The sequence below is a fragment of the Mytilus galloprovincialis genome, chromosome 14, assembly GCF_965363235.1.
Source record: "Mytilus galloprovincialis chromosome 14, xbMytGall1.hap1.1, whole genome shotgun sequence".
Classification (NCBI taxonomy): domain Eukaryota; kingdom Metazoa; phylum Mollusca; class Bivalvia; order Mytilida; family Mytilidae; genus Mytilus; species Mytilus galloprovincialis.
This window is the reverse complement of record NC_134851.1, coordinates 21,062,499-21,197,317: the sequence shown is the minus strand read 5'-3', so window position 1 is coordinate 21,197,317 and position 134,819 is coordinate 21,062,499. Positions and strand designations below refer to the sequence as shown.

Sequence of the window (134,819 nt, the reverse complement as noted above, 5' to 3'; positions counted from 1 at the left end):
TCGACTGTTCGAATTATGACTCGTTTAAGTCCATGGTTCACTGCATCTGAGACATGCACCATGATTCTAGTGTCAGCCTCTTCATGTGAACATGGTGCTAAATTTAAAACATCATCACGTGGTGGATAACATAACACATCCTGATCATTTGTTGCTACAACTATCTTTTCTGCAAAATGTTGTTGAGCAAGATGCTGAAAAAGAAAACTAAAAATTCCTTTTTATTGTCATCATCTCTCAAAAAACTTTGCCAATTTTGAGGAATTTATTTTGACCCTGGACTCGTCTGCGTATTCCCTTCCCTCGTTTGCTTCTGGTTGCAGCCTTCAAGCTATTGTCGATGTACACATCCCAGACTATATCCCTTCTTGCTACAGTTTCCAGTTGTTTTCTAATATAAGGACAGAATATCAAATCAGCATAATCGTCAAAGGTACGAGATGTTGATGGTTAAAGCATATTCACAATTGCGGCACCGTCAATAACTAAAGCATCCACATCAGGAGCATCATATGTCGTTGTTGTCAATGGTTGCAAACACTTACTGAGAATATTTGATTTGGTTCCAAGACGCATTTTCCCATGCTGGCTCAATGCTGGCGGATTCATATTGTTTTCATGGGCAAAGAAGTCTTCCAAGTCGCCACCTCTTGTCTGACAAGATATATAGAGTCTTGAAAATAACGACACATCACTTTTCAGTATGCTAATTTTGTCCTCCATTGCCGAAACAGTCTTCTCGTGTGGAGATCTAAATAATGCCAATGCATTTTTCTTGATCGGTTCAAAAATTGGAACAGTTCTGTGTTCACTTGTGAATGGTCATTTTTTTTTTATTCAAATTAAAGGAACTACCATGAGCAAAGCGCTTTAACATATTTTTTTTCAATTGAGAGACACAAGCCATAATGACGATCTTATCAAAATTGGAATATAAGTACTAGCATGATTCAATTATTTTACCCATAGAAAGACCAGGTCATGCGCCAAAAAAGCCAGTCGTAGAAGATTTAAAAAAGCAGAAATAAAATAGGTTATTTCATATTTTTTAGAATTTATGCAAATATTGTTATTGCTGCACATATATTATATTGATAGTTAAAAACATTCATTAATACAAGTTTTAATATTTTGTAATATCTCTAAACTACAATTGACTATGTATTCGCATTTCAGCATTAATCTGCATTCTTGTGACCAACTCCTTCTCATTACACAAAATAATTTCAAACTCATTAAAATACTTTACTGACATCAATAAAATTGAAAATGAAAATGGGCAATGTGTCAAAGAGACAACAACCCGACCAAATAAAAAACAACAGCAGAAGGTCACCAACAGGTCTTCAATGTAACGAGAAATTCCCGCGCCTGGAGGCGTCCTTCAGCTGTCCCATAAACCAATATATACTAGTCCAGTGATAATGAACGCCATACTAATTTCCAAATTGTACACAAGAAACTAAAATTAAAATAATATAAGACTAACAAAGGCCAGAGGCTCCTGACTTGGGACAGGCGGGGTTAAACATGTTTGGGATATCTCAACCCTCCCCCTATACCTCTAACCAATGTAGAAAAGTAAAGTATATTTCTTGCGTCAAAGTTAATTAGAGATTTGTATATTTGGAATATAGCTTATACCCCCGACGTGTCAACCTACTCTTCCAACACCTGGTATCTACCCCTACTTATTATGCGAAGTCAAAAAGGGGCTGCAATAAAAATGACATTTCTGTCATGACAACGTTTATTTGAATATAAAACCAAGAATTTCTGGTGATGTTTTCATTATTCAGTATGGATTCAGACACAGCAATAGTTTACACTTATAGAGACCGTGCATTTTGTTCAGCTGACGATATTGACGTTTTGCTGGATAAGTACTATTTTCATTCTTTTTTTTTAATTAAGTTGTACATTAAAGAATGCAAATATATATCATAAAATAATGGTATTGAATGTTGTTTTTCATTCGTTTTGTTTCAGCAACAAGCTTTACTACAATAAACAGTTTGTATCAAGTTAAAAAGCAAAAAATCGTAATGCAATACACGCAGGTATTCCTAGTGTAGTAACTTCAAGCTAGTCCTGTCCAATATTGTTTGTTACATGATGGTCATCGTTAATCGCTTTAACAAACAAAAAAATAATAATCAAATCTTTCAACCAAGCAATTAAATGTGTTATTTCTGTATTGCTGTTTATAAAAGTCCGGGGTTATTTCAAGTCAAAGGCCAAACTCACCTAATTTTTCATTTTGCTCTTATAAACGGCTTTTATCATTTAGGCTACCCCCCCCCCCCATCCTCCTTTAAATCAGCAAAATGGTAAATGAATCAACATGAAAACTATCTCTTCGTAAAATAATCTTTGCAGTTGTGTATCTTTGTTCTAGATGCCATATTTTGCTAATACACCTAGTCCGGTGTCATGTAAGGTCACCAACCGGACCCGTCTTATTTGACCAACATTAAATTATTTCGTATATACTCGGATAAATATGTTTTATAAAGTGAGATTTTAGTCCAAATTTTTCATTTCATCAAGTTTTCCGTCAAGAATCTTTACAACAATAAACCGTTTGTATACAGTTTAATAGCTAAATCTCGTACTGCAATACACACAGATATCCCTAGTATAGTAAATTCAAGCTAGTCCGGGGTCATTTCAGGTCAAGGGCCAGACTCACCTGTCCATTATTGTTCATTACATGTTATAATCGCTGATTAAGTGTCTTTTATTGATTTTTTCGAGGACAATCGCCTCAACATATATATGAAGAAGTAAATGAAGAAGAAAAAAAAACTCAAATATTTCAACCAAGCAATTAATTATTAAATGATTTTATTTCTATATTGCTGTTTATATAAGTCCGGGTTATTTCAGGTCAAGGGCCGGACTCACCTTGGTTTTTTTTTATCTTTCTCTTATAACCGGCTTTTATTATTTACCCCGTTATAATCAAATTAGCAAACGGGTAGATGAATAAACATGAAAAAGATCTCTTCGTCAAATAATGTCTGCAGTTTTGTATCATTGTTCTAGATGCCATATTTTGCAATACACTTAGTCCGGGGTCATGAAAGGTCACCACCCGGACCCGTCTAATTTGGCCAACTTTAAATTATTTCGTTAAATCTCGGCTTAATATATTTTATAAAGTGAGATTTTAGTCCAAACTTTTCCCTTGATCAAATTTTCCGTCAACAATCTTAAATACTAAGTTAAATAAAAGTACAAAGTGAATGATTTGGAAAGTGATTAACATCAATTAGTGACACATGTTGTTTTTCTGTCTTAATATTGACTGAATAAGCAAATATTGTTAAACATGTTACTTTCTTTAACTGTTGATAAATTCTTTTCAATTCTTGATGCATATTGTAATTTAATCAGCAAATGGTAAAATCACAGAAATTCTTAACTCAGGGGAAATTCATCAGAAAGGCTCTAATCAACTGACAATCTAAAAACTCACACACATCAAACAACTGGGGAACAACTGTAATGTACGTGAGTTGGTAGAGGCATTTTGTATCGAAAGAAATGCTGGACCATGCCTGGTTTTATAACAAGTTTAACCTTGTAATTGTATGGCAGTCGCATGCAATTTAATCACATTGAAAACGATATGTGAACAACACAGACAGACACAACAGGCAAAAATGAAGAAAAAAAGGATACAGAAGTTAACATTGTGTTATAAAAATATAATCACCACAAAACAAACAAATATGTAACAGAAAAGCACAATAAGATATAAAGACAATACACAAAAGCCAACTCGAGTTTCCTCTCAAAAGAACACTTTCAGGACGCTCAAATCCAAGCAGATGAATTGTGAAGTTGAATAAATCAAAGCTGCATACAATTGATAACTAAGGGAGGGTCGGGATCTCGCTGACATGTTTAACCCCACCACATTATCTTTGTATGTGTCCTTGGCTCAAGTCAGGAGCATGTAATTCAGTGGTTGTCGTTAATATAAATTACATAATTGATTTTTGCTCTTTTTTACATAAATTAGACTGTTAGTTTTCTCTTTGAATTAATTTACTTTGTCAGGACCTTTAATAGCTGAGTATGCGATATTGAATTTGCTTATTGTTGAAAGTCGAACGGTGTCATTTTAGTCTCGTGCAGGGAAATATATAATTGAAATTCATACCATATCTTCTTTTTTTTAATCAATTTAAAAAAAAACATCTTCGTCTAGATTAGACCCAATGCGGAAAGATTTTATATTTTTAATACGTTTTCACTTCCTTTTTATTTTCCAATGTTTTCTATATACAAACATGACAAATGTAACTTAATGGTTTATACAATTTATGATACTCCTTTGCATGCTAATGTAAAATGTTGTCCTTTAACTTAGTTAGTAAGTAAATTGTTTGATACAAAAACTCTAATATTTCATAATATGTTATTACGATATTGATAATACATTTTAATAGATATTCAGATGTAAAAGCAAATTAAAAGTACTTTGATGATGCAAGCTAATTATGCATAAATTAATAGTGATTTTTCAACTTATGTTCTTCTTGCTAATGTACGTGTTACATCTTTCATACTTCGTTATCAATATATATAAATTATGATATAGTCAGCGGAATTTCACATCGATCTTTTAAAGTACACTAGAAATATAGATAATATATATACAAGTCTAAATTGAAAACCACGTTCAAACCTATGATTAAACTATCGATATGTATAAACAGTGAAATGAAATAACTTATTCCAACATTAACGTGACAGTTGGTTTTAAGAAGTTGTTATCATTCGTTAAATACATTCAATCATTTAAGAAATTGTCTGATATATGTGTAGAGTATTGTTTACCGAAACTGTATTATTTCATTAATTCATTTTATATACTGTTACTATGATATTGATAAGGTATTCTAATATATATTCACTCATGATAAGAAGATAAAAGTACGTTGCTGATACTAGCTAATCAGCAACATGTTACATTGAATAGTGACACGTTTTGTCTTTCGTTGTTAATATAATTGATTTTCTAAGTTATGTACGTCTTGATTATGTACGTGTAACATCTTTCTTACTTCGTCTCCAATATATTAATTATGATAAGTAAGCAAAATTTTACATGTAACATCAGAAATAAAGATAAAATAAATTTATATATATTTTATTAGTAATTATTATATAAATTTTCCGTAATAACTTGGCCAGCTAAAATATATATGAATAAAGGACAAGCGTATGCCGCTAACATGTTTAGTCCAACCACATTCTATATGTATGTGCCTGTGCCTGTCAGGAGCATGTTATCAAGTAGTTATCGTCTATTATAATGTTACATATTGTTTTTTCGTTCATTTTTATGTACATAAATGAGGTCATTTGTTTTCTTGTTTGAGATGTTTTACGTTGTCATTTCGGGGCCTTTGATAACTGACTATGCGGTATGGGCTTTGCTCATTGATGTAGCCATACATTGACTTATAGTTGTTTTAAATTTCTGTGTTATTTGGTGTCTTGTTGAGAGTTGTCTCCTTAGCACTCATATCACATCTTTTTTGTAGGTGCAATCAGGATGTTTACACTGGAAATCGTAAATATTAAGATCCTGGAAATGTGTTTATAATTGAAAATTATACGTATTATTGATTTGGTATAGGTATAAGATTATGTAGATGTTATATGGTACGTTATAGTCTTTGTTACGTTATCAGACTAGATCGGTGATTAGTCATACCGGAAGTGAGAGATTGTCGTGAGTAGCAGCTGACTAAAGTTGTCGTCAATTTATTTCCCTAAGAAACAATTTCCCCGGGAAACAATGTAATTTAAAAAAAAATTAAAACCATACGCACAAAATAGTGCACCGTTATTCTATCTTCGCAGACACTGTATACTGATTACATTACGTAACACAAATCACAGATAATTTATTAATAATGTTTAAATTTTAAGAAAAGGGGTGATATTCATTTTTCATAGATTGATTAATTATTTTCTTAATGATTCTAGTATATAGAAGGGGAAACATTGTTTATGTCAAACAAGTATGCATTCACTAGTGATTACTAGTTTGTTATTCCATCCGTCAGGACAATTTTCCAAACATTTTATCCTCATGTTTGAATATATTTATTAGATATTTGATATAAACTATGAACACTCATAATATTACTAGGAGGGGGTCATATTTTGTGTTTCCAGTGGAAACATATTTTTTTTTGTGTTTCCAGAGGAAATATTTTGTTATGTTTCCAGGGTTTGTCTAGAATTTTTTTTAACTAATTGTCAATGTTTTCCCCCTCCTAATTTATCTCAGAAATTTTTAGTGTTTCCAAGGAACACATTTCATTCTTTTTTATGTGTTTGGCACGGGGAACACATTTTTTGTTGTTGTCTAGTAATTATTGTTTAACTACTTGTTAATCTATAATGATGTCGTCTAGTATTGGTTTCTCTGCTTCTGAAAGATTTCATTTTCATGTTTTAAGGACAGATTTAATTCTAATCAGTTTCCGTGTTTCCAGGAGGAACATTTTTTCTTTGTTTCCAGGGGAAACATTTTTTTTTGGGGTTTCCAGGGGAAACTTTTTTTAGTTGGTGTTTCCAGGGGAAACTTTATTTTGTGTTTCCACGGGAAACATGTTTTGTGTGTTTCCGGGGGAAACATTTGTTTTGTGTGTTTTCAGGGGAAACTTTTATTTGTGTGTTTCCACAGGAAACATTTGTTTTATGTTTACATTTTTGTCTAGTAATAATTTTTTAACTACTTACGAAAGATTTCATTTCATGTTTCCAAGGGACACATTCAATTCTATTTTATTTTTTTGGTATTTCCAGGAGAACCTTTTGTTTTTGTTTTTACAAGGGATACATTTTAATTTGTTGTTTCCAGGGGAAACTTTTTTTGTGTCTACAAGGGAAACATTTTATTTATTTCAAGCGATGAAACGCTGGAAACTTATAAAAAACAAATAAAATGTTTACCTTGGAAACACAAAAAAAAAGATTCCCCTGGAAGCACCAAAAATAATAAGAATTGAATTTGTCCCTTGGAAACATGGAATGAAATCTTTCCTAAGTAGTTAAAAAAAAATTACTAGACAAAAATGGAAACATTAAAAAAATGTTTCCCGTGGAAACACAAAAATAAAAATTTCCCCTGGAAACACAAAAAAGCATGTTTCCCCTGGAAACACAAAAAAACATGTTTCCCCTGGAAACACAAAATAAAGTTTCCCCTGAAAACACCAACAAAAAATAAGTTTCCCCTGGAAACACAAAAAAAAATGTTTCCCCTGGAAACACAAAAAAAATACTAGACAAAAATGGAAACATTAAAAAAATGTTTCACGTGGAAACACAAAAATAAAAGTTTCCCCTGGAAACACAAAAAAGCATGTTTCCCCTGGAAACACAAAAAACATGTTTCCCCTGGAAACACCAACAAAATAAAGTTTCCCCTGGAAACACCAACAAAATAAAGTTTCCCCTGGAAACACCAACAAAAAAAAGTTTCCCCTGGAAACACAAAAAAAAATGTTTCCCCTGGAAACACAAAAACAAAATGTTTCACCTGGAAACACCAACAAAAAAGTTTCCCCTGGAAACACAAAAAAAAATGTTTCCCCTGGTAACACAAAATAAAGTTTCCCCTAGAAACACCAACAAAAAAAGTTTCCCCTGGAAACACAAAAAAAAATGTTCCTCCTGGAAACACGAAAATTACATGTGTCCCTTGAGAACATAAAAATGAAATCTTTCCTAAGAAAACCCATGCTAGGCGACATAATCATAAATTAACAAGAAGGTAAAAAATAATTACTAGACAACTGTGGAAGTACTTAAGAAATGGGTTCCTTGGAAACATGAAAATTGTCTAAGATAACCCCAAACTAGGAGGAAGAAAATATTGACAATATAAAAAAGAAGATGTGGTTTGATTGCCAATGAGACAACTATCCACAAAAGACCAAAATGACACAAACATTAACAACTATAGGTCACCGTACGGCCTTCAACAATGAGCAAAGCCCATACCGCATAGTCAGCTATAAAAGGCCCCGATAAGAAAATGTAAAACAATTCAAACGAGAAAACTGACGGCCTTATGTTAGTAAACAAAAATGAAGTAGTTAATTTCTTTTAGACAAACCTGGAAACATAACAAAATGTTTCCCCTGGAAACACAAAAAAATGTTTCCACTGGAAACACACAAAAAAATGACCCCCAACCCCTTAAAAATATCATGAAATGTTCATAGTTCATATCTAATAAATATATTCAAACATGAGGATAAAATGTTTGGAAAATTGTCCTGACGGATGGAATAACAAACTAGTGATCACCAGTGAATGCAAACATGTTTGACATAAACAATGTTTCTCCTACTATATACTAGAATCATTAAGAAAATAATTAATCATTCTATAAAAAATGAATATGACCCCTTTTCTTAGAATTTAAACATTATTAATTAATTATCTGTGATTTGTGTTACGTAATGTAACCAGTATGTATATACAGAGAGTCAGTGTCTGCGAAAATACACCTTATCGCTATTCCCGGCTGACCCTGCCGCTTGAACTTTTGACGCATACAACAATCACTTTTTCATTGTGGCGTCAGCTATTTTGTATTATGACGTCATAATTTTACGGGAACCTGTGTGGTATCCAGTAATGGCGGACAAATAGCGATAAGGTGTATAGAAGTATGTTGAACTATTTTGTGCGTATGGATTTAAAAAAATTTAAAATTACATTGTTTCCCGGGGAAATTGTTTCTCAGGGAAATAAATTGACGAAAACTTCAGTCAGCTGCTCGTGAGTACGATAGAGTGTGGCAGATTTAAAAGGACGATTAGTTGTTACTGAACCAGATCAGTTAAGTTGAACATTTACTAACATTATCAACTGCTATTTGTTGTACATATGCAATTACCAATGTAAATAATAAACTGATTGATAAGTTTACTTCTTGTGTGTTACAGTGGTGACAGCGGTGTGGATGGAGCCCCAATAGACAACTTTCGAGTTCGATGCATTTCCGTCAAAAACTCTGGTTTTAGTAAACGTCATTTGTGCGTTTAGGGGCGTCGTCACTTCCATTCCAATGTTGAGCGAGTGGTTGGAAAACTGTAATTCTATATTGTACGAATTATACGACAAATTGAATTCTCAAAATTGACAATCAGCATTGGTGTCATTAGGGAATTGTCATTAAGTACCTACAGAACAACCATTATTTCTAGTTTATCCTGCACAATGACGATCACCAAGACGCTTGATGAAAGTAAATAGTGCAGGGATACAGGCGACCCCCTCTATCTGGTAAATGACGTCATAAAGGCGCGTATAATTGACGAGTTTTTTCCGGTGACGGATGAACTCGAAAGTGGTCTATCGGGCCACTAGCGTTTATTGTGACTGATTCATGTGGTAATAATTTTGACAGTAACAGAATATTTGAACAGCCACCTGACTTTAAAATAGAATATTGCATTGTCCATGGAGCCACAGTAAATCAGTTGCCGGTTCGCCGAATATCGGTTAGCCACGCCTACTGCTTAACAACGGTAGTCAAGAAGCGTATGCCCGTCAACTTTGTAAACAAGTATGGCCGACATCTTGCAACTACAGGATGTCCCAGACGACTTTTCAGCATCATATCTTGTTTATTTGCCAACCCTTCGACAAAAACAAAGGGCAACTGCTTTTGTAAAGGACAGTTATGTTAAAAGCGGTATCAATATTTAGAGCAGGAAATGAACGTATTGCGATAAAATCCAATGTTAACCGCAGCCAGAGGAAGAGTGAAGATCCACATACTATTAACCTGGACGTGAATGAAACAACACGTAAACTAGAAGATGCACACTGTAACTGCAAGGCAGGGTTAGGATTATTTCTCTTATGTTTATAATATTTTCTCTTTCTCAATTATTTGCACGTATTTTTCTTTTATAATTTTATTGCCCAAATGATGCAGAGGGGTTTGTTACTATTTGCCTTTTTTTTACTTTAAGTTTAAGGGTCCCTATACTTTAGAGTTATGGAGCATTCATGGTTATGGTTAGGTTAGGGTAAGGCTAGTGTTAGGTTTAGGTATGGGTTAGGGTAAGGTTTGAGGTTAAGAATAGTTTAGTAGAGCTCTTTATGGGTTGGGACCCCTAAAGTAAAAGAAATTTGCCGGGTTTACTATCCATGGGAACCCCTGTGAATGAACGTCACGGAACGACTTATTAAGTGAGTTATTTTAATACACGAACAACTTGAAATAACTAACATTACCTAGGGTAGTGAACATGTATAGAACAATTGAATGACCTTAACTTTCACCCTCAATATTTTATGAACCTTCTTTTATTCTGATTCTACCCCCTCCCTATAAAAAAGCAACTGGTTAACACACAAACATATATATATTCCCTTGTACATGTGAATATTCTGATAATAATACATTGTACACATGATCATCAATATAAGATTTTTATATATATAAATGGAATATTTTATATAAAGCCATTTTTAAAAAAGCAGAACTTTATATATATATATATATAGTACTGTATCAAATTGATATTGGTCAGGGTACGAAGGTTCGATTCCTTCCCTAGGCTTAAATAGATATCAGCTGGTTGCAAAGAGGGCAGATTGCCTAGTGGCCCCACCCTGACCAAGTCTGTTTTTAAAAAGATGCATGAAATGTTTATTAATTTTATTATGTTTTTTTTGTATTTTGTTGCAGAGTTTTGTAAATTTTGTTTCTTGGAATCCATTGTGGAATACCATTGTGGAATTTCCTTGGTATGTTGAAATATTTACATTTACAAAAGTGATGATTTTAAAATCAAACATGTATACATGTTGCTGTTCTTATGTCAATAATAAATTTAAAAGCTGTTAACTTAAACAGAGCTACATATCAAAGGCAACAACAAATAAAACCAAGGAGTAAACAAAGACTTTAAAAATCCAACTACATGTACATGTACTTAAAAAAAACCCAAACACAGTGACATGTAACAACCAAAGACATTTGACCATCCACTAATGTGATTTACTTTTGTCTGTCCATCCCAATACTTTTAAGTTCTACATTAAGGCCAATTTCTCAAAGACCTATATGGTAATATATCAATGATATTAATTTACTTCAAATTTCTTGCATTCAGTACAACATTGTTTAACAGCCCTTAGATCACTGTAACCTACATTTAAGGACTGTGCATCACCCATCTGATGCACTTATTAGTTATTTCAATCCATGTACATGTAGATCACATGCTAAACATAAAAGTATTATTGTGTTTACTTATTATAAGCCAAGTTTAGTATATTATACATGAGAAACTTGAAAATAATGTTACATAAATTATACTTTTAGAATATCAGGAAAATGTGCACATGTTCTGACAGTGGTCATGATGATAGAGCAATGGAAAATCCTTGGATATAAAGCTGTTCCATCTCAGCCATCATCTACAAGTCTACCACAGCAGTGGGACAAGCCAAGAGGACCAAAAATTAAGGCAGAGCCTGTGTCCCAAATGATTATTTCAAGGCCAATGAATTTAACAAGAAAAAGAAAACCTGTAATTGCCACATTTATTGACAATAGGTGATTAAAATGTTATATCAGCCTGTGAGATAAATTGATTACCCTCTAAGATATAGAATGAACAAGATTAAAAGAATGAATTATACAAACATAATAGAGAAAAATCAAAAGAGCTGACTATAAGATTTTTAAAATTGCAAAAAAAAAGAAATATTGAGTAAATTTGCATGAGACAATATCGCACACAATGCATAAAATATAAAATTATCAATGAACAGGGCCTTTATTCCTGTTCTTCATCTTGACAGTAGCTGGAGGGCCTTCAAACATGCTGAATCATTCATACATAACAACTCTATATTAAGAATATTAAAAGCTACTAGAAGTAATGAAGTATTTTCCTTAAAAACATACAAACCAGAAAAAGTCTGAAATGGCCTATATCTGTACTCGACTGTACTGATTTTTACTCGACCAGTCTGAATTGGTCTGAAACTTACTTGATAGTACTCGACTGTAGTCTGGACCATACTTAACAGTCTGAACTTGTACTCGACCTTTACTCGACCAGTACTTAACCATTTTATGTGTGTCTGAACTATACTCGACCAAGTCTGAACCATACTCGACCTAGTCTGAACCTTACTCGACCTAGTCTGAACCATACTCGACCAGTCTGAACCTTTCTCGACCTAGTCTGATTCATACTCGACCTAGTTTTTACCAACCTAGACCTATTTCTGTACCTCCCTTCTGTATTTCATCAATTTAGGAGCTATATCTAACAACAGTTATTTCCCTTTGCCAAAAATTTAAACAACAATTTGAAATCCATATTGTATTTATTACAGCACACATACTCAAAATTTCACAATAAACATAATATAATCATTATTCAACATTCATCAACACTATAGTCAGTTTTAAAAATTATTATACAATAAATTAAGTTTTTCTTTAAATTAATTTTTAAAACATAATCAAAGCGCTGTAAGCGCTGAAGGCAGTTAACCAAAAACCAAGGCAACCGTAATTATGAAAACTGTGGCAATGTTGCCTAAACATTAAACATTCATATATAGTACATTCCTGTTTATCTAATGATTCGTTATTTTGTCCAATACATATGAATATATATAATTCAGGGGTGGGGATCTCAACAGTTTTCAAGTTCTCAAACAGGTAGGGGTAGGCAGAGGATTTAGGGGGGCAGGGGAGCCCACCCCCCCCTTTTTGGGAAAAATATGGTTGCTTATATAAGGAATCACTGAAGCGTTACTAGGGCGGCCCCCCTCTTAGGTTAGTCAGTGGGCCCCCACTTATGAAAATTTCTGGATCCCTAGTGACTTCCCCTACATTTCATCTTATTTGTTATATTGTTTCATACATGAATATATATAGTTTAGGGATGGGGATCTCATTGGTTTCCAAGTTCTCAAACAGGAGGTGTAGGGTGACCCCAGGGACTCCCCCTATCTTTCATTTAATTAGCTATATTGGCCCATACATGAATATATATTGTTTTGGTGTGGGGATCTCGACCGTTTCCAAGTTCTCAAACACGAGGGTTGGGGTGATCACAGGGACTTCCCCTATATTTCATTTGATTTGTTATATTGCCCCATACATCTATAATACTAAAATTACGAGGTCCAATTTGTCAGCCGTCATCACGTAAAAACGACGAATCAAAGAATTCAACTTTATATACAACTAATATAGTACAATGGTGTAGATTAAAAATTACACCACTCCAGGCCCTTTTGTTTTCCACGTAATTAATATTGCCAATAATTAGGAAGTTCCGGGTCGAGTCCGATACCGATACCAATAGTATAATCATTACTTCTAGTAGCTTTTAATATTCTTAATATAGAGTTGTTATGTATGAATGATTCAGCATGTTTGAAGGCCCTCCAGCTACTGTCAAGATGAAGAACAGGAATAAAGGCCCTGTTCATTGATAATTTTATATTTTATGCATTGTGTGCGATATTGTCTCATGCAAATTTACTCAATATTTCTTTTTTTTTGCAATTTTAAAAATCTTATAGTCAGCTCTTTTGATTTTTCTCTATTATGTTTGTATAATTCATTCTTTTAATCTTGTTCATTCTATATCTTAGAGGGTAATCAATTTATCTCACAGGCTGATATAACATTTTAATCACCTATTGTCAATAAATGTGGCAATTACAGGTTTTCTTTTTCTTGTTAAATTCATTGGCCTTGAAATAATCATTTGGGACACAGGCTCTGCCTTAATTTTTGGTCCTCTTGGCTTGTCCCACTGCTGTGGTAGACTTGTAGATGATGGCTGAGATGGAACAGCTTTATATCCAAGGATTTTCCATTGCTCTATCATCATGACCACTGTCAGAACATGTGCACATTTTCCTGATATTCTAAAAGTATAATTTATGTAACATTATTTTCAAGTTTCTCATGTATAATATACTAAACTTGGCTTATAATAAGTAAACACAATAATACTTTTATGTTTAGCATGTGATCTACATGTACATGGATTGAAATAACTAATAAGTGCATCAGATGGGTGATGCACAGTCCTTAAATGTAGGTTACAATGATCTAAGGGCTGTTAAACAATGTTGTACTGAATGCAAGAAATTTGAAGTAAATTAATATCATTGATATATTACCATATAGGTCTTTGAGAAATTGGCCTTAATGTAGAACTTAAAAGTATTGGGATGGACAGACAAAAGTAAATCACATTAGTGGATGGTCAAATGTCTTTGGTTGTTACATGTCACTGTGTTTGGGTTTTTTTTAAGTACATGTACATGTAGTTGGATTTTTAAAGTCTTTGTTTACTCCTTGGTTTTATTTGTTGTTGCCTTTGATATGTAGCTCTGTTTAAGTTAACAGCTTTTAAATTTATTATTGACATAAGAACAGCAACATGTATACATGTTTGATTTTAAAATCATCACTTTTGTAAATGTAAATATTTCAGTCTGAATTGGTCTGAAACTTACTTGATAGTACTCGACTGTAGTCTGGACCATACTTAACAGTCTGAACTTGTACTCGACCTTTACTCGACCAGTACTTAACCATTTTATGTGTGTCTGAACTATACTCGACCAAGTCTGAACCATACTCGACCTAGTCTGAACCTTACTCGACCTAGTCTGAACCATACTCGACCAGTCTGAACCTTTCTCGACCTAGTCTGATTCATACTCGACCTAGTTTTTACCAACCTAGACCTATTTCTGTACCTCCCTTCTGTATTTCATCAATTTAGGAGCTATATCTAACAACAGTTATTTCCCTTTGCCAAAAATTTAAACAACAATTTGAAATCCATATTGTATTTATTACAGCACACATACTCAAAATTTCACAATAAACATAATATAATCATTATTCAACATTCATCAACACTATAGTCAGTTTTAAAAATTATTATACAATAAATTAAGTTTTCCTTTAAATTAATTTTTAAAACATAATCAAAGCGCTGTAAGCGCTGAAGGCAGTTAACCAAAAACCAAGGCAACCGTAATTATGAAAACTGTGGCAATGTTGCCTAAACATTAAACATTCATATATAGTACATTCCTGTTTATCTAATGATTCGTTATTTTGTCCAATACATATGAATATATATAATTCAGGGGTGGGGATCTCAACAGTTTTCAAGTTCTCAAACAGGTAGGGGTAGGCAGAGGATTTAGGGGGCAGGGGAGCCCACCCCCCCCCCTTTTTGGGAAAAATATAAGGAATCACTGAAGCGTTACTAGGGCGGCCCCCCTCTTAGGTTAGTCAGTGGGCCCCCACTTATGAAAATTTCTGGATCCCTAGTGACTTCCCCTACATTTCATCTTATTTGTTATATTGTTTCATACATGAATATATATAGTTTAGGGATGGGGATCTCATTGGTTTCCAAGTTCTCAAACAGGAGGTGTAGGGTGACCCCAGGGACTCCCCCTATCTTTCATTTAATTAGCTATATTGGCCCATACATGAATATATATTGTTTTGGTGTGGGGATCTCGACCGTTTCCAAGTTCTCAAACACGAGGGTTGGGGTGATCACAGGGACTTCCCCTATATTTCATTTGATTTGTTATATTGCCCCATACATCTATAATACTAAAATTATGAGGTCCAATTTGTCAGCCGTCATCACGTAAAAACGACGAATCAAAGAATTCAACTTTATATACAACTAATATAGTACAATGGTGTAGATTAAAAATTACACCACTCCAGGCCCTTTTGTTTTCCACGTAATTAATATTGCCAATAATTAGGAAGTTCCGGGTCGAGTCCGATACCGATACCAATAGTATAATCACCTGTTACCTATTACCTTATCTGTACGTTCCGCATCTGACAGGCGCACCACCAAACGGTGTATTCAGGATTAATATGCTATATACACGGGTCATAATTACAGGGTTGACACTACTAAATTGTCAAATTGTTACCTATTGTAGTATTTTAATCCGTAAGACTTTCTAAGATAACAATACAAATACTAAAACTCTGGACTAAAAATAAGTTTCAATTTGTTAGCGGGCATGACGTAAAACAGCGAATCAAAGAATTCAACTTTATTTATAACTAATATAGGACAATGCTGTTGATTAAAAAATACTCAATTCCAGGACCTTTTGTTTTCCAAATAATTAATATTACCAATAATTGATAAGTTCCAGTTCGACGGGTTCAAACAGAAAGATTTGAAAGCAGAGACAATTGTGTATCTTATAATCGGCATGACTTTATCAGGTGACAGTACTAACACTAAAATAAGGCTTGCGCATAGTTATATACTTTAATTCAGTCACGGACCCGGGATATCACGGGTGTGTTCTAGTGAGTATATATGATTTAGGGGTAAGGATCTTGATCATTTCCAAATTCTCAAACAGGAGGGTGTACAGTGACCCCAGGGACTCTCCCTATTTTTCATTTGAATTGTTATATTGTCCCGTACATGAATATATATGGTTTAGGGTTGGTGATTTCAACGGGTTTCAAATTCTCAAACAGTAGGGGGTAGGGTGACCCAATGGACTCCCCCTATATTTCATCTGATTTGTTATATTGAATATATATGTTTTAGGGGTGGGGATCTCGACCATTTTTTTAAATTCTAAACTAGAGGCTCTCAAGAGCCTGTATCGCTCACCTGATTCTACTTGGGTTTTTGAAATCATATGAAAAACCTCATTGATAAGGAAAGGAACATGTTTAATTTCATTCAAAAGTCCCCCACTGGCGGCCATCTTGGATGGCGGATCGGCTACAAAGTAACAACACTTGGTCAGCACCTCATAAGGAACATTCATGCCATGTTTAGTTTTATTCCATTCAGTGGTTCTCTAAAAGAAGTCATTTGTATGCATTTCCAATAGGGTCCTATGTTAAACTAAGTCCCTGCTGGCGGCCATCTTGGATGATGGATGGGCTACAAAGAAACAACACATGGTCAGCACGGCATAAGGAACATTCATGCAATGTTTGGTTTCATTCCTTTCAGTTGTTCTCTAAAAGAAGTCATTTGTATGCATTTCCCATAGGGTCCTATGTTAAATTAAGTCCCCCGCTGGCGTCCATCTTGGATAATGGATCGGCTACAAAGTAACAACACTTGGTCAGCACCACATTAGGAACATTCATGCCATGTTTGATTTCATTCCATTCAGTGGTTCTCTAAAAGAAGTCATTTGTATGCATTTCCCATAGGGTCCTATGTTAAACTAAGTCCCCCGCTGGCGGCCATCTTGGATGATGGATTGGCTACAAAGGAACAACACTTGGTCAGCACTCCATAAGGAACATTCATGCTATGTTTGGTTTCATTCCATTTAGTGGTTCTCTAGAAGAAGTCATTTGTATGCATTTCCCATAGGGTCCTATGTTAAACTAAGTCCCCCGCTGGCGGCCATCTTGGATGATGGATCGGCTACAAAGTAACAACACTTGGTCAGCACCCCATAAGGAACATTCATGCTATGTTTGGTTTTATTCCATTCAGTGGTTCTCTAAAAGAAGTCATTTGTATGCATTTCCCATAGGGTCCTATGTTAAACTAAGTTCCCGGCTGGCGGCCATCTTGGATGATGGATCGGCAACAAAGTAACAACACTTGGTCAGCACCTCATAAGGAACATTCATGCCATGTTTGGTTTCATTCCATTCAGTGGTTCTCTAGAGGAAGTCATTTGTATGCATTTCCCATAGGGTCCTATGTTAAACTAAGTCCCCCGCTGGCGGCCATCTTGGATGATGGATCGGCAACAAAGTAACAACACTTGGTCAGCACCTCATAAGGAACATTCATGCCATGTTTGGTGTCATTCAATTCAGTGGTTCTCTAAAAGAAGTCATTTGTATGCATTTCCCATAGGGTCCTATGTTAAACTAAGTCCCCTGCTGGCGGCCATCTTGGATGATGGATCGGCTACAAAGTAACAACACTTGGTCAGCACCCCATAAGGAACATTCATGCTATGTTTGGTTTTATTCCATTCAGTGGTTCTCTAAAAGAAGTCATTTGTATGCATTTCCCATAGGGTCCTATGTTAAACTAAGTCCCCCGCTGGCGGCCATCTTGGATGATGGATCCGCTACAAAGTAACAACACTTGGTCAGCACCTCATAAGGAACATTCATGCCATGTTTGGTTCCATTCCATTCAGTGGTTCTCTAGAAGAAGTTCAAAATGTAAATTGTTAACGACGACGACGACGGACGACGACGACGACGACGGACGACGGACGCCAAGTGGTGAGAAAAGCTCACTTGGCCCTTCGGGCCAGGTGAGCTAAAAAGGAGGGGTGGGGTGACCCCCAGCGACTCCTCCTATATTTCATTTGATTTATTATATTATCCTATACTTGAATATATGCAGAGGCGGATTCAGGCCGGGGGGGGGGGGGGGGGGGGTTGCGGGCTTGCACCCTCCTTAAATTTGCAAAGCATGGGTTGTTCTCAGCTTAATAAAGAATATTCCGATAATTTTCCTCAATTTTTTTTTATTTTTTAGCCTCGCTCTGCTCGGCGAAAATTTATGTTTGCACCCGTCCTAACCTCAAATCTTGGATCTGTCCCTCATATGGTTTAGGGGTGGGGATCTCAGCTCGACCGTTTCCAAGTTATCAAACAGGAGGGGGTAGAGTGGCCCAAAGAATGCTACCTATATATCATATGATTTACTTACATTAAGGTATATATAATATAGTTGCATTATTTGTGAAAATAAAGAAAGAAACTTTCAGCTACTTTAATTGACCCTTCAAATTTGAGAAAAACAAATAACCCCTCGAAATTGCAGTAATATGTTTACACTTTAAAAACATCTCACATGCATTATCATCATTTATCATTTATAAAGAAAATTTAGACTGTGACCATGAACATGTATATTGTTAGATATACTGTTCCCATCTGTCACGTTGTATTGGATTTTTAAATTAAAATTTGTCAAAAACTAATTTTGAGTTTCTGAATAAAATATTTTTCTGCTTTTTCTTTCTTTTACATGTATATCTTTTGGTTTACAATACTAGTGTTTATATTCATTTACCATGCATTGATGTATTTTTCACCTGCTTGGATTTATTTTGTAAATGATCGCCAAACCCGGAATTACCCTTATCCGCTTCCGGAATCGGTCCCGATTTTGTAAAATTTTGTCTCTACGGCCGCCATTGTTATGTGTTTACAATGTTGTTTTTGTCAATCAGATACGATTTTACTCAAATTTATACAATATTTGTCGGCGATTTTCTGTATAAAGCTAGCGGTTGAACAAAATGAACATCGCCGTCATTAATAATAATGATAAAAATAAGTTTTTAGCTCGTTTAATTGGTGAAAGGTTTGCAAAGTAATTTCTTATTTTCTTTCAAGTGGAAGGTGACTACGTCGGGCGTAGCTAGAAACCAACTATCCTAGTCAAAATTCCGCTTGCAAAAGTGGAAGGTCGTGGACCCCGGACCACCGCTAATTTGAACACCTGCCTCCAAATTGAAAGGCTACGAAAATTTCTTTTTCTAATTTGAAATTGCCGCCAACAGCATGAACAGTTGAACTTATTATATAATAGACTACTGACGTAGTTTTACTACGTATTGATGACAAACAATATTCCTACGACTTTTGTCATTTGGGAAAATTAAACTACTTGACTTAAGAGATTTTCGGCAATTAAATATTTCATACAATTGTTCTTTGACATCTTGGCTAAAAGCACAAGTCATAATGAACTACCCAAGGATTCTTAATAAGCACTACTTCCTATGTGTAACTTCAAAACTTTTGGATAAATCGACGATCATTTAAGGTTTTTCTGGTCATATTTTTTGTAATCCAGAATAAAAAGTATTAAAACAGTGTTCAATTAGTTATATATAACATAGTAGCAAGCTAGAAAATAACAATGGCAAGTATTTCAGGAAATATTGGGTAGAACACAAATCTAGGGTGCTCGCATAATGCAGCTTAACTGCATAAAAACAGTTATTTCCCTTTGCCAAAAATTTAAACAACAATTTGAAATCTATATTGTATTTATTACAGCATTGACCCAAAATTTCACAATAAACATAGTATAATATATAAAAATATATTGAGACTTTAGAGTGTATATATATCAAATCTCTAAAATAGAAAATAATAATGAGATTATCAAAGGATGTGATTTATAGACAGTTCTAAAAATTATTATACAATAAATTAAGTTTTCCTTTAAATGAATTTTTAAAACATAAAAACAGTTATTTCCCTTTGCCATAAATTTAAACAACAATTTGAAATCTGTATTGTATTTATTACAGCATTGACCCAAAATTTCACGAAAAACATAATATAATATATAAATAAATTTAGACTTTAGAGTACATAGATGCCAACCCCCTTTTGACACAATCAGTAACAAACTATCAAATTTTCCGTATTTTTGAAAAGTTTTCAGTAATCATTCATAAACGTGCATTTACCAATAAAAATTACTGACGAGTGCACAGTACACTAAAATTTGTCATTTAACATGTTGTCTGTAGTATGTATTCCATTCATTGATTGTTCAGATGTTCTCGACTCAAACATTTTTGTTTTGTCAAGGAGAAGTAGAGAAAGGGGGAAAGCTACTTAATAAAATGCAAGTTTGCCTCTTCGGAAGTCAGTTAGTTACCCAACAATAGGTTGATAACTCCCGAGAAACCGGAAGCATTACATTGGCGTTTCCTAAATACTGGACCAGGACGGAAAAGTAATGATAAAAATCCGCGTTTTACAAAATTGAACGTCGATGATTGGGAATCCGTAACTATACTACTTTGACCGTAATAGCGTAGTTTTTATCGCAAAATCGGAAAAACTACGGAAAAATCGTAATGGTTGGCATCTATGTAGAGTATATATATATATCCAATCCCTAAAATAGAAATAATTAAAAACCAATTGTTCAAAGAACAATTGAAGGTCTTTCCACCAATAAGGATCTATTTTGATATGAAAATATTAAAATTCAGTTGAAAATGTCAGTTCCTATGGCTAAATGATATATAAATATGAATTTCAAGCAAAGGTCAAAATCTAGAACGTCCAATTAACCTATGACTTTGACCTCAATTTCAAGGTCATAAACCAAGGATCCCAAATCAAAACACCCTAGGTCTGTATTATGTATGGTTCATGAGTAATATCACTTTACGCATAATTCTAAATATAACAGGGGCAAAAATCCCATTTATTCTCTTTGCACCCTTCCAATCAAAATTTATAAGTTACGACATGTCGCAACTAACAATTTAGTAAAAATAATTTGTTGAAATCTTATAAGGTTAATGAAAAAGAGTGAAAATAAGCCAAAATCAAAATTTAGAATTTGACCTTGACCTTTGACCTTGACCTAATTTTCATTTTTTTGGACCAAGGATCTTAAATCAAAAGACCCTAAGCCTTTACTTTATAATGATAATGAGTTATATTACCATACAACTAATATAAGATATAAAAGGGGGAAAAGTCGCATCAAATGTTTACGTACCCTTTTAACTAAAATTTACGTGTTACGCCATGTCGTAACACACATTTTGTGAAAATATTTTGTCGATATCTTATAGGATTTCTGAAAAGAAGAGATAACAAGCCAAAATCATATTTTTGAACATGACCTTGACCTTTGACCTTGACCTCATTTTAATTTTTTTGGACCAATGACCTCAAATCGAAAGACCCTAGGCCTCTATCACTAATGGTTTTCCAGTAACAAATTTATTTCATTTATTTCATTACAAAAGGGGAAATAACTCTCATATGGAGTCTTCGTAAAGCTTCGGTGAAAATAAAACGTAACATCCTGAGGATATAACGAGCAATTTGGAAAAACAAATTTGTCGCTTTCTTTTACGGTTGCGGAGGAGATCTGATAACAAGAAAAACAGTGTTTGGGGAGATAACTCTTACAAAGAAAAGTGTTCGGTTAAACAGGGTCAGTTTCAAAAGCGTATAGACTGAATAATATCATATACAAAAAAACTAAGCGACATCTTTTGAAACATTTTTACACCGCAAGAAAAAAATTAGGCGGAAGAAAAAAAAAATAATCAGAACGAATTCAATAGGTCTTTCCACAAGAAAGGTGGAAAGACCTAATAAAGAGATAATCAAAGGATGTGATTTATAGACAGTTTTAAAAAATATTATGCAATAAATTAAGTTTTCCTTGAAAGGATTTTGATATATTCTAGTCAATTCTTGATGATGTTTTCATGGTAGGAAATTTAAATTCACCAGAATTTCACCAATCTAAAAGAATTTAAATAGGAAATGATACTAATATTTAAAACAGAAAAAAGAAAAATGTCTTAAAAGGTATTTTAAATAAATTTATGAATTGTTTACAGAATATGTTTTTTGTATAACAGCTTTTTAAAATGAACTTGCATGTTTAATGATTCTAATTTAAGGATTGGCATTCGCATACCATAAACAGTCCAGTGGCTATTTTTTTTTAAATTTCAAATAGGAAAATTTCAAAGTACAAAGGTACCCTGGACAAAGCCTGGGCATGCCAAACACAGTCCAATTACTGACATATTTATTTACCTTAATTAGGAACATTTCAATTTACAAGGGCATCCTGCACATGGCACGGGCATACCTTATGAAGTTATTTTATATCTGTTAAATAACTAACAACAGATTTGAAACCTCAATAAATAAGACTTTATATATGATTGACACAAGTACAGGAATTATAAATTATATACAAGTTTAATTAGCACATTTTCGTCATTGTAAGACAGCAAAGTAATACACTTTCTTTAAAAAAAAATTATAACAAAGCATTAAGTAAAATATCAGTTGTTTTTATCATCACTTTTTGAAAACATTATAAAAATTTAAAGAATATCAGACGATTTTTTCAAAATATCAAGCTCTTTGTTTGCAAGCAATAAAATTTAAAATGGGGAATGTGTCAAAGAGCATAAAGCAGACAACAGCCAAAGGCCACCAATGGGTCTTCAATGTAGCAAGAGAAACTCCCACACCCTTAGGTGTCCTTCCGCTGGCCCTTAAACAAATATGTATACATGTACTAGTTAAGTGATAATGGACGTCATACTAAACTTTGAATTATGCACAAGAAACTAAAATTAAAAATTGCACAAGACTAACAAAGGCCAGAGGCTCCTGACTTGGGACAGTCAGTTTTTGTTATATAATGAAGTGCTGTTCTCTTTGACTAGATGTTCACAAAATACCATATAGTCTTTTTGTATAAAATTAAAAAATTTGAAATTCTATATACCCGGTACATGACTGTAGCATAAAGTTATTATTAAAATAATGATAGAGATAGGCATAACCAAAGACAGTATGCTTATAATTTGCTTATTATCTTATCCATTTATGTAAAGAGGTTCACAGAAAACTGACAACTTGTACAAAAGGTCTGTACAACAACAATTAACATATTTAACAGGTGGTTTAAGCATTTAAAAACCAAATAACACCTTCCTCAACTGCTGTGACAATAGGATTGCTGATATCCTTCAAAAGACATAATTTTGAAGTCAATGTTACATTCTCTGTAAACCAAAAAGATCCACTTGCCTCTGGTAAAGGAAATACATCTAGTCGTACCCAAGTAAAAACATTGTCCATGAAACAGTGTTGGTATATCTGCTTGATTTTTCCAAACAGCATTGTTGGATGTCTTACACATACAATATAGTCACATGATCTTGACACTGACTGATATAAATAAGTAGTGAAATACACCTCTCTCTTGCGGTCTTCGTCATATCTAAACACTGTATTTTTCTTCTCAACTATGGGATCTACATCAAATTGTTCAAATTGTAAGTTTGGAAAAATTTCTTTGTATCTACAATGTAGATCTTTAATGTCCTCCCGGTGTAATAAGCTGTTGGATAGTATACTATTGACACTGGTAACAGGATATTCCTCACTTGGCAAAACTTTCTCTGCAACTTTATGGAGTGCATTCTTCCTGCTACTGTCAGATTTGACTGTTCCATTGAGCAAATTGAAAACACTCCAGTCATATATCTGGAAAAAAAGACAAGACAATAAAACAAAATTGTAATATATTATCTAAATTGTACGACTGAGGACATAACTTATTATCAAAATCCTATTTATTTAGTTATAATGTATACATACACGACATAGTCCTTTTTTAATCAGTCATTTTTTTGGGGTTGGGGGGGAGCTCTTCAATACTTATTTGATAAGTGGAGATACTGGGTACTATAACCCAACCCATTTTTTTTTTTTATTAAAGTTAATCTTAAAAAAATATGTCTTTTTTTCATATATTGTGCAGACCTGCCAAATTTTTAAAATCTTTACAGGGGATTTAGTGCAATTTTTGTGGCGTTTCAGTATGCAATATCTTTAACTCTTGAAATGGTCTCATTTTCTTATTTTTCCTTTTGGTATTCTGATGATGAGTTAAGGAGCCAAACTTGTATTGAAGGCCGTACATTGACCTATAATGGTTTACTTTTATAAATTGTGATTTGGATGGAGAGTTGTCTCATTGGCACTCACACAGCATCTTCCTATATCTAAGGAGCCTTGATTTCTTGAATTGCATGATTCTTGTTCTAATTAATTGGCAATATAACTTAAAGAATAGGGAAAAGTAGCCTTAATAAATAAAAGACTTTCTTATCATTGCACCATGACCCAAATGACCTAAACCTAGATGCCCATGTCAAATTATAGATTAATAGAAATTTATCAGAAAAAATAAAACTGGTAACCAATAATTTTTTAGGTTTCCAACTTTTACACACCCGATATCAGTTTTTTGTTCAGGCATGAAAATAGGGATAGTTGGGAGGTCTGATTTGGTTTATATCTATTTGGTATATAGAAAGTATCCTTGATTTTCTGGCCGGTTTAGTCTTGTTACTCTGCACTCATATGATTGACCGAGCACAAGAATGTTTTACCACAGAGTAGAAAACTTGTCAATTATTGTCAGAGGCTGATTAAGGGGGAGGCCCGGGCCCCCCCTTTTGGAGAAAAAATTTGGTTGCTTATATAGGGAATCACTGAAGCGTGACTGGAGCGGGCCCCCTCTTAGGTCAGTCAGTGGACCCCCACTTATGAAAATTTCTGGATCCGCCACTGATTGTAGAACCTATATACAAAAGTTGGTTACATGAAAATGGTCATAAATAGTTGCTTACACGGTATGTTTGCATGACTGTAGATTCTTCATGCTCATGCTGTAAAATCTGTCTTGTTATCCAGCTGTTGGCTCTTTCTAGTGGATACAACCACCTATCATATAATGGTCCAAAATCCATAAACCCCTCAGGTATGTGGTGAAGTAAATGTGTCGTCAAATTCTGTAATGTTAATTATGAAATATATAGATAAAGAAGAAACTATTAAAATGAAAATGACCATTTCTCAATCTGTTATTAATTGTTGCTCCTTATCAAATAACCATAGAAAGGGAGATAACTTTTAAAATAAGTAATTTTATGCTTTTAAAGAAATTTCTTATTTTACTGGTAGCAAGAACATGAGTTTTATAACTTCTCTCTTTTAAAAAAAAAAACCCTTATCAAGCTTTCTTTCTAATTACAAAAAAAAACATGCTTTTTCATGTATAATCTACACAACAGCAATTTTAAGCACCATACGGTGACCTCTAGCTGTTTAATTCTGAGTCATTGGGTCTTTTTTGAGAGTTGTCTTGTTGGCAATCATACCACATCTTATTTGTTTATATAAAAGATAAAAATAAGTATTCCTCACTAGTTCCAAACTAGAGGCTCTCAAGAGCCTGTGTCGCTCACCTTGGTGCATATATTAAAAAATGGACAGATAAATTCATGACAAAATTGTGTTTTGGTAATCATGATGTGTTTGTAGACCTCACTTTACTATCAATCAATCAATCAAATATTTATTGTCATATAAACTCTGAACAATAAGTTTGTGACAAATAATATAAACATACACAAAATACTGAACATTCTTGTTGCTACATTTATCTCTATCTATAATGAACTTGGCCCAGTAATTACAGTGGAAAATATTTTCTAAAAATTTACAAAAATTTATGAAAATTGTTAAAAAATTACTATAAAGGGCAATAACTCCTTAAGGGGTCAACTGACAATTTTGGTCATATTGACTTATTTGTAGATCTTGCTTTGCTGAACATTATTGCTGTTTACAGTTTATCTATATCTATAATAATATTCAAGATAATAACCAAAAACTGCAAAATTTCTTTAAAATTACTAATTTAGGGGTAGCAACACAACAACTGGTTGTCTGAAAATTTCAGGGCAGATAGATCTTGACCTAATAGAGCATTTTATTCATGTCAGATTTGCTCTTAATGCTTTGGTTTCAGAGTTATAGGCCAAAATCTACATTTTACCCCTATGTTCTATTTTTAGTCATGGTGGCCATCTTGGTTGGTTGGCAGGGTCATGCACACATTTTTAAAACTAAATACCCCAATGATAATTGCGGCCAAGTTTGGTTAAAGGACGCCAGGTAATGAGAAAAGCTCACTTGACCATTCAGGTCAGGTCAGCTAAAAATAGTATAAAAAGAACAAATCAATTTCTGGAAAAGAACTGACCTTTGACAGGAAAACTGAGAAACCTATTCAATTTAATACGGTATACCAACTTATTTTTTCAGATACTTAAATTAGTGTTTTACCCTTTCTGGTCCACTTCACAGCCATTCAATTGAGCAATTTTCTTATTTATTTGATGTAATTTTGATAAGAAAGATTCAGGTTTTTGATGATTATTTATGATTATTTTCTACTCGAGAAAGTGGCCAAAGTAAGTTTGTTTACAGTTGGTCTTTTAATTTGATCATCTTTGCAGTGCATTAATTTGTCAGTACACGCATATTCAAATATATTATAACAAAATACCTGTAACGTCAGTGGAAAATCTCTCTCAAGTAGTGTCACAGCAATATGGGTGTCTTCTATCAAAGTAGGAATTTCATCTTTCAGGTATGAAGGTTTAACAAGTCTGCTCAACACATCAAATAGTTGAAAAAGTGTCTTCTCTTGTTGCTGTCCTAATAGACCTCTCAAACACCATGAAGCAGCATTTTGGGTTACAAACTGAAAAGTTAATTAAAAAATGTACATGAAAATACAGCTATTCTAATTTTAAGCACATTCCATTTTTCATATTTGCCAACTTTTCAAGTTTAAGCTTAATTAAAAGAAAAGAGCTTAGTTCATAAAATCATTTAAGATTTTCCTCTACCACCTCTAAATTATTTCTTATTTTTTATCATTCCTTTTAAAGTATGGTTTAAATTTTGTTTAAATGTATGCATTCAAACATCTGAACCAATCTTATTTTTGTTTTGTTGATTTTAACCTTGTCATTTTCTTATAGTGGACAGTCTTATGTAATCATCATGATCATATAACATTATAATTTTTTTTTTTTTTTGCTTCCCCCGTTTATAAGTTTGACTGACTGTTTTCATAGATATACATGATATAAGAAGATGTGGTATGAGTGCCAAGGAGACAACTCTCCATCCAAGTCACAATTATTAAACATTGTTGTTAAAAGGTAAAACATTATAGATCAAACTATTCTGTTACTTTTCAGTGTGTGTTTAGCTCAGTGTTTATGGATGTAATTTGGTAGCTAGGTATAAAACTGAAAGACTTATAAACTACAAGCAGAATTAAGTGAAATAATACCTTTCCATAATTTTTAATATTATGATTCATATTTTAATTGGAATTTTGATTAATAAAAACCTCACAATAATTTCCGAATTTACAGTATTATTGTCTTCTTTCAAGAAATGTTCTAAATACAGGGGCGAATCCAGCCATTTTAAAAGGGGGGGTTCCTAATCCAGGACAAAGGGGGGGCCCATTACATGTCCCCATTCAAATGCATTGATCATCCCAAAAAAAGGGGGGTTCCAACCCCCGGAACCCCTATCTGGATCCGCGCCTGAAATATTAAATTTGATTAAACAACTTACCTGTTGCTTTCCATGCATTGTACGAAGTGTCCACTGTCTGGAGAAATGGTCAGCAGGTGTATAGTCAAATCCTCTAGGGTACTGTATGGATTGTGCTCTTTTGTCTGCAAGTTTTACTTGACTCTTTGAGAGAGACCATGGAGCATCTGGAAAGCTGACTTCTTCTGTGACAACATTTGTGGACTGGGGCTCTGACTGTTTTTTCTGTTTTTTCTTAGGTTGTTTTCCCTGATCTGTACTCTTTCTTTTATTGGTCACCCAAGTTTGCTCAAATCTGTTGTATTGCTTCTCACAATTTCGCACTTTTGCACTGTCAGTTTTCCCACTAATGAAATCTAACACATTCGAAATAACATCTGAAATGGTATGCATACCATCTGTTTGCATTTGCTTTAGTCTGTCAAAATACGGAAGTGGATATAAGGGATGAATGCCTCTTAAACCAGTTTCTTTCTGGTGGATGGTCTTTTGGTTCTTGTTTGGTTTCAAATCAAAATCTTTACGTGCTGTCATTTCTTCATCTTTAGAGTAAAATGCAGGCTTTGGATCATTGACAACAGTTTTAAGTGCAAAGTTTGTGCAGTCAAGTCTATAAGCAGAATCATCACTTAGGAACTGTCTGTTTGATATGTGGATTGTTTTGTTCAGGGAATTGTTCCTTACACCAACTTCTTTGCAGAACGTGCATGATCTTAATGCTGCTTGACCTGATAAGTGCAGCAATTTTGCAAATGCTGGAATGTCACAAAGATATTGAAGGAGCGCTATCTTAACTGTCACTGGAGCATCTTTGTGGGAATCATATAGCTGACATTCCATATTGGACAGCAACTCATCAACCAATATTGTTATATATGGATCCAAAGACTTAGGCTCTTTTCTTCCATTCCCTGGGATAATGCCGACCATCATCATTGGTCCTAGAAGGTAGCGAATCTCCTGAGGCAATGATATCTAAGTCAAGATGATAGGCCACATAGATTTCTGAGCAGCATTGTTTTTGTTAGGATTTACACCATCAGTAAATAGTGCAAGTGGAACACAGTGTTCAACATCAGTGTCTTTAAATATACCGTTATTTAATTCTGCTTTAAATATTTGTCCATCAGTATAGTCACACAGTTTCCCATTTGTGTCAAGTTTCTTTGCATAAAGTATTTTTGCTAAATTTTTTGTTCCGAACCAACGAGCAAGTCTTGGAACAACTGGCATATAGCTGAATGTCTTCTTACAACGATTGCTGTCTTTATACAGAAGTGATTCATTACAAATGGTGCACTCACGGATACTGTCATTCATTGGATATATTTTACAGTCATTCACACAACATTTGTACTGTTTTATAGGAATTAAACTTGGTTTGATCATTTTAACTGCTTCTTTGTATGAAGCTGGTAAATAATTAGGTTGAGGCATGATGCGCTTCTCGTGCTGTAAGCACTCAGTTAAAGCTGCTTTGGACATTCCACTGTTTGATGAAAATATAAGAAAATGCTCTGATATAGCTTCAATCAATGTTCTAGAAGATCCTTCATACAATGGTTTCTGAAGATCATTCTTTTCTTGCTGTGCCTGTACTTTTTTATTGTAACTGTCCGATGAAACATTGTCCAATTGTGATATGGAGTTCAGATGACTAGCATGGGTCTTAGCGCAATGTATTTTAAAAGTTTTTCTTGGAACAGACTTTCCATTACAGAGTGTACACATGCACTTTTGTTTGCTGCTTGATGCCATGTTGTATAATAATACTGTTGACCTCTCTGTACCATATAGGTCTGTTTCCCTGAAATAAATAGATATATATATTAATTCATGTCTTAACCAAGAATGTGTCCATAATACATCAATTGATGCCCCTAATTTTCTATGTTCATTGGGTGGCTAAATGGGGTCAAAACTCTAATTTGGCGTACCACTTACATCATATCATTAGGAATATGTGTACCAAGTTTCAAGTTGATAGAACTTCAACTTCATCAAAAACTACCTTGACAAAAAACTTTAACATGAACACGGCTGAAGCGGGACAGACTGACAGAAGAGCAAACAAATGAACAAACAAGAATGTGTCCTCAGTACACGAATGCCCCACTCGCACTATCATTTTCCATGTTCAGTGGACCGTGAAATTGGGGTAAAAACTCTAATTTGGCATTAAAATTAGAAAGATCATATCATAGGGGACATGTGTACTAAGTTTGAAGTCGATTGGACTTAAACTTCATCAAAAACTACCTTGACCAAAAACTTTAACCTGAAGCGGGACAGACGGACGGACGAACGGACAGACAGACGGACGAACGAACGGACAGACGGACGGACGCACAGACCAGAAAACATAATGCCCCTCTACTATCGTAGGTGGGGCATAAAAACAGACCAAGGAACGAACAAACAGACGGACAGACACACAGACAAGAAACCCATACATGGGGCATACTAAATGGGGCATGAAATAGGTTGCAATTCACATCAAAATACCTTTTCAACTGTAAATGAAAATAAAATGTGTTAAGGTGGTACCTAACACTTTCACTAAAATTAATTTGGCTCGTTTAAATCTAATAAAATTTTGTCAAAGTATTTACTTTGACCCTTTAATAAAAATATAAAAATTTCAAAAATTTTGAACCAACCGTTTTGTCAGAAAAATTATACTGGTTATATAGCAGTTTGACAAACACCAATTTTAATCATTTAGAAGCTTAATATTCCCTTTACAACACAACATAATTAAAACGTTTAGCCGACTTTACAGAGTTATCTCCCTGTAGTGTTAGGTACGTCTATTTTTGCATATATATGTGAAAGGAAAAAGTCACAATTATGTATTATATGTTGGAATGCACGTGGAAAAAGTTAAATATAAGATATAGGAAGATGTGGTATGAGTGCCAAATTGACATTTCTACATCCAAATTACAATTCATAAAAGTAAACCATTATAGGTCAAGGTACGGCCTATGTGTATGAAATAAACAATTAAAATGGAGTTCTTAAATGCATAAAATAAAATCATTAAAACAGTCATGTAATATTGATCAATTATTTTCAGTGAAACATTTTTTAATGTATATCTAGACTACAATACACACGAAACAAAGCTCCATATTATCATGCCCATGCCAAGTAAACTATTTATTTTAGACTTTTCATAATTTAAATAAATGTTTTATAATTGGTATAAAAGAAGTTTATATGAGATTTTGAGTCAAATCGGTGAATCTGATTTTGACAGCTAGTGTCCCTTTTAATATTGAGTTGTCTAACTCGCATCTACTTTGTATAAGATATGAAAACAGAAAGATTACAAATGTACAATTGAACATGTATCAGTACACAAGCTTGTACAAATTTCTTTTGCTTTTAATTTTTTATCCAAATTTCCAAACCTTAAGAAAATAAAAAAAATTATAAGCCACTGCCCTCTGATGATACCCCTGCCCAAATATTTCTGTAACTGTGTAGTGGTTGAGTATTGAACCTAAAAATGCATCACACAGTATAGTTGATTAAACAGTTCAAACTATTTTCGTTAAAAATATTTATTGTGATTTGAATTAATTTGATAAAGGTACACAACTAGAGAAATGTAAAAGTGACACCCTCAAAGTTTGAACTTGATCTGTGTGTTATGGAAAAATTAAAAAGCATTGTGTATAATTTTCATAATTTATTAGCTAAAGTCAAAAATAAAAGAAAAAGAAGAACATTAAACAAATATTTGGACATACAGATGGACAAGTATAACACTTAATGTCCCTTCACCAATATAACCAACCAAATTTTCCCACGAAAGGGTGAACCCAGGGCCCCCAGGATCCGCCTATGGAAATAATGGCAAAGGTTTTATTAATGCAAATAATGCAACTGGGTCAACGGTGTGTAGAAATAACACAAAGGACTTCTTAGTGCACTTAGAAGAAAGATTTTGCACTATAAGGACACTAAAAGGATTTTTTAAGACCCCAAATAAAAAACAGCATTCTGATAACAATGTCTAGTACATCTATGTATCTATACTAAGATTTTCCAGAAATGGCATACCAGTAAATTTAACATGCCTTCTTGTTTATTTCTCAAAAATTGAAGGCCGTACGGTGACCTATAGTTGTCAATGTTTGTGTCATTTTGGTCTTTTTGTGGGTAGTTGTCTCATTGGCAATCATACCACATCTTCTTTTTTATAATAACAACTTCACACAATAATTTCTGAATGAACAAGGTCCTGAACACAGTTTTTTGTCCCTCGATGTTTGTTGTCCACGAATGTAGTTCCTAGTGTGACCAGTGTTAATTGCCAATTTTTTTCGTACCCCTTCAAAATATATTTCCTCATGTTTTAGGCCTCGATTAGCAAGTAGAGGGAAGATATTACACAGTAAAAAAAATTGGGTCATGAATTTCGTAGAAAAGAAGTAATATTTGTATAGCTGAAAAAGTTAAAATATTAGCACTTCAGACTCTGTAAAAAGATTTCAACACCCCCCTTAACCCTTTCCTCCATAATGTTGCCTTTTGATGCCTGTGTAGAACCTCAGTTGAAACGCTTTGACTACAAAGTGTCTGGAGTAGACTAAATAAAATTTGTATCCAATATGAAAAGGAATATCATAAGAATATCCGACTTAAATTTATTTGATGAAATATTTGTTTTTTGCAATGCATTAATACTTGAAAGCATATTATAAAAAATTTATTGAAAAATCCTTTGCGAATCAAGTATGCAAAAAAAAATTCAATGGAGGAAAGGGTTAAGATAGAGTTGTCTATACTTTGAGTTAGAGCCAATGAAGTTTTATATATATATAAATTGATATGTCCCCACACTGTAAAAATATTATTGACAAAGTGCAAAATGTGTTGTATAAATGTCCCAAGTCTATTACGCCCTGTTTGAAACAATTTAAACAAAAGGAGCTTGCATGGTGCATAAAAATTGACAATTTTTTTTATTTCCTATAGCTTCAGTATGCATTTCTAAATTTATTATTTAGTAAGAGCTACAGCCATAATTGCCCCTAAATTGTTTTCAGTCTTACTTGGTTTCAGGTGAACCTTTTATTCTTAAATGGTATGCTGTTAGTAATTTTTCTTTTCATTTTTTAAAGTACATTTTATACATATGTCAGAATTATTCACAAATTAAAAATTGCTGGAAAATATTACATCCCCCACCCCTTTTCATTGGAAAACCTCCATTTTATGGAACATGGTCATATAAATTTTACTTTTGAATAATGGTGATAAGTCTGATTAATCAAATGAGTATTCAATTTCTTTTAATACATGTATTTTATGGTCGGTTTGTTATCTCTTTGATACAAACATTCCCCATTTCCATTCTCAATTTTATTGTTATTTAATAAGGCATTTAAAAAGGTTTGTTTTATTTAACATGCCATCTTGATTTTTTTATCATATTGTCACTTTGTAAGCAGTCGCATAATTTATTTAGCTTAAGTTATAAAAAGTTTAATAAAGTATACTTTCCTATAAGGTCCCTCGGTTGTGTTTTCTTTTTTAATGAAAATAATCTTATAACTGAATTGTGACTTTTTGTCCTTTGACTTTCTGTCTCACAGTCTTTTTTATATACCCCTTCCAAATGTATTTCTTCATGTTTTTTGTCTCAAACAGCAAGAAGAGGGAAACAATTTTACACAGTAAAAAAAAAGGTCATGAATTTTAAAGTGAAGTAGTGATTTGGTCCAGCTGAATGTGTTTACTTGGCATTTTGAAAACCTTTTAATAGATTTAATTATGCTTTAATTGTAAAACTTAAATATGAGGTTAATTAACCATCAAAGGATTAATTATTTACATTTCTTTATAGTCAAAGAGAATTTCTATTTGGAAGAGACAAACTGAAACAGGACCCAAGCTAATATACACTCATTTTTTACGAAATGAGTGTTTATTTTTGAAGCAATTACATATTTGTGTTTTGAAAAGAATTTTCAACTAATGATCATCAAACAATTTAATTGATATGAAATTTAATTTTGAAAGATATGAAACAATCAACATGATCAATCTTTTCAATAATGAAAATAACCAAGAGTCATTTTGAATGGATGATATATTGAAAAAAAGATGTTAGTAGGAGCAAGGTTAATTCATGGAAACCAATAAGTTTGCACAAAATACACAGACATTTAAAATGTGTATGATATGGACATGAAAAAATAACTGTGAAAATTTTTAATATTTAACAAGTCTTATATCTGTATATACATATATTCCTTCACAAACAGATATGATTGTTGATATGACACTTTTAATAGGTAATTAAACAGACAGAAAGTCACAGGATAAAAAGTCACAGGACATAAAGTCACAAATTTGGCAGAACAAAAAGTCACAAATAATTTGTTGACAATTGTTTGAATATGTAAGAGAAATATCTTGAAATATTTACTTTTGAATACATATATTCATATTAAAGTTTAGGAAATGTGTCATTATACTTGAAAAATGAAGATTTATTAATTTTAATCATGCAAACGATATATTTCATGGTACCTGATGATGAAGCCATTTAAGTGCCAAGCCACTTTAACATTTTGTTTTGATAACAAATATTTAATCATCTTTGATATTTTTTTGATAAATTTTGTTTACAAAGTCAGTTGCTTTATTTTAAATACAATAGTTCAAGAAAAATTCAAAAATATTTTTGTAGCCTGAATAAGTGTTTTTAATTCAAATAAAATACTTTTTGTCCTGTGACTTTTTGTCCGTGACTTTTTGTCTGTGCCATAATTTGTTCCCTTGTATAGACCAATGAACATGATAAACCAAACTTGAAATAAATAGTGAGATATTAAGGAGAAAAGCTAGGTAAAACAATAAATATGTCTATTTTGAGTAGGAATGTAGGAAATACTTTTCTCAGTTGTATATGTCTCATATTTTTTTTTATGTAAAGGAGAAAAAATAGACACAGGTTAGATTGTATATCCCTTGATGTCAACTGGGGCACCTGGAAAACAAAGCAATTAACAAAAGAATACATACAATATCTTAATTAACATTTCATTTTCTCAAAATGTTTGTATGGCTTCTATTAAATTTGGCATTTAACAACCCTGCCATGAGCATTGACCAATCATTAAAAAGAAAAAAAAATGTTTTTATATTACACCAATCACTGATATTAAAAATATATTAATTATTGATTGGTTAAGACAAGTCATTTATAATCTGAGTACCTTCATTATTTTAAAATTAATTATTGTTCACACAAAATTAATGATGGATTCCCAACAGCATAGTCAACAATACCTAGCGCGTCATCAACACTTCAACCAAACTGCATCATTACAGAATTTATTCGTTCCTAGACCCTATGTTCAGACTCCTCAACACTATCAGACACCTACTCAGATGTGTTATTTGAACTGCAAATGTTGTGCCATGTTCTTGATGACCAAATGTGCATGTTCATGCAATCAGCAGAAAGTCTCCATTGCTACCCAGACAGACCAGGTCCAGAAGAACTTTGTGAAAGATGATTACTTTAAGCCCAAAACCTCAGCTTACCAATTATTACAGGTATGTACTTTTATTTTATTTATACAAAGAAAGAAGGTTAAATAAGAATGTTGAAAAATTATGTACAAAAGTAACATATGATTGTTTTAAATGTTCAAGCACTGTACTGATATGGACTTATTTCCATAAAAATCCTGATAGTTGTTCTTATTGTAGAAAAAATAATTATGATAAGTAATTATCCTTAAGGTGTCATACCACCAACTTAGAAAAATCCCTGTATCATGTGTATTCAGGGAGAAGGATTAGTATACTTAAGGTCAAGTAACAGTAAATGAACGCCGCCTAGCGGTTTCCGCAAAATATTGCGACGTTTTGTACGAATTACGTCCCTTTGACCAGATGTTGTAATGTTAAAATTGCACCCGGCGACTTTTCGATGGGACAACGTAACGGTAAATTCGACGGAAAATATGTTAATTCTAGGAATATGAAAACAGTCCTGAAGACGATCTTCAAAATGAAAATCAGGACATAGGGTGGTAGAGTTTGTATATCTGCCGACCAGTTAAAACAAGTGTGAAAACTGTTGCTCACTACTATTTCTACATAATTGTGATGAGAAAAAACAGTGTGGTCTCGGAAGTAGTAGTAGTATATGTAGTATGTCAAAACTGTCCTTTCAAAAACCCTATATTCACTGGGAAAAGACATCGTCTAGCAGAAAATAAGCAGAAGGGGTGTAAGTTTGGGACATTAATACTAAAGTTAAAACTTAGTATTGTACGGTGTCGGTAAGACTATAATGATAATATCTACCATATTTTGAAAATTATCACACCAGTCGGAACAAGTAAAAATATTTTCAAATTAGAGAAAACGGAAATGAACCACATAAACTAATACTGGTCATAAATTCGCCGCTGCTGTCAGTCAGTCATAGATGGCACTAAACTATAATACACTTAAATTAATTAACCTTGTTCACGGTTGGAACAATAGTTTAATATGCATACACAGTTTTAGACTATAACAAATTAAAAATAAGCAAAAATGATGTTTCACGATCATTAATCCATCGCTACATTTTGTAATCTAACGTTTTTTTGTTTTTTTTTGTAATGGTGCTTTCTTTCACGTCCGCAATTTCGATGTTAAAAATAGAACACAAATCTTTAAATAGATACATGTATAAATAGTATATGGTTTGAAGATTTATACAGGGCTATCCTAATAGTATTGATTCGTATGGTTGTCTTCTCAAAGGAAATTGTTATATATATATGGGTAAAAATTAACCGAATAAAAAAAAGATACCCTAGCTGAAAGTAGCATCTCAAATATGCAATAGAACTGTTCTGAATTCTATTTCACTCAGGTTGAGAACGAGATTATGTCGACCACCTCTATATCATAGTACTACTATATATACCAACTGAAAAATATGCAGTGTCACAGGTGGAGGGGGCACATCCCGAAATCCCGGACTTAAAAACATGAAATCCCGAGGTCCCGAATTTATAGAAATTTCAATCCCGCCATACCGAAATCGAAAAAAAAGAATAGCCGGATCCATAAAGGATCAATCCCGAAATCTGCTGAAAAACACCCGATCCCGTAGTCCCGTTTAAGGTCCCCCCTCATTTGTGTAGATTGACTAAATAACAAAACATAATATTACCAGTCATGTCTCAGCCTGTGTGCGATTGTTTTTTTCTTGTTTTTTTCGGTTGGGGGGAAAAGGGGGGGGGGGGGGGGTTGTAGATATATCAAACATAAATATGTACATCTGTTTTTATGTCATATGTCTCAACCTCCGTTAACTTTGTTTCCTCGGAAATGTTTTTAAACGATGGAAATACACTGTACTACAAAGACAGAGAGAGAAAGAGAAATTCAGAGAGAGAAGCACAATAATTTATTGTCACACAAGATTAGATCTCAAAGGGAGTTGCAGAATAAGGAATACTGGCGAATGTCAAAATTGAACAAAAAAATTTGCAAAATTATAAAGAATAACAACGGAAAATAAAATAATTACTTAATATAATAGTGTAGACCATGTACAGAATTTTACAAAATCGTTAATTGAAAATTTTACAGAATAAGCGTTATATCTAAAGATAAAGAACATTTAGGTCCACACTTTATATGGACCCTTGGACAAGTAAAAATCGTTGAATTATCTCGGTGTTGCTGGTCAGTAATGAATAAAAAATCACTGGTCAATTTAAAGGTTGTTGTAAGTGATGCAATATATTCTTATTTTCCTGTTCCCCTTATGTAACTTCCAGTTTTATTAAATTTTACATCCATCAAAGCCTTAGTTTAATTTAGTTTCCTGTCATTACTACCCCCCGCCCCTTTTTATTTGTCACATGTTGTGTATCATGTACTGATTCTATATATACTTCGAGCATACATATGTACACTTATGGAACAATAACCATTTAGTAAACTTTGTAAAACGTTTTTGTAGACTTGTATACAATAAATTTTATACAGAACAAAAAAGATATTAACAAAGATGTCACTGAGTTTGTCTGCGTGTTTTACTTGTTAACTTGAAGATGTATAAATAACCACACGACACTCTTTCAAGAATTTGTAGAATCATTGATATAATGTTTATTTATATATGCGATGTTAAGCAGCATTATATGGACAGAACACGTTCTGTCGTGATATAGTACCAAAGCACAAGCTTTTACATGTTCCGCTGCTAAAAAAATCGTTGTTTTTTTTTAAAGTGGCCAAATCATATATCGGAACGGAGAAAAAGTGTAAACAGATGACTTACAAGATAGTCTAAGAGATTTATGAATTTGTTACCCACAAATGACAAAGTTCAACTATCTCTCATTAGAGCAAATATTAATAAAGATCAAAACCCTGACCACATGCAAACAGACAGCAAAGTACGTTCTAGGATTCAAACTGTAGATGTTTTGCGGAATAACTATCAACTATAAAGGGAGGCGGTCGGACAGAAGGACGGGTGGCCAGACGGAATGACGGACGGACAGACGTACAGGGGTAGTTGAGGGGGCATAAAAAATATAGCTTCAATTACATCTTTTATTGCGTCAACTTGTAGACAGTAACCCTGATGATTTCTATTTTTAAGATTTTACCATTTTTGCGTTCATGTACTTACAACGTATTTTTGTCTGAATTAGTAATTGTTTTAGATATGTATATTGATAATGAACGTAAATGTATCACATTTTTTACAACGTATAATTTCTTTTTAAAATGTTCCATAAAAGAGGGTCTGATTGAGGTTTACGGAATACAGAATAATGGGCAAAAATTGCAGAATAAAATGCAAAAAAGAAAAAAAAAAGAAAAAGTGTATAATGAGGTGCTAAAATATAAAGAATAAAGAATATTTGTAATACTAAATAAAAATTTATGATAATTATCCAGACTCTTATGATAAAAAGAATCTATCAATACGAAACACATAATCATCGTGCATAATCAACACGAAGAACGTTGGAAATTATTAGCATGATAACTTGACGTTATATGATAAAAATTACGACGTCACAAATTTTGATGTTTTTTTGGCAAAATGTTGGGTTTGCGTCGCTTCTACAGGGAAAACGAAGTCGGTGACCATACTTTTTTTTAATATTATCTAATTCGTAAGACAAAGAGGAAAAACATATTAAGTTAAAAAAAAATTCTATGGAGCGGTTCTCGTGATTTATACCAGAAACCGAAAATTGTAGAAGAAAAATATAGATATACCCTATATATTCAATGTAATTTAGTACCCTCTCCTACCATTTTAAAAATGGATTTTCTTGAAAACGAAGTCGGTGACATATACTTTTTTTCACATTTTCTGATGTATATTTTTAATATCTGATCGAGTTCTAAGTTTTAAAAAAATCTATGGACTAGTTTATTTACTGATCCTTGACCTTAAGGGAAACCTTGTAATTGTCATACCACCAAATTAGAAAAATAACTATATTCAGAGAGACAGATTTTTTTGAAATAAATATGTTTAAATTAAAAATATCCCTATCCATTAAACCCAATTATGACAGTTTCCTAAATTTAAGCTCAAGTTAAACTTCATAGAAACCCAACATACTTTTGCAAGCTACACGCTTGCACCTCACATGGTCGCCCCCAAGTCTGTTCACACACTACACATTCACACCCAATTTGTATTCGAACTTCAGTTGATATTTTTTTGATTTTTTTATATGTCTAAATGTTGAATAAAATTTTAGAAAGTATCATCATGTATTTTTATTTTTTATTTGATCAGTAATTATCAAATTAAAATTTTTTGAAAGATTACTGGTAATTGATATTTATACACCATGTATACATCCTAATTCGTTGGTTTTTTTTTAAGTGTTTAAAAATCATGATTGTTGTTTTTTTATCTTGCTTTGATGTAAACAACTACATAAATTTAGCTTGGTACAATGTGGTATGACTAAAACTTTAAAGATTTAAAAAAAAAATCATGAAATATAATTGTTTTTAACAGCTTGGTTCCTTTGATCTCATTTGTGTTCAAAAATAATAAAATTTTGACTCGATCTTTGTTGTTTTCAAAATTCAATCATTATTATTTTTTTTACACAAAAAAAGATATGAAGATACATTATGTACAATTTGCATTTCATAGTATATATAAGTTAGTTTAAATTTGGGTGGCTATACATGTAGGGTGCGAACTGGAAAGTGGGCGAATGTGATTCAGCGAACAAACCCGAATTCTATCTAAACCACCTTTATAATGCAACTTATACAGATGTTTAAAGTCTTCTAAGAAAAAGCTGTCTTTCAGAAGTCAAGTATTACAAAAAAATAACTCCTGGTTATCTGGAAATCTTAAAAAAAGTATAAATATCAGGCCCGACAGGGAATGTATAAATCATAAATTTTTAAGGCAAACTCATAGACATGAGAGATAAGTAAAGGTGTCAAAGGAGAAGGTTAGTAAGACCCTTTTTTGGCCCCAAAATATAGCAGTTTTACAAAATTGTGAAAATGTAATCTTTTAGCTATTAATTAGAAAGTAAAACAATGTAGAATGCTTCTGCTACATAAATATGGGTTGTTTTTGACAATACAATGCACATTTATCGGGAACAGGCATCATTAAGTCATGCTAAATTACTGAAATATTCACCAATTTTAGCATATATCAGTTTGCTTTCATTTTTGACAAAAAACATCTGAAAAGAGACGTTTTTTGGCATATTTGATAGATTTTTTATATTTCAGCTTGAATCAGAGTTTTTAATGACTAAATCAATTAAACCTTCACATACATTAATTGAATTAATTGAAGTAGACACTTAAGTAATTAAATAGTGATCTAAATTTTTTTGTAAGATGAACCTGGAATTTGAGGCCAAAAATGGCCCTTACCTACTCCTTTTGGGTCCAAATGGTCTAAATATATTTCTTCAACAGTATCATTTCTGAAATTTTGATGGTTATTTAAAACAAAAAGCACTAATTTTGTGGTAGAGTCACTTTTATGGTTTTTTAGCTTACTAAAATGTTGACAGAATGGCAGTCAAATTGAAAATAAGGGCTTATGTTTTTTGGCACTAAATGAAATTAAGATGCTGAATTTACAACCTATTCAAGTATGTCTTATATGTCAAAAATTTGAATGTTATTTTTCCTATTTCATTACAAATATTGCACTCATTTACAAATTAAGGTGGTACCCAACACTTTCACAAAAATTAATTTATCTTGTATAATTTTCATATTTACTTTGACACTTAAACAAAAATATAATTTTTTTTTAAAATTTTATCCAACCTATATAGCAGTTTGACAAACATCAATTTTGATCACTAAGAAGCTTAATATTCCCTTTACAACACAACGTAATTTAAACATTTATCTGACTTTTTAGAGTTATCTCCCTGTAGTGTTAGGTACCACCTTAAGCTTTGCATCATATGCATATAAACTATTTTCCTAAAATTAAAAATATGTACTACTATAAATTTCATGCACCTTTCTGAACAGTGATCATGGTGATATTTAACCTTTAAAAGAATCAGTATATTGACGTCTTGAGACACTTTATGAAAGTCAAGCATGAAAAACAAAATGGCTTCTTTGTTATCCTGTTAATCAAGTGTACCTAGAACTAGCTATAACTGTGGAGACTCTTATAGTTCTGAACTAAGTGTCTTTTTATTATTGGGATGTACAAGTGCCCTGTCCCATCCACTCTGTTATTTTTATTATGTTTATAAATTCTATTTGTATCCATCTCATGAGTTAATCCTTTTTCATCTGACAGTCTGGTTTTATAGGTCCTTTTTATAACGAACTATATTACCATTGTCCCAGTTTAGTGATTTTGGGGCTTTTCACAGCTGACTACAGTATGTAATATGGGCTACGCTCATTGTTAAAGGATGAACACTGACCTGTAGCTGTAAATATCTCCATCATAAGGTCTCTTGTTGAGATGTTTCATTTGTAATCATACTACAGTCTGCACCAAAAACTTTTTCAACTACTAGTCCGAAGACCAATATTCTGACATTTTTCTTATTGGGCCAAACAAAGTTTTGCAAAAACTTACTAGTCCGAATGAAATATTACTAGTCTGGGGCATCGGACTAGTGGCTAACCGTGCAGACTGTGTCATACCACATCTTCTTAATATATATCAATGAGATACTTAAAACTAAATCAGCCACAATAATAAGGTTGAGGTAAACTCAAGTTGGAGAAGGGAAAAAAAGAAATATCAATTATTTAATTATATTATTCTCAGCTAGATATTATTGGTAAAGGAGGCATAATTGTTGAACAGTTAAATTCAAACCTGATCTGTATTATTGGTTATAAGCATCTACAATACTTAAATAAGAGGTCCAATTTGTCAGCCGTCATCACGTAAAAACGATGAATCAAAGAATTCAACTTTAACTAATATATATAGTATATTATATGAGGGGGGATAGGACCTTTATCAGGACTCCGGGATCAGATGTTTTTAAGCTCGAGATTTCGGGATTGACCCTTTTCTGGATCCGGGAATTCTTTTTTCGAATTTCGGGACCTCAGAATTTAGTGTTTTTAATCTTGGGATTTCGGGATTTCGTGTTTTTTAGCCCGGGATTTCGGGATTACCCCCCCTCTTATATATAGTAAAAATATAGGAAGTACCCAAGGTACGATTTCAGAGTTTGACTTTAGACAGTCATGGTTGTTATTAGATATTAGATATTCAATTAACACTGGTGGATCTAGAAATCTTCATAAGTGGGGGCCCACTGACTGCCTAAGAAAGGGCCTGCTCCAGTCATGCTTCAGTAATTCCCCATCATACTTTGTTGTTTGACAAATGTGCGTACTTACATTTAATTTTGACTCTGCAGAGCAAATATGATACTTGGCTGTACATCTTAAGTTTATGGTTAAAAATTTATAATGTAGCTGAAACAGGCATGCATAATTGAAATATGCATGTGTTAAGGGAGATAAGTCCGAAGAGAACAATTTCTTTTATGAAGGGGGACTAGATAAAAACAGTACTGCAAATGGGCTTCATGCATAAACATGTAAAGCTTTCTGGCAATTTTAAATTATTCACATGTGGATCTTTAACCGTGTAAATATAATTATAAGCACTTATTCATAGTTCAATTGGTTTAACAAAATATTCAGTAGTAAAGATATTTGTATTAAACTATAAAAAGGAGCGACATCCTCTTACATTGTATAAGGGGCCGCATTGAATCATATTAGTGTATCCAATAAAGGACAAATTTGACATGCAACAAATATTGTAAAATAGATTCCATGGACATAAAGTAAGAATAATTCATTTTAATCAACCTATTCCTTAGTATTGAGCAAACTTACGTTATTTCTAGTATATTTTATATGTTCATATTTCAAACAAAAATTCTAGTGGAAATAAAAAAATAATGTTCTTTGGAAAAAAGGGAAATCCTGTCCCCAAGTAAGAGGGTCTGGAAAGGGGGAGGGGGTCTGTTATTCTGTAAACATTTAATTTTCACCCCTTTTTCCTCTTATCTTCCCAAAATTTACTTGTTTTTCTCTAATCTTCAAAAATTAACCCCTTTTTTTCTCTAATCTTCATTTTTTTGCCTTCTTCATTTTTTAAGGGCATTACTCTTTAATCATTTGACCCCATCCAAACCATTAAGTATAACTATGCTTACTCTGTGCAAATATGTTTGTTTTGTACTATTGGTAATGTTAACAATGCTTATTTTAAACAGTCAGGGAACTAGTAGCTCTTAGGTCTATGTTATTTTTTGACTATTTGTCCGCAAATAGTCAAAAAATGCGGACAAATAGTCAAAAAATAACATAAGGACTTAAGTGTCGTGGGCCTCAATCCTTTTTGTTGTCTGGGGGGACTTTGGGATTGAAGTCACGCTTTTCGTTTTCCAAATTTTATTTTACTGCCATCTAACAAAACACATGGGTGACAGACGACACTAACTGTTCGCCGCCGACAAGCATAAAAAGGTATACAGTCCCGTAAAATACAATAAACAGGCTAAATTATGTCCTACATTTCCGGTAACCAGAAATACCAAATAGAGGTATATAACATCCCCCGCCCAAATATAAAATTTGAAAAATTTTGGTCTGGTCACTGGAAATGCAGACAGCAATATGACATAATACAATAATAATAATAATAAAAAAAACGTTTCAAATTTGTATACACCCTTTCTCACTCTGGCATTACTAACTCCGTACATGGACACAGTTTTGTTTGTACTTGCATATATACTATAGCATATATAAGATGAATATAACTTTCATACAGTTGACTCAACTCTTAAGTTTGCTATATATTGGTTACAATTTGTGCTCTAATCACAGTGCTGCTAGCAGAGACCAGAAACTCTTAATATAAATATTTTAAATAACACAATCTAGTATAACACTATCACACACACACTTATAAAGTAGCCAGAAGTTTCATGAAAATAATTTTGATAGACATATATACATACACTCTCAGCCTCAATAAACAATGTTATAGAAAATATACAGGTTTTCACTCCAGCAGACACTAACACTCTGTACACCGTTATATATTCAACTGAGAAAAACTTTCGCAAGTATTTGAAAAACTTTTCAATTCTGTTGCATGTAACACATCTAGTTCAATTAATGCCTTTTCTAGCTTCATGATATATATACCTTTTGAATGAAACATTTGATAGAAATGCATATCTTTAAGAAAAATCAAAACAATCAATCGTAATATCATACGAAAATAACAGTAAATAAAAGTACATTAGTGCAATTCAATTAAAGCGATGCTATCATCACCAAAAACGTCACAAATCAAGAAGATTATGTCCTTCTGTATAGTCCATAGCTGAAAATCAGGGTATGACTAACTGCTCACATCTCGCGATCTAAGGTATGTAAGTTTAGCGATGCAATCATCACCAAAACAGCAGAACAAAAGTCCAACCATGGGTATTGCTTAACGGAGTGTAAATAAATTGAGCGATGCAATCATCACCAAAAAAAAGGTCACAAATCAAGAAGATTATGTCCTTCTGCATAGTTCATATAAACTGTGTAAATCCCGCAATCGAATGTTATGTTAGTTTAGCGATGCAATCATCACCAAAACAACAATATACATATATATTTATCTTCCTCAAAAGTCCAACCATAGGTATTGCTTAACGAAGTGTAAATAAATTGAGCGATGCAATCATCACTTTAAAAAGGTCGCAACTAAATTTTGTAAGACATCCAATCAATGCTATTTTTAAACGAAGTGTATAATTTCAGTTAAGCGATGCAATCATCACTTTACAACGCACGCATTTTCTGTTTAGCGATGCAATCATCACCAAAACAAGGAATTAAACCGATTTCTGAAATTTCATCTACGGCACTCTGATTGTTTCATTGGAATAACTTTTCAATATATGACATATTTGACTTGAGCTAATCGTTTGGCGATGCAATCATCACCATGCGAAATTTTACTAAAAATATAACTACTGAATCAACGGCGGTGGTCTTGAAAGTAGCAAGGTTTGTGCTTTGGGTGGTAATTTTGATAAAGGGAGCCAAATTGCATTCTGTGCTGGTTCTCCTACTTTCTGAATCAAGTAAACGAAATTTGCACCGTTTTTTCGCTTGGCAAGAATACGTTTTACTTTCAATTGATTGTTTTCGCATGAATCCACTATTTTATCGGGGTCTATATAGTTATCATCACGGTACCGCACAGGCTTCTGAATATTCCTTCTTGGTCTATTTAAATTTGTAGTATCATGTTGAGAAACCACATCTGTATCCAGGGCGTCACTTTCTGTCGTAACATTTGTAGAAATAGACTTAGAATTCTCCGAGGTGTCTCTGTCAACGGAGCTAGAACTATTATCCGACTTACTGCTAGAATTTTCACTTTCATCGGTTTGTAGGTTAAAATAAGGTGCTGGTAAGGGCACCCGTATATGTGCAAGCTTTAATCTATTGATGTGCACGGGACGGCGAAAATTTCTCTTTCCTGTTGGATCTCTTAAAAAAACTAGATGTGCACTCGGAAGACATGTTACAGTAAACGGTCCATCATAAATATGCTGAAATTTCCTGCCTTGTCCAACGGGCTCTCTGGATAAATAAACATTGTCGCCTACAGTCAAATCTAGTTCATGTGCATTTTTATTTTCGGTCTCTACCATTTTCTGTTGAGCAACAAGGGTATTCAATTTTATATGCTCTCGAATAATGTTCAAACGGGCATCCAAATTCTCAATATATGTTTTTACATCTTTCGGAATGTCTTTAAAATCAACTATGTAAGAAGGCGATAACGGAAAATTTGGCCTTTTCCCGTAGACTATTTCAAAAGCAGAGTATTTTGATCCTGAATTTACACAACTATTGATTGAGAATACTATTCCAGGAAGCATTTCTTCCCATTGTTTATTGTCTAAAACATAAGGCGTTAAACGCTCCGCTAAGGTACGATGTGTACGTTCACAGCGACCCAAACAGTGATGCATCATACTAGGTGTAAATTCTTGCTCTACATTCAACATTTTGCAAACTTCCATTGTACATTTGGCAATAAATTCTGATCCTTGGTCTGAAATAACCGTGCTACACACACCAAAATTACAGAAAAAATTGAAAATTGCCTGAGAAACTGATATTGCATCGTTATTTCTTAATGGCACAGCAAACAAGAAATTACTGAAAGCATCAACTGCTGTAAAAACGTATGTATTGGCATTATTTGATGAAACAAGTGGTCCAAAAATGTCCATTTGCCATACTTGAAATGGTTCACTAGGAGTAGGATATGCTACTATTTTTGCTTTCGTTTTTAAATTGCTAACTTTACGTGACTGGCACTCATGACAAGATTGCACGTATTCACTGATTATTTTACCCATTCGCGCAAAATAATAACGCTCTCTAACAGAGTCTAAAGTATTCTGAATTCCACTATGTCCACCTAATGGGGAGTCGTGAGTAATTTTTAAAATTTGCGAAATCAATTGCTTAGGAATAACAAGTTGAAATTCACTCATGTTCTTTGTCCTTTCTGATTTTGCCTTTCTACGGTGATATAACACATCGTCAACTAAAATGAAATCACACGACTCCAATAAAATACGGCGAGATTCTTTTTGTGAATCTGGCAAAACATCATCTTCTAAATATGCAATGATTTTCTTTAAATCGCTATCTTTCCGTTGTAACTTTTTGATGTTAGAGGTATTTGCACCAACTTGAAAATCGCGCAAAGTATTAGCAAGTTGTTCAACGTTCTGATTATTTCTGCCAAATTTCTTTTTGCGATTATGTACATAAGAGTCTGACTCGTCCGTATCGGCATCATATGGATCATTTAGCGAGTCATGCTCGTCAGTTTCTACACTGTATAAATCGATGTGCTTGTCAGCTACTATGTCTATAGCCTGTACAACAACGTCGGTATTATCATTCGATTCAAATAAATCAACAAATTTCACTCCACCGGGTAAACGTATTTCTCCTGTATTTTCTGTTACCAAGGGAAAAAACGGATCATCTTCTGCAGGGCTTTCGATCGGAATGTTTTGGGGATTTTCACATCTTGAGTGCGCATCAGCGACTTTCATTTGTTCTGCAGGCTTATATTGAATTTCAAATGTAAATTGCTGGAGAATGGCAAGCCAACGCTCATAAATAGCTCCTTTGAATTGCTTCATAAACAATGGTTGGAGTGCTTGGTGGTCGCACTCCACGATAAATTGTGTACCCCTTAAATAGTCCGCACAGTCAAGAATACTAGTGACCATTCCCAACAACTCTAATTTCGTAGGACCATACGACTGCTGCCATCGTGATAAAGACTTTGATCCGAAACGAATGATATTTGGTTTTTCCTTTGTTGGGTCCTTCTGATAAAGCATGTACCCTATTCCTTTTGATGAAGTATCCACAGCCAATATAAACGGTAAATCGAAACGGGGGAAACTGAGATTATCGGTATTTACAAGATGAGTTTTAAGATTTTGAAATGCTGTAGATTGTTCAATTTTCCATTCAAATTTTTGATTTTTCTTCAGAAGTTTAGTGAGTGGACTAATTATAGCACTGAAATTTGGTATAAACTTTTTAAACCAGTTAAATAATCCAATTGTGCGACGAAGTTGTTTTATATTCTGTGGTGCTGGAAAGTCGACAATAGCCTTCACTCGATCTTTTGGGGGTCTTATCCCATGTTTAGAAATCTCGTGTCCAAGAAAAATACACGTCTCACTTGCAAAATGGCATTTTTTCTGTCCAAGTTTTAGTCCTGCATCTCGAAATCGTTTAAAGATTTCTTTTATATCGTCTAAATGCTTTTCAAAGGTTTCAGAGCAGATCAATACGTCATCTAAATAGCACAAACAAGTTCTGAATTTTAGACCACGCAGTACCTTGTCCATTAGAAGCTGAAATGTGTTAGGTGCCGTCTTTAACCCCATTGGCAGCCTTAAAAACTTGTACGTTCCAAAACATGTGTTGAAAGCGGTATATCTTGAAGATTCGGCGGATATGCCCATCTGAAAAAATCCGGAAGATAAATCTATCGAAGTTATATAATTTGGTACTATTTCAGCAAAGGATTCCGTCAGTTCCTGTAAGTTTGGTATAACATATTTAAAATCTTCTGTTTGCGCGTTTAAATGTCTAAAATCACAAACAAACCTATAACTTTGAGTTGAAGTCTTACTATTCGACGCTTCATTTCGCTTTGTGACTAATACTATCGGACTTGTAATGGGTAGCTCCTCTTGTTCACTAACTGGCACAACTATTCCTTGTTCAAGCAAGTTATCCAGTTGCTCACGCAAAACCTCACGTTTGTAAGGGGGTAACCTGTACGGCTTATGATGTTTACCAACAGCATTCGGCTTCAGATGTATTTTATGCTCCACTAAATGAGTATATCCAAGGTTTGGATTTTCTTTCGTCACAAATAAATCAAGATTATCCAACAAACATTCAGCTAATTCTGATTTTTGATCGTGTGTTAAATGATCGGATAAATCAAAATCTGTCTTAATCTTGGTCAAAATTTCTTGCCTGTCGGGACTGTCTGTAATGTCACATTGCTGTTCGGAATTATCGGTCCGCAGTCCATTTTCATTAGCAACCAACTGAATATTCTGCACTTCGGGTATCTCGGGTTTTTCAGACATTGCAACATAGGTGTACTCATTCGATAATGTTGAAAATTCAGCAATATTTTTGCCTTTTGGAATCGTTATTTTCACATTACTAGCATTCAATAATTTAATCGGAACTTTGCGATTGACAGGAACGACAACTAAAGATTTGGCAACTAAAAACTTGTGGTTAACTGAAAATTTGCTGTTTACGCATATCCCTTGCAATCCGACTGTAACGTAATTTGGTAACTTCCCAAAAGTCAAGTATTCTGTATTCGGTTCAAGTTCTATCCTCTTAACTGTTTTAACTGGCACAGTCTTCTGATTACAACTAAAATCACTAAAATCTAAAACAATTTTATTTTCTCGTAAATATTCAGTACCGAGAATCAAAGGATGAGATGTTTTGGGAATGATATATGTTTCAATAATTTCATTTTTCTGATGAATTGTGGCTTAAAGTTTGGATATTCCGTTAATTCTGATTTTATCGTTGTTGGCTAATCGAATTTCCGATTCACTTAGTTGTTCAAAATAAAGTTTATGACGATCGGATATCGAATCATACAAAGATTTAGAAATGACATTGATAGAGCTCCCTGTATCAACTAATGCAGCTATTCTTAGATCACCAAATAAAACAGTTATGTACAAAAATTTATCTTTAGTTGAATTTTTATCAAAATCGGCACCAATAGACGAAGTTAACCCGGACGATTGTGCCCCACACCCGGGTTGGTTCTGTTTCCCTGTGCATAAAACTCCAGTTTGGTACAAGATTGAGCAATGTGGCCATTCTGATTACAAAGTTGGCATTGATCAGACGGTTGAAATTGACCATACCCGTTCCAGTTACAAACTCTTTGAAAATGACCGAGACCTTTGCATCTCCTACATTCAGCTGAGTCAAAACGAGACGTATTTGCATTATTCGTGCTTGTATTTTCAGGTCTTTGTGGTTCTTTGTGGGGTACTTCCCTGACTGCCATACTAGTTATCAGACCGCTTAACTGTCCGATTTGATCCCTAATGTCATGAACATCAGAACGTGATGGTTCACTCTGAACATGCTCCTTGCGTTTACCCTGAACTAAGTCGGTAAGAATAGCAACCTGATTTTGTAAATCACGGATAACCTCGCTCTGGTTGGAATCAGTACTGTTTGATTTTCCTAGCAACTGCCTAGGTGCATGTTTATTTTCATGTTTAAGAGCATTTATAGAGTCTCCGTGTTGTCTATACCCACAGGCTTCCGCCATTTTTGCAGAAGTTAAGGAATGGTGTGCATCGACTGGTTGACCAGCACGTACAAAAAACGACATTTTTTCGGGCAACCCACTTATAAATTTTGCTACTAACTCGTGGTCATGCTTTCTTAATATTTGAGCTTTTTCCGACAGCTGACTGAAATAATCTTCTAACGACTGACCCGGAGATAATACCATGTTTTGGAAAATTTCACTTTCCATTATAACTGTTGCGCTTTGCCAACTAAAATTTATATATTTTTCCTTGAACAAAACACAAATTGTTATCCACGAACTTTTAGACTCGTCACTCAAAGAATTGTACCAAGTTAACGCAGGCCCCTTTAGATGTAAATGAAATGCTGCAATGCGTCTTTTGTCTGTTTCTGGCAATTCATGGAGAAGTGCGTTAAGGGCTATTTCAAAAAAAATGATGCCTTTCCTTTAAACCTTTGTCAGTCTCTTGTATGATACTATATCTGTAATGTTTTTAGGTCAGATAATGTATTATGATTAGTTGGTCCTAACTACCAAAGATAATAGCAGTATGTGCTCTGTTTAAAAAATATTGTCCAAAATTGTACCTCAAAATGTCAGGAGTGTAACGCTTTTAGTGTGACATTTAGAAGAAAGCATGTGCATTCATTCATGATATAGAATAAATAAGGGCAGATACAATACCAAACAATATCTTTCATCCAATTATTATATCTTGACTATGATTTCTTGTTCAATTCTTCCATATATTTACATTTTTATGAGCCTCATAAGGTAAGTCAAATAAGTTTTTGTAAAAAAATAAATGTTGGTAAAAGTCAATATGCTGCCAGAAAATGTCTTTGTAGGTGAAATAACATGTTTCTGTACATCTTGCACGGTTTATTTTTTTTGTTTAGTATTATAGCTTGGCACAGGTGTATCCAGTTGACCCTGAAGTTCTACTACTGGAATATTATGGTTACAATAAGAGGACTACCCAGGTCTGTCAGGAGTGTAACAACTGGGTTAAGATGTATTTTTTTGAGAAACAATTTTGTTTTAGTTGTTGTTTTTTCTTGAATTTCAGTGAACATTACCTGTTACAGTTTATCAGTAACAAACATGCCATTATTATGGCCTTCATTGCTTTTGTATGCTCAATACTTCAATGTCAGGAGTGTAACACAAAAAAATGCCTTATTTCAATCTTATTAGCAAAGGTAAGTTATTGGAAGAAAAACAAGCTGACAATCATTATAAAATGACATTATTACACCTCAGCTTAACACAGAATACAAGTCTACATCATTACTTTTGAAATTTTTGAACTAAAATTGCAATTGAACTAGCTTGTTTAAATGTGTTACAGTCCTGACATACAAGTATTGAGCATAAACAAGCAATAAAGGTCATTATAATGGCATGTTTGTTACTGAAAATATGCAACAGATGGTGTTCACACTCAAATTCCAGAAAAGAAAACCAATAATAACAACATTGTTTCTATAAAAAATAACATGAATGTTACACTTAAACATTTTAAAGCGTTACACTCCTGACATTTTTGGGTACATTTTTTGACAATTTTTAATATACAGAGCACATACTGCTACCATCTTTGGTAGTACGAACAAACTTATCATAATACATTATCTGACATAAAAACAGCATATATATAGTATCAAACAAGAGACTGAACAAGGTTTAAAGGAAAGCCATCTTTTTTTTTTTAAATAGACAATTAGCAAAATTTGTAAATATGTAAGAAGTATATAATTTTTTTAACCTGTTCTTAATTTGCACTAAAATAATATGTGAAATATAAAGACTCTACATGATTTCAGGTCAGTTTCAGGTTAAAATATGGTAGCAATAAATTATGGTCAGGAGTGTAACATTTGTTACACTCCTGACAAGTTTCTGATGTAGCTTATCTATAACAAAATTCAACACGATTCTTTATTAAAATAATTGTAACATCTTTACAATGTAATGAGAAAGCCGATCTGTCTTGTAAAAGTGATTTTTGTGCACACTATTCACCAAAGATTCTTAAAAATTAAAGTGTAATTCTCATTAAACATGTTAAAAGTTTGCTCTTTGCTCAGAATTTAAAAAAATATGTAATCAAATATCTAATAAATTTATTTATTTGTGAGATTGTAAATTTAAAATAGATATCATTACTGATTTTTAAACATTCCATTAAAAAACAGTCTTACAGTTACTGAAAAAATATGTCAGGAGTGTAACAAAAGGATAAAAAACACATGTTTGTATTTTTTAAATGAAGAAAACTTAGAATTGACTGAAGCAATTGTTGTGAAATTTTCAGAGGATGTAATTAGATCATATATGTTTGATTCCTTATACTTTTTATATCAAATTAAAGCTTTTGCAAAGAGATATAAAAACTTTTGAAATAAGATATTAAAGAATACACTAAAAATTGGTGAAATTTACATATTTAAAAAAAAAAACTGTTTATAAGTTAAAAAAAATTGCAGGAAAATCATTTAGTACCTTTATTGCAACAAACAAAAAAATTACATTGATATTTATATTCTTATTTATGTTTGTCAGTTGAAATTATTATTTTGTTGTTTCCTTTGAAAAGTGGATGAATTCTTATGGGTAAAATGTTGTTAAAATTTTTGTTTTTATTATTTTGCATTAACCCTTGGTAGTTTTGTAAACTTGAATGTCTCTGGATTAAAGAAAAATGATGGAAAAAAGATTAGCAATGACTTAATTTTTTACCATGTTTGTCACACTTTGGCATCATTTTTTTTGAAATAGCCCGTAAGATTCAAATTCACTGAAAAATCCTTTCGCATTATCTTGGGGGTATCCTGAAAATTCACGACACCTGACTAATTTGCTCATTATTGAAGTAGTCTGAATCTTAATAGGTAGATCAACCGATTCTGTGGGGATTTCTGTTACATTTAACGGTTGTGGGGTAGATGTAATTGGACTTGCCTCGGCTAATAACACATTTATTTCTGGTTCAAAATTTGCAGTGTTGTCTGGAGAATTAACATCACCTACATTTTGTAAATCAAACTCTGTTAGTCCTACAATTTCGTTATCCTCAAGGAATCCGTCACTTAATAATGATCCAGAAGATAAACTTTGTATGTTACTGTCCGTTTCTGAATCGCTTCAAAATGATATTCGTTGTGTTCTATAGAAGGCTCGGAATTTTCATCTGACATAATCACCATTTACCGGTACAAAACTTTGTGTTCATGTTAATAGAATGGATACAATAGGCACTACTTGAAACTCATTGGCGATACAAATATCACCAAACAAGTATTAATAATGGAACATCGAAAATATTATATGTCTACACACGTATTCAAAACTGTTTACTGCACATTTATTTAATTTGGAATGCAATATTATAATACTGGCGATACTATTATCACCCTGTCTATGCATGCATCATTTTTCCTTCCTAAATAAACGAAAACGGATAATATCGGATTGCTGAGTTGTTGAGACATGCACTGGCGATACTTTATCACCAAATAATTATGAGATACTAATCAAAATATGTAGCTGACTTGTCGCTGACAAAATTGTCCACTTCCACGTGTTCGCAAAAAAAAAAAAAATGTTCACCAAAAATTATATCACAAATAAAAGCAATATTTACGCTATTAAAAGCCTTTTAAGTCCTCCACCATGTCGTGGGCCTCAATCCTTTTTGTTGTCTGGGGGGACTTTGGGATTGAAGTCACGCTTTTCGTTTTCCAAATTTTATTTTACTGCCATCTAACAAAACACATGGGTGACAGACGACACTAACTGTTCGCCGCCGACAAGCATAAAAAGGTATACAGTCCCGTAAAATACAATAAACAGGCTAAATTATGTCCTACATTTCCGGTAACCAGAAATACCAAATAGAGGTATATAACATAAGAGTAAGTCCCTTGACTGTTAAACTGTTTGATAATCATGATAATCTCGTAAAGTGTTATCTCACATGGTGCAAATTAAATCACTTCATTTAGTTAGCATGTTTAGTCATGTTTGTATCACATTGTTTTTATCACATTATTTCAAATCTTACATAAATATGCCTTCTGTGATAGCGCAAACCTTCCATATACATTTTGTAGCATCAATTGTCAATTGATCCCATGTGAAAAAGTGACATTATCCAATCAGAGACATATAATATATATGTCTCTGATCCAATCAAAATAATCTTTACAAACTTTGTTGCATTAGAATACTGCATCTAGCAGTCAATAATCATATCTGGATATACTTGTCAAACATAAAAAATAAGGAGATGTGGTATGATTGTTAATCATGAGACAACTATCCAACAAAACTAAAATGAAGTGAATGTAAGTATTTATTTACAACCATTCAGTCTTCCGCAAAGAGAAAATACCCTATCAAATAGTCAATGATAGTAGGCTATATACATGCATATATATAAAAGGCATGCAAGAAAAATATGAAATAATTCCACTTAGAAAACTTAATGACCTTAAGCTACTGTTCAGTCATGTAGGTATTAAAAAGATGTGGTATGATTGCAAATGAGACAACTCTCCACATAAGTGACCAAAGTACACAGAAATTAACAGCTATAGGTCACTGCACGACCTTCAACAATGAGGAAAGCCCATATAATTTCGCAGAGATAGGTATAAATGGCCCTTGAAATAACATTGTAAAATAAACGAGTAAACTTGAAGCCTAATCTATGTACAGAAAACAAATATGTAACACATTATTGACAAACAACAACCACTGTATAACAGTCTCCTGAAAAACACATATATTCAGAATGTGGAAGGGTAAGCATGGTTAGTCTTGTATTACAATTTATTGATACTATACAGAAATTCTCAATTGAGCTTTATGTATCAGTTTGACGATTAAAAGCTTAGTGAATAAATTTAATTGAATTTTTTGCTTGTTACAAATCATTTAGGGGTTTTAAAGCATACCACTCATTTAAAGTAACCATAGCATTAAAGATTGTTCTGACTTTCCATTTTGCAGATGAACCATGATTTGTGAATATGGTAGACAGTGAATTTTTTTTTAAGGAGTTTTGAATAACACTTCTATTTATAGATTATTTATGTTTTAACATGCTATGCCAACATCTTATTAAGGGTCTGTTGTTTTCAGTATTTTAAGTATATACATGTATGATCATACGTATACTGAATACGCTTTAAATACATTTATTTTAGTTATCATTCCAGAACGACAGTAAAACAATTTTGAAATTTTAATCAATTTTAATATAGATTTAGACTGTTGGTTTTCCATTTAAATGCTTTTACACTATAATCATTTTTGATGCCCTTCATGGCTTGCTGTTTGGTGTGAGTCAAGGCACCAAGTTGAAGAGCTTAGTTTTGACCTATAATGGTTTATTTAAATGCTTTGAACCAAAATTTGCAGACATATTCAAATGTTGGCAGTATGTCAATTACCATTATAGAGTAACACCCCTTTATAAACTGACCAGAGCCGGATTTATAGGGTTTTTCAGGGGGACCCCTCCCCCTCTTTTTGGACAAAATTGGTTGATTATATAGAGAGTCATTCATGCATGATTGGAGTGGGCCCCTCTTTGGCAGTCAGTGGGCCCCCTGTATGAAAATTTCTGGATCTGCCACTGCTTGGGGGAAAAACTTTGATACTGCACTGAGTAGCTGAAGTTTGTCTCAACCAAATTATAATGAAAGCATACAATTACAAATGTACCTTAAAACACAACATGGAGACTTACAGTTCAAGTCACGGTTGTGAGTCATTTATCGCAGCTGTAAGTTTTGCCCCCTTTTAAATTTGAAAATAGCAAAAGGTGAGCAAGGGCATTTGAGTTCTCAGACTCATTCGTTTTGTGACAATTAAGCATAGTTTGAGGTTAGACTTCAGTTCTAAATCATTGTAAATAATCATTAATGGCTTTAAATTATTTTAGCTTTGAGTGTTCATTTATTGAAGATTTTGGACTTTAAAGTATTATTTTCAATCTTCTTGTTGATAATCAATATGCCTGCTGATATTCAGGGCAGGAAATAGGAATAAGAATTGTTGCCTTAGTTTTTATGAAATGTCATAAAAATTCATCATAAAACTGAAATTTTGTATTTTGATTTATACTGAAAAAATAAAATAAAATAAAACTCAAAATTTTTGGCTTGTGAAAATTGCAACATATGAAACAATTTTAAAAATAGAATTTAGAATGGATATGGGGAATATGTTACAGAGACCAGTGTTGGATCCAGACATTTTTGAAAAATGGGAGTTCTTACACAGGAAAAGGGGATCCGGCTATCAGACTATGTTCACATTCATGACATTCAAATGCATTGATTGTCCCAAAAAAGGGGGGTTACAACCCTGGAGACTACAACCAGACCAAAGAGCAGATAACAACTGAAATGCTTTCATTGGAGGAAATTAATTAACAAAAGTATAATAAAAATAGTAAATTGATATATATATATATAGATATACATTATAGGAAGATGTGGTGTGAGTGCCAATGAGACAACTCTCCATCCAAATAACAATTTAAAAATAAGTAAACCATTATAGGTCAATGTACGTTTATATTGAAATTTTTAAATACAATTTCTCTTAAAGCTTTATTAAGATCATAAAGACTGTATAGTATTATATTAAGTTTACTGGGTCAAGGACGTATAACTAACATAACTAATATACGTCCTTGACGGGGTGCATTTCTGCCAGAGTTTTTCAACATCTTTTTATCTTAGAATGCAGTGGATTTCTTAAATATAAGCTTATTGCATTTAAATAAATTTCCAGTACTATTTACATTCGTGTAAAAAATAAACTGTCTGGGCATCCTAATAACCCTAAAAAATTTTTTTTTGAAATTTATTCAAACATAATTTGGAATTATTTCCAATGAATATTAAGGTATTACAAAAAGAAAAAAAGAACTGATCGAACTGTTTTGTTGCAATTGTTCATAAATGATTCAAACAATATTTCCTATCAAATGTTTTATTTATTCTTCCACATTTATTAAATTGCTTTTCTAATATTTTTTCCTTCAAAATTTTAATTTTATCCTTGTGACTTTTACTCTGTTAACCTAAGATATATGTCCAAGGGGAAAAGAATGCATAACAAAAACCATAACATATAAAGTTTCTTATAAAATACCATTTTGTACATGTAGGACCATACTTAATATAATACAATATGTTTGTATTATATGTTCTGTACGTGGATAGGGTTTAGTTCAAGTCAAATTTTTAGACCTTTTAGTCTATTGAAATAAAATGAGCTTTATAATTGACTTACCCACACAATTCTTTCACATCTTTTTCAAATTGAACATGCACAAATAAAATCAACAAAATAAAATAAGTCATTGGAAAAACTACTTCAAGATTATGAAAAATTACACAGGTGATTTTATTATATAACCCTTAAAGGTGAAATATACGGACTCCACCCACTTAAATGGCCCACAGGTTTTCATTAGCAGTTGGAATATTTTTATTGCTCAGGTTCAAATTGATTGGCTGAAACAAAACTGATGATGCAGAGAGACAGTTAAGATTTAATTAAAGCAGATTAAATAGTAAATAATATATATTTATTTTATTAACTATTAACAGAATAAATATAAAGAGAAATATAAATTTACTCAAGATTTATTAAAATGTAATTTGTTTTTATTATGACTTTTATTATAAATTTTGTTTTAATTTCAATTTCTTCAAAAATTTATATACAGATAGAGCATACATGCAATTATAAATGTGGTGCAGTTATTAAAGATGTGTAGTTTTGAAATAAGACTTAATGTGTTGATAAATATAAGAAACCTGAGCAGTTCTCAAAATTAGTGATCTTTTTCCCAAATATTTAAACCAATTTTGAAAGCTATTCATATACATGATCATGTTTTAATTGCATAATGTGCATCAAAAATATTTGGAAATTTTACCCATCATTTAAATATTATAGATGGGATTGAAAATATTTAGAATGGATATTTAGAAACTTTTCAACACCGATTGAAATTCAGGTATAAATCTACGTAAACAATCGATTTTAGTTGATAATGCATCAAATATTGTTTTATTGTAAATTTTGCAATTAAATATGAATAATAGCAACTATAAAATAAATTTTGAAAACGACACCTTTGATTTATAAAATCAAGGATTTTTGTTTTAAAATAATTCTCATAGCAATCCTACTTCTAAATAAAGCTAAAAAGTAAAATGAATAAAGTTGCTGAATTATGTTGTCAAGTTAAAGACATGAGATAAAAGAAATACTTAACAAGATTTAATTACCTCAGTATTATTTACAGGTAAAAAGAAAATCCTCTTTTTCCTTAAACTCGTGTATTACTTTTCTAGCTTATTCAAAAGGCCTTGCAATTTAAGTTTTACAACATGTTATCACATTTTCACAGGATGTTAATTACAATTTATTACTCTCTGACCAGGTGTGCTCTTTTTAATTAGTGTGTCTTGAACAGGAGGTATTACTTTGTAATTTACCCCTGATCAAAAGAACGACTTAAATAATTTCTTTGATTTTTTTACCTCATTATTTAAAAGAAGATAGGATGACTTTTTTACTTCTGCAAGTAACAAAAATCTAAATGTCTAAGGGACTTAACTCGGCAAATATATTTTTTTACCTGTACATATTAGTAAATAAAATTCACTTGTATAAGTATCCTACAAATTTACTTATATAAGTATATAAATATTAATTCTTCAAGTAATTAAAAAAGACTTGTACAAGTAGTACCCCTGACTATATAACATATATAATCACTGAATTTTTTATGAATATGCATTATCACTAGAAAAATTAACAACTTTAGAAACAAGTCTGAAGCACAATATTATAAAACAAATCATCATAATTTTTATACGACCGCAAAAATTGAAATTGCACAATAACTTAAGTATAAGTAAACAGAAATCTATGAAATTTTAACATAAGGTCTATGACCACAAAAGGAAGGTCGGCCTCAGTGAATATCAGTTTTTCAAAAGTCAATAAAACCACATATTTACCTCATCAAAAGACAGTAATTGTATAATATTCAATTGCACAATATTGTCCCGTTTTCAAATTGGTCTACATTAAGGTCCAAAGGGTAAAAAATTAAACTTTGTTTGATTTCAACAAAAATTAAATAGTATGGGGTTCTTCAATATGCTGAATCTAACCATGTATTTAGATTTTAAATATTTGGGCTCGGTTATCAAATTGGTCCACATTGAGGTCTAAAGGGTCTAAAATTGAACATTATTTGATTTCATCAAAAATTTAATTCTTGGGGTTCTATATATATATATATATATATGCTGAATCGGACCATGTATTTAGATTTTGGATATTGAACCATAATAGGTAAATGTCCAATTTTAAATTTTTAAGTTTTTAAGTTTAAGTTCTTAGACCACATTCATTCTGTGTCAGAAACCTAAGTTGTGTCAACTATTTAATCACAATCCAAATTCAGAGCTGTATCAACCTTAAATGTTGTGTCCATACTTGCCCCAACTGTTCAGGGTTCGACCTCTGCAGTTGTTTAAACACATGATAATTAAAGCTGCATAGAAAACAAACTTCATAGAAAATTTTGAAACCATCTGATCTGAAGGTCTGCATGGGAGACCCCTCATTTTAAATTCTTTATTTTTCAAAATAATGTTTCTTCAAATTTGATTTATTTTGCTAACTTTTCTCTATTTTCTCTATTTTAGTACAATTAATCTCTACTTATAATTTGCCATCTTTGTCTATTCTTTATTCTTTCTTGTTCAGTCCTTTAATTTGCTCTCTTCTCCTGTAATTCTCTATTCTGTAAACCCTATCTAGACCCTTTTAAGGGCATACAGTCCCACGTCCAGTTTTGATCCCATATTTAACTTAACTAAACGGGTTTTGAACTCTTACAATTTTTTTATAATGTAATAATTCGGTTTTATGAGTATATTTTAACATTGTACATACAGAATACTAAGTAAGACCTATTTAGAGAATACAGTACAACTTGCATACATTTTAGTTTTAAATTTATAGATTTTTCAGCGTATAAATATAGTATTTGACACTGGGTCTGCATGATAAATTTAAAACATATTCATCAAAAACAGTAGCTATCAAATATAGATATGCTATCATTATCTGAGGGGTATTTAAGGTGGTGTAGGGGATGGGTTGAGTATTGAAGAGGAAAACCACTAAATAATCACAGGTCCCTTGCTTTTTATGTTATTTAAGGGTTCTACACTCACAACAGGTCTCCAAATTCATATGTAGCTGTATTACATATCATGTAAAGGAAATTCTGTAACTATAAAATGACCTTATACAGATGAACATTTTAATCATACTATTAGTTCACAGAGTTGCCATTTTACAATTTTGCACTGGAGGAGTAGTGGTTGAAATTGTCACCAATTCTAAAAAAATGTTTCATTTAAATAAAACTAGAGTTGTTTTCATTGCAACAAATTTAGAGAGCTAGAATATTGAAACTAAATTCATCAATTTATTTGCAGGCAGAAATTACTAGAACAGCTCATAGTAATAGGTTTCACAGCACATCTGATCAGGGTTTTGAGATGGCCATATCATCAATTATACAGTACCTAGGTGATCTGCAAGACACCCCCACTACAAGAGAAAAAGTTAGATACCGCCTTAAAAAGAGAATGTACAACCAACAGGGTTATGAAAAAATAAAGTAAGTTTTGCTATAACATTCACAGACTAAGGGCTGACCTTTGTAAAAATAAAAAAGTTCTGGTACTTGTATTATATCAGAAAATTTTGAACCTACAAAAGATTCTAATTTTATTATTCTTCACCTTTAACCTGGAATTAAAACAAAGCAAAAAAGGAAAAATTCTTTTACAGTTCTCATTTAAAACAATTAACCATGTGTTCCCTCGTCAAAGGAGTCGGTCCAGTAAGACATATAGCATTTTTACAAAATTGTTAAAATTTAAATTTTATTTATTTATTGGAAAGTAGAATGCTTCTGCTACATACATATGGGCTGTTTTTTTGGGCTGAAATTCGCTGCCAAAATCGGTCCTTACTCCTTTACAAATGGATGATATTTGAATTCCTCTTTCATAATTTAAGCAGCACCATATAACATGATATAAACTTGATAAGCAGTCTCTTGTCTGAGAGGAAAATTATATCTCTTCACCCTAACCTAATACAAGGTACTGGATCTCACATATATGAATTATAACACTCAGTCACAAACTTTTGCCTTTTTTTAACTGAAACTAGAAAAAAAATTGTTGCAAATTTTACTAGGTATGAAGATATGAATGTAGGACAGAAAGTCACAGGACAAAAAGTCACAGACAAAAAGTCATGGACAAAAAGTCACAGGACAAAAAGTCACAATTCATTTTTTCTGATTATTTTCTTTGAATAAAAAATGCTTATTTTTACAAAAATATTTTTGTATTTTTCTTGATGCATTGTATATTAACCAACTTTGTAAGCAAAATTTATCAAAAAAATATCAAAGATGATCAAATAATTGTTAAGAAAACAAAATGTCAAAGAAGATTGACACTCAAACGGCTTCATGGTGCCAAGAAATATGTCCTTTGCATGATTAAAATAAAATAAATCTTCATTTTTCAAGTAAAATGATAAATTCCATTAACTTTAATATGAGTATATGTATTAAAAAGTAAATATTTCAAGATATTTCTCTTATATATTCCAACAATTGTTGAAAAAATATTTGTGACTTTTTGTCCTATCAAATTTGTGACTTTATGTCCTGTGACTTTTTGTCCTGTGACTTTCTGTCCGTTTACCTGAAGATATAAATCATGAATAATTTACTAGGAAAGGGGGAAAACCTCCAAGAATGACTCCATTAAAAACTACAGGCATGATGCATCTAAATTAAGGATGCAAGATGAAATTAAAAAAAAACAAGAATTTTACATTGATACTTTGAGTCTGGAGCATAATTAAGTTATAGAAAAAATAAAATAAAAATATTAAAGGTTGTGAAGCTCCTTTTTTGAGATATTTGCAATTTAAAAAATGACAGGAAAAATCCTAAACCTCATCTTAGTATAATCTTAATAAAGAAAGAGATCTGTAATTTTTTCTGATGGGAAAATACATTAATATTATCAAGATGTAACAGATTAAAAAGATTGGACTTTCGCAATACACAGCTGATGTTTGAGAAATGTGAAATTCAAAATAGATATGAATAGTTCAAATTCTCTAGTATTATGAAAGCTGTTATGTTAATATTACAAATAGAGTCTCACGCTTTTTAATTGAACAATTTGGATTTGATAAATAAAGTCACAGAAATCCATTATATATCAGAGGGTAATTATATGTTTGCCTCTTAACTACAAAATGAGGTATGGTATGATTGCCATTAATGAGATGTGTATGTACTTACTTGTACAACTACATGTATAAGATTCTAACTCGAACGATTGCATGCATGATCCACTAAGGTAAAAATAAGTTCATTTATTTATTTATTTTTGTAGAAATCTTGCACAAATGAATGGGGTGAGTGTGAAGAGTTGCCAATCTGCAGCTGTGAAGCGTGGTCTACCGTTTACAAATGAGCCAGCAACAAAACAAACCAAAAACACAGAAAACTCACCTGTGTCAACTTCAGTTTCTCCTATCAACACGCCTATTGTGTCTCCTGCCGTCACACCAAGTATTTCTCCTGCCGTCACACCAAGTATTTCTCCTGCCGTCTCACCTAGTGTTTCTCCTGCCGTCACACCTAGTGTTTCTCCTGCCGTCACACCTATTGTCTCTCCTGCCATCACACCTATTGTCTCTCCTGCCATCACACCAGTTGCTTCTCCGACTCCTTCTAGATCTTCATCAGTCACCATGTCCTCAGGGTCACCAAAGATAACCGAGAAGGTATTCAAAACAGCGAATGGTGTCACATTTAAGATCAAAGATGTTGTGTGTATTGCAAATTCAAAAACACACTGTGACTATGCCGAAGTCAAACAAGTCTGGAAGACCAAAGTGGACATTCATTATTTGAAAAAAACTTCAAAGGGACTTACAAGTTGGATGCTTTCAGCAAATGAACATTACAAAGACAGTGTCCACATCAATTCAATTTTTGGAAAATGACGCAGTCATTGTTCCATAACTGCCGACCTGAACTTCATAACATTTCTCTGCCTACCGCGCTTGGTTTCGTATTTACTATTTTCCATACAAACTGGAATCTGCTTGTGTTATCATTATGCATGATCATTGTGTAGTTATCAGCCAGGAACCAGTTTACACTCGGTTTCATAATTTACTATACAAACAAACTGGTTCCTGCTTGTATTCCACTACACTCGAACAAAGTGTTGTGGTTTGACGGGAACCAGTTTAGAATTTGTAAACTACAAAACGTAATCGGTTATTGTTCATTCCGTTTTGGTGTTTCATACCGACTTATATGGTTTGAATAAGCTTAAGACCCTTCAAACATTAATGTGATAGGTATATTAAAGACTGTTTTACAAAAGGATGGAACTGTTTTACTTTCAAAGTCGTACTACAGTGATATCTGTCATGTACGGATTTCCACTCTCACCGGTTAATTTCTTCTTTTACACGTGCTTTTGAAACTTCCTGTTTAAACATCGCAAGTTTCAAAATTGTTATTTGAGTGAATTAAACTTATTTTAACAATCATGAAGCGTTCCAGAATCATTTTCAAGCAGTTTCTTCTTCTCTTTGGTGATGGAAAATAGGTTTTCTCAAGAAAATACCGCAAACGATCGCAGAGGAATTGAAACGTACAAGTTAAGTCGGCACCTGGTTAAATTGGCATCTAGTCAAATCGGCACCTATTCAAGGGTACTTATAAAGTGAGAAACGGAATCGAAACGAAACGAAACGAAATATAACGAAACGAAACGAAATACAACGAAACGCAACGAAATATAACGAAACGAAACGAAATGAAAAAATGAAGAAACGAAACGAAACGAAATGGAAAATGAAGAAACGAAATACAACGAAATAGGTCTATATATAATATATCTTTTACATTGTTATAGGAGGTTAGGATTTTGATTTTAAAAGGTGGTGTAATAAATTGTTTTTTTTATTCCTAGTTCCGAGTAAAGGGGGCTACCATTTGATTTTTTTTTGGAGGAAGGGGGAGAGAGCTATGATGAAATTAAAAAAAGCCTGCAGGACAGGGATTCGAGTATAAAAAAGGCGAGACAGGATTTTTTAGTAAAAAAGAAGGCAGGATGAGCAACTGGGCAAAAAAACGGGATAAATTTATATAAAAAAGGCAGGACCAAATATAGTGAAAAATAAAAAGGCAGGACAGATATTACAACTAAATAAAATGCAGGACAAAAAATTTCATCCTAGCCCATAAAAATCAAATGGTATCTCCCTAAGTTTGAATTGGCCAAGTTGTATTTGACAAGAAATAAAAAATGTGAAATGCTAACAGCTGATGAGTAGCCATAACGAAAACTAAATTGAACTGAAAAAGAGATCTGAGGTGAACGTCCTGTGATTGAACCTCCCTTTTTACCAAACATGAATTTGAATGGAGATATAAATTTGGAATGTTTTTCTCCTGGGTTGGAGACCCCTTCAATCTCTTGAAAATGACTGGATCCGCTGCTGACGTCAATGAGAAAGAAAATCAACATACCTAGATGGTCAGAAAGAGTCCACCATGTTTTAAGTGATTAACACATATCTACATCGTGTAGCAAGCTGATTATCTCAATATAGATATATTGAAACATCTTACTGACAACAATTCGGACTTGTGTGTAGGTTAAACCAATATCTTTGGTTAAGTTGCTTTCAAACTGACCATGAAATCAGTTCAGTGTAGTTACTTTTGAAAGTAGTTTAGTCCGACATATAGACAACGTTCTGTTCATCAGACTAGACTACTCTAAAGGGCGGGTGGATTCGTTTGAATTGTTTGACATTTATCATTTCGGGCCTTTTATAGCTGACTATTCAGTATCGGCTTTTGCTTATTGTTGAAGGCCGTAAGGTGACCTTTAAATGTTAATTTGTGTCATTTTGGTCGCTTGTGGAGAGCTGTCTCATTGGCATTCATAATACCACATCTTCTTTTTTGTAAAAAATTTAGCGACTTGAGAATTTCAGAAAAGGTATCAAAAGTCATAGGTAATTTGGGACAGGATAATTGTTTTTCTAGCTTGGCTCCTCCTTTTTCCACATTTTTTTTTGTTCTCTATTAATCATGTTGATTTTAATGACACATGAATAATTTTAGCGCTTATCTGTATATTATTAACATTCATTAAAGGGGGGATCGGGGCAGAGGCGGATTTAGGGTGCCCGCCCCCCCCCCTTTTCTGAAAAATAATTGGTTGCTTATATAGGGATTCGCTGAAGCATGACCGGAGTGGACCCCTTCTTAGGCAGTCAACGGGCCCCTGCGTATGAACATTTCTGGATCCAACACTTCGGAGGGGCCCTGATCCCAATATCCCGGGCTTAAAAACATGAAATCCCGAGGTTCTGAATTTATTATAAAAATTAAATATCTCGACATCCCGAAATTCGAAAAAAGAAATCCCGGATCCGAAAATGGTCAATCCTGAAATTTCGATCTGAAATAGTTATCAAAGGTACCAGGATTATAAATTAGTACGCCAGACGCGCGTTTCGTCTACATAAGACTCATCAGTGACGCTCATATCAAAATATTTATTAAGCCAAACAAGTGCAAAGTTGAAGAGCATTTGGGATCCAAAATTCCAAAAAAGTTGTGCCAAATACGGCTAAGGTAATCTATGCCTGGTATAAGAAAGTCCTTAGTTTTTTCGAAAAATTCAAAGTTTTGTATACAGGAAATTTATTAAAAATGACCACATTATTGATATTCATGTCAACACCGAAGTGCTGACTACTGGGCTGGTGATACCCTCGGGACGAAACGTCCACCAGCAGTGGCATCGACCCAGTGGTGTAAATAGTTATCAAAGGTACCAGGATTATAAATTAGTACGCCAGACGCGCGTTTCGTCTACATAAGACTCATCAGTAACGCTCATATCAAAATATTTATTAAGCCAAACAAGTGCAAAGTTGAAGAGCATTTGGGATCCAAAATTCCAAGATGAAAAACACCCGCTCCAGACGTCCTGAAAGTGTATTTTCTTTTTACAGTCAATTCTCAGTTTAATAATTGATCCACAGCGGTCATTGATATATTATTCAGACCCTCCCTATTACATAAACCCTGTGACTGCCGTGGATAGTAAACTTGAAAATGATATCAGACAGAAAATACACTTTATTCGTAGTATATGCATTTGTTTCAAAGTAAAAAGAAAAACGCAAACCGGAGGTCTAATCTGACTTTAATTTCGTCCAATGACGGATATAAGACAGAAAATACACTGTATTCGTAGTATTAATGTATGTTCAAAGTATACAGAAAAACGCAAACCGGAAGTCTAATCTGACTTAAAATTTCGCCCAATGACGGAAACATATCCGGACGTCTTTTTTCTCGTTTTTCACCCAAAATAACTTAATCTGAATAATCATATGAATGGATGACAAATGCGATTATGCACTGAACCCATAGGACACAGAAGCATGATGATTAATTTATTGTGGAAAGAAGAGAAGCGACACCCAAAATGAGGTCTTCTCGTTTAATAGTATAGATACTGTTTTAACGTGGTTGTAACAATGATAACTACATCAACAGCACCACACAATTGCATATCATAAGGGTCAGATTCATTTCGTTGAATTTCGTTTCTTCATTTTCCATTTCGTTTCTTCATTTTTTCATATCGTTTCATTATATTTCGTTGCGTTTCGTTGTATTTCGTTTCGTTTCGTTATATTTCGTTTCGTTTCGTTATATTTCGTTTCGTTTCGTTTCGATTCCGTTTCTCACTTTATAAGTACCCCCTATTTGACGTCAATTCGGCATCCAATAATATTTGTTATAATATTTTCTATTCAATTAATTAATAACTGTTACCAAGTACATAGTGAATATGTTGTTGTGTATTTAGGTATAAAATAAGGAAACCAAAGTGAATATGTTGTTGTGTATAAAGGTAAACAACGAATCCCTTACCCAACTGTTGTTTTAACAATTAGACAATTATTAAAATAAAATGGAAAACTATGAGTCCCTTTCAATAAATCAAACTTTCATGCCAAATAATTAGCAAATTTAAGGTGTTTTTTCAGTAAAATTTAAACAGCATTAAACCAACAATCCTGTAAAATGCTCAACTGGTTAAAATAGTGCATAAAAATATCCAATATCTCATGTATTAGTCCAAATAATTATGACGTCTGGGTAGGATATTTTTTTTTTTCTGGGCATCCCAGATAAAAATTAACATAGCCTTGCGGTCATAGGAAGGTGTCCCAGAATGAAATAAAAAAAAGCCTTGCCAGACGTAATAATTATTTGGACTACTCATATATACATTATATATCATTAAAAATACACCAAAAAAGTCATTTAGTTGAGAAAAATAAATATATACAAAATGTACATGAACACCCAAAAATGTGAAAGTTAGAGAATTTAACTCTTTTTGCTTCAATACTGAAAAAAATTCTGGCAAACCCTTTCTTATTTTTACTCTTTTTGCTTAAAATACTGTTAAAAATATATATTTAACATGGGTGACGAATTGACTATATCAGGTGTCGATTTAACCAGGTGCTGATTTGTCCAGGTGCCAATTTAACCAGGTACCGGTTTGACTAGAATTCTTTGACAAATGTTTGAAATTACCTGAGTTTCATTAGACCTTTGATAACAGTAACAAAAAGATTATTTACTTAATATTTTGTGGGAGAAGGGGGTTCAGACTGTGGTATCAGGTCTGTTCGCGCCCAATACACTTTCGCACCCTACATGTTCGCAGCTCGCACGTTCGCACCCAAGGTCCGTTCGCACTCTACTCATTCGCGCCCAATTTTAATTCAAATTCAAGTTGAATAATTCGAAAATCATGATTGTTGTTTTAAATTGCTTTGGTGTAAATACTGAATGTATTTATAGCTTGGTATGAGTAAAACATTGAAGATTTTAAAGGAAAAACACAAAAGATAATTGTTTTTAACAGCTTGGTCCCTTTGATCTGAAACAACGAAGCAATAAAATATAGGAACTAAAATATAGCAATCCACTATTATAACCAAAACATGATAAAATTTATTCAACACACAGAAAAAAACATAGTCAGAATCTCACTTCATTTTGAAACAGTCAATGAAACAAAGTTATAGCAATACACTAACAAAAACATGATTAAGAGTTACTCAACACAAAATAAAACGTTGACAAAATACCACTTTATTTAGAAAGGATTATTATTATTTTTAACAATACCCTATCCAAAACATGATTAAGATTTATTCAACACTTTATTTTTGAGACAATGACAACAATTATACTTATAAGAAAACACTTGCTTACAGAGTTATTAAACACAAAACCAATTAAGATTGGGTGCGAACATGTAGGGTGTGAAAGTGAAAGGGGGCGAACATGAGTGGGCGCAAACGTGAATGGGCGCGAACGGACACGGATTCAGACTATGTACCAGTGAGAAATATACAAGCCTTTCTACGGTATTTATTTGTACAATTCAGGTAGTCTTGACCTATTCATTTGTCTTAAAAAAAAAACACAGCCAGTTGTCACCTTCACTTCACACACACACATATACAAATATCAATTATATGCTTACGAGACATGTTGCATTGTTAAACTAATTAAGGTATGTGAAAATCAAGACTTGCATAAAAACTATCGCAATATTAGAGACAGTGGCGTCATTTTTCCTCAGAGCTTTCAGCTCTTTTTTATTCATTAGGAAAGACAGAATATAGCCAAGAACACCACCAAGTCATCAAAGAAAAACTATCCAAACTTTTTTAAAATATAAATGTTCATATTGTATTGTTGAGAATGTATATATATATATGTAATTTGTTAGTCCTCTACTAGAAATGCCAAGGGAACAAATCTGTCTGTCCAATTTGTCTGCCTGGAAAGTCAATTTACCAAATTTTTTCAACATTCATGACTATTTTATTTTGATATTTGGTATATATATAGGTTTATTACTAAAATTTACATGTCGTGTCTATATTGTGTTCCAACCAAATGATATTGATTTGATATTTGGTTTATGATTTAATTATAATATAGATCAAAGATCAAGCTATAATTTTTATACAGGTCCCATAATTTAGGATTATCATGTCTGTAAATCTGTCTATTAATGTTGTTGATGCAACACCTTCACTAAAAACTTTTTTTTAGAAAATATTGCACATTAAGTTTGCATTTGCACATCTGCAAGGAATTATGCAGCTGTTAGGGACTATATTGATAAGGTGGTACCCAACACTTTCACTAAAATTAATTTGGCTCGTTTAATTTTCATAAAATTTTGTCAATGTATTTACTTTGACCCTTTTACAAAAATATAAAAATTTCAAAAATTCTGAACCAACGATTTTGTCAGAGCAATTACACTGGTCATATTATGATATAGAAGTTTGACAAACAACAATTTTGATCATTGAGAAGCTTAATATTCCTTTTACAACACAACGTAATTAAAACGTTTAGCTGACTTTACAGAGTTATCTCTCTATATTGTTAGGAACCACCTTAATAGCATTTTGTCTAGTAATTAGACATGTTATTCAATGTATAGGAATTAATTTCTCAAATACCGGTTTCATGTTCACGTATTTTGAGGGAAAAAAATACACAATTAGGAAGAGTTGCATGGGTATTGATTTTTATTTCAAATAAAGGAAGTGGAAACAGCTAATTTTAACTTGTGCAATTTGTGTAAAACATGTATATATACGCTTTTAAAATCTATAAATTTCAATTGTTTTTATGTTTAGCTTTTGATATAAAGTTAGTTTTAAAAAAAAACAATCTTTTATATATACTTTCTATTGACCAAACTCAAATCGCCGAAATTTTTAAAAGTGTCTAACATGTCTAATAACTGAATGGATTAGTACTGTTGCACCATTTTTTGTAGTGAATAAAACTGATAAATTTAAATGAATGCAGAAATAAATCTATAAATTAAATTTCATGTTTAGATTATAAACTGTTTATTTTAAAGAAAGTTCTTTTTTAAATATGAAATTGAAAAATATATTGTGAGGTAAACATTTTTGTCAGTATTTTATAGGTGTGTGTGTTAAATACACAATATATTATAGGTGTGTGTGTACAACACACAATGTCAAATCATTTCTCTATTCATGAATATATATATGTGTATATAAGTGCACACAATCTTGCTATTGAAAAGGGGCGATATTTAGGTTTAGCCACTGACGAACGAGTTTGTAATGTATGTAAATCAGGTGAGGTAGAAGATGAAAATCACTTTTTACTGAAATGTGAAATTTTTTCAAACTATAGATTTAACTTTAAAAATCAGATATTAAATATACTTCCTACATGTTGTAGTGAAAATCAGCTAAATATTAATAGATGTATTAATAGTAATTCTTTAAAAGTCCTGAAAGTGACTAGTTCTTATAGATATAAATGTCTGATGTATAGAAACGAGATTTTAGCTTCTTAATTATAACATATTTAAATACTAGTAACTGTATGCTGTATTCATTGTTGTAATGCACTGTAATATGGGCCTTTGCCAATTATTGTAATTGTGTTTGTGCCAATAAAAAAATATTTGTAAATATTTATTTGTATAAACTGTGAAAATCATTTCCATTCTCTTCTTATTCCCTTGTTGTGTTTATTCTGCGTAAAGCAACCAACAACAATTAATTCATTCTCTGTAATAAATATCATGTATATATTTATTGAATATAAAAACACAATATTACATACGTTTCAGCCAATATGTGTGTGTGTATATAAACAATGTATATAAACTGAATGTCATTTCCATTCTCTTCAATAAATATCATGTATATGTATGTATATTAATATAAAAACACAATATATTCCGTACGTTTCAGCCAATAAGTGTGTATGTATGTGTGTGTGTATTTAAACAATGTCTTTTCCATTCTCTATTTAGTATATATTATACTAGTATACACTATTTATCAAAATATTTTAATATTCAGAAAAGATATATGTCTACAATGTATATTGATAAATTAATCTGTCATTAACATACTTTTAATTCTTGTATTACTTTAATAGTATAGCTTTCACATATTACATGTATTATGTATATATTTGCATTTCATCAAATCCTAAATATTAGTGACATTTTAATTTCTGTATTACATTCATGTATTTTTGTTGAAATATCTTGAATAATAAAATCATTATTTATTTGAAAATGTTTTGTTTTTAATTATTATTAAGGTATGACATTTTTGATGCAAAGGGATGTAACTCAATCTAAAATAATTGAAGTAATTTTTAATTTATATTAGTAAACAGTTAAAATTAATATAAGTAGGGTTTTTTGGTCGAGTTTGGTTCAGACTGGTCGAGTATTGTTCAGACTTTGGTCGAGTATGGTTCAGACCTTTGGTCGAGTATGGTTCAGACTGAAAAAAATAGGTCGAGTACAGGTCGAGAATGGGTACAGACTGTTTCAGACTGGTCGAGTACAAGTTCAGACTAATTTCAATGGCAAAAATAAGGGTTTAGTACAAATCAGTACAGTCGAGTATGGTTGAGACTGTGGTCGAGTACTTTCAAGTAAGATTCAGACCAATTCAGACTAGTCGAGTAAAAATCAGTACAGTCGAGTACAGAAATAGGCCATTTCAGACTTTACTGGTTTGTATATGTATTTTATTATTTCAGTCCTATTATGTTACAGGTTCTTATGTAGTTAATTTTCGTCTTATTTTTTTTCTGAAGAACTACATATCTGGAGTCGGTTTCACAAAAAACTTGGTCGTAAATATACTAAATTGTTCAGGACTTATGATCAACTTTAGTCGTCCTTTAAAGATTTTTTTTTTTTTAAATGGACTTCAGCGCTTTCTGAAATTTGAAATCATTGTTCATATGACCAAGCTCTACCATGCTTTATCATTGTTTATGTGTTCAGATACATCATTCAACAAATTTTTGTTTACTGAACACTTGCATATTTTTTTACTGTAGCCAGTATATTAATCTTGTTTTATAGAAACATTGAAGTCTGTGATGAGGATATCATTCACCTAAAGCAGCTTAAACTGAGCCCAATATCGTACCTGGTTGAAGAATTGGGATCCAGCACTACCTTAGACACACTAGTAGGACCCCAATTACTTGGATCACCTCTCAGTTATCATGTAAGAGTTGTTGTGATTCTGATAGGTTTATGACATTTTAACCGGATTTTTGTGTCAAAAATGTCCGTTATTGATTTGGGGGTGTACGGCGGGCGGCAACCAAATGTTGTCCGTGCATTTACTCATGAAGCATTCAACCAAACCTTTTAAAATTTTAATATGTAGTTACTGACAACAAAATGGAGGTCAAGTTCAATAATGACGATTTTGACTTTTACCGTTCAGGAGTTACGGTTCTTGAAAGTTTAAATTTTTTTAGATATAGGATTGTACATCAGATGCATAATGTTGTTAAACTTTCCACCTGTCAAATGTCCTCTACCTTCTTTTCATGTTTTACATAACAGCAAGCAATAAAGGGCTCCAAAATGACCAGTGAAACACAAGTCCATTTTCAAAATAATGGGGCAACTATATGCATATATTTGGAGAATGGAATGGTTGTGCATGTCCAAATGTGAGGTGTCATCACTTGTTCAAAGTTCATTGTGCCAAATTATTTGTTTGTGTATTTGGTGTATTTTTCAAACATTATGACCATGGTTTCAGTTATAATTTGTGTATATATATATGGAAATGGTTGAAATGTGTGAATGACCGTCAGGCATTAATCATCCTACACTGACCTCATTTTCATGGTTCATTGGTAAATGAAAAAAAAAATCTTGTTTGGTCTGTTTTTCAGATATCTTTTAAGGAATAGGTGACTTTCTGCAGTCTATATATGAATTGATTGTTAGTGTAAATATCTGTCTTGTCAGTGTCATTTTCATGGTTCATTAATGTTCAAATTTTAAATTTATCTGGTATGTCTGTTTTCATGCTCTATAGTATTTACATTGAATAAAGAATTAAATAAAATGAATAAAATGTTCAGGAATTTCTTTTTAATTACTTTTATCATTGTTTATCTTGGATCAAGAATGGCATGAAATTTGTTAATAAGCAACATGTAAGCCAAATTTGATTAACTGAAGCAAATAAAGATAGATTTATCCTTCCAGATAAAATTTTAAATTGTTTCACACGTGCAATGGCCCTCTCAACATGAACACGGTGTTTAGCTATTTTGATTGTCTCGTTTACATCTGCAGATTTCATCTGCGATCCACTTGAAGCAAAAGGTGGTATATTAAGTTGCAGACCAATTTCTTTCAATTCTTTTTCAATCGTAAAACCTTTGTCTGCCATTACTCCATCCCCTACATTCACTTTTCCACTACTGATTAAATCCTTCAATAAGCGATAAAATCCACTCTCCTTGGTGATTTCCTTGTCAGATATCGAACCAGCAAATAACATTGATGAAAAGGTTATTGATCCTCTTGGGTCAACACCCACAAGACCTTTTAATGTTGTGCATGATTTGTAATCAGAATAACACTGACTTTGACGATGTAATGAACTGGGTTTCTGAATTTTAACTTCTGTGCCATCAATAATGACCAAACTATTTGGGAAGTCCTGTTTAAAAGTTGGTGGCATATGTTCAATGATGTGATCTCTATGTGGCCAAATGACAAGTGAACCTAGTCTGTGAAACATATAATTTATCCAGTTCAAAAATATGACACTGCAATCCTGTGTTGATAAATTGAATAAATTTGCAATGTGTGAAAAGTCAAAGTTTTGTCTCAATTTGATCATCACCAAAAGCAGTTGGTCTTTGGTACTTAACTGCTTAGATCCACTTATAGCTTTTGTCCATTTTATAATGTCCTCTCCCTCTCTAGGCACAAGAAATTTTAATATATCGTCAAACCGATCTTTGGAAAATCCTGTGTAGTACTGGTACTGTTTACTATTTAACTTTTCACAACCAAAGGATTTTTCTATTATAATACTTTTTTCTTTTTTCTTTTTTTTACAACTTGAAAGTTGCTGCTGCAAATTTACATTTTCTAGCACAAGCTTGGCATAGTTTTCAGTCAGTGCTTTGTTTTCTGCAGCCATAGCTAACATGTCCAGAGGTTCTACACCTGTAAAAAAAAACCAAAAAAAAACCACTTATATTTTCAATTTAAATATTGAAAAAATATGTTTGCAGTAAAATGTATTTCAGATATTTACTGTAATACTTTTTGACAGGGTATACTCTAATGGATCAATCAGATTTAAGTACTTGTAAATCATATAAGAATTGTGCATATGTATTGTAATGATTTAAAATGTGCTATGTATTATAAACAATATTGAATTATCCTTATTAATATTACATTGCAGAAACCATTAATGACACCGATATTCCAACCAAGAGAGGAAAATTCCGACATATGTGGGGATATTGTGTTTCCAAAACCACTACCGCAATGCATAGATATGTCAGCAATGGACCAAATGAAGACTGAATGGATTGCTTCAAATATCACCAAAACAGAAGCCATTACTATAGAAAAGGAAACAAGAAAACAGTCAAATTCAACAGCATGGTTTCAACATAGAGAAAACCGCATTACAGCTTCAAACTTTGGTGCTGTAATGTTAAGAAAGAAAGACATTAATGATAAATTTTTGAAAAATACTTTTAAAAGTAAACAATTTACATCACTAGCAACCTCATATGGAACATCAAATGAAACTATTGCTAAGCAAATGTATATTAAACAATCAGGAAATCATATTCATGATATAGGACTTGTTCAACCAGATCTTCCTTTTATTGGTTCAACCCCAGATGCAGTCGTATGTGACAAAACTGAAACTGGAATTATCGAAATTAAATGCCCATATTCAGTAAGGAATATGACATTGAAGGAAGCGTGTGATGAAAGAGCTGATTTCTTTTTGAAGCCAAATGCCAGTGGTAATTCTTTCACATTAATTCAGAATCATAAACACTGGTTTCAAGTGCAAGGACAACTTTTAACCACAGGTGCACCTTTTTGTGACTTTGTTACATATACAAAACAGGACATTGGCATAGAAAGAATCTACCCTCATGAAATCACCATGAAAGCCTTAGTTGATAAACTGTCAAAATTTTATATACTGTAAATTCAGAAATAAATAAAAGAAATAATTTAAACTCGCATTTTGAAATATTTTATATGAATTTAACCGGATTTTTCTCAAAATCGTAAAAATTAAAATCGCATTTAAGTCTAAAATGACAAAATCGCAATAATAACTGCACGCAATAATTTCTGAATTTACAGTACAACATTTTAAACCATACATGAAAAAGTGATTTAATAAATAAATTTACACCAGAATGTTGTCAAATGTAATTGGATATCCTGCATTTATCCATGCTTTCCCATAAAATAAGGGTAAATTGCTGAATGAACCCCTCCTCAATTATAATTACATTACATTTCGTTTTACATAATCAATTATCTCCCTTGTAAGTTGTAACATTAATGAGAAGTTGCTCTTATATCACCTGTTGTCACAAATTGCAATTTTAAACTACGTATTTGTAAGTTCAATTATCTCCCTTTAAATATTAGGGGAGGGTTGGGATCCCGCCACATTTACATTATGTATGTATGTGCCTGTCCCAAGTCAGAATCCTGTAATTACGTGGTTGTCTTTGTTGCTGTGTTACATTTTTTTTTCGTTCATGGATTTGTACATTAATTAGGCCGTTAGTTTTTCTTTGAATTGTTTTACATTTGTCATTTTGGGTCTTTTTGAGCTGACTATGTGGTATGGGCTTTGCTCATTGTTGAAGACTGTATGGTGACTTATAGTTGTTCATTTCTGTGTCATTTGGTCTCTTGTGAAGACTTGTCTCATTGGCAATTACACCAATTCATCTTTTTTATATGTATGTCATACATGTATTATTATTAAATTCTTACCATAGAAACTTTTATCTTCAATTGGATCTATGTTTTCTACATCTGACACATCAATATTCTTTTCTGCCAATGAATCTAAAGGTCCTTGTACCAATTCACCTTGAGTTCTTAAAAGAAATGAAGAGAACTATAAAATCTGCATAAAACCCAAAATCAAACTTGCCAAAGTCTGTATATAAGCCTTAAGTTAATTTGTTCTTCCTTGAATATTTAAATTCATGTTAATTGTACCCACGAAAATTAGTATCCCAGGAATAATAATGAATCCACAGTAATAAGCATTGTGCATAAGTTTCATAACATTTGGTTGAGGCAAACTTTTTAGAAAATCAAAACAATTTTGGGATGTATATGGACAGATCGACAAGATTATCACTTTATGACCCCTTTGCCTAGTGGCAGGGGCATTAAAAAATTTATTATGATTATACATGTACTTTCACTATGAATATAAATCTTTCATAGCAGACTATGATTAGGGGTGTACCAATATTATGTTCCAAGATCTAGAGGTTCTTTCTTCCCCACCCCTTTTCACATATGATTTGATGAGATTATTGTCAATTTCAATTGAATTTTATACCCTCAAAATTGATGTGCATTAAATAAAGTGTGGGTAATGAATATAACCAATGTTTAATGAGTCGATATGGTGTAAATATACAAAATATGGGCAGGAATTCGCTAGTGAAATTTTAGGGTCAATAGTGTTTATCCAATTAAAAAATAAAGAAATCATGCAAATATGGAGAATAAACATTGTTTAAATATCAAAGTGGGTTAGTCTTTATTGCCAAATGCAAAAAAAATGGATCCAATTAAAAAAATCTACAAAAAATCAGCACTTGTTATGTGCTGGTAGTTGAAAACTGTAGACAAAAAGTGTGACATTTCTGCAGTGGCAAAACCCCTAGTCATATTTAGAATATGCCTGAAGAATTGTTCTACTATAATAGTTGAAAATCAACTGCAAAATGATCCGTCTATCATTTAGAAACCCCATTTTGTACAGAATCCGATTATTGCTGCAAATAAAATACGTTTGAAAATGGACAAGTGCATGTAACTTTTCCCGTCAACAAATGTTACATGCACCTTTTCATTAGCTGATTAGCTTTGGAAACAAGTTATTGGTCCAGCATGGCAAATTTTGAAAGGTGTCAACCATGGGTACAATTTGGATTTCATGATTTTTATCAATCAACTGAAGTTTGAAAAATATAGAAGGTAAGAAAATTTATTTCATTTTCGTGTCAATACTGCCCAATAATACTCACCTTTTTATAACAGTTGTATACTTTTTATAGTAAGCATTACCATAATTATTTTTTTCACATTTCAACCCACTGACAATTACATTAAAATGTGGCTTTGTCATCTTTCACACTAGGCATCTACCAGTGATCAAGCAGATGATAAGAGAGTGGGACCAGGTTAATTTGACCTCACAATGAAGTGTTACATGCACTTTCTGTGTAAATTAGGTTCTTTGATAATGATGTGTGACTTGCTTTGCAATTTTGTCAAAAAATATAAGTTTATCTTGTATTTAAACAGGTTTGACCCTTATAATATTCATTTTATTGCTGGAGAGATTTCTGTACATAACATTGACACGACAATATTTACCAAGGAAAGGTGTCTATGATACATGCAAAAGCTTTTTTTTGTACGGTTTGCCTTATCAATCTAATTTTTTACATGAAATACCACAGATTAATTGCTAATTTGATTAACTAGTACTTGTATTCATTCTCAGCATTATAAAGATAACTGGCCACTTAATTTGAAAACATAAAATGTAACATTGACACCAGAATAAAAACAATATTACTTTATTACACTTAAAGCATAATTGGCCAGTGCATAATATTAAATCAAATGTAAATTTATGCTGAATTCTTAACAGAGAAGTTGTTGATCTTTCCTGATTTCTAGACTTTACAATATTTACTTGTAATTCTTATCGTTTAAAGGCATGTAACATTGACACATCTTCTGCGTCCAGGTTACATGCTACAACCTAATAAATGTGCATACAATTATTCAATCAATAAAATCTTGTTGAAATTTAAATTTGCTTCATTAAAATGATATTAAAGAAATAAATGAGTTTTAATTATTTGTGTTTATTTTTTTCCTGATTTACTAGCAATTTTTCCTCATCAATTGTTGGTGTTCCTGTCAATGTTACATACATAACCCAGAATTATAATGTTTTAAAAGCATTGATTTCCAAACCTCTGTTATGAGCTTTAAAATGAGTTTATCTGAGTTTTTAAATGACTAACATCTGAAATATTGTCATCACACAATTTCTTTGATGCTCCTATGATAACCTTTTGAGTAACATGGACTACGATTTTTGTATCAGGTCTTTTTTGTGTTACATGAGAAGATTTTACTGTGTTGAAATCAACAGTTAATCTAATTTTTAATATTCAAAGTTATTATTATGATACCTATTTTAAAAAATAATGTATAAAGTAAACCCAAATTAAACTTTTTTTTCATTAAGAAATTGTGTATGTAACATTGACAGAGTATATTATTTAGATTTTTACATGTTCAGGCCAGTGTTACATGCGTAAACAAAACTTACTGCCATATGGAGCTATTATCTTATTTCTATTTTACAAAATTAAAGCGTTTTCATGTTTTCCTGTTTAATTTTGTCTTTTAACACTGTCTAGTTAGTAACATTGACAACAATATTTTGTGTCATGATTTTTTTATGTTACATGCAAAGGTATTACTTCCTTGAAGTCAGACATTTATATAACATTTTATAACCTAAATGATTAATTAGATATTACTGGGCAGCAATTATATTATTTCTCCAAAGTTGACTATTAAGCACACCACTTTCATCTTCTGGTCTTCATGTATGTAACATTGACATTTTCTTTTCTGTCAATGTTACACGCATGAACAGAACTGATAACATTTACTTACTCCTTTGCTCTATAAAGAGATTATTGATAATTTAACTTGTTTTACCACCATCAAACTTCATCTTTATTTCTAAATATAGATATTCTTTTTAGAAGTGTATTTTCTTCATTGACAACAAAATTGGTGTCAGTCTTGAAAATTTACATGCAATTTTTAATTAAAAAAATCTACAGGCAATATAAACCTAAGAAAGAAAAAGATGATCAGCAATAAATGTGATGAAAAAAACTCTCAGGAAGATGCTGCAAAAAGATACTGTCCCTGTCAACCAGTCAGATGGTGATGTCCATGGCAACCAGACAGATGGTGATGTCCCTGTCAGCCTGGAAGATGGTGATGTACATATCAGTCAATCAGTTAGTTGGTGATGTTCCTGTCAGTCAGTCAGTCTGTGATGTTCTTGTAAGCCAGTCAGAGGGTAATGTCCCTGTCAGCCAACAGATGGTGATGTCCTAGTCAGCCTGGCAGATGGTGATGTTCATATTAGTCTGTCAGTTGATGATGTTCCTGTCATTCAGTCATATGGTGATGTTCCTGTCAGCCAGTCAGATGGTGATGTCCATGTCAGCCAGTCAGATGGTGATATCCCTTTCAGCCTGTCAGATGGTGATAACCCTATCAGCCAGGCAGATTATGATGTCTGTGTTTGCCAGTCTGGTAAGGTCCCTATTAGTGAGTCGGGTGGTGACGGTCCTTTCAGCCAGTCAGATAGTAGTTCTGTGTCAGAAAACCAGATGATGGTGACTGTGTATGCAGACATACTAGTGATCTCCAATTTGACCATTCTACAGCAGTGTAGAAGATAGTTATTTCAAAATCTTGTTTATTTATCCCTTTTCATTCACCAGTCAACACATGTATCATGTGTATTTACTGATGCTCATTATAGAAATCATGAGGAATTCAATTTGTAACATTTTTTTTTTAATTGGTATGCCAATAATTGACATTCCAGAATATTTTTTGCATTATAAGAGGTTCAGGCTCCTTCTGATTTCAAAATAATAATAATAAACTCATCATGGATACCAGAATTGAAATTTTGTAAGCCAAAAACGCTTTTCGTTTACAAAAGACTATTCAGTGACGCTTATGAAACAAAAAAGTAAAAGAAGGCCAAATAAAGTTGAAAACAGGACTATGGTCTAATGGGTGTTGGTTTTCTCATCTGAATTGTTTTACACTGGTTATTATGGGGCCCTTTAAATTGTGGCTTCCTGTAGTTTAGGTAACAAGTTTTCAAGATGAAATGGCATTGAAAAATCGAAACAAGATATTTGAGAGTTTCTATATTATTGTAAATTTTATAATCTATGCATGGATTTTGGTTCTGATTGAGAGTAGATTAATTGTTGTTTTGTTTTTTTCTTTTTTCAGATAGATAGTTGAAGATGTTGGAGACAGAAAACAAGAAACAAGAAACTTGTTTTGAATGTTTGAAATAAAATTTATTGTTTAAACCTTAAAAATTTATCATAAATTAGAAATACAGCGAGATATAGGGTAATATGTCTATCAGACAACAACCTCAAAGATGAAACCCAAATTGTTCTTTATAGAAGTTATGTAAACGATTGAAAATAAGATTCTCAATAAATGCAGCTGTATCAACCTCTCGTAGATTTGTCCATATTTTGTCTTGGTTTTTCATACTATTAGTTTTAAGTGTAACTGTGTCACATGAATGAGGGATACATGAAATCATTTTGTACCCTTACTATGTCAGTATTAGTTATTGAGTGAGAAACTTTGTGGATGCTGATGGTTGTGTGGTTGTCTTCTTAAATCAATCTCATCCCTGTGCATAAAAAAACGGGTTGCTTACTTACTGATATAAAAATGTTTCATGTTGTGGAAATTTTGGATGACTCCTTCATCAATTGATTTATCTTTGGTCTTAATTTTATTTTTCTGGTTATTTTGACATTTGAATATCTTTTAATTTAGCCTTCCATATTGGAGTGTACCACCATGAACAAGCATAACTACTGGTATAGTTAAAAAAAATATGTCTGCTGTCTGAAATTTAGGTGAATGGTTTTGGTATTAACCACTATTTAAATAATATCATATATGAGAAATGTGGCAGTATAATTGTATAATTTACATTCAGATGGTTGTTTGGAGGCTTTTTATATCTTTTAAGGTCAATTCTGGCATGGTTCATTATTCATATTTTTTGTGTCCACGTTACATGCAACATTTAAGTCTCTATTTTATGACAGAAATGAGATAATTGCAAAAATATTAATACAATTTTTTAATGTGAGGGTAACACAATGAAAAAGAGCCTTTACATGTTCAGAAATAAAATGATTCTTACTGTATTTATCTCTTAAACATTGCATGTAACATTGACAGAAAAGTAGAGGAAACTTGTTTTCACAAAATTTCTGAAAGAAATGAAAATATACATTTTAGAGTTTTGATGATAGACAATGTTTTGTGATCAATATATATGATGTTGAATGTTGAATAAGTTAAGGAATCATTAATCTCAATTTGGAAAAAGTGTCCATGTTACATGCTCCAAATTCATTATTTGCTTTGGTTCCAAACTGACGCAAGTTTAAAAATGATTTTTTTGGTTACAAATAGAAGGACACTATTTGTAGCAATAATTTGTAAAAAATTTAGAAGCTTAAAATGATTTTTATTTTTTTCTTACAATGTCACACTAAAGTAGCATTAGCGAATTCCTGCCCATATGTCAAAATATATATTAGAAGTGAATTTTGACTATCAGATATTGTTTTTAAGAGATATTGTTACTTTTTTTCTACTTACAATGTACATGACATATCTGTGTCGATTAGCCTTTTCTTACAGGTTGGTGCACTGAATGTATTAGTAGTATAATCTCTCTGGGTTGGACGTTTTCTACAAGGTGTTATTTTTTCATGTGAAAGGGCAGACATGGGGTCCGGATAGCGCTCTGATGGCACTCCATCTACAAAATGCTGAAAATAAAATGAAACAATTGAGTTTTGATTTAATTTGATGTGCCCTTTGTTAATATAGAAAATATGTCATATATGTACATGGTTGAGCAGCTCACAATCATTCAAAACACTTTAAAAATTGGTATTTATGACTTTATGCATGGCATGAAATTGATAAATTACTAATAACAAGAATGTGTAAATACTTCATGGATGCACCATTCGCACTATAATTTCTTTGTTCAGTGGACCGTGAAATTGGGGTCAAAACTCTAATTTGGCATTAAAATTAAAAAAATCCTACTATAGGGAACATGTATACTAAGTTTCAAGTTGATTGGACTTCAACTTCATCAAAAACTACCTTGACCAAAAACTTAACCTAACAGACAGACAGACGAACAAATAGAAAAAAGAATAGACACACAGATCAGAAATCAGAAATCATAATGCCCCTCTACTATCGTAGGTGAGCCATAAAAATGTAGCCTTTTTAGAAGACATCAAAAATTAGTTAACATTCATATGACATGCCTTCTCTCTTCCATAATAAAAATTCCAGGTTTGAAAACCTACATACCACATGTACCAGTTAATTACTCATTTTTAAAACTGCTCTGTGGTCAGATTGTTAAGAGGAAGATAATACAAAAATATTGAAAAATGTATACTTATTCATGTTATTTGTGGTGCAAAAATTGGTGAAATTTCAAATTTTAATTTATGTAACTGCTTGAGTGATATGGATTAAGTACAAGTAGGGATTATTTGTTTTTGCATAACTCTTGATCAATGATATTGATCTGATAATATACTTTGCATGGTTGTCTTTTTATTGGGGTGGCAATTTTAATTCTATTTATATGCTTATAGACTATAGTTATTCCCTGTTTGTAGGTCATATGTCCTCTTGGTGTCCTAATTTGGTGAAATTGGTGAATACATTTTTCTATTTGATAGTATAATGGACCCTTAGGCAGCTATCATTTGATTTTAATGGGGGTTGGAGCTAGGATGAAATTAAAAAAAAAGGGCAGGACTAGACTTTTGAGTTAAAAAGGCAAGACAAGTTTTTCTAAAAAAAAAAAGGCAGGATGAGCAACTGGAAAATGAAAAGGCAGTACAGAGATTTCAACATAAAAAAGGCAGGACACATTTTTCATCATAGCCCCCCCCCCCCCTAAAAATCAAATGGTAGCTCCCCAAATGGACAGCCATTTGCTGATTCAGAGCTTGTTATAACTCAGGGTCCCTCTGACTGCCATAAGCTCCCTAGTAATGTTTCAGTGACAAACAACCAGTTTGTTTCCCACACAAAGGGGAACCTACCCATTCTAGATCCCACTGACAGCTAGGAACTGTACATGTCTCTACTTAAAATAGTGTAACCCATTTAAGATTTTGTTTACAATTATTTCATGAAAAATGCATTTGAGTGTACAAAACATTTTCACTGTGGCATGGTCACCCTCTACCTATAGCGACTTGTATAAGGGTTTGTGGATACAAAAAGTCATTCATTGAATACACATTTGTTTACACTTTCACGCACCTGCTTTTATCAACGAGTAATTTGTGTGGCTATTTTATCATTTGACACTGGTTCTCACCTTTCTTATTCAAATTCCATATGATATGGTTTCACTGTTCTATTCATTCAGGTTTCACAGTGTCATCCTTATTTATTTATGTATAATAGGACATAATTAACATGCTGTAGATTTTTCGTACATCAGCCGCCATTTCATTTGCACAGCGATTTGTTTATTGATTATGCAAATTAGTGGGGTCTCACTAATTAGCGACAACAAGCGTCAAGAAGAGACAACAAGAATTATTTTAGCGACAACAAGAGACAAGAAGACCATTTAGCGACAAGAAAACCTTTTTTTTATTAGATATAAAGAAATTTGTATTTAATGGGTTTTTTTAAATATACGAGCAGATATGTCTAATTAAAATGTTTTATTATATTGGTAGATGAAGAAATTTAACATTTGTGAAGAAGAAAGAGATTGAGCTTCTTTTTTTTATTTTTAAATATGAAGAATATGTATAAGATAATGCACGGGGGGGGGTAACTTCCTATTATTGGGTATACGGGGATGTGCCAAAAATATGGGTCATAATTTTGCGAGATTTTATATAAAAATGACCCTCCTTTTTAATGACATCCTATATTAAAATGCATTTACGTTTGATAATTGTATATTGATTTGGGGTATGATCTACATATCATATATAAATATGCTATTGATATGTGCACCAAACGATGTCAATTCATATATAAAAACTTAAGGGTAGCTGGTATATTTATGAATTATGAGTGATGATGAGTTAGTGCTTATATAAGCATGGGTCATATTTTAAATATTGTATATAAGTATATGTCATTCTTTCTTAAATATTTATAATTATGTAACTATAGGTACTGAATTTCAGTGAATGTTATATTAAAATGGGTACGTTTTTTGAGACAAAAATGGCACACCCCTACCAAAAAAATATCGAAGTTACCCCCCCCCCCCGTGAGATAATGTATGTATCTGTTTTCATCAAAGTCAAAGTATGAATAAACGAATGGCGATATATATGGAGCGGGCATAATATTTTGATTCTAACAGTATAATTCATTGTTTTAAAAAACAAATTATAAGATAAATAATATGTTCTAAACAAAGGAAAAGCAAGGATTTGTATAGTACTATACAAATCCTTGGGAAAAGTAATCTCATAATACAATAATTAAACGTAATACTGGCTGTTATTCATAATAGATGATAAAATATTATGTAAATAATGTTTCATTTTTTTCTATCAATTTTAACTTTCTTGTCGCTAAAATTATTTTCTTTTGCATATTCTTTTAATATTTATTGCAATAATTTATTTTAATTTAAAAAAAATGTTTTCTTGTCGCTAAATAGTTTCTTGTCGGTTAACCATTCCCTCAAAGAATTTTTGACCAATCAAAACCTTTGTTTTTCTTCCGCCTGCTGAAGCATCATCGTCCGCCATTTTGCCCGTCAACTGTTGACATTAACAACGAAATACATATTTACTGATCGTATCGCGTTTATCACTCGCAATGGTAAAGCGGTGTTGCTGGGGAACTTGTAACACTGATAGCCGATATCCAGATAGATTGGAAGGTGGTATCGTGTTCTTACCATTCCCAAAGGTCTTGAAATATACGAGAAGATATTTGAATTTAAAGCAGCGGTTAAACAGAAATTACCAAATGCTTTAAAAAATAGTCGGGTTTATAACTGTGCCACCAATAAGTTTTAAGAAATATAACATGTATAAGGAACGCTGTTTTGAGAATAAGAAGTTGACAGTTTCAGAGATATCGGATGATGATCGGCTCCAGTTTCAAAAGGATTTAGAAAAGGAAGTTGAACTGTTAAATGAAAAAATAATTTTTGGAAATTGTGAAAAACAGTCAGGACATTTAAAAGGCTGTCGGACAATTTCTTGGCACAGATCAGTTTGCAGGCTTGGAAAATTAAAACGAGGTAAAAAATATCAAAAAGTATATAAAAACGATTTTCGAGAATTGTATGACGGAATACATGGTACTTCGGCTATTAAACAAAAGTGGTTTTCTCAGTTAATTATAGCTATCAGAGCTGAAATTGGTTATACAAAAGCGGAGGCTGCACAATCGGCAGATGACATAATAGCTGGCAGCTCGGTTGTAGAACATTCACAGTCAGAGGATAGTGACAGGGAAGACTCTTGGGATTTTAAGAGAGGACAATTAATGTAAAACTATAAATGCTATTTTGTTTCCTTTTGGTAACAAGTTTTATGTTCAGTTAAGATATTAAGAATACTTGTTTGTTCTCTTGATACATGTTGAGCAGCAGGTGGTAGCTCAACATTGTAGTCAAGTTTTGTTTGAATAGAAACTGGTGTAAATATATATATATATATATATATATATAACGGCGTACTACAGTACATGATATATAAGGCATGGAAATGTTATTGTTACAGCTCAGCTAAATTATCTATAGTAAAGGATCCTACAAATTAATGTAATATACAGTCACAGAAAATAATTATATTTATAAGTACGTCTGAGTCAGTGTCAACTCTACAACAGATTTATCCATCGGATCACCATCAATGAGGGTGATACATGGCTGTGTACATTATATATATACAACTCGTCTAAACATCAACTTAACAATGTTAGATCTGTAAATTTGCTTTTGCAAATTTTTTGTTCTTCCCTCGCCGGGATTCGAACCTATGCTACTGTGATATCGTGACACCAAATCGCCTGCACTGCAGCCGTCTCGCTAGACCACACGACCACCTGGGCGTCACAAAAGTAAAGCTCTCGGTAAGCATGTGTTACCTTTCCACGTCAGTTTTAATCTAGCGGCGTACTGCAGTACATGATATATAAGGCATGGAGATGTTATTGTTACAGATCAGCTAAATTATTTATAGTAAAGGATCCTACAAATTAATGTAAGATACAATCACAGAAAATAATTATATTTATAAGTACGTCTGAGCCAGTGACAACTCTACAACAGATTTATCTATCGGATCACAAGCAGTGATGGTGATCCGATGGATAAATATGTGTTTCATTGCTTAAAACATAATTTAAACCTACAGCTGGCAAACTAAGAAATATTCCTTTATAATTTACAATGTTCTTCGGTGTTAAATAAACAGTATTTAACATCAAAGGAACAACAAACCAGTTGTATTATCTTTCCTTCACCATCAAATGTAAATTTTTGACATTAAAACATGTTACATAAACAGCATTCAACCTTCTGAAAATAAAATCAGAATGTTTCCCAGTTTGATTTTCACTTAGTTATTTTGTGCAATTAATTGTCTTTGCTAGCCTTGATTAGGACACGATTTATGTTTTGATTTAATATATACATGTGCTATGTACAAGACATGTTACGACGATGAGGTTGACAAATTACACGTTACATTTGGGGACGGTGTCAAAACATTGATAATAGATAAAAATTTAAATCCTGTGCGTCTAGGTGAATTCAAACCACATTTATGTAGAACATCATGATGTAACATCCTAATATTATGACAATTGCTTTTTTGATATTATTGCTTGCTTTCATACGACATGAAAGGTGTACGGGCGCAAGAGCGGGTGTGCTAGAAAAAAGGGGGCTGAGAATTATACAAGTTCATTCGATTCTAGATTGATAATATATACATAGTAAGCCAATTAGAAATTAGTTTTATTGTTGTATTACAGTTCATTAACAAATCAATCTGTCACTCCACTAATCCCGCACAAAGCTCTACAGTGTGGTTTTTTTTTCTCTTGGGTATCCCCATAAGCTTCCAGCTACTCTGAAATTTTTAAGCGCCTTATAGAGTGTTCGACATATCCCCGACGCTCTTATATACGCAAATTCATTCTTTTTACCTGTTATTCTTTATGCTCGTGGTTTAGCTCTTTGTTGATGCCTTTTTCAATTCAGTTCAAGCCCCCTCCCTCTCCTTGAAAAAACAACTGGTACATCCGTAGAGTAGTAATAGGTACACATCTATTAAAACGCCATACTATTTTTTTTAGAAAACCCCTAACATTGTTAGCTTAATTAGAGGATAAACCCATCGGTCATCGGTGTTCATTTTCTTTTTGTCGTTTTCTTATGAAACGGTTGGCGAATTTCCACAAAACGTTTCAGGAATTTATAAAATATAAAATATCTGCATAAGGTGCTGTTAAGGTGTAAATGCAAAGTTATTATGTAATGCCTTTAAAACTGTACAGGGGTGTTCAACTGATAAGTAGTGAGTCATATTTTACACAAACCTCTTATCGTTCTGAACAGGCATTACATATTTGCCACTGGTCGTTATGCAACCAATAATCAATCAATCACAAACCCCTTATAACGAAAATACAAATTGAGATTAAACTGTTTAAATTAAGACAAAGTTGGTAGGGAATAAAGGAACAAAATACATTGCCCTTGAAGCTATGTGACAGGGAGTATTATTTTTTTAAACTAGAACGCAACATGTTTCAAGTTGAAATTGTATAAAAATTGTGTTTCGGTGTTTTTAAAACAGACCCCGTCAGATAAAAATTTAGGTGGCAAACAACTGGATCAAAATACATCAATTTTGTTTGCTTTTCATAACCATGATAACTATATCAAAATGACCGTTACATATATATTCACGAGCAGGTATAAAGCAGATTATAATCGAGGTCTATCAATTTTTCAAGGGCTCGACGAAAGGTTTACACACGTATGAACCGTTGCATTTTCATGACCGCTCCCTCCCCCCCCCCCCCCCATTTTTTGCATTAGAGTTTCTTAAAAATATTATGGAATTTATAAATATTTATTTCTTATAATTCTTATGGTAAAAATGTTATTGTATGTTCGTTCCATACGGAATTACCCCCAAAAGGATCAATGCAGTTTTTAAATAATATTCAATGTATACACAGGTATAATCTCTTTTGTGTATTAACACAGTCCTCACATTGAAATTGTAGTTTGTCAACCTCAGCGTCATGAATATAACTTTTCGTAACATGTCTACTAGTAATTTAATCGAAATAATACTTGGGATTTGATACATTTGCTTCGTAATGTTATATAATCTATCTGTCTCGTTTTGTACTATAAGTACTAATATATATGTTTAACTTTAATTCAGTATTTTCATGTTAACATGTCAAATAATTATTTGACTTGGTTAAAAGATTTCTTGGATTCTATGAAAAGGAATACGTTCCTTTTTATATGCAATTTTATTAACTGCTGTGTCTGCAGAGCAGGTACATCTTGTTTCCTGGTAAATATTTGCATGCAGCTAGAATACTGTATTATATGTCTCTTATCAAACCACGTTCCTAAGTGCATGAAGTGCTCTGATTTAATGCTTAATAAACTTTACACTTTATTTACTAATGAAATATATTTTTGTATACTCGGTTTTTAAAAGCGTTGATAGAAGTACACCTTTTATAAAGTGCACGTCAAGCGCTTAAGTCATTCTAAAAATGTGCGAATTGCGCATCACAGTTAAAGATACAAGAATTATCTTGACGTTACTTTTGAACGGATGGTCAGAAATTGTTGTGTCAAATGTATTAAAACGTAGAACTCTTCGAAAAATTTTCTACAAAGTATGTATGCAGCTATCGTTTTCTTAATATGTAAAGAAAATATTGGACTGAGAAAGAAAAGAAACATAAACAATAGAAAAACAATAAGGTCTTTCCAAACGTAGGGAAAAGGCCTTAAATATAGTTATCAAAGGTACCATAATTATAATTTAGAACGCCAGACGCGCGTTTCGTCTATTTAAGACTCATCAGAAAGATTTCGCATAATTACGGCAAAAAATCATTTGATGTTAACAGGAAATAAAGGTGTCTACTATAACAGTACTGAAACAAACTCTAATGTGAAATGATCTCACGTCTTCTAAAAGTTATTTGCCTTGCTATTTTGTGCTAATACTTTTTCAATTGTCATAAAGAATATTTACAAGACTCTTCAATTTCAATGCATAATGATTTTTATTTAGATATTATAAATTTTCAGCTACCCTTTATTACTGTTGATCATGACATCGTTGAGAATAACCGACTATCCGATATAGGTTGTTTACCTTGTCAGATTTGTAGACTATAAATAACCCGTTATTATAATTCCTTGCTTTTTCAATCTATCTGTAAGGAAGTTTTTGATTATTTCAAAGTTTCCAGATAAAATTCAGATATTGCAAGATTTTTTTTTTATTCAATTGTGAGTTAGTTTGAATATACGCATCGATCTATTAATTTATGGAGGTGTGTATAAATCTCATTTGCAAAATATCACATTTACTTTATATTTAGATTAAATAGACATTTTTGAAAACAAATTCACATGATTCTTCTTCACGTTCTTGTCACACATGAGATAATATTATTTTTCACAGGATTTATTGGAAATGCATTTGAGATGATTGTATTTTGTTTTAAAATAAGCAATACTCCACACGCAAAAAATGTTTCGTTTGATCATAAATGATTTTAATTGAAAGTTTGAATGATACAGGTGTTTCTTCAATTATCATATACTAAGTAAATTAACCCTTTTCAAAAATTCATGTAAATAAGGAAAAGTCAGGCGAACCCTACTTGACAGACATGTTCGCCGTATGATCATAGTTTTAACAGAATATATTAACTCTCTTTTTATAGCATATGAAAAAATAAACCTTAATGATTCATGAATTGAGGTCGAGGTAAAGTAAAATAACAATGGACATTGTCATTACCATGTAAAATATTTGGAAAATATGTGTTTTTTTCAAAGCATTTCATTATCAGTTGGAAAACATGTTTATATACCCTGTGTTTTTTTCCCTTAGATCTGGCTTAATTGTGTAAGATGACTTTTTGTATAATCTTTATACAAAAAATAATCACTGTTAAAATTGTAGGCAAATACGATGAATATAAAACAAAAAGTCGTGTTTTGTAAAATCATAAACAGTTTTTTATGAGAAACACCACAAGATGCCACTATAGAGCAGAATCTGCTTACCATCCCATAGCACACGAGAGTTTTTAACGGAGCTGGTCTTGATTAATACGTTGTTTGCTATGTATTGTTGTGCGTAGCGTTATTGTCTGTTTGTGTTTTTCCATTTCAGCCATGTCATTGTCCGTTTATTTTTTTTATAGATATTTCTAACTAAAAGATAAGAATGTACACAACACATTTCAACAGCAACGTTTTAATGTTAGTCTAAAACCTCGACTCCCATTTTATCTCAAATGGTCCAACTTATGGATTGTGTATTACATATTTGAAATATGCTGTCTAGATAAAATGAAACGTACATTCAAATTAAGATTTTGAAAACTGTAGAGATGTAGAAATGAATGGGTCCATGAGCTTCATTGAGCAGTTCGGTGGTATTTTTTGACGAAATAGTAATTCTTAATGCGTATACCTATTTTGTAAATTATTAAATACACATTTTATTATAAGATAAATCTTATCATTTGTTAGAATTTAAATATTTCATTATTTAATATATGATATGTTTACAGAAAAATACGTCCTGAATAGAATTTATTACGCCACTTACAATACAGTTTTGATCTAACGGTGGATTTTTCGCGAACAAATTCCTGTTTTCCTATAGTTTTTCAGATTTGTAATAAGTAAAATACGTCATGACCTACTGTCAGAGGTAAATAGCTTTCTAATGCTTTACTTGAACTTAAAGTGTTCCTGAATTAATCAGTTCTTTCATTTTGTCAGAAAACCCAAAATGTTGGATAAAAAAATCAATTCGAGCTTTTCTATTATAAAAAAATGATTTGGAATGTTATTTTTTTCAGAAGGATAGTATTTAATTTGGGAGTGTTTCATTTATTAAGATCGTTTATGATAATAGAAAAAAACGACTATATCGTTCTAGTTTTATTAAAAATAGTTTCGTATTTTTATTTTCATAACGATTAATAAAAATCTTCCGCATAAAATATAATGTAAAACACAGGAGTATGTGCCCGTGTTTTTAAACTAGTTATTAAAATAAGAAAAAATTCAGATCTGTTTAAATCTGTCACATTTTGACTTTGCTAAAAATTACACTTCATGTTAGCGACAATTTGACCTCCCCTGTAACTGTGTTGTATGCTTGTAACATCGTAAAAAAAACGTGTTATCAAAGACTGATGCCTTATCGAAGCATTCTGTTAAAACATAGAAGAGACATGATATAGACAATATATTTATTACACTAGATAAAAGTTGTGTATTGATAAATTATTCAATCAATCAGCCTTGTTTAAGGGTATAGCTTTCGTTTCTTTCACACCCTGCAGGAATTGTACTGTTGCAACAGTTTCTATATTGATTTCAAAGGTATTACACATTTAGATTCGTAGTAGAAATATTCATCCATGACTACAGTTGCATGAAATTTTCATAGAAGAACTCACGTGCATTGCAATGAATTTATCATCAAATAAAGACATTGTTTATCCATAACATGAGCCTTTTTATGGGTCCTTATTTTTCACATGGTGAACAAAAGAAAATTCTACAGTGTCTAATAAAAAGTTGTAAATAAAAGTTTGTTCAAAATATTTTGTTTAAAGGTTTTTGAGTTACATTTCATATATCGCTAAGTATACTATCGAATAAAGTTGGGCATAATAAAATATATGGAAACAGAAATAATTATTTTTGTATTGTAAAATAGATCTTCAAATACGATTACAAAATAATACGATAATCGAAGAGCACGCTTATGACGCTAACAGTTGGTACTAGATTTCAGAAGAAACACGGCATGCGGCAGTTAAGGAACTAGTAAATGGAAAATGACGTAATATTTTTTTAAAAGAGAATTGTAACTGACCTGGTATACCCAAATAATATGACCATTACCAACGTTAATTTATTGAATCCAAAAGTACAGCTTTATTGACTATATGAAGTGCTCTTATCAGAACTTTGAAGTATCAATCTATTCGTTTCACTTACTTCCTTCATACTTTCTAAAAGGTAAATGGTGTTGTTGTTGAAAAAGAAAGTGAAATGAATTTAATTATTTTGATAGAATTACTAGTTCTAGTGTTTTTACAAACAGGTCAGTTACATTTTTCCCCATTATAATTACGGCATTACTATATAGTGAGGATAACATCGTGACAATATTATGTGTAGTTCCCCAAAAAATTATACTGTTGCCCTAACAAGATTGTAAAGGGTCCATGCTTTGTACAAAAGTTAAGCATTGTTCTTTATATACTCTCGTTAATTTATGAATCAACTGGTCCAAGGACACAGTTATCGTCCTTTGGTTTTCGTTGTCTACAATGCATACGTGTAAACAGTGTATAACTTGCATGTTTTATTTGATACACTTTCCCAATTTATTTCTCGATATCAAATGCATGAAATATTAAGTAGGGGTATGTAATTACATGTTTAAAAAATTTGAGTGCTGAATCTTTATGTTCAGTTGTGATTTGGTCCAGTTCAAAAAGGTCAAATTTTATCACGTCTGAAGCTGTCAAACTGAATTACGTCTGAATTTTATCACGTCTGAAGCTGTCAAACTGATATTCACTGATGCCGTTGGCCTCAGTGAATATCAGTTTTTCAAAAGTCAATAAAACCACACATTTACCTCATCAAAAGACAGTAATTGTATATTATTTTGATGATATTGAATGTTGTAGTCAAAAGTTGGATGTTCACAAGCGAATATTACTTGTTGATCATTAAATGTTTAATTTTGAAAACTAAAATATGAACGTTGACACTCGAATGTAACATTTTTAATGTTGAAACAAGATTTTGAAATTTCAATAAAATGGCATTGTCATACTTAATCTATTTATGAAACAAATTTGTTTTGGTATATTTAGTGAAATGGAAATATAACGTTGAATACTGAACCAACTTGCTACTTGTTGATTGATTCTACTTTCAATCCGTAAAATAATTTGCAATATTTCAGAATAATGCTGTGCTTAAACGTGGCGTTAAAACACCAAAATTCAAAATCAAATCAAATGGGGATTTAGCAAATTCAAAATTTCGAAAGTTTCCTAAACGAAACATGTAACAATTGGGAATAACAGATACAGCAATGAAAGTTTTAATTTGAAAAAAAAACGTAAGCCTTGTTTTGCTAAATTTTCCAGATGTGATGCTATTTTTTTTTTTGGAAAACAAACATCCAACCTGTATATAAATTAACATGAAAGATAACATTTCGTTTTCTTCAATTAACCAAGCACTAATCCTAAACTATCGAGAGAGTATATGTTCAATAACTTTTTTGTATATATATAAAGTATTCTATCAACACTTCAATGTTGATCTAATGCATTGTACACTGTACATTTAATTGCTTATTCAAGGGCACTACAGGAATTTGTTTGTGTGGTACTTCTGTATTAAATTACGCACCTCAAAATCCACTGTGTGTAGGACAGAGAAAATACAGAGTATACACAAGTAAGAGCTAATACAAAGTGGTCATATATATGTCTTATCACAATATAGTTTTCCAGAAATATTAGACAGAAACATATGGTACAAGGAACATGCTATTGAAAAGTAGTAGGAAGTTACATGCACCAGGTGTCATTCATAACTGATCGTTTAAAGTTAAAATGACAACTCTAATACAAAATGACGAACAGATAAAAAGTCTACAAACCATTACCACGAAACTAAGACCTAACTCACTATTCAGTTATTAATGAACACAAAGCAAACAATCAGACAAGTTTCACATGTTTTAATAAGCTAATGAATGACGTTTTAGCGCACTTATTTCAATTTTTGAATAGCATTACATTTTGATTTCATTTTACATCATTTTTGCTACAAGTCAAAATGATATTTATAAAATTGACTGGGCGGAGCCATCCTGGTTTGCTTACTTAAGATCAGTCAATCTAAAGACAGGTGTGTCGGGTTAAACTCATCAATGAAGTGTCCAGTTATTCGTCCCATATCATACACTTATATTTAGTTCATTTGTATATCATTTTGGTGACACTGAATGGTGATTAGAAATCAGTTATAAAATTTTAATATAACTGCTATCATCCTTATTACACATATCTTCAAATAGACTATCATACTGCAAATTAAAACAAAAGCTCCGCCCGCTCAGTTGAAATAACATTAGTAATCGAAATTACAATCAATCAAACATTTAATACGTTAAAAGTGCATACGTTATAAATGTTATGTGTTTTTTTTTGTATCTGTTTATATCTTATCAATACATGCAATTCAAAATTGTTGTAAATGTTCATCTAGATCAGAATTTGGGTGCATATATAAAGGATTTTTCAACGAGTGACTGCAAATGTATGTATACTATAGTCATAGGTCATGTCCGCCTCTTCGGACTATCTAGTTGCCAGGCACAAAGAAAGGCAAAATGTGGTAAAATCGTTTTCCCTGTAAAATATTGTAACTGTATTCTACTATTAACATAAATTTGAATTAATACCAGGACATCCAATACCATAATGATACATGTTCAGTCGAATGTCAACATGTGTTGTGAAAACAACCAGTCTTGCTATTGTTTACTTTTCAAGTTTTCATCTTCATATCATGAGTCATACTTGTTTTACCACCTCATTGTTTTATTAAAAATTATTTGCCTCAAATGCAGGTGACTATAGGTTCTAATCAAGGTCACGGTAAACCAAGCCTATAAAAATTGAAATCTACTTCGAAGATTAATTAAGTGTAAAAAAAATATCGACCAAAAGGTAGATCGAAAAATATTTAGCCTATAACAGTTATCACAATTAACGCTAGTCCATATAATGATGATAAGCAACCTACATGTTTGTCTTGTTTGATATAGGCAGTTTTGTAAAATTGAGGGTTAAACCTGGTTTTTATAGCTACTTGAACTTGTATGACAGTCGTTTATTGTTAATTAACATCCATCCAGTACGGCACATAATATCGTTTTTTCCAACACAATTTATACATTAAGGTGGCATGTGAGTATCGTTTTTTCCAACACAATTTATACATTAAGGTGGCATGTGAGTATTAATTAATAACAATAGAAATTGTTCATCCTTTGCCAAAACCTGGGACTATTATATCATAATATAATAGTCCCAGCCAAAACGTAGCAAATAATGCTACATGTCAAATAAAAAAGGCGGCAACAGAACACATTTTGTATGGATTATACAGGGACAATAGTTATCAAAGGTACCAGGATTATAATTTAGTACGCCAGACGCGCGTTTCGTCTACATAAGACTCATCAGTGACGCTCATATCAAAATATTTATAAAGCCAAACTTAATATTGTGAATTGAAGTTAAACTAAATTATAAAATTTTACTATGAAATACGCGATGCTAGTAACAAGAAAAGATAAAGTCATCGTACGTTTTCTGTCTAAAATGTGAAATAGTAAAATTTAATGTAAAAACCTTTAAAAATGCCTCCACTTGAAATGCTAATATAACAACATTATAAATCAAGCAACATTAATGTATGCTTGTTAAAATATTAATATTTGTAAGTTAAAACCTTATAAATGTGCTGTTTAAAATTTACATTACCCTTATGTTCTCTGCTATTTACATTCAAAGGTGGCGAAAGACACGCGTACTACCTTAGGACACACAATTATGACAGAAATGCCTGTATCAAGTAATGAAGGAGTTGTTTCTGTATGTTCCTTTGCTCAATATAATCCAGCGTTTTGACATTTTCAGATTTAATAACCTTTTTTTTCAATAGCCATTTTTAGGTCACCTGTCCCAAAGGGCCACTCGATATTTTTTCATCAATCGGCGTTCGTTGTCGTCTGTTGTCATTTGTCGTTAGTTTCACAAAAATATTCACCTCTAATAATATTAGCCAAATTTAACCAAACAATGATCAATGGGGTATTTAGTTTGTAAATGTATCAGATGACCCTGCCAGTCATCTAAGTAGCTGACATGGCAAAAAAATAAACATCGAGGTAAATTGCGAGATTTTTTGACAATCGTTACAAATAGACAAATCAAAAGGCTAAATGATGTTGAGAATGTTGAATTGTTCATTAATTTCAAAACTGTTATACGACTTTTATATGAGTTATGCCTTTAAATGACAAATTTCATTTTTTCTATTATCCTGAAACTATAATAGATAGAGAGAAACTTTAAATTGCAATTATGATCAGCAAAACTAGATCTACAAAATAAGTATACAAAGCCGAAACTCTCAGTCAACTCCTTATTAGAGTTGTTTCCCTTTGACTGTAAATTTACCAAAATATATTGCCTTTTTTGCTTTATATCGTCAATATTATAACATATATATAGTAATTAAATTAGCACAAATGAATTGATCAGCCAGACATTCAGTTTATACAATATAGAGAATTAGTCGGAGGACTCTTTATTGGTGGTATATAATAAACATTTACACATTTTATTGTGTTTTGCCTTATATGATAAAAATTTGGAAAAGGTAACTAGCTACCTTAAAAAATGTCAGCAAGACAAGATTACTAACACGTCAAATGTTGTAGATAGTTAGTTTTCTTGTTTGAATTGTTTTACATTGTCATTACGGGGCCTTTTATAGCTGACTATGTGGTATGGGCTTTGCTCATTGTTAAAGGCCGTACAGTGACATATCGTTGTGAATTTCTGTGTCATATTGGTCTCTTGTGGAGAGTGGTCTCATTGACAATCATACCACATCTTCTTTTTTTATAGATTGGCTGTTTGACACTATTTACAGAAATTATTGCCCTTAAATTTTATTTTTTTCTATCTTAGTTTTTTACCAAAATCAAATACAAGATCAACAGAGCAAAGATTTTTGTAATCAATTATATCATTGTCTACAATATTTTTATTCAATATATGCACATATACCGTCGTAAGCGATACAGTGCGAATTTTCTTTGGATTATTTTTGCGACAATTTAACATACAATAAGTCAAGTAACAAGTTAGTGCAGCACGTTTCTCATTTTTCTATGCTATCCGTAATTTTTTTTACAATACAGTAGGTTTGTTTTAAAAACATACATGTGCGTTATTATGGTTTGTTCAGTTACTTTTTTTTAAACAACAGATGCTGTTTTGCTAGCACCATCTCCATGATTGTCAAAATCGAAGACAAAACGTAAATTTCACATTTTTATATGTGGAACATACTAAAGATTTATTTCCATTTACTAAATAAATACATCATAATATGTTCCACTAAGAACCTTTTAGTAGACGTTGTTTCTACAAAGGTTGTTTTGTCTTGATGCCTAAATTTCACAAAATTTTGCTTTGATAAGTTTATAATTTTAGTTTCTGGTAAATATTTCGGAGGTCACTGAACTAGCTATATATATACAGTATACACATTTTTATGGGACCAGCCGAGGAACGCCTCCGGGTCCAGGAGTTTCTCGCTGCATTGCAGACCCATTGTTCCGATCTTTCATTTTCCACATTGTAAAAGTTATATTGTATGTTTTCAAAATGTTATCCTAAATTAGAGGAAACAATAACAAAAAGAATAATCTGACTTGGCACGAAGCAAAAGACTTTTGCGAAGGTGACCAAAAATCATTACTCCTACAGAGGGACTCTTTGATAAGAACAGATAACTTGAAGATATATGGACTGGTATATTTACGGAACACACCTTTGTGTGGTATGAAAGTATGTACTTCAATTATTTCTGAAAACGACAAGCTTATATTGATATTTATTTTAGTATTATATACATTATTTTTGTCATTAGTTGTTACTGGATTTCGACTAGATGTCAGTTACTGCAAGTTATTTCAGATCTGGTATTACTGTATGTTTATTGTAGGGATATATGTTTTACTTGGCACGTTAAGTCTATGCTTTTGTTGGATGTGTTTCTGTTTTTTTTTATCGATCTGATGAGTTAAACCAATTTCAACTGTTTTGTAAAGTGGTCCTCCTATTTTGTACTGTTACACCACTGTTCAAGGATTAGTCAACGCCTTTGTATCAGTTTAAACCCGCCACATTATGTGTGTGCCTGTCTAAAGTCAGGAGCCTGTAATTCAGTGTTTGAAGTTGGTTGCTGTACACAGTAGTTGCTTTCGTTCATTGATTTGTACTTAACTTAAGCTCTTTCGTCCCTCTTTTTAAAGCCGTTAGTGATATTGTTCGAATTTCATTTCATTTGTAACTCTGGTGCATATACGGTATGAGTTTTGCTCATTTTTGAAGAACGTTCGGTGACCCGATTCTGTTAAATGAATGACTATGTAACTGTATATAGCTAAATCAACATGAACAAACCTTTACAACAATCATACATATATATTGGTTTCTACCATGGTGTATTTTCCACATTTTATGCTTTGTTTCCTATTGTTTTATATATTACATTTTCTTTTGTAGAAATCAAATACACTGTTGTTCCAATAAATTGTTCAGTTTCGTTTTTTAATCAATCTTCATATATCGAACGAGATTGTGAGATGAAATGCCCTTTTGTTTGTAAAACTGGTTAGTATAAATATGAAAAATGTTGGGTTTTTTTGCATTAAAATATAAAAAAATGGTCTTATGATTGTGGAAGTCTTCTTTGAATTAAAATTATTTTTTTGCTTGGTTTAATTTAATTGAAATTAAGATAATCATGTTTTAAAATGCCTTACTTATTTATGTCAAGGCAAAGATGACTTTAGATTGGCTTGGTATTTTTAAAGTCTGTTATAGTAATAAAAGCTTTTTTTCTAGTGGGTCGTGGCGATAAAAATACTTTTTTTGGAGCGTTCTTGATGAATGTTGATCAGAACAGTTTGTTAGACATGTTAGATGCAAACTTATATTTTTTTTAATTATAATGTACATGCCACTTTGTATTAGATACAGATTAAAGTGAGAACGTGATCTTTAAGGGGTTGCCTTTATCTATATATATAAAACAGTTTTGACATAAAGTAATTCATCGGTGTATTTCTAAAAATTAGTAAAACAACTTAACACCATCAAAATGATTTTTTTTAGATATTCCATTGTAGAATGTTAATCAGCATAACTGTATTTTTTCAACTACTACATCTCATACAGAAAATATCAACATGTCGACCACTTTCGATACTCTAAATATATCATCGATGACAACTACGGATAGTGGCATCACTGAATCTGCAGAAAGAACGGATAGTAGCAACACTGATATTATGAAATCAACACTAAGCGTAACTGAAAACTATACAAATACATCAGACCAGAAAACGGAAGTTCAGAATCAGGATATAGAATATATCATAACAGGAGCAAGTGTTGGAACTTTGGTAGTATTGCTGGTTGTGGGAATTGTCATGGTTTTAGCACAAAGGTGTGTAATGTAGCCAAGATAATCATTTGAAAATGTCTCAAACCATAAACATTGATGCAATCATTTGCTTTGGTTAAGATAAAATTGTTGCTTTAAGTCGTTCCTTCTCCAAATTCTTTGTGACAACCAATTTTCCATAAGGTAGTGTTAATAAAAATCACATGAGTGTGACATATCAATTCAGATATTGAAGCCCATTTAAAGTACAGAGCGTATATTATTGCCGTAAAAAATAATTTTAAAAGATGCAGACAAGTTTTTCTCATTTTTTTAATTTTAATTTTTTTATGTTGTCCGGTTCTGTGTATATATCAATTAAAAATCAAATTATGAAGAATAAGAAGAATGCATGAAATGTATGAAGATACGCGTTAATGTTTATTTAAAGTAGTAAATGATAAGGAATAAAGCATCTACATTTATTTTCTTACCATGTTATGATAAACAAAAAGTACAATGACTGTATCAGGCTCTAAAGAGCTAGTAAAAATCTAACTTTTTGTTTATTTTAGGAAATGCAGTGAAGATGATACTGTACAGAACACCGAAATGTCAAAAGTGAAAACGAAGAAACGTTCTACGTCTTCCGAAGGATGTTCAAATGTCAATGGCAACCAAGAACATATGTATTGCGATCTTTCGACTCCGATTGAAAAAAACATATGATGCATTAAATGCAGCAAATAAACCCAATCGTCAGAGTCAGTTTCATATATATAAATAGAGCAATGTTTAATACGATGCTTGATTTTAACTGAAAATCTTCTGATAAAGTTGGATAATACCGAATGGGTTGAAAGATCTGATTGCGACAACTGAAAAATTAAGGAGGCCATCAACAACTATATTAATTTTCTTATGATTTTGTTAATGCAAATAATATATGATTGTACAATTAGTGTACCTTATTTTCAAAATAATTAAATAATATGCCATACTATTGTAATCTTGACAAAAAATATCATTTGAGAAAACTAATTAAACCTGTTTTATTTACTTGCTTCCTCCAACGCAAAATTTGTGGGTAATGTTTTGTAAATTAGAAGATTTAGTACGACTGATTTACTTAAAGCATTATATCATTGGTAAAACATTTAAACGTGTCTTTAGCTTTCAGGTTAGACACTATTTACTTGTCTTGAAAAAATAAAGACATTAAGTTAAACATGTTTCGACTAGTCTTATTCCTGACTTGATACAGACATTTGCTTATGTATAAAATGGTTAATTATACCATTGTTCTTTAAAAAAACAATGCTTGCATCTTTATTTCCAATGGAACGATAAACGAAATGCCTGGCAATCACAGAAGAATGTAAAATAAAAAAACAAACCATAATGTTCTTTGTCAATATAATCTGTAAAATGGAAAATGAAATATGTGTACTTAATTGATAGAATTTGAAAACAAATGGTACGAAAAACCAATGTGAATGTCAGTTTTACAGAAAATGGATATATACAAACAAATACAACATACATTTTAAGTAAGTTATACACTCGATAAAAAGGAACTAATACAATGTCAACAACAAATGCAATTTACAAATGACTTTTCTTTTAGATCAGCATCATGTTGAATAACATCATAAACCGAAATTTATGTTCCTGGAAATTTAAATGACATTTTTATGTGAAGAGATTACTTTTTGAATATTCTACATTTTCAACTACTAACCTGTAATAGTATATAAATATGAGGTCTCCTAAAACAAATATGCAAGATGTTTTACCACATTTGTACTATGCTTACCATAAATTACGATATGTCTGTAACTGATTTAAGCAGGCAGCTCACCTGTATAACTTATTTTGAAAATAGAATGCTCATTTGAAATATTTCCGCAATAAACGTAGAATATTAGAAAAGAAATAATGAACGATTTATCATTCCCACCCAGTTAAAAGAAACTGTTTATTTTAACCATTATGAAATTGGAAATTTGAAAGTCACGATGATTTTCTGACTTGGAATAAACAGAATCAAATATGGCGGGATTTATTTATTATAAGAAAGCAACCCAATACTTTTCACTATGTGTTTTGTAAATAACATGAATTATCATTGATACTATAAATTAAATATTTACAAAATTTTACATTTGTGTAGTACTGAGGAATGTCAACCTCAGGAATATATTACTGTAGCTGTATTTGGCAAAACGTTAGGATTGTTTTGTCCTCAGTGCTCTTCAACTTTGTACTTAATGTTGTCTTTTTAACATGTTTGTTTATTTGACTGTCGCAGATAAATGTAAAATTTAAATCTTGGTATCTATGATGAGTTTATTTTCATAATTATCAGTAGGTAAAAGAAACAATTAACAAAACATTATATAAAAATAGTAAGAGCAGATAGCTCTAAAATAAAGCGGATTTTAAAAGTTTATTTCAGTCAACATCATATGATGATAACCTCTCCTGAGCGGAACTCCACATCACTTAACATGCAATGTATGTCAGCTGAGGTAAACCAAAGAGGATTTCAGTCCTATGTACTTGTTTCTAAACACAAGCGATACACACACTATACACACACTATTGTTTGTGGGAAAACGACTTCTCTTGATTCTTCTTAAAAATGACATTAGTTTTTTTTTATTTTGTTAAAAGTTATATGATTCTTCTTACCATATTAGTTTTAAATTCTTTCTTTATCAGGACTGCCTGCAAATGAAAACCAACAAGAATGTGCATTATCATTTTCTATTTTCAGTGAACCGTGAAATTGGGATTAAAAAAATATAATTTGGCATTTTAATAAGAAAGATTATAACATAAGGAACATGTGTACTAAGTTTCAAGTTGATTGGACTTCAACTAAATCACAAACTACCTTGACCAAACACTTTAACCTAAAACTTGCACTTTCATTTTCTATGTTCAGTGGACCGTGGAATTAGGATCAAAAGTTTTATTTGGCAATTAAATTAGAAAGATCCTATCATAGGGAACATGTGTACTAAGTTTGAAGATGATTCGACTTCAACTTCATCAAACACTACCTTGACCAAAAACTTTAACCTGAACGAACGGACGGACGGAAGGTCAGACAGACGGAAGGACGGACAGAAGGACGGATGAACGGACGGACAGAAGGACGGACGGACGTACAGACCAGAAAACATAATGCCCCTCTACTATCGTAGGTGGGCATAACAAAACAGCACACTAGCAGTCAATTATCATTTTGTTTGTTGTGTTGTGAGGATGCTGATTTTGTCGTCTATATATATATACCCCACATGTTGATTTTTTGTTACAGGAACAATATACAAATTTTATTTAGAAACACAATTTACAAAGTTTCGATATCTACAATTCGCCGACGGGTTCATTGTATTATACAAAAAAGATAAAAACATTTAAAAATCAACGGTAACTTTAAATGTCGCAGTTATATATATATATATATATATATATCTGTACAGACATTTTATTTCAATTCAATGTTAAAATATAAGACAAACGAAAAACACTTGACATGCTTAAAGATATCTGTTTGAAGATTTGACAGGAAACAATGAACTCGATAGGTTAAACGGAAAATGAAATACAATAATTTATGAGGATTGCAACTGTCCCTAGATACCCTAATAATACTACCAACGTTGATTTATTATAAGCAAATGTACACCGTGAGGAATGACATCATGTGCTCTTATCAGAACTTTAAAGTATCAATATATTAAATTCATTTACTTCCTTAATATTCTTCACAAGATATTGCTGTAGACAAAATGATATGAAATGTATTTAATTATTTTGATAGAAGTGATGTTTTTGCTGTTTTTAAAAACAGGTATGTTTCTTGTTTTTTGCATTAGAATTACAACATTAAGATCGACAATGAGATTGACATCACGAATTTCTGTACAGTTTGCATTGTGGCTTCTTTGGTTAAAGGGGATCAATGATATACAAAACCAATTTATATGATTGTTCAACACCAACTCATTATGTATATATGTGATTGTTTCAAGTCAGGAGCCTGTAATGTAGTGATTGTTTAAATGTTACATAATTGTTTTTCGTTCATTTTTTGTACATAATTTATAAGGCTGTTAGTTTTCTCGTTTGATTTTTTTACATAGTTATATCAGACATCTTATAGCTAACTGTGAGATATGGACTTTGCTCATTGTTGAAGGTCGTACTGTTACCTTTAGTTGTTATGTCTGAGTCATTTGGTCTCTTATGGAAAGTTATTTTATTGACAATCATACCACATCTTCTTTTTTTATAAAAAATTTATACATTTTGTCATTGTTGCTTGTCATGTCTTAACCTACTTAAACTTTCCCCAATAGGTTGGGTTTTTAGATCATAATAAACGTGTGGTTCTTTATTCTGAGTATTTCATTGGTTAGATTTTGATAATAACTTCTTCTAATTGGTTTCATACTTTGTAAAATGTACTGATTCAAGAAAAATGTAATACATGTATACCCAATATACTTTAATACTTAACAAATGTTTTATTGGCAACACATTCGTTTCGTTTTGTGTATGTTTCTTGTTAAAGACAAATGGCATTTCCTTGTTTGTGTTTATTTGTTTCGAGGCCGTATTTGTAGAGGAATAACGTTAAGCTAAACAGGTGATGTCCCATACTAAAAAAATAAAACGTATTTGACTACTGTAAATTCAGAATTAATGCAAGGTTTTTATTAATAATAAATGCACGCAATAATTTCCGAATTTACAGTATATGTTGACTGTAGCTTAGTTTGAGTTGAAACAAAGAATACTTCATACAGGTCTGCTATATAGCAGTGCTAACATCTCGAAATTGACAGGATTTTATTCAATACCATATTTTATGATGAAATAAATTATGTCTTATTAGTTTAATTAAAGGCACGTTTTCAAACGTTTTACGGTCACCATCAAGATTGAGCTGACCTTTATGTAATATTTGTGTCACATGCAATATATATCCTTTATGGGAAATGACCATTATTCGTAGCAACAGTTTTAGTCCTTTCTGTCTTTTTATATTATGAAAAGAGCAATTAAGTGTCAAAGCAGGATCTAGATACGTAATTTCAAGACTGGTTTAAGTTTTGTCTGCTGTTGATCAATCGTTTGTTTTCTGTGGATAGTTGTTAAAAATGTTATAAATTTTCAGTTCGTCTTTCTTCTTTTTCTATGGTTTTGGCTGTTTTTCTGAGTCTTTTAATTTTAATTATCCCCATAAAAACTCTGTAATTTTAAAATTATTAAAAAGGAAAAACAAAAATATGTGTCAACATGCCAATTTAAAATCCCAACATAAACAAGTTATCCATTGACATGATTGATAAGATCTCTTTTCTCAATTTATTAACAGTAAGATAAAGATTATAAACATGCTTGTGATTTACAGTTACATTGGAGCTATTGGAGACTCTTTCGTTCGTGTAAAGCTCGTTATTTTATGCACCTGGTTTTTTTTTTAGATCAAGGTTAATATGTGAAGATAATACCAATAACAAGTTTTTTATTGTTGTTTTTTGCTGTCTCTATACAACTTTTTTTATCATTTTAGACAGAGTAAAAAAATCTATTATATTTCAACATATTAAGGCAAACAAGTACCAGAAATGAAAGTTATTTGTATAAATAAAACCAATGACTTACTTAAACATATTAAATGTTAACAGGAACATGCATGTGGTATTTAAGATATTCAAATCAATCAAAATCATGGAAAGATGCAAAGGAACACTGTCAAGGTCTAAATGGATCTATATTTACTGTATATAATGACAAGGACGCTGCATTTCAAGATTGTTCTTTCTACAAGAATATATCTTCACCCCTATGGACTGGACGAATACAGATTCTATCAGATTGGATAGAAATGAACTGTAACTATTGATATATAAATAGATATTGTGACTTTATAAAAGAGGGACGAAAGATACCAGAGGGACAGTCAAACTCATAAATCGAAAATAAAATGACAACGCCATGGCTAAAAAGGAAAAGATCAAACAGACAAACAATAGTACACATGACACAACATAGAAAAACTAAAGAATAAACAACACGAAACCAACCAAAAACTAGGGGTGATCTCAGGTGCTCCGGAAGGGTAAGCAGATCATGCTCCAAATGTGGCACCTGTCGTGTTGCTTATGAGATAACATCCGATATCATTTGTGAAACGGTTATTCCATAACGGTCAACCAACTCGTGATGGCGTCCGTAAAATTTACGAAGAGATGAAATGTATTATGAAAATCTAGCCTGTCAAACTCCCAGATATTTTGGTTTTGTGCAGCAAATACTAATTCGATTTCTTTTATTTTGAGGAAAGTACTAAAAGTGTTATAATAGTTCATAGTAATTGCAATATTCGCTTATTTTTAAAAAAATCTGTACATTCTAGCTTTACGTTTTGATTTTCACGTATTAGTTTGGTTAATTGGAGTTCAGCCTGTTATTTGTTCTTTAATACAATTGGATTGAAATTCTGCAATTTTGGCGGAAATATACTGTAACATTTTCATTATGTTTATAATTGCATTGTATTATCATTTTAGTCTGTTACCAATTCAGCGATTTGGATATTAGCAAAAAATTGATACTTGAAGATTCAGATGATTCATATTCATGCTCTTACTACTGTGTAGATACCACACAATTTGCCTATCTTAAAAAGGTAATCATAAATTTTAGCAGTCTTTTATTAGTTTAAATATTTTAGTTTAAACATATTTATTTATAGTGGATCGGGAAACAAGTTTTACAACTTATATAAATTGCTTTCCACTTTGCGGGTGCGAGTGCTGCCTTGTAGCGGCATTAGTCTACTCTTTTTAGAAGTGTCGTTAACGTGCAAGAGATATGTCTCTCTCTTAACACAGATCAGCAACTTTTCGTCCCCTTCCGACAGATTATCATCGTTTCCTCAAGACCATACTCGCAAATCGTATCAAGGGACAGCCGAAATTTTCATTCCGGAACGGGAATCGAACCAGGAACCCTTGTGTTAGTACTCCGATGCACTTACCACTACACCACGGCTCTCGAATTATTTTTGAATTTAGTTCATTGATATGTTTCAGAGTTTAATATGACGTCAATTTCATTTAACTAGTACACATATTTGTTTAAGAACCAGCTGAGGTCCGCCTCTGGATGTGGTATTTTTCCCTGTGTTGAAGAACCATGTGCGGCTTTCAGTTGTTTGTTTTTTACTTTTTGATTGGATTGGTGTCTCTCTGGCACATTCCCTATCTCAATTCTTAATTTTATAATTGTTTTCATACTTTTGATATTTGAATTGAATGTGGAATGTGAAGAATCGAATGTTAAATGTTTACAATCGACTGTTCAATTTAATTTTGGATCTAGACAAATATTTCTAGTGCAATTATTTTGTAACAATTGTTCTGATTGGATAACAGCAAGCGTAAAATTCTCTATCTCCTTGTCTGTAACTAAGGAAGCCGACATTTTGAATTTCGGAATGTATTGAAATGTTATTTCTACAATAATAAACAAAAAACTCACTTGTTGCGCCTAAGAATCTTCTTTTTATCAAATTTTATTACACTCCGAAACGGCACAGAAGCCAGAAAATGCCCGGTGTTTATGTTTGACGCCGGAACCATACCTATAACGTCACCTTAATAGGGACCAAAGAACATAACATCTTTTCGCGGAATTTTATTTAATGAACATTTTACACTGAAATAATGATTGAAATTTAATTATAAACTTGTTTTGCATTAGAATAGAGATAACTGTATTGTATTTGAAGCTTTGCGGACGTCCATCGATAGTTTTACTGTCGCAAATACCCGTTTACCTGTCTCCGCTCCGCGTCGCCAGGTAAACTAAATTTGCGACAGTAAAACTACAGATGGACGTCCTTAAAGCTTCAAATACAAAAAAGTTATCTCTTAATTGACAATTACTTGTACATATTGAAAATCGACTGTTGAATGTTGACATAAATTGACCACGAAATGTAGACAATTTACTGTTACATATTGCCAATCGAATTAGGAATATTAAAAATGAAATCATGTTAAAGGTTGGCAATTGGTTGTTACATATTGGCAATTAAAGGTTGATATTTGTCAAATGGTTAATGTGGAAAATTGACTGTTAATTGTTGATCATCATATTTTGAACGTTGACAATAGGATTTTACATGTTAACGATTTGCTATAACATATTGAATGCTGAACATCGATTCTTAAATGTTGACTTTTGACTTTAGATGTTGAACATCGTTTTTTTTTACGGTATCCGGTTGACATACAAATGGTTCATATTGGAACTCCGAATATTGAAAATTCAGTAAAATAATATGGTCATGCTTTATAATATTTATTTATTCATTATTATGCAAATTTGACGTTAGAATCTGAACACATTTGACTCCTTTTGGAAAAAAAATTTCAAGCCATTTCATAATACAACAAATTTCTTATAATTAAAATTAACCATATAATCTTGATTTATTTATCACGGCATACATTTGAATTGACTTTACTCAACGGTAATATTGAAGGCTAATATCACATATTTTGTACTATTGCGATTAGTCCATGACTTATATGAAGTACAGCCTGTATAGTGTTGGAATACCTTGTTTTCGTGTTTTTATTATGTTGCGATTGTTTCCAAACAAATCACAGTGCTTATTCATAAACGTTTGTTTTCTTAGACATTTAAACGAGGCTGTTATTTTTCAAGATTTTCTGACTAGTTCCTATGTTTTAGAATGGTGATTTGATATTGGAGGAGTTTTATTCCAAAACAAAATAATACCAGATTTTAATCGACAAGACAAATACGAATTTTAATTAGATATAATCTCCGTTAGGCATGTTTGCTCCAACGTCCAGAAAGCACCAACTGTAGTGGTTCTTAATTTCTTTAACAAAATAATGCTTCCGACCTGTGATGTAATTTATTACACAAGAGGGATAGATACATAAAGGCAACAGTAGTAAACCGATGTTCAAAAATCATAAATCGATAGAAACAAAAACATATCCGGGTCACAAACCAAACCCGAGGGAAACGCATAAAATATAAGAGGAGAATGACGACACAACATTAAAATGTAACACACACAGAAACGAACTAATCCGATGAGAATAACACATAACATTTGTTTTTTCAACTTACCAATCCTCAAGCTGAGAATTTCTCTAATCTTGTGCTATTTTTTAAATTTCCTGAACAGTGTGAGAAAAATAGTTCTTCTCACTAGTGACATATTTATTCTCATCAAATGGTAATCGTTAGTCGAATTTTATTTGAGACATGAAATGGTTTGGGTTTCTTCCGTATTTCCTATTGTGACGTCATGAAAAAAGGATACCATGTCTAATGACTTCACTTGTACATTATTCAACTTTCCTCAAATCATCGAAAAGAAAGGATAAAGTAAAATGGGGTCAAATATGATGCTTATCCATGTTAAAATGAGCATAGAGCATGACATGAAGGAATTATTTCGATTCTAACATGACAAATACAATATATTTATAGGTCGAAGCGTAAGAAAATGCCGTAATAATGTTTGGTCTGTTTATTACATTTCATATTTGATAAGTTTAAAAACTACGAGCAGGGTAAATATATATATGTTGTTTGATAAAAATATATAATAAAAATTTATGTTATGCTGCTTAAATGTAAATATTTAAAAGGATAACGATGGAAATAACGTTAATATAAAAAGTCCGTGCGCATGTGTCAAACATATTTTTTGTGCTCATTAGAAAACGGCTTTGTTAACAAAGCGTAATAAGGACGTCATATTAGAATGTTCATTTGTACATAGAGAAATGATAATTATAAAGACAGATGTGAGTTATTTATAATGGAAGCTTAGCTTTCCTCATTTGCTGTTCACCAACAAATGAGACAGAAAACAATTGAGCCCCTCAGATGCTTCGCTGAGAAACTTAGGTTTGATGTAACAGGTCATAGATAATAAAAAATAATAAAATATGTTCAAATGTAAGAGAGAAAAAAATGGTCCCGAAAAAGAGGTCGTCATGAAAATCTTAATATAGTTCCTACTCCTCTATTTTAAATTTCATGAGGTAAAGTGATATCAGGTCAGTGACTATATATATTACATAGATATAGTAATAGACAGTCATTGAATGACGACAGCTAAAATAAAACGAGGGCAGTATAAAAAAAAAACATTATTAGATCACTGATAAATGACATATTAAATCTTGTCAGATTCTCTTCATATATTGGTACATTGCACGTTATATGTTTATTCAAGGGAAATAAAGGAATATGTCTGTGTGTAATAAAGAAGCCCGATGCAGCACAAAATCCACTGTGTGCAGAAAAGAGAAAATACAGATTGTATATAAGTAAGAATAATAAAACAAAATGTGATTATATCTGTGCCTTATTTTGCAGGTGATCAAATGAATCATTAGCAATTTAAACTTCAAAAGCTCAAAATAATAATTTGATAAAAAATAAAGAAGGAATATGAAATTGAAAAAAGCTGACATTCAAAGATAATACGTCGTAGACAGAATGACAACTCGATGGCAAAATCAAAAAAAAATACGAACGTAACATTCTTTAAAACACTCTATTGTATTTAGAATAATGAAGACATCGCAACATAAATTCCCCAAAACATGTGTGTAAACTCGTGTGCCCGGGTAGAGTTAGCGGTACTATCTGTATTTTCATGCCAATACTTAGTACTAAGGTGTTGATATCCTTGGGCACCAACATTCAACCATCGGAGGTATATTTCTAGTGTATATTAATTTGAGAACAACTCAGATTTTTTTTAGGAACGAAGACTTACCGTATATAAGTATTTACAATAGAACACTCCCGATGACAGCATATTAAAAGAAAAATCATTAAAAAAAAAATGATTCCGCTAAAAATCATAACATAATGTTCATAATCAAATGGCGAAATCAATAGCTCAAACACATAAAAAAAAATTAACAACAACTGTAATATTCCTGACATGGTACAGGCATTTTCTTATGTTGAAAATAGCGATTTACACAAAATCATGTACATAGATTCCAGGTATTCGCTGTTAACTTCTTTAGAAGTGTATTGCTGTACGATAAAAAAAAATGTATTTCAAACATCGTTTCATCTCAGCCCCTAGTAAGTGTTCTTTAACTAATCTTTCAGTGTTCTTAACTAGTTCATAAACTACAATTAAAGAGCTTATCATAAACTATCGTTATAAAATATATGAACATAGGGGTATAAACCATTTTTGGATGTTCTAAATAAATTACGTTCTTTTGATGGTCCATTTGATTCTGTTGACAGTTTTGATTTTTCTACTCTTTAGACTACACTTCCACACTATCTTATTAAACAAAAGTTTTCCTATCTAATTAAATGGTTGTTTGGTAAAGCTGAATGCAAATATATTCGCTGCAACTCATTTAAAATCTTATTCTCTAATGAGAAAGGTAAATATGCTAAATATACTTACTGGAGGTGTGATGAGATGATTGAAGCTGTTAATTGTTTCCTGATAACATTTATGTATGTTTCGGCAACAAAGTTTATCGACAGGTTGCAGGTATCTCCAAGTGTTCTTATTGTGCCCCTTTAATAGTAGACTTGTTTTTGTACTGTTTTGAATCACAGTTTATGACTACACTCAGTAAAGACCCGTCGAAATTGCATTTAATTGATAAATTTAACAACACTTACCATTATCTTGATGATTTTTTGCGTTAAAAATCACGAATTTTCCTAATACACTGCTGAAATATACCCCAAGGAACTTACTTAAAATAAATCAAATTTATTCGGTAATAACTGTTCTTCCCTGGATTTAGATCTTTCTGTTTTAAACGGGAAACTCCACACTAAAATTTACGACAAAAGACACGAGTGTTCGTTCCCTTTTGTTAATATTCCATTTTTAGATAGTGATTTTCCTTTGCCACCATCTTACGGTGTTTATATTTCACAGCTCGTTAAAAAATCAAGAATTTTCTCAATATACTGCTGAAATATACCCCGTGGAACTTACTTTAAATAAATCAAATTTATTCGGTAATAACTGTTCTTCCCTAGATCTAGATATTTCTGTTTTAAACGGGAAACTCCACACGAAAATTTATTTTAATTTTATTAAAATAAAGCTTTGGTTTTGAAGTTTGGTTGTACCTGTAGAAAACTTATTTCAAACGGGATAGCACATCCTCATTTTTACGGAAATGTTGTTAACCGTGCCCGGAAATTAAGAAATGATCCATGTAAATTTGTCGCTCCTTTATATAAACGTATTCCAAAACGTTACCTTTTCAACACTGTAATAAGATCATTGAATATTGTTTTTATTGGTATAAATATTGATTTTGTTATCAGTAAATTAAAAGCTAACTAAATATTACTAGTATGTTATATACATCTTCATGGATCTACAATATGTCTATACTTGTATCTTGGCATTGCATAAGGTCATGTCTTTTTCTGGCTGTGTATGACGTCTTTTCACTAAATTCATTGAATGTTGGATGTGTACGGATAGATAGTTTAGTCTTAGATGCATGATTTTTTTATAAGCTGTTAGTTGCTTTGAACTATCTGGCAGATAACTGCGAGTACTTTCAGTGTCTTTTTGTGTCGGGACGTATAAGAACTCGGCCACGTTCATTTGTATTTTTTTCCATCTGATGAGTTAAGCCTTTTTCAATTGATGTTTATAGTTCGTTCTTATGTTGTTCTGTTATACCACTGTCCCAGGTTAGGGGGAGAGTTGGGATCCCGCTAACATGTTTAACCACGCCACAATATTTATGTATGTGCCTACCCCAAGTCAGGAGCCTGTATTTCAATGGTTGTCGTTTGTTTATGTGTTACATATTTGTTTTTCGTTCATTTTTTTTCATATAAATAAGGCCATTGGTTTTCTCGTATGAAATAGTTTTACATTGTCTTATCGGTGACTTTTATTGCTGACTATGTGGTATGGGCTTTGCTCATTGTTGAAGGCCGTACGGTGACCTATAGTTGTTAATGTCTGTGTCATTTTGTTCTCTTGTGGACAGTTGTCTCATTGGCATTCATACCATATTTTCTTTTATATATATATATATATATATATATTTATATTAACTTGTTTCCGTCCTGATTTTGCATTTGATATTTGTTCTTCGACACATTTAATCCACATTCAATCAATCTTCTAAAATGATAGCAGTGCATATGTTACTGATGTTAGTTAGTTTCTTAATTTTTGGTTCTCTTTATTTGTTTTTAAAATTCACATAAAATGTTCATCTAGATCAGAAAGAAATTGATTATACATATACAGAGGAGGACTGTTCAAGTAATGACTGCAGATGTGTGTATACTAAATACATCAATGAAAGACGCCACTTTTTACCAGCAAGTTGCGAATTCAACCGCACAGCAACATGTAGTAAGAAAAACTTTTCATCAATATATTTGAAAATGAATTTTTTTCATGTTTGCATATACTGTGGATTCATTTATTTTCGTGGGTACCAATTTTCGTGGTTTGAAGAAAACATACATGTTCGTGGAAATTTAATTTCGTGATTTTGGCAAAGTCTACGCTAATTCCTTTAGAAAATTTGTAATTCGTTGAACATTTGAATTCGTGGTTCTCCAGTAGCCACGAAATCCACGAACATTAGTATCCAACGAATATTAATGAATCCACAGTAATCTTTAAAGAGAAATTGGGCTAAAAACTGTAGCTACGGTAACTCGACGCAAGAAAAAAGCTGTCCCTACTTTCCTTCCCTTTAATATCGGTAGGTGTACCTGAACGTAAATTTGTCTAACCAACTTCACAGTACATTATCATCCTTTCGATTAATAGATCATTCAGGGGAAAATATGTTTAACTACATTTTTTGTCTTCAAATGAACGAGTACTTGTTCAAGACGCAATAATATAAAAAAAAATGTATAAAAATAATCTTTCAAAAAATTCCAACTGCTGTAACCCTTCATATACAGTATTTTTTTTTTTTTTTTTATTCTAATGCATTGCAATCATAAATCAAAAAATTACAACTAGACATAAATTGAAATAAAAGAAATAAACTTTCGCGAAAGTTCATAAACGAATTTCAACGAATAAAAACGTCAAAGCTAAATATAACGTTAAGAAAATGGAAAATTTCAAACTGAAGGCTATTGCTTTACCTCTACTTTTCAGTTTTGAGTTATTCAAGTCAAAACTGCAATTTGATTTAGGTATGTTCTGTTAAGGAGGTCGATTATATTACAGTATTTAAACAATTGTATTGTTAATCCAAGTAATTCAATGTGATGACCTATTCCTTAGTAATTACTAGTCAACCCTTGATTTTACAGTCAATTTTAGTCAATTTTAGTCAATGAAAAAATTGTCCCACCAAATGTGTATTGAAATAATCAATGAAAGTATTGATCTACTCATATACATTATTAATCACGTGCATTAATATTTAAATGATACAGAAAAGAGGCAAATATATCAAGAGAACATAAGTCATACTCATACAGTAAACAAACAGAAGAAAAGGAACAGAGAAAAATTCCATAAGGACGAATATAAGCAGCTTCAAGTTAGAGCGTTTAGTCCTTAAGAATCAAACTATTTTATCGAAACTAACTTTAATAGGAGCCAGATGCGGTCATTGTTATAATATTGTTCGTTTCTCTTTGTGTTGCATTTTAACGTTGAGTCGTTTGTGTTTTCTCTTATTTTTGAGATATTGAGATAAGACGTGGCACGGTACTTGTCTATCCCAAATTCATGTATTTGGTTTTCATGTTACATTTGTTATTCTCGTGGTGTTTTGTCTGATGATTTGTCTGTTTCTGTGTGTGTTGCGTTTCGGTGTTGTGTCGTTGTTCTCCTCTTGTATTTAATGCGTTTCGCTCGGTTTTGGTTTGTTGCCCCGATTTTGTTTTTTGTCCATGGATTTGTGAGTTTTGAACAGCGGTATACTACTGTTGCCTTTATTTAACCTCTTTTGAACATGTTGGAATAGATACAGAGTAGATGAAAAACCTTTGACAAAGTTATTCAATTCTTGATATTCCAATCCAGTTATTTTCAAGTTCTTTTTATTCGGGTCACATAGATTTCATTGCGGTCAATCAATATAATTTCATACTAGATTAAGCCCTATCAATCCAAATAGTCTCGTCCCCGTTAGACACTAACTTACTGTTAGTAAAACTCGTGATACTGTCCGCTTTATTATATGTTAATATTGTAATGCAGAATCAACTACTGCCGGATCAATTGATTTATTCGATGCAAGCTTTTAGTAATATACCTCCAACAAAATTGTTAATAAGGATTCAATGACAAAATAGCAAATCCAACCGTTTTTACTAGTTTACACGAAATCAACAGTAAAACAACGCATGTGACGATACTGACAAAAAGTTATTTCTTAGAAATAATGATACATTTTACAGAAAGTGTTTGATTAACTGCAAATATATTATGTTCTGTTTACACTATTTATCAAGATACTCGCATAAGAAGCTTGTTAAACCAATAAAAAAGTGTTACTTATCGTTTTTCATTGATAAAACACTTTGTGAAAAAGATGCACCTTCACAATCTAAAGCTCTTTCACGACACAATTTTTGGAGAGTTCCGCATAGCGAATTTCTCAAAATATACGTATTTTTCAATACCTTGTTTGACTCTTGTTATGTGAACTTGCAAGGTAGAAACATTGTCTTTTTGTGACTATCACGATTTAAAAATTATGTCTGTGCAGGGTAAAAAACTTAAGATTAATATCTTCACAAAAAAAGTTAAAAGTTAAACATATTTAAAATTTGCTTTACAGTATTTATAAAAGGTCGTATCAATTTTTGTACATTTCTTTGTGTGCCTGTTAGTTTATCCGCATTCAATGTTTTCATCGAGGTAAAGTCTGTACAAATTGATGATATGCTCATTTCAAAAGGGTTAATCTTTACTGCATATCAGCTGAATTTTGGTATGTTTTCCTGTATTTCTCTGATCCAGCAGCACATATATACAGAAAAATGGGATTTTACAGGGAGGTTAACACCAAGTAAAACAATAATATACTGAAGACATTTACCGGTAATATATAAGTGAAATCGAATAATTAAAGTAAAAAAGTGCACACGAAGCTGTGCTGCACAAATCCAAATCTTTTGGTTGATGTTAAGATAATTTAAACGACATTACTATGTTTATGAAAGCCAAACAAGTCATATATATTGTTGCTGCAGGCATGGTATATGTTATGAATAGATATAAAATGCATTGCACCTATGTTTAAGTACGAATATGAGCATTTGTGGAATTTAGTGTCACTACTTCATCTATATTATTTTACATATGATGCTGTTTTACGGCCAAGATCTCATTAACTGTCAAAACCGAAGATGAAACGAAAATCTTACATTTGTAACATGTCTATCAACTAAGATAAATCACAAGGTGTTCGTATGCATGTTTTTTCACGTACGAAGGTTGTCTATGGTCTTAAGAAAACCACCGTACAAAAAAAAACGTTTAATTGAAAAATACATAGTGCTTTAAAATTGGTAGTTTTTCTGATTCTATAAAATCTCTATCCTTGAATTGAAATATAAAAATTGTGGGTCAACATTCAATTGTAATAGTTAAAATGTATGTCTCAATAAAGTGAATGAAGAGGACAGCGATACAGAAATTACTTGGCTGGAGGCGAAAAAATTTTGCGAAACTGAAGAGATGTCATTACTCAAACAGACAGAAGCGTTAATAAGTACAGATACTGATATAATATGGACTGGTATATTTAAAGAATACATCTATGTGTGGTATGAAAGTATGTAAACCTTTATTTGTACTCCAATTACCTCTGGAATCAATACACCTATATACGTATTTGCTATTAGCAATTGATAGTTTCTGCATTAGAAAATTCATGTAACAAGTCATGAAAATGATAGTTGATGAGTTTGAGCCTTTGATTTTGCCGTATGATTAGGGATTTTCCGTTTTCAACTTTCCTAGGAGTTCGATATTTTTTTTATTTTATTTTCTAGGCAAATATAGCATTTATATACATATAACCTCATCGGTTTGATTTATCGGCTTTTTCATTTGCCCCGTTAATCAAAAGGACGTTATCGTCTAATAAATTTATGTAATCAAAATACATCGTACTGTTTTATATGCGTTTGATATGCATGTCGGGATCAAATTCCACAGATATTTTGACCCTAAACGTGTTGTTAGCTAACGAATCGTGAGATGTTCAACATTTTATAGTACCAAAGAAAAAGTCTTTTAACAACTAACAGCCCGAACAATGAGTTGTATCATAATACGTATCAACTCAAATGCGTTCAAATAATAGACAACTTTCGAGTTCGGTGCATTTCCGTCAAAAACTCTGGTTTTAGTGGACGTCGTTTGTGCGTTTAGGGGCGTCGTTACATCCAATCCAATGTTGAGCGAGTGCTTGGAAAACTATAATTCTATATTGTACCAATTATTTGACAAATTAAATTCTCAAAATTGAAAATTAAGTACTTTCAGAACAACCATTATTTCTAGTTTATCCTGCACAAAGACGATCACTTAGACTTTTGATGAACATAAATAATGCAGGAATACAGGCGAACCCCTCTATCTTGTAAATGACGTCATAAAGGCGCGAATAATTGACGAGTTTTTTTCCGGTGACGGATGAACTCGAAAGTGGTCTATTAACTGCCCTCAAAGACAGGAACTGGAACAGTATATATACTGTTTGTCTTATACATATTTTGACGGAATATTGTGCACTTTTCCGTGGAATATGTCATAAGATTTGTGCAACTCATTTCAAACACTTGATGGAACTGTCATACATGAAAGTTTCATCAAGTGTTTGAAATGAGTTGCACAACTCTTAAATGAATAACACTTATACTACAGGCTGAAGTACAACTACTGCGGAAGAGAAAGGTTAAGCAAATATAAATTGCGGAAAGAACAGTGCGATTTATTTATTTGATTTGATATGGTTAGCCCAACAGAGAATTTTAAATTTGCGAAATGAGTTTTTTCCCTTACCTGGATTTGAACCCATGCAATTGCATCTGTAATATTTTGGCAACACTGCCTGTACCATGTCCATCACCCGAGACATAGGCTATATAAAACTATAGCTTTTGCCATCTTGGAAAATAAATAATAGAGAATTAACCTTAATATGCTTAGATTTTCAATCAAAAAATTTGATAATTAAGGAATGCAGATATCTAAATATAAATAGTTTTACAAGCGTAGATTTGTTTTGCTTGATTTTGAATATTTTAAAATTGGTATTCTATAGGAAGATAACTCTGAAACAATACATTTTCTGAAACTTCCGGTGACCTTCATTGAATTTTTGCTATTATGGCGTAATACCACCAAATCATAGTTCGTCACATTCGGTTGCATACGAAAATATGTCGCAAAAATATTCCCTTGAATTTGACAGTTGTAATCGTACATTTCATTGCAGTAAAACATTACTGGGTCAAAAAAATAAATCTTGGATATTTCAAAGAACCATTTTATTTTTATTTGGAGTTTCTATTGAATATTTTGGAAACTTGAGGTTACATGGATACCAAAGCTTGTACACAGGTTAAAAAGAGGTTAATATCATTTGATTAACTTCCAGTGATGTTTAATTTCTTATATGAAATGAAATATCTTGTGAATATTTTTTATAGTGTTGGACAGGATAAAACTTTACTAATGCCAAGTATTTCTTTATTCGAAACAAAGATAAGTTTTGCATAATTTTGTGAAAAGTGCAAATTTAACGAAGACTAAAACCTTTAAAACGGAAAAGTCAATAGGGGTATTTTACCTTATCAAATCATTTTCTGAAAGATATCTCATCGTATTTTATTTTACAACTGTATCATTTAGTAACCTTTAATAACTATTAGTTAAGTTTCTAATTACGTTATGACGTGTTTTCCTTCATAATCCATACATGTCGTTTTGTCAAAATCTGTAGCTTGACAACATGCTCGGTGACCTATCATTGTTATTATATTTTTTTGAATATCACATCTTATATTATGTTTTAGCAAAGTATGAATAAATTCTATCATTTTTTATTTTAGTCCCATATCGCACGGAAGGACAAATAATCCATTAAATGTACACAGCGTTGAATAACCCTATTATTCAAAGGCGAATAACCTTTTATGTTTTTTTAATTTGTACCCTAGTTATATTCCTTGAAAATGACGACACAGACGTAAATAAACAAAATGACAGCGTTTACGTTATAGGAAATAGTTATAAAAGGTACCAGGATTATAATTTAGTACGCGCGTTTCTTCTACATAAGACTCATCAGTGACGCTCATATCAAAATAGTTATAAACCAAACAAATACAAAGTTGAAGAGCATTGAGGATCCAAAATTCCAAAAAGTTGTGCCAAATACGGCTAAAGTAATCTATCCCTGGGATAAGAAAATCCTTAGTTTTTCGAAAAATTTAAGTTTTGTAAACATGACCACATAAGCCTTTTCCACTGCGCCCTCAGAGAAATAACCTCCTCGTGTGGGTATTCACCTTTTCTACCGGCTATGATTTTTTGATAAGCGTTTAGGGCGGAAAGATACCGGAGTGAACAACATTTCCGCCATACCGTAATAATGCCACTTAATGGTAGTGGAAGCAAATCATAAGACTTTGATATTTATGGTATAATGAGCGGTATGACATGTATGAGGGGAATTGAGATCTCACAAAATATGTTTAAACAGTCGTATTTTTCCGCCTGTCTCAAGACAGTAACCTCAAGCCTTTGTTAGTTTTCAGTGTTTTTGCTTTTAATATTTATTTATTTATATGTCCAGGCATTAAGTGCTGACCAAGAACACATTTTTTTTCTAATGGGCCAGCTGAAAACTGCCTGCAGGTGCGGGATTCTTCGTTGTGTTGATGACCTATTGTCGCCTTGGTCTGTTTTTTTGTTCTATGGTCAGGCTGATATGTCTTTGACACATTCCATATTTTCATTTTTAATTATTTTAATTGTAATCAATTCATTCGTTTGGTTAGTGAGAAAAAAACATGCAATGATGCATGTGGTAGTTGATTGATAAGAAGATGTATAGTTTCGGAAAATATATTTTTTTTTCAGATAATAGGCAGGTTGATCCAGTAAAATGTATGACAATAAATCCAAAACTGAGTTTCTCAGAGAGCGATTGTAAAACACCAAGAAATTTTATTTGCAAATTAGGTTTGTACATAAAAACACATATTAAACAAATGTATACGTAACATCTATAGAATATTTCTAACTCAGCAAGACATTTTGATGTACAATGTACCAATCATTTTATTTGTATAATTTATTAATAAACTGAAACACAAAGAATCTTTAAATAGTATTACACAACTGTTCCTTTTGTTTCAAAATAGTTTTGAATGTTTGAATATTTCATTTCTAAAATTGATAATAATGGACGGGTTAAACCTTTTGGCAAAATTTGATGACACAAATTATATGTGTCACCAGAAAGGTATCTCTGTCTAAAGACATCTCGGTTAAATCAACATAGTAATCATGCGTGTCTTAAAAGAAAGGCGAAAGATACTAAAGGATATTAAAAATCAAAAGTCGAAAATAAACAGACAACGCAATGGCTAAAACAGAAAAACACAAACAATAAAAAACAAAAAAAACTTAAATAGAATACATACTAAAGACCGAGAAACCATGAACCCACAAAACACTGGAGGTGATCTCAAAGGGTAAACAGATCCTGATCCACACATTGCGCTCTTTGTGCAGCTGTTGGTAAAAAGTATAATTCGGTAAGTCACATTCGAGGAGAACGGGACGGTATTGTTGATACAGCTTCTGGAAGATATTCGCGACCATCTGTGAAACGAATATTCAATAACGGTTAACCAACTCTTGGTGGTGTCAGTAAAATTCACTAGGGAATGTTTCCAACTTCACTATTTGAAACTATTGGTTAAATACATGTAGCTTCCTATTAAGAAGTAACCATAATTTCATGAAATCATGATAGGAATACAAACCTTTCTTTCTCCATCTCGGCTGCAACATTCCTTCTCCGTGTGTATCTTGGTCTGTCCCTGCTACGCTTTCCTTGTGGGTTCCACTGTAAGGCTTGCCTTCTAATGTTAGTCTCTGGCTTCCTCAGTGTGCACGTGTGTCCTATTTATTGCCATTTTCTCTCTTTGTCAACTCGTCATCAACTGGAGATTGGTTGATCTTTTCTCAAAGATCTTTGTTTGTTATCCTCGCATGCCATCTGATGTTAAGGATGCGCCTGAGGCAGTTGTTAATGAAGACTTGAAGTTTATGAAGTGTGTTTTTTGTTGTTTTCCGAGTCTCAGCTCCGTATTAGAGTATGTTTTTTACGTTTGAATTGAACAAGCGTGTATTGGTCTTGAGAGTGTCAATTGGGATATATATATATATATATATATATATATACTTCGTATGCAGGCGCTACTGGAATGTTACTACATAGAAAAAGAAAATTCTCAATTAGGAAGCTGAAATCATCTCTGTTTTCAAACGACATACGTTGTCAATTTCTAAATGTAAGTCAAGATACGAGGCAGACTTAACTGTATCTGGTGTATCCTTTATCTCTAGTTCGATGCGATAGATGATACATAGTCACCAAATTTTGAATTATTTAATGAGAGAACACTATATTTATAGCGGTAATTGAAGTTAAAGGATATTGTTAACTTATTTTCTTACTTACTGAGAAGAAGTTTTCGTATGAAGTCAGCCTCATGAGAATAAAGGAACAAGTCGGCAAGAAGAGGTTCAACTCGCTTAGGCAAAGTTGACTTTAGATGAATTAGGCTCTTTATTTTAGGAAATTTTGTCGTATAACTCTTTAATAGGTATACATCCTCGGATTTCAAATGTTTGGCTTTGAGCGTTCCTGGTGAAGGTAAATTCAGAAAAGCGCTTCGGACGTAGGAAATTATTACACTTGTTGTTTTCATTTTTTTTTTCTTACATTGGAATGCCGATTGTTTGTTACTCCAAATGTAACACAAACCGGTTTAACCATCTTGATTATGACAGTTTCAGAGTATTTTTTGTTTGAATCAGAGTGCTTTTTTTCAAAGAAGGATTTATCTCTCCCTAAAACAAGATACTCGTATCTACGTTGGCCATTTTCATTTTGTTTTATGAAAAAAAGCAATTTTTGTCTTTTAGTTTGGAATGGGAAATACTTATATCAAGTGTAGAAAAATCAAATGTGTTAATACTATTGTAAGATTAAAGAATGTAGACTGTATGTAATTTAAAAAAATGTTTAGAAATCACGCCACCTTCAGGATAGGCATTTTCACAATAACTTTGCAGACCAGCTTTGACTGCTGATAAAATTGATGTAATTAATTTAGAAATTTAATTTTAGGTTACGTCGAACACATGGAATACTCAGAAATTTATCGTTGTTTTAAGGACACTTATGTAGTTTAGGTATCCAATAAAGTGCATGATGGAAGATCCAGTTCTACATCTTTGTTTGAAATTATAAAGGAACATAGAACAGACCTATGCATATCAAGGATTTTCTCTTTAGTAAGGGTTGTGGGGGTCATTACCAAATGCATGTATCAAGCAGTTTATTTAATGTGAGTTGCACACAAAACCGGTGTTGTTTGGGGATTTCTCTGCAAGGACACCAACATATTTACCAAGGAGGTAGGAAGAGTATTTTGCAACATATTGATATACCTATTTAGTTGCTTAATTCTGATTTGTATCAACGACCTCACAGCATGAATCCATTCGGAAAGAGTATCTACCTCTCCTTTCTCGCGTTTGACTCAATGCCTGACATAATCCTAAATAAGAGTATTTCAGAATAGAAATAATTAAGACAAAAAGAATACATTACCTAGGTCAGAGTTACAACGTGCAGACACGATTTTATCTAACAACATAGCATAAAAATGAGTATCACTAACAACATAGACACAGGCAAGGGTTGTAAGAAACATTTTCTTATCCATCTAAACTGTAAATAAAAAAGTCAAACTTCTAGAAAAAACATGGTTTTTAATTACTTTAAGGTTTGCTTCTGTGCAATGTCTTAATGACTTGGATGTTATGCAAAAATATCAAAAACTGGTTCAGGTAATGTGATGTCAACTTTAGACTTATATACTTCTAAGTTATTTTACTTTTTATGATATATGTGATAAGCTTTATCTCGTCCATTCATTTTGATCTATGTGCATCGAAATAATCAATGCTTACTTGCATTTTTTTTTGTTAATCACATGTTTACAGTATTCAAGTACGATGTGTATGGCATCTTTAAGATTTTCAATTCCTTCCACGTGTTATATGTTTATATAACAGTTTCGTGTGTGTTTTGTTTTCAGATATAAATGCAGAAGCCGATATAGAGAGCGACGATTGCAATATACCAACTACAGAATTGACCACACAACGCCCTTCAACAGAAATTTATATAAGCAGTACTGAATATTCGTCAACGTTAACCACTGACTATATGTCAACATCGACTTCATCTTTACCAGAACATCAAACTACTTCAACCTCACATTCTACTGAAACCCAAACACCATCAACGTCATATTCGACTGAAAATCCAACTACACCAGACTCATATTCCACTGAACCCCAAACATCATCAACCTCATTTCCGACTGAAAATTTCACAGTAACAACACTATCGAAGCCTTTAAGTGAACACAAACAGTCAGAACAGTTCCCAACTGTGATAGTAGGTTCAGTAAGCGGAGTGATGGTTATAACACTTATTGTTCTAGCTGTTGTTTTAATCTTGGTGAGACGAAAGTAAGTTACAGTTTGTAAGTCTTCACATGTAAGAATAATTATAATGAAAACGAAATGTACATCAAAAATTATAATCATCACTTTTATTATACAAATAAGATTTACCAAAATTAAGTTGTCCGAACTTTGCTCGAAACTACAACAACTTGATATTCAATGTAAAAATAATTGTCTCAACGGAGGAATCTAATTACTGATTTTCGTTGTATTTAACCGTATTTGCATTTTGCACATTGCAGTACGTTGCTTTTGATCCTTTAGTGTGTTTTACCGAGGTCTTCATATATCTTACTCTATAGTTTTTGCTCTTTGTTGAAAATTATAACACGACCTTTGCGTATTGCTTCCGTTTCTCATTTTATCACAAAATGTAACGTCATTATATCCTCGAGGTGGTCCACTTTACAGAATTTTCAGTTGCTATGTGTCGTTATGAATTTTTTATTTCAAAATTTGATGAATTATATTTAGCTAACAATAACTTAAAAACATTTTATAAACCAAGAATAATCTCACTCTTAATTACTATTCGTCATTTCGTATAGGTTGCACTTTGTAAACACAACTGTTTCTCATACCACCCTCTTTTGGGAGATTTAGAATATTCATAGAAAATAAAATGTAATACTGGTTCTCAGTTATGCTACTGTGGTCCATCTCATAAAGACATAAATAACTTGGGAATATTACCAGAAAATATACATGTGCATATTGTTTACATTGAGATCTGTGGTAACCCTTCATTCAAAGTAAAGTTGTATTCTGATTTCCTCTTTTAGGAAGATTTTGTCAAACAAATACAGAAAACATGATAGAGCAGAGAAAACAGAAAAACCAGAAAAAGATAAAACGAAAGGATCACCACTTCCTGTTGGGAGTTCAAATGTCAGCGGCAGTAAATCCGATGTCTATTGCGATCCTTGGCAGTCTTTTGAAGAGTCACAGACTCTGACAAATACAGGAAAGAAGCTGAATCGTCAGAGCCAGAATCCAATGTATGAGATGAACAGTTTACAATACGATAGTTATACTGTCGCTGGCGGACTCAACAAGCCAAATCATACTGAAAAGTATGAAAATGTAAATCTCGATATCTATAACCATTGCAACGTAGGTACTTCAGCAATGGCTAACCCACAGCAAAATCTGTATGATTCTGCCGCTGGAATTTACAGCCATCTGAACCACGGGGTTATTCCAGACCATAATGAAGACACGTATGACCATTTTCATGGATCTGACCAAGACTATGATCAGTTCGACAGGACACTTAGAAATACCGAGGAATCAGAATATTCCATTTATCAGTAAAACAGGAAACATGGCATGATAGGCATTTTTTTTAACTTTTGACATTCCACTCTTGTGTAGTTATCTGCTTTTTCGATATATGATATATTGCAGTAAATTTTAATAAATTTATCCAAAAGAGCCGATATTGATATAAATAAATTCGAGTTATAATCATCATGATGGTAAAAGTATCATAATAAACAGTATCAACAAAACTCTCCTTGTGCTCCTAATGACCGCGAGGTGTGATTTAATGTAAAAAAATAAATTTTTAGCATTGTATATATTTTTTTCTGGCTATTTTGGCAAATTTTGATGAACTAAAAATTTAATTTCTTTTGTGCAATTATTTGCCATAAAAATTTGAAACATTGAAATCCGCGTTTCCGTTAAATCCTTAAATAGATTAACGAAAGAAATGTATGTATTACTGAAAAATTATTACACCAGGGTTTTCGATATTACAAACTAGTCAAAACATTTACTAAATTTTATCATCGGTATAAAGACATCATTCGTAAATATAGCTCAACATGCAGACTTCTTATACGTTCTGGTATTTCACATCCAATTTTTTATGGAAATATTCTTTATAAAGCACAAAGGTGTCAGTATTCACCTCAGAAATTTACAAAACCTTTGAATAGACTTATTAAGAAGGGATATAATTACGATACTGTTGTCAAGTCATTAAAGATTGCATATTTTGGCGTTAATATTGAGTCACTGATAAGGTCTTTGCGTCTGAACTAAACACATTTATTCTAAAAACAGTTGTTGGCATGACACGGGTTATGTTCTTCTCATATATGTTATGATGGTATGATACTAAACCCCTAACGGGAAGGATTGTGCCTGATGTTCATATGATGAAATTATAATCTTTCAGTCAGTTTAATTGAAGTCTGGAGCTGGCATGTCAGTTAACTGCTAGTAGTCTGTTGTTATTTATGTGTTACTGTCATTTTGTTTATTTTCTTTGGTTATATCTTCTGACATCAGACTCGGACTTCTCTTGAACTGAATTTTAATGTGCGTATTGTTATGCGTTTACTTTTCTACATTGGTTAGAGGTATAGGGGAGGGTTGAGATCTCACAAACATGTTTAACCCCGCCGCATTTTTGCGCCTGTCCAAAGTCAGGAGCCTCTGGCCTTTGTTAGTCTTGTATTATTTTAATTTTAGTTTCTTGTGTACAATTTGGAAATTAGTATGGCGTTCATTATCACTGAACTAGTATATATTTGTTTAGGGGCCAGCTGAAGGACGCCTCCGGGTGCGGGAATTTCTCGCTACATTGAAGACCTGTTGGTGACCTTCTGCTGTTGTTTTTTTATTTGGTCGGGTTGTTGTCTCTTTGACACATTCCCCATTTCCATTCTCAATTCTATTTTTATACTCGTGTTGAAGACCGTACTTTGATCTATAATGGTTTAATTTTAGAAATTGGGAGAATTGTGTCATTGGCACTCATACCACATCTCCTTATATCTATTGTCCTAGCGTTTAGCAAAACAAAAAATATTTTTTGTAGACAAAACAATTATCTCTTTGACTTCCCTCTACTAATTTCATGTAAAACTTGTTAAAGAAAAGTTTAAAAAAAACAAACAAAAAAAACCCAACATACTATCAAATGTTTATGCGCACTACATAGAACAGAATCCCTGTTGATTTTTTTTAATTGATTACATCTTATTGTCTGTTTGTGACACCAGGTAATGTCTGGTGATTTTTTTATTGTATATATTTTAATAAAATTTTATCAAGAAAAATATTGCTTATTTTCTGTATCACTGGTCTGTTAACTATAAAGATTTGAGATCGAACCCCGCTAATTAGATATAGGAAGATGTGGTGTGAGTGCCAATGAGACAACTCTCCATCCAAATAACAATTTAAAAAGTAAACCATTATAGGTTAAAGTACGGCCTTCAACATGTACATTTAAGGTCCCGAAAAGACAAATTTAAAACAATTCAAACGAGAAAACTAACGGCCTAATTTATGTACCAAATATGCGAGAAAAACAAATATATAACACAGCAACAAACGATAACCACTAAATTACAGGCTGCTGACTTGGGTCAGGCACATACAGAATGTGGCGGGGTTACATTGTTTGTTGCCGCTCAACCCTCTCCCTAATCCTGGAACAGTTATGCAACAATTCAAAACCAGAACTTACAAAAAAACAATAATCAAACAACCCATATGATCAACAGTAACAATTAAACAACTACATGTGTACCACTCAATTACAGGCTCCTGACTTTGAACAGGCACATATGAAATGTGGCGGGATTAAAAATGTCAGTGGGTGCCCAACCCTTTCCATTACTTACAATGTTGATTTTCAGTGGTGTAACAGTACAACACAAGAACAAACTTTAAAAATCGTTGAAAGAAGCTAACTCGTCAGATGGATACAGATAGAAATGCATGTAATAAAAAACCAGAGTACACGTGACTGGGTACTAGTACATCCCCACAACAAAAAGACATTAAGTACAGATTTGAGAGAACTGACAGCTAGTCCAAAGCCAATAGCAACTAATAAAAAAAATCACGCATCTAAGACTTAATCATTGTAAAAGCCGTTTCTTGAGGCTTTTAGTAAATAATAACTAAACTTCTGAATAGGGTTCTGTAACTTTTATTTCAGACTAACGAATTAATGGTAATGTAAATAAAGCCCTGTAAAATATAAATGTACTTATAAATTACAGAAAGATAAATCTGTTTACTAAGTAATAATTAAAACTAATGTTCGTAATTCATTATCATGCAAACTTATTTAGCTGCATACATATGTATATGATCACAAAAATATATAATGTCGATACTATAGCAATTACTTGTCTCAATTACAATTATACCAATTCGACTTTAAGTTTATATAGTACATGTTCTCATATGCTGTCTCATACCAAAGTCTATTGAACAATAATTGTGTTGATAATCTAAACTACACAAAACGTAAGCAGCATGCTTGTTAAATCAAAAAGCAACTAATCACAAAAAGTAACAATAAAAGCAAAGCAAATATTAAAAACTAAAGCTAAGCGAAGCAAGAATACAAATACACTTAGCTTACCTCACATATCGTGCAAGTGGCACATTTCCATATAAACCATATTATACACTACATCTTTAGTACCGTAAGGTTTAATACCGTATAGCGGGTTATTTTCGCGGGTGTAAAATTTCGCGATTCTCATTGAATAAGGTATACGAAAAATTTTGGCGGTTATTATTTTGGCGGATTCAACATTTTTAACATTACCTTTGCATGTACACTTTTAAATTGGCGGAATTTATTTTGGCGATTTTGTTCTATCCGCGAAAATAAGCGAAAATTTACACCCCGCGAAAATAACCCGCTATACGGTATACCTGTATAACAAAAATGATTATTATAAATCTTTGTTAAGCAATGTTTATTGTTTATAGTAAAAATCAATATCAACCTAGATATCTATTTTTAGTTCTTATATTGATTGACTTTAATTCGATTTACCTTTAAACATTACAACATTCTTTCGGTCTACTCGACACTCGCATTCATTCAATTTATATGTAAACTTTATCTTCAAATCATTATACCAGATTTAATAGGTTATTGAAGTATTATTTTATATGATCGTAAAATTCAACTGTTCTTATGTTTTAATATACATTTACGATCTCCTTTGTTATGAAATTTAACTCTCGTTCTCGACCTTCAATCTCAACATGCATACGTGTAAAATATGAACTATAGGACAGTTATTGTAAAGTTAATAAAGAAAGATATAGGACTGACCTTATAAATGAAACTCCAATTCACAGAATTATTATAGATTAATTTATAAAGTTGTTAATTTGCAGGCAGGTAAATATAGGTGTTGACCACAAGATGTCTTCCCATAAGATATAGAACAAAAGAATTAAACCGCCAAAAGTACTGACCAATAGTAGAATTGTCCGAAAACGGTCAAATCAACCGTGAAAATAAAGTGATAACTACAGTGAAATCAGACTTAACCAAACCATAAGAATAGAATTCGTCCGTCAATAGTCCATGTCAATAAGTTAAAATAGAATAACACATAATACTAATCCTTAATTACAGAATGTAATTAATAAGCTAACAATATAACTTTATTCAAATATGTACTAATATCAATTAATTAGAATATAAAAATATACAAAATACATAAAATAACAGACTATCACATACTCCCCCCAGCCGTGAAATGACGTCCCGTCATTTCCTGTCTGTGTTTGCTGATGTAATGACGTCAATAATAGCCTGTGCTGCTTCTGCCTTTTTTCCATGAAATAGATGAGTGTCCGCTAAAGATGTTAGACATTTTACCTTTTGAAACCAATCTGTAGTGGTGGTATGACTTGCACTCTTCGAAAGCTCGTATTTCCCTGACGTCATCCACGCAGGTGCTTTCCTTGCTCTGGTCGACCGACGAATACTAATAGGTGACGACGATGACGAACTGTCAGAAATATCCTCCTGATTGTCGGTTGTCACCTCTGGTGAAGGCCTTCTGTCGCCGACATCTGAATCTGTCCCATTGGTGTCATGAGAGTGGGCGTCCCCTTCAGATTCAGATTCATCTTCTGTTTCCACGTCGCTAGTTGGATTCACCACTGGCTGAATGATATCTGAAGTGACGGCTGAATCACTATCCTCTTCAACTAGCGGTTCCAATAAGACATCTATAATATCCTCATCAGATGTCTCCGGATAATCAATGGTCGGTTTCCTCAATACTATAGGTGCTGGTTTCGGTGGTTCTTTCTTAGATGATTTTCTGACTTTCGGTACTGGTCTAGTTGGTTCTACCAGATGACCCACTGGCAACAGCAAGTTTCTGTGGAGGTTCCTTTTTCGTCCTTCTCCACTCTCCTTCCTCACTGTAAAGACTGGTATCTCCATATTCGGTTGTTCAAGTACAATCTAAGGGTCTTGTTCCCATTTGTCTGCCAGCTTGTGTTTGCCTTCAAATGCCACTATTTTCACTAAGACTAAATCTCCAATCTTGATGGTACCTCCCTTTACTTTGGTGTCATAGTTCTTCTGTCTCAGTTGTGCTTTCTTAGATGTTTCCGTAGCCAAGTTGTGAGCAACTTCCAACCGTTCTTTAAGATCCTTGATGTAATTTGATCCTGTATCTTTCCGTATGCAAAATGCTACATCCACTGGTAGTCTAGGATCTCTACCAAACATGAGGTAGTAAGGTGCGAACCCTGTCGACTCATGCTTGGTACAGTTGTAGGCATGGACAAGTGGTCCTACATATGCTTTCCAGTTCTTCCTCCTGTCTGGTTGAAGTGTACCTAGCAAGTAAGGTAGTCCATACATACAAGCTGTAGTGGTGTTGTTGTCTCAATACTTACTAGTGGAGCTCTCTGGTTTGGAAGTGTCTTTCTCCTAATGCACCTTACACAATGCGCTATCCACTCTGTAACATCCTTGACTATACCAGGCCAGTAAAATCTGTCTCTCACTAATGACAAAGTACGATCTTTGCCAGGGTGTCCCATGTCGTTGTGTAGTGCCTGGAGTGTTGTAGAAACATGAGCTGCTGGAAGTACTAGCTGTTGTTTAACTTCATCGTTGATAGTAACTTGACGATATAATACTCCATCTATGATCTTCAGATGATGGTACGACTCTTGAATAAGGCGTCTCCTTTCTCTGGTTTCTGGTCTTTCTGTATCATATCAATCCAGTGACTAACAACTGTGTCTTGTCTTTGGGCTCTCTTCCAGTCTATGATATCTGATGTTGATGTTCCATTCAGATCTATGTCATCTTGTAGTATATCTGGATGTACTGCTAAACACTCGGCATAAGGTATTGATGTTACGGAATTACAGATGGCTCTGATAGTGTCGGTGTTGATATCTACTACTAGTATATCCCTGGGCAATCTGCTTAATGAATCAGCATCAGAGTTGTTTCTCCCTGGACGGTACTTGATATCAAAGTTGAAAGTAGCAAGATCAGCCAACCATCTGTGTCCTGTGGCATCCAGTTTGGCAGTAGTGAGAACATACGTCAAAGGGTTGTTGTCGGTCATCACTGTAAAATGTGCTGGTCCATACTGGTAATCCTTAAACTTGTCTGTTATCGCCCACTTTAACGCCAGGAACTCCATCTTGTGAGCCGGATAATTCCTCTCAGCTTTCGTAAGTCCTCTACTAGCATAACAGATGACGTGTTTTTCTCCATGTTGTTCCTGGTAGAGTACAGCACCAAGTCCAAATCCAGACGCATCGGTGTGAAGTACGTACTGTAAACTGTTGTCAGGATAACTCAGTATCGGAGCTGACGTAAGTAGTTCTTTCAGTTTACTGAAGGCTTGGTCCTGTTGTTCTCCCCAATGCCATTCCTTCTGTGGTTGTTTCTTCTTCTTCTGTCCTTTCCTACCTGATGGAATTGGCATCAACTCAGTCAATGGTCTGCTGATCTTGCTGAAGTTCTTAATGAAAGGTCTGTAGTACCCAGCCAATCACAAGAAACGTCGAACATCTTCAGGTGATGTAGGTGTAGGCCAAGCCATGACTTTCTCGGTCTTTTCTGGATCTACTTCCACTCCCTCTGCTGAAACAATGTGTCCCAGGAACTTTACCTTGCGTTGAAAGAACGAACATTTCTTGGGTGCCAACTTCAGGTTCGCCTTTCTGATTCGGTCCATTACCAGTTGCAAGTTGTTTAGATGTTCCTCATAAGTCTTTCCAAATATAATTACATCATCAATGAACACACAGCATATTCTTAGGTGGTAATCAGCTAGACAGTCTTCCATGAGTCTTTGGTAGGTGGCTGGACTATTGGTGAGTCCAAATGGCATTCTGTTGTACTCATAAAAACCTAAAGGTCCAACTGTGAATGCAGTCCTTTCCTTGTGTGGTTCGTAGAGCTCCACCTGGTGATATCCGGACTTCATATCTACGACACTGAAAAAGGTACTTCCGGAGAGACAATCAAGCAGGTCTTCGATCCTTGGTAAACTATAACTATCCTGTTTCGTCCTATTGTTGAGCTGACGATAATCAACACACAGGCGTAGAGTGTTGTCCTTCTTTCTAGCAAGAACTACGTTGGAGGCGAATGGACTCTTAGATGGTCTAATGATCCCTGCATGTGTGAGTTGTCGAATCATCATCAATCAGTGAACATCCATGCATTCAATAGATTTAAAGTAAAGACGTTATAAACAGTCAGAGAAAAACACAACCTTGTGTAATACATGCCAATATACAGGTGTCGATCGACTGTAGAGTCATGACATAATATAAAACCAATACTACAATATTTAAAGATCGAATTACTTTGTTGAATTGGTAATATTTCTGAATCAGTTTATTTAAGGATCGATAAGTTTACCAAAATCACGTCTAGATTTCTGCGCACGATAAACAACAGCTTGGTCAAAATGAGGATGTGCTATTCCGTTTGAAATAAGTTTTCACTACAGGTACACCCAAACTTCAAAACTAAAAAAATATTAATATGACAATTTAATAAAGGTTTTAATAATTTGTGATAACGAAATCCTTGACTTAATAATTTACCAGGAAAACATAGATTACGTTCATTAAATGCCGAAATGTCACAACAAACAAGGGTATAACGAACGTGTTGTGAAAAATTTTCACCGTAAGGTTAAAGAACTAATTAAAAGCACTGAAATATTAGCTGTAGAACAGTTATCAACGGTTGAGATAAAACGATATTGTACAGTTGTGTTTTGTAGTTAAGGACTTAGGTAGCCAATATAAGGTAGGACCTTCAAATGCTTAGAAGAGGGCTTTATACTTAGTATGTGATGTGTTATGGTACATATGTGTTGTAGTTAAGATAACCAATACATAGTAGGTACCTTTAAATGATTGAAAGAGGGCTTTACTTCTGTGATGTTTTCAGAGGGTTTGTATGAAGGGAGCCTTTGTTTTGTAAAGATGCAAAGAAATGCCGGTGTTTTTATGCCACTCTGGCTTTTGATATGAGTATACTGCTTTTTTGGGGTTGCTTGTTGCTTGTTATAACTCTTCTGGTCTGGTTCTTGTACCGATATTTTATGTCGATTCCAAAATCGTATCTTTAATGTATGACCAGTATGTTTTTGTTATCAGTTTCAGTTTCTCTCTCTCTCTCTCTCTCTCTCTCTCTCTCTCTCTCTCCCTCTATATATATATATATAAACGAGTCTAAATTGAAAACTACGTTCAAACCTATGACTGCGTTGGATAAAAACCGCAGTTTTTATACGTGTGCATGTCAAACAAATTTCGTTGTAGAAGGGTCTAAAAACAGCACAAACAACATTTTCCAAAAGACCAAAAGAGTGAAAAAGTATATTTAAACAAAACGCATTTGACTAACAGGTCGAACAACTGATGTTCTTTAACCCTGCTGACTGCCATTGGCGATTGCCAAATAAAATTGATCACAAGATGTAACAAAATGGATCCTAATATAAATTTAATACGTCACAGAAAAAAAATTGTTAACTTGTGGACAGGATGTTGTGCCACAAACATTCGGTGTCAATATTTCTTTAGTACACCATATCCGGATTTCGACAATAAATGTCTCTTCAGTGATGTTAGGGATCGAACCGGTATTTGGAAGGCCATATAATATATATATATATAAATCTATCTATCTATGGAATTTTTGTACGGTTGTGTACGGTTAACAAGAGATATGTGTGTACAGTTAAAATCAGTACTGTATTTTAGATGTGGGGTAGTGTCGACAGGCTGACACTCTTGGATGGCGTGTCGAAAATGGTTCAGAAATTTGCTCATCAGTGTTAAAGGCTGTTTTGGTGATCTATAGGTATTTCAACATCTATATTATTTGGTCTCAGGTGGAATGAAATCACATATATTAGTTACATATATGTGTATATATATGTCTCTGCATAAACTCTACTACCGTAAACAAATATCCAAGTGGATATAGCTGCCGGCAACCCTACTGAATTTTGTAATATATGATCTCAATTTTTTTTGTCCAGCAACCCCACCCACATATCTCGATTAAAAAAGATTTATGTTCCCTATCTATTGGTCAAAGTTTTACTGTATGTTTACACGTCACTTTGAGGATGGTATTCGCCAATTGGTGGCCGTTCGCGTTTCTTTCTGTTTAAGATACCCATTTGGGTTTTGGATTTATCAATCATTCCGTTTTTAACTCTTTTATTTTGAAGGTTTTGCGCCAAATTTAA

At 32.4% G+C, this 134,819-nt stretch overlaps 2 protein-coding genes and 1 long non-coding RNA gene across 4 annotated transcripts; 1 reads left to right on the top strand and 2 right to left on the bottom strand.

The window, feature by feature from the left end:
• Positions 1–25,313: 25,313 nt before the first annotated feature.
• On the bottom strand, positions 25,314–63,639 carry LOC143057994 (uncharacterized). The gene is made up of 4 exons (XM_076231457.1): positions 63,193–63,639; positions 28,097–29,882; positions 27,006–27,203; positions 25,314–25,443 (listed from the first exon to the last, which is right to left on the bottom strand). The coding sequence occupies exons 1-2, from the start codon at positions 63,434–63,436 to the stop codon at positions 29,725–29,727; spliced, it is 402 nt and encodes a 133-aa protein (XP_076087572.1). The 5' UTR covers positions 63,437–63,639; the 3' UTR covers positions 25,314–25,443; positions 27,006–27,203; positions 28,097–29,724.
• LOC143057996 (uncharacterized) lies at positions 43,351–63,205 on the top strand. Its single transcript, XR_012972906.1, has 3 exons — positions 43,351–43,425; positions 61,079–61,263; positions 63,074–63,205. It is a non-coding gene; the product is annotated as an uncharacterized LOC143057996 (long non-coding RNA).
• A 10,102-nt stretch (positions 63,640–73,741) lies between the features above and the next one.
• LOC143058024 (uncharacterized) lies at positions 73,742–84,312 on the bottom strand. Of its 2 annotated transcripts, none has more exons than XM_076231484.1 (4): positions 84,122–84,312; positions 82,415–82,587; positions 76,673–76,779; positions 73,742–74,848 (listed from the first exon to the last, which is right to left on the bottom strand). In XM_076231484.1, exons 2-4 carry the CDS (start codon positions 82,543–82,545, stop codon positions 73,770–73,772), a joined length of 1,317 nt encoding a protein of 438 aa, XP_076087599.1. In that variant the 5' UTR covers positions 82,546–82,587; positions 84,122–84,312; the 3' UTR covers positions 73,742–73,769. The 2 variants fall into 2 exon arrangements, with proteins under 2 accessions (XP_076087599.1, XP_076087598.1); XM_076231483.1 differs by having other exon boundaries at positions 84,180–84,312.
• Positions 84,313–134,819: the final 50,507 nt, after the last annotated feature.

Excerpts from the sequence above, each read along its gene's own strand:
- LOC143057994 (XM_076231457.1), bottom strand. The coding sequence starts at position 63,436 with ATGGTGACTGATGAAGATCTAGAAGGAGTCGGAGAAGCAACTGGTGTG. Across the intron at positions 29,883-63,192 it reads AGAAACTGAAGTTGACACAG|GGAAACAGACCTATATGGTA; the intron begins GTGAGTTTTCTG and ends TATTTATTTCAG.
- LOC143058024 (XM_076231484.1), bottom strand. The coding sequence starts at position 82,545 with ATGTCTGCCCTTTCACATGAAAAAATAACACCTTGTAGAAAACGTCCA. Across the intron at positions 76,780-82,414 it reads ACAGATATGTCATGTACATT|AACTCAAGGTGAATTGGTAC; the intron begins GTAAGTAGAAAA and ends ATTTCTTTTAAG. Across the intron at positions 74,849-76,672 it reads TGAAGATAAAAGTTTCTATG|GTGTAGAACCTCTGGACATG; the intron begins GTAAGAATTTAA and ends TTTTTTTTACAG.